At 45.8% G+C, this 137,096-nt stretch overlaps 14 protein-coding genes across 20 annotated transcripts in view; 7 read left to right on the top strand and 7 right to left on the bottom strand.

Annotated features, from left to right (window-relative positions):
- LOC136949155 (protein delta homolog 1) overlaps positions 1-3,785 on the top strand; it is a 3,787-nt gene extending 2 nt beyond the window's left edge. Inside the window, exons 1-5 of the mRNA XM_067243362.1 lie at positions 1-53; positions 276-339; positions 724-854; positions 1,718-1,859; positions 2,810-3,785. The exon at positions 1-53 is cut by the window's left edge and continues 2 nt beyond it. Of these exons, the coding sequence (XP_067099463.1) occupies positions 1-53; positions 276-339; positions 724-854; positions 1,718-1,859; positions 2,810-3,722 (1,303 nt within the window). The 3' untranslated portion in view covers positions 3,723-3,785. The remainder of the gene's footprint in view (positions 54-275; positions 340-723; positions 855-1,717; positions 1,860-2,809) is intronic.
- An 18,862-nt stretch (positions 3,786-22,647) lies between these two features.
- Positions 22,648-24,177, top strand: dio3a (iodothyronine deiodinase 3a). Its single transcript, XM_067243363.1, has one exon. The coding sequence runs from the start codon at positions 22,829-22,831 to the stop codon at positions 23,612-23,614; it is 786 nt and encodes a 261-aa protein (XP_067099464.1). The 5' UTR covers positions 22,648-22,828; the 3' UTR covers positions 23,615-24,177.
- Positions 24,178-34,239: 10,062 nt separating this feature from the next.
- Positions 34,240-47,774, bottom strand: ppp2r5ca (protein phosphatase 2, regulatory subunit B', gamma a). 4 transcript variants are annotated; one of them, XM_067242936.1, is made up of 16 exons: positions 47,714-47,774; positions 47,519-47,584; positions 46,206-46,356; positions 39,553-39,752; positions 38,468-38,578; positions 38,111-38,203; positions 37,806-37,936; positions 37,567-37,626; positions 36,832-36,940; positions 36,591-36,644; positions 36,314-36,484; positions 36,016-36,143; positions 35,662-35,763; positions 35,455-35,527; positions 34,898-35,014; positions 34,240-34,729 (listed from the first exon to the last, which is right to left on the bottom strand). In XM_067242936.1, exons 1-16 carry the CDS (start codon positions 47,738-47,740, stop codon positions 34,595-34,597), a joined length of 1,728 nt encoding a protein of 575 aa, XP_067099037.1. In that variant the 5' UTR covers positions 47,741-47,774; the 3' UTR covers positions 34,240-34,594. The 4 variants fall into 4 exon arrangements, with proteins under 4 accessions (XP_067099037.1, XP_067099038.1, XP_067099039.1 ...); XM_067242937.1 differs by lacking the exon at positions 34,898-35,014; XM_067242938.1 differs by lacking the exons at positions 46,206-46,356; positions 47,519-47,584; positions 47,714-47,774 and adding an exon at positions 42,854-42,978.
- Positions 47,775-48,484: 710 nt separating this feature from the next.
- dync1h1 (dynein, cytoplasmic 1, heavy chain 1) lies at positions 48,485-78,639 on the top strand. Its single transcript, XM_067243970.1, has 77 exons — positions 48,485-48,810; positions 49,745-49,832; positions 50,018-50,191; positions 50,318-50,573; positions 50,822-51,008; positions 51,159-51,430; positions 51,561-51,788; positions 52,022-53,098; positions 53,199-53,378; positions 53,539-53,688; positions 53,863-54,009; positions 54,219-54,359; positions 54,586-54,762; positions 54,875-54,985; positions 55,293-55,412; positions 55,758-55,997; positions 56,095-56,250; positions 56,586-56,699; positions 56,811-56,921; positions 57,087-57,296; positions 57,408-57,554; positions 57,685-57,851; positions 58,014-58,187; positions 58,319-58,670; positions 58,881-59,075; positions 59,161-59,443; positions 59,548-59,648; positions 59,806-59,965; positions 60,106-60,346; positions 60,547-60,730; positions 60,908-61,120; positions 61,432-61,670; positions 62,025-62,181; positions 62,356-62,583; positions 62,808-63,038; positions 63,140-63,280; positions 63,430-63,663; positions 63,974-64,180; positions 64,490-64,611; positions 64,727-64,892; positions 65,081-65,244; positions 65,352-65,481; positions 65,592-65,725; positions 65,947-66,061; positions 66,233-66,394; positions 66,601-66,815; positions 67,080-67,284; positions 67,494-67,667; positions 67,968-68,087; positions 68,181-68,301; positions 68,774-68,969; positions 69,792-69,909; positions 70,175-70,390; positions 70,617-70,829; positions 70,942-71,069; positions 71,242-71,395; positions 71,511-71,657; positions 71,788-71,938; positions 72,184-72,437; positions 72,583-72,717; positions 72,820-72,914; positions 73,052-73,226; positions 73,352-73,427; positions 73,564-73,724; positions 73,838-73,949; positions 74,049-74,109; positions 74,237-74,360; positions 74,464-74,577; positions 74,716-74,886; positions 75,176-75,393; positions 75,502-75,605; positions 76,590-76,798; positions 76,945-77,098; positions 77,230-77,372; positions 77,490-77,658; positions 77,866-77,990; positions 78,145-78,639. Exons 1-77 carry the CDS (start codon positions 48,558-48,560, stop codon positions 78,271-78,273), a joined length of 13,926 nt encoding a protein of 4,641 aa, XP_067100071.1. The 5' UTR covers positions 48,485-48,557; the 3' UTR covers positions 78,274-78,639.
- A 235-nt stretch (positions 78,640-78,874) lies between these two features.
- Positions 78,875-80,648, bottom strand: LOC136949608 (uncharacterized). The gene is made up of 6 exons (XM_067243971.1): positions 80,617-80,648; positions 80,432-80,493; positions 80,133-80,204; positions 79,884-79,979; positions 79,149-79,736; positions 78,875-79,063 (listed from the first exon to the last, which is right to left on the bottom strand). The coding sequence occupies exons 2-6, from the start codon at positions 80,432-80,434 to the stop codon at positions 79,046-79,048; spliced, it is 777 nt and encodes a 258-aa protein (XP_067100072.1). The 5' UTR covers positions 80,435-80,493; positions 80,617-80,648; the 3' UTR covers positions 78,875-79,045.
- A 450-nt stretch (positions 80,649-81,098) lies between these two features.
- wdr20a (WD repeat domain 20a) lies at positions 81,099-86,298 on the top strand. The gene is made up of 4 exons (XM_067243074.1): positions 81,099-81,362; positions 82,583-82,765; positions 82,999-84,345; positions 85,320-86,298. The coding sequence occupies exons 1-4, from the start codon at positions 81,099-81,101 to the stop codon at positions 85,371-85,373; spliced, it is 1,848 nt and encodes a 615-aa protein (XP_067099175.1). The 3' UTR covers positions 85,374-86,298.
- Positions 86,299-86,856: 558 nt separating this feature from the next.
- LOC136948924 (MAPK/MAK/MRK overlapping kinase-like) lies at positions 86,857-91,401 on the bottom strand. Its single transcript, XM_067243075.1, has 12 exons — positions 91,209-91,401; positions 90,325-90,439; positions 89,768-89,857; positions 89,592-89,662; positions 89,402-89,480; positions 89,131-89,179; positions 88,814-88,992; positions 88,470-88,571; positions 88,126-88,299; positions 87,868-87,991; positions 87,467-87,664; positions 86,857-87,313 (listed from the first exon to the last, which is right to left on the bottom strand). Exons 1-12 carry the CDS (start codon positions 91,375-91,377, stop codon positions 87,236-87,238), a joined length of 1,428 nt encoding a protein of 475 aa, XP_067099176.1. The 5' UTR covers positions 91,378-91,401; the 3' UTR covers positions 86,857-87,235.
- Positions 91,402-91,719: 318 nt separating this feature from the next.
- LOC136948769 (ribosome quality control complex subunit NEMF-like) lies at positions 91,720-103,862 on the top strand. The gene is made up of 31 exons (XM_067242795.1): positions 91,720-91,870; positions 91,992-92,060; positions 92,366-92,468; positions 92,551-92,676; positions 92,827-92,975; positions 93,122-93,189; positions 93,445-93,534; positions 94,104-94,177; positions 94,315-94,385; positions 94,573-94,648; positions 94,742-94,882; positions 95,024-95,232; positions 95,360-95,536; positions 95,842-95,905; positions 96,015-96,103; positions 96,239-96,342; positions 96,423-96,485; positions 96,650-96,762; positions 96,898-96,955; positions 97,195-97,253; positions 97,371-97,491; positions 97,581-97,923; positions 98,055-98,097; positions 98,226-98,275; positions 98,388-98,526; positions 98,839-98,916; positions 99,037-99,234; positions 99,330-99,368; positions 102,759-102,865; positions 102,960-103,083; positions 103,277-103,862. The coding sequence occupies exons 1-31, from the start codon at positions 91,812-91,814 to the stop codon at positions 103,352-103,354; spliced, it is 3,282 nt and encodes a 1,093-aa protein (XP_067098896.1). The 5' UTR covers positions 91,720-91,811; the 3' UTR covers positions 103,355-103,862.
- LOC136948770 (zinc finger protein 678-like) lies at positions 99,479-102,106 on the bottom strand. The gene is made up of 2 exons (XM_067242796.1): positions 101,999-102,106; positions 99,479-101,716 (listed from the first exon to the last, which is right to left on the bottom strand). Exon 2 carries the CDS (start codon positions 101,579-101,581, stop codon positions 99,623-99,625), a length of 1,959 nt encoding a protein of 652 aa, XP_067098897.1. The 5' UTR covers positions 101,582-101,716; positions 101,999-102,106; the 3' UTR covers positions 99,479-99,622.
- klhdc2 (kelch domain containing 2) lies at positions 103,862-108,167 on the bottom strand. The gene is made up of 14 exons (XM_067242797.1): positions 108,102-108,167; positions 107,334-107,707; positions 107,163-107,242; positions 106,948-107,065; positions 106,715-106,827; positions 106,459-106,543; positions 106,246-106,329; positions 106,049-106,129; positions 105,888-105,946; positions 105,680-105,789; positions 105,485-105,557; positions 105,229-105,316; positions 105,061-105,113; positions 103,862-104,920 (listed from the first exon to the last, which is right to left on the bottom strand). Exons 2-14 carry the CDS (start codon positions 107,598-107,600, stop codon positions 104,797-104,799), a joined length of 1,335 nt encoding a protein of 444 aa, XP_067098898.1. The 5' UTR covers positions 107,601-107,707; positions 108,102-108,167; the 3' UTR covers positions 103,862-104,796.
- A 378-nt stretch (positions 108,168-108,545) lies between these two features.
- Positions 108,546-113,746, bottom strand: pole2 (polymerase (DNA directed), epsilon 2). 3 transcript variants are annotated; one of them, XM_067243469.1, is made up of 19 exons: positions 113,679-113,746; positions 113,194-113,294; positions 113,029-113,104; positions 112,833-112,910; positions 112,636-112,729; positions 112,238-112,312; positions 112,045-112,128; positions 111,773-111,829; positions 111,482-111,530; positions 111,222-111,294; positions 110,773-110,945; positions 110,479-110,568; positions 110,340-110,394; positions 110,158-110,217; positions 109,745-109,822; positions 109,443-109,551; positions 109,075-109,251; positions 108,833-108,900; positions 108,546-108,702 (listed from the first exon to the last, which is right to left on the bottom strand). In XM_067243469.1, exons 3-19 carry the CDS (start codon positions 113,091-113,093, stop codon positions 108,684-108,686), a joined length of 1,404 nt encoding a protein of 467 aa, XP_067099570.1. In that variant the 5' UTR covers positions 113,094-113,104; positions 113,194-113,294; positions 113,679-113,746; the 3' UTR covers positions 108,546-108,683. The 3 variants fall into 3 exon arrangements, with proteins under 3 accessions (XP_067099570.1, XP_067099569.1, XP_067099568.1); XM_067243468.1 differs by lacking the exon at positions 113,679-113,746 and adding an exon at positions 113,545-113,612; XM_067243467.1 differs by lacking the exon at positions 113,679-113,746 and adding an exon at positions 113,545-113,612 and having other exon boundaries at positions 110,340-110,568.
- A 430-nt stretch (positions 113,747-114,176) lies between these two features.
- LOC136949230 (kelch domain-containing protein 1) lies at positions 114,177-118,380 on the top strand. 2 transcript variants are annotated; one of them, XM_067243470.1, is made up of 14 exons: positions 114,177-114,413; positions 114,585-114,655; positions 115,053-115,170; positions 115,309-115,421; positions 115,685-115,772; positions 116,261-116,272; positions 116,383-116,466; positions 116,595-116,675; positions 116,789-116,847; positions 116,986-117,095; positions 117,205-117,277; positions 117,465-117,549; positions 117,759-117,811; positions 117,906-118,380. In XM_067243470.1, the coding sequence occupies exons 1-14, from the start codon at positions 114,306-114,308 to the stop codon at positions 118,045-118,047; spliced, it is 1,197 nt and encodes a 398-aa protein (XP_067099571.1). In that variant the 5' UTR covers positions 114,177-114,305; the 3' UTR covers positions 118,048-118,380. The 2 variants fall into 2 exon arrangements, with proteins under 2 accessions (XP_067099571.1, XP_067099572.1); XM_067243471.1 differs by lacking the exon at positions 116,261-116,272.
- A 407-nt stretch (positions 118,381-118,787) lies between these two features.
- dnaaf2 (dynein axonemal assembly factor 2) lies at positions 118,788-120,997 on the top strand. Its single transcript, XM_067243273.1, has 2 exons — positions 118,788-120,353; positions 120,476-120,997. The coding sequence occupies exons 1-2, from the start codon at positions 118,788-118,790 to the stop codon at positions 120,995-120,997; spliced, it is 2,088 nt and encodes a 695-aa protein (XP_067099374.1).
- Positions 120,998-121,419: 422 nt separating this feature from the next.
- lrr1 (leucine rich repeat protein 1) lies at positions 121,420-124,933 on the bottom strand. The gene is made up of 4 exons (XM_067243547.1): positions 124,401-124,933; positions 124,012-124,110; positions 122,212-122,939; positions 121,420-122,084 (listed from the first exon to the last, which is right to left on the bottom strand). The coding sequence occupies exons 1-4, from the start codon at positions 124,578-124,580 to the stop codon at positions 121,829-121,831; spliced, it is 1,263 nt and encodes a 420-aa protein (XP_067099648.1). The 5' UTR covers positions 124,581-124,933; the 3' UTR covers positions 121,420-121,828.
- Between the last annotated feature and the right edge of the window lie 12,163 nt (positions 124,934-137,096).

Genomic DNA, 137,096 nt, shown 5'->3' with positions numbered 1-137,096 from the left:
GTGCCTGTCGACGTGGTGCTTATTTCTGTGCGTGACTGTTGGAATCGCCAAAGGTAGGCTAACAAGGAACAGGGGGATGTATGTATTTGTTGACTTTATAATTAGTGAAATATAACTAGTTATTGGAACATTGCGCCTAAAATTAAACATTTTTGAACATTATCCCCTTGAGGCTTCTGGTAATATTGGCTAATTAGCACATAGTGATTGATTTTACATTTTAAAAACAATTTTGATGTTTCTTCTTTTGTTTTTTGTTTCTGTCATGTTAAAAGGTTTTGAATGCAGTGCAGGGTGCAACCTAGAGAACGGGTACTGTGAAAAACCAGGGGAATGCAGGTACAAAGAATGTCATTCATCTTGATGTTCATACAGTTGATCCTGTGGCTAGCCTAGTTTTTAACGCTCTGCTGGTTTAGTTTGAAATTTGTAACTCAACATTGAAGGTATATTTCCATCCAACGAAACGGTGAAACCTTTCATTTAATTTCATTGTCACATTTATGTAATTTTAATAACACTGCTCCCAAGGTTTGGTGATACAGGGTTAGACATCACACATTCTCAATCTCATGCTTCCCAACCAATTGATTATGTCTGAATTCCTAACTTAATTTTAAATATGAGTCAAATCTAAGCCCTGACCCCTGTAACATGGGTTCCCAGCGGAGCGGTCTAGCTCAAGATCAGCCATGGCTCCTTTGTGTTGTTTGTTGTTTTCAGGTGCCATCCAGGCTGGCAAGGTGCCACCTGCAACCAGTGTGTTCCCTTCCCCGGCTGCCTGCATGGCTCCTGCCAGCATGCCTGGAAGTGTGTGTGTGAGGATGGCTGGGTAGGCAGCCTGTGTGACCAGAGTAAGTTCCTTCTGAATGACCTCCAGGGCTTGAGGGGAAATATACTCAGTTGTGTGAGAGAGGATGCTTACAAGCTGAGAGGTTGCTGAAAACAAAGAGAATTTGAAGACCTAAATCACTATAGAGGATTTGCATACAAACTGTATAAACAGTATATATACAGTATATTTGTGCTACTCATACCATAGCTATATATATGGACACAATTTGTTTGTGGGGGCATGTGTGTTGCTGTCACTGAATGCTAAGTCTTTCTCTCATACAGTATATTATATACAGAGTATATTTATACGTAAATATATTTATACTTAAATATATGTATAATTGAATATAGGTGATGTTCCTCTTACCTGTATATTTATACGTGTCGTTTGCTGTAATGTCAGATAAAGATGTGTCCTCTAAATATTAGTCTGCTGGCCAGTGGAATTTTCTCAGGCTACAGTTAGTAGACTCACAGAGATACTTTTTGATCTTTAATGCTGCATATATATTACTTTTTATATCTCAAGCCAAGTGAAAAAATGAGACCGAAAGAGAGAGAGACAGGGAAGGATCTTGGTAGGAGGAAAGATAAAGCTTTTCCCTTCGAATCTCAGCCTGTCAAACTACAGTATCTTTCATTTTAAAGTACCATTATTGAGGAGACCGAGTGTGAGGATGATTACAAGTCTATGATAGAAAGGTAGACGCTTTGTTTACTTAACCTCGGACAGGGTGATAAAATGCTGTATGTCTGCATTTGTGTGTGTGCGTGCATGTCGTTCTGTCTGCCTGACTGTATTTATGCGTGCAGTGTGTTTGTGTGCACAAACGTATATGGGTACAGTACTAATCATAAAAACCTCACCTGCATTTTTCAGACACCAACCTGTGTTCGTCCAAGCCGTGCTCTGGTAATTCCACTTGCATAGAGACGGGAGAGGGGGGTTACTTATGTGTGTGTCCACCAGGCTACACAGGGGACAACTGCCACTTGAGAAAGAGCCTGTGTCTGACTGACAGGTAAGGACCTTTAGTATGTCATGCTTTCATTAGAATTTTCTTATTAGGTTTAGGCAATCTCCTGGAGCCTCATTTACCAAGATTACAGACATGCTGAGGCCGTGCAGGAATCTCTCTCCTGTCCTTCAAACCTGTGCTGATGGTTCACCAAGGAGTGAAAGGCTGGCTTAACCTGACAGAACCCTCTGAGCCTGGCTGTGTTGCACTTTGTTAGGCTCACTGGGGTATTGACTCTGAAAGGCCCACCTGAAATCCAATTATTTTCTGTCACTAGCCACTGAGTCACCTGGCTCAATACGCTATCTTTGTTTCCGTTCTATTTAAATCATGTAATTAGATTGTTATAGCATGGGCGATAGCTGCCCGTGGACCTCTGGGAATTTTTAATCACCAACTCTGTTGAGCATGGAGCTCGGGTAAGTTCTATTAATCAGCGTTAGAACGAGCTTCCAGAAACGTGGTGTGAATCTGCAGATATGTTTATAAGAAAGATAGCAAGGAAAGGTGCTAGATGAATAAATCCCTGGAATAAATGATGGCTGTTCTCTCTTAAGCTTTCAGTCACAACCTTATCTGTACCTAATAACAGCGCGATTGATCAGATAAATAATGATAATTCTCTCATGGTGAGTACTGTGATGGTAAAATTATTACTGAATCACCGGTTTTACTATTGCATTTTATGAATACAGTTCATCCCATCCATGAAGATAAGACGGAGTATCACAATGAAAGCCTTTTCACTGAAGGTCTACTCTGAATGTTCTCTTACGTCACAAATCATTGCAGGCAGCAGTTGTCTCAAGGTAATCAGACAACTCCTCGCCCTTTCTTTCTCCCTTCTTTTTTCCTCTCTGTCTCCTCTCGCTCTATCTCTCCTTTTTTTCATCCCTTCTTTTGCCTCTCCTCTTCCCTCTCTCCTCCCCTCTCTGCTTATCCCTGTCCTTTAGTTCTCCTTGTCAGAACGGAGGCTTTTGTAGGGACTCAGAGGGCTGGGCAGCCACCCCCTCCTGTCTCTGTCCCCCTGGGTTCTCCGGAGACTTCTGTGAGATGGGTGTCACTGACAGCTGCCAGTCCAACCCTTGTCTCCACGGAGGGAGCTGCACAACAGACGACCACAACCAAACATTCAGATGCTTTTGCACTGCTGGATTTACTGGACCAACCTGTAATTCCACAGACGCCTCCCCCTCCTTTCCTTCGTCCTCTTCACCCTCTTCCTCACCGCCCTCTTCCTACTCCAGCTCTTCCTCCTCTTCACGCTCCTCGACATCCTCATCCGCCACTGAAGCTGTCTCTGCCTGTGCCAGCCAGCCTTGTGCTCACGGTGCCAGCTGCGTGCCCCTCACAGGCGGAGCCATCCACTGTGTTTGTCTACCGGGGTTCTCAGGAGCCACATGTACCCACCAGCACAAGGCCAAGAAGGCTAACAGGCCAGGCGGACGAGCCTTAGATTCCCAGGGTCATGGCCAGGGCCTCCCTCTTCCCCCACAGCACTACTCTCTCCCTGCCCATGCTTTCCACAAGCTACTGCGTCCCCCGGAGAGGGATCTGCTGAAGATCACCCTGAGGGAGAGAGTGCAGGGCTCAGGGGGCCTGGTGAACCAGGGACAACTGCTCTGCTTCGGCCTGCTGGGCCTCCTCACCTGCCTGGTCATCCTGGGCACCACGGGCATCGTGTTCTTTGGCCGCTGTGAGGCGTGGCTGGCCAACGCTCGCTACAGCCAGCTGGTGCACCACCAGAGGGAGCAGTTGCTGAGGGAGGTGGGGAGGGAGGGGGATGAGGGAGGACACTCGGTCAACATCATCCTGCCAGAGAAGATCAAACTCACCAGCTTTGGAAGACACTACACTTCCATTTGACTCCAGGACCCTCTGGTTCCCTTTTCCCTTTCTCTCCTGAATGTGTTTTGAATGACAGAAGATTGTGGCCCTGGAATTAACTAAATAGCGCAGTAGCACTGTGTGACTCTGTGTTTGAATGTAAGGACTAAAAGTCTTGAGTGATGATACAGTTCCACCAGGGTGAATGGCTACAGTAACATATTTAAAAATACTCCTCCAAACTACACAACAGTGTGTATGGAATTCTGATATACTGCATTTTTGTGGACTGTGCTCTTTGTGGAAAATAGACTCTAGAATGTTCCATTGGAAGGTTGGAGGGTCCTGCCTGGTCCTGAAGGTGAACTGGAGGTAAATGGATGAACGTCAAAACACGTGAAGCATCAGGATTTCATCAAGCCTGTATTCAGTCATGACAGTATTGTTTTATTTGAGACGTTAACTTAATTACGATGTTAGTGCTGTTGGGTGATGTGATGTACTGTTAAGAATTAGTGCAGGTACATTCTTTGTCTTGAATCTCTTCTTGTTCTTCATTTGTCTTTGATATCCTTTAGCCTTCGGGGCTAAAGCTTTAACTGTTCTTTGTACTGTGTTTTTGCATTTCATCCACAATTTATCCTTTTGGGATTGTAATTTAGATTGTAATTTAACTGTAATTTTCTCCTTTAGAGAAATGTGTTTTATCTGATTCCTGCAGTCCTCTTGACTTGTTGGTTTTTGGAGAACGTATGGGATGTGTTTGAGGACACATACGCGATATTATGGGATGTGTGAGGTTAAACACTCTTCTCTCTGGGATGTGGGTCAATGTTGTTTATAGCTCAGCCTCTTTTCAGGAAGAAGCTGAAGAAGGAAAAATGGGAAAGTGATGTACTGGAATATTAACCATAAGAAAATAACCTACATGATGAGTGATCGTAACAACATAATATTCCAAAAGTCATACAATGTATAGTAAATAATATACATGGGCAGTTTGGATGTGACAGTTTCATTAGTAAAGTCTGTTTGTTCATATACAGTGAAAGATTACTTTCTTTATTACAGTGAACTCATGCGTCGATAGGATATTGCCTTCGCTGTGTTTTTCCATTGCCTTTCATAATAAATGAAAGAAAGATCTGTACCTGGTGAGCAGATTTCTGTTATTGTTTCCAATAAATCTTTAAAATAAATCTTCACAATATTTACATTTAGTCATTTGGCAGACGCTCTTATCCAGAGCGACTTACAGTAAGTACAGCGACATTCCCCCGAGGCAAAGTAGGGTGAAGTGCCTTGCCCAAGGACACAACGTCATTTGACACGGCCGGGAATCGAACTGGCAACCTTTACATTACTAGCCCGATTCCCTAACCGCTCAGCCACCTGACTCCCCTATATTTCAACACCTTGGGTCATTGTTCTAGTAACTGTACCTCTGCCATGCAGCAGCTTCCTTTCTGGCACCGTGGCCCTGGTTTTCAGACATCCAGAGCTGCTTGTCCAGAGCTGCTAAAGCCCTCACAGAGAGGAACATCTTCCCAGCACACGAGAGAAGTGTAGTCCTACTGAAAAGCCTGCCGGCTGAGATATTATCTTGAGCTGTCTGCCTTAGTGGTCTGCAACACACCGTTTTCGGAGATTCGAGGGTGAACGCTCGCAGACTGTCCCAGCCTGGGTCAAAGGAAGGGAGAGTTCCCTGGATGTAGATTGATGCTGCTGCATATCACAGCAGTGACTTGGGGAAGGTCTTTACCTCCTGACTAGCTTGTATCAATGTGTGTTAAGGCAGCTCAGTGTGTTCCCCTTCCCCTGCCCACTCTGAATCAGCAAGCAAAGTTTTTTACACATCGGTCTGTGTCTCCACCATGTGGTAAGTCACAAACTCAGCAACATTTGCACCCAAACTGATCTGCTACTGTAATTAGCTCCTCATTGATTATTCATGACTTTCTGTCACTTGAGTGTTAGACTCATGTCTAATCTAGACTCACGTAATGCAATGTTTTTGCATTGAGTGCTGCTACACAGAACATTGTGTCTGCATGCTTAGTCACCCTATAGAATACAATGTATTCTATATATACTATATAATACTATATATTGGACTTATTTTGCAGGGCTTCATATTTATATAGAATCATATTAGCAACATCTTAGCAAACATTTTCATGAATTCCCTATGGAGTAAACACTGTTATAATGTGGCACAGCAGCTGCTATCAGTAGTCTGAATTTGCTCTGGGCCAGAGTTTCTGTTGTTGAATTCTTTGATGACAATGTAATGAAGTGAAAGAGCCACAGGGAAGGCAGGGAGAGAGAGAGTGGAAGACATGCAGGAAATCAAACCTTCAAAGCCTTAGCCTATGTGGCTCACACTCTACACGCTCAGCCAATGGGGCGCTCCCAGAAATGTAATACAAGTTATTACATTCATATTGCACTTTTTGATCGCTGACAGTCCACACACACACTCACAATAACCCTGTCTTCTTGGTCAGATGAGGCAGCTCTAAGAGAAGCAGTGCCCCAGATCGACCTACCTCGAGGACTCAGAATACAGGGATCCTTGGAAAGTTGGAAAGAAAGATGTCTTTAATGTACGTATCCCTCTTTTCTAGGTATTAAAAGGAAATTTTATAGACTTGCTCGGTACATTGCAGCATAGAGAGTGTGTTTGTGCACAACCCCAACCCGTCCTCCTGAAAACTCAGGCGCTCATGCTGAACGTTGCTGCAGGGACAGAGCAAGCCCAGTAGGTGTCAGCCTGCAGAGACAGAGCATGCCCAGTAGGTGTCAGCCTGCAGGGACAGAGCATGCTCAGTAGGTGTCAGCCTGCAGGGACAGAGCAAGCCCAGTAGGTGTCAGCCTTCAGGGACAGAGCATGCTCAGTAGGTGTCAGCCTGCAGGGACAGAGCATGCCCAGTAGGTGTCAGCCTGCAGGGACAGAGCATGCCCAGTAGGTGTCAGCCATCCACCATAACAGAAAGCAGCACCACCATCACTCAGGAACTAATTTAAGGTTTAGCAATATTGTTTAGTGACAACCAAAAACATGATTCTTCAAATTATAACATTTGGTTAAAAATCGACATGCATGCCATTGTAAACGGAAGTACTAGTTTACAGTTTGTTAATATCATTTTGTTAATAATTGACCTGGTTAAGAGATAAATTAAAATCAAATGCAAAATAAATAGACATATCTCTCTTTCCCTAGCACTGAGTTTTGGTTGGAAATGAATGTGCCCAAGCCGGGGTCTTAACCGTAACCTTTCCTCCAGGATAGGTTTCCCAGCGCTGCAGTAACCCTAGCCCTCATCTCAGACTGACAGCCTCAGTGAAAATGTCTTAATGCTGCTTCTGTGAAACCCTGTACCTTTGACCTAAAAGTCTCATTTAGTCTGTACACACTAACATTAACCTAGGCAGATAATCAAACTATTCGATTTGAATACTTCCATTGAAAATATGTGCAGGCGTGTGCAACTCATTCAGACAAGAGCACAAAATATGCCTCAATATAGTGTAGTGTAAACTACTTTAAGCAAAGCATTGTGTTCAAGTTCTTTGAATTTTTTTAATTTTCCTTCAACCATGCATAAGATTTTTTTTTTTATAATGTCACAAGAATGTGCCTCGTCCATGAGTAGATGCATACTTCCTTCTGCCCATTGATACGGTTGGCGTGTGTAGTTCGGTAGAAATGGTTCCTACATGAAACTTCTCACAAAAAGATTGTCTTGAATAACCGAGCCATTGATTTTTGGAAATATACATTAATGTTTTTGGAGGGAATACAAGACTTGCCCAATGAAGTTCCATTGTATTCGAGAGAAGGCAGATATCTCTACGGCCGATATATCTCCAAAACTCTGCAACTCACACCAAAACCATCTAGATGGATAAATAGCATTACAGATAAGAAGATTAAAAAAAAAATTGGGGTGCACTGTCCCTTTAAGATGGCCCTGCCTCTGTCTAAAGGACATCCACAGCAGGTAGCAGATTTTTGCTAACTTTAATTTGTTAGAGAAGGAGAGAGAAATAGGTCATTAGCTTCAAAGACAACCTAAAATACTGAAAATGCTTTCTCAGCAGATCCATTTCCAGGCCTGTGTTCTTTCAGTAATAAAGGAAAACGTAGGCTAGCAGGCCCCCATCCCCAAAGCCCTGAACTTCCACCCCAACCCCTCCACCACACACACACACACACACACACACACACACAAATCACACCAAAAACCCACAAGGGACAACCGTTATTTGTGGCAACTGGCCAGATTCAAAAGCATTCCTCTCGGGTGTGTTTTTTTAAGGGTAGACCTACACATGAATGACTTTAATACATCATGGTCACAGGTACCCCAATGTCAGCCTGGACCAGATGAGAACCAGATGAGTTCTTAGAAGGGGGCATTGCAAAGGCCCCTCGACAGGAAACTATGACTATACTCTAGAGCTTACCCAGATGGTCCAGTCTCTCCCTCTCACTCTTCCTCACAAACACACATGCATCAACACAAACACACACAGAAACACATACAGACTTGAACTCTGGCCACGTGGTTAGATGCACTGCACATCAATATCCTTCTTCATTCCTACCCTTATCACCTTGTAATCAGTTATTGAAATCTAATGCATCTCATGGACTTCCTGTATTTGTCTACTATGTACAGTACTTGGAAATGGCCCAGTTAAGTAGAACTTGTTCAGACTGTCTATATAATAATTTTGCCAATGCATTGTCTCTCATCCCAAGCACAAATATAGTACACTTAAAGTATACTTATTTACGAACATACTTATCTATGACAAAGTTGTCAATAAGTATGTGAACGGACAAACTCAGTCCATTTTAAGTACACTCCAGTTGCGTAGAAAAAAATCAACGGAACAAAATTGTATTAAGCTCTCAATGAATACATTTTCATTAAATGCAAGCATACTCCACTTCGTAGGTATAAATGCAAATCAGTAAGAAGAGGTGGTTTTAGTGGTGATGCCATGCAGGTTTGGGCCCGGCTCCTAGCTGACCGATGACACAGTTGTGGAGGCTCTGATCAAAGACCAATCAGATGGACTCCTGGGGCGGTCGCCATGAATAAATATATAGATGCTGATGGGATGAGTTGCATGCGGTCTGATGTGGCCTTTCAAGAGAAATGGGGTCTTTACTTTTCTCAGAAATTGTGTAAATGAAAAGATGTGAGGCTACCGCAGTTCCATCTCAATGAGCTCTTTGTTTCCAGTGAAAGCCAAGTTTATATAGGGTATGTTGTGCTTGCCTAGAAAGCAGTGTTCTGTGAGGACACTCACATATTGAATTAAACATGTTGAAATTATTACCATGCTGAGGGCCAACCCTGTCTGTAGGCCCTGCTGGTCTGGTCTCACCTCTGAGAATCATAGAATGAAAGTATGTCTATGAAAAGAAGCTCTCATCCGAGCAGCAGGATAATCAGTCTCTCTCTCTCCAATCTCTTCTATCTTTCTCTCATTCTGAAAGCAACCTCACCTTTCCCAATCCCTCCTCCCCCCATCCTCCTACGCTCCTCTGAGCGTGTTAGCGTTCTCTCCTGCTGGAAGATCATCTGAGGTAAAGCGGTTTCTCTGTCAACAGTCTCAGCCCCCGGGGAGACAATTTAGCAGAGAAAAGAGGTCTCTGTGAAGTTCTCTGAAGGAAAAATGCAGAGTAAAAAAAAGTATTGTACAGGCCTTTCTGTGATATGTCGTGCTGATATAATGTGCCTGTTCGAATGTGCTGAATATTTTTTTTTAATAGGAACTTTGTAAACTTTAATACCTTTGATTTGAGAGAGTGAAAACAATTCTGAAATTCATCACTATAGTCATTAAGTACAGTACAGTTTATCTAGACACATCCTGTCTGACTGATGGAATTCATGTCTACTTGACCTGAACTGACCTTTAAAGAGACCGACTGGCCCTGGTATTACCTCCATTACCTCACATGACGTGGTTGCTTAGCGTCCATTTACTAGGGGCATCCTCTGACTGACACATACAAACACACATACATTTAGCTGTGTGGTGGCTGGTCCAAGTTCCATAATGAGGTAATACGAGTCCAGTGTTCTGTGGGCCGAAGCATGCAGCCACTGGGCTTGAGGAGGATTTAAACACTACTACTTAGCAGCTCTTAACCTCACTGACCCCTTCGGGACTGACACAAAATCCTGTTGTGCCAGAGAATTACACTAAGCTCATGGCTTTCAACCCATGCCCCAGAAAGCACATGGATTGGAACATGTATGAAAGATTTTGCTGGAAACTGTCACTCTAATGTAACATAGAAGGTATAGCATTATGTTTTCCGACCATGTAGTCCCTGTAAACGGCCATTGCAATTGGGAAGGTTGGAGCCAACTCTCAGATTAGTTGTTGAAGGCTGGTCTATAGCCAGATGATCTCAGACAGCAGGTTAGCCTAGCCATGTTCCTAGAAAGTCACCTAAATTATTAGCTCAACCTTTATCTAGGACACCTGATTAGAAGATTAGAAGAGTAAACCGTTTTTATCTTATACAGGTTTCCTTGTAACTGGAGGATCTTTCACAGTCTAGATCATGGTTGATCTGCTAAAGTCTAAATCATTGAAAAATACTTGAAGGTACATCAACGACCACTACAGGCTAGATTCTGATCAAACTTGCTCATCTGCTACAGGCTATAGATTGTAGCTAGCACATATTATAGGCTATAGATTGTAGCTAGCACATATTATAGGCTATAGATTGTAGCTAGCACATGTTATAGGCTATAGATTGTAGGTAGCACATGTTATAGGCTATAGATTGTAGCTAGCACACGTTACAGGCTATTGTAGCTAGTTCACTTTTTGTGAGCTAGCTACAATATGTCTGATTATCTGTTACAAGTGATGCCCAGATGCCCTCATTGCACACATGCAAATAGGGGAAGGCATCTCCTACTGTTTAGTATGTAGGACACAATGTTCTTTTGTGTGTATACGTGAGTGTATTGGTGAGTAGATACGTCTGGTAGTGATGTGCAGGACATCTTGGTTTAGGTACAAGGTGTTATTTGGGTGAGTTAGTTCTACAGAAGGACCCCTAGCCAACCCCTAGCCAAGCTGCCATGACTTATGCATACTGTCAGCAGTGCATGAGACACTCCACAGGAATCACAGGTTAAGATCAAAAGCAGATGTGTGTGTCTGTTTTCCCTTCCCACCCAAGACAAGAGGCCCTTTGCCCTTATGAGAAAGGCAGAGATGTGGTTTGCTTCTCCGTGTTTGTTTTTTTGTAACAGTGGCGTAGTTAAATATGTAGGATTCTGAATGAACTTGAAAAGGTTTTGCCTGAAGAGCAGAGTTTGTAAGAGTGCATGTGTGAGGATTGAGGTGTTGATGCTCTTTATTGCGTTGGTGTCACCTTCTCCATTTAATGGCTCCCACTATGTGAGGTTGTGTCTCAGCACATCTGGAAAACTGTACCTGGAACCGTTCCCATTCTCAAAGACCACCCTCCACCCGTACTACAAATGCGTCACTTTGTTGAATATTTCTTAATGATTCCAGTAAAGCCATTTTGAGTGGTCTGTTCTGGAAATGCTGTATAAAAAAAACTGTTCTAGTAAACCAGCTGTGATGTAAGTTCAAGCAGGTGATTTTGGCTGCAGCCAAACCTCCAGTTTCTCCCAACAAAGGATGTCTGAGTCCATGGTAGAGCTGAATATACAGTACACAGACAGTATGACAGTAACTGGATGTCTGTGGTAGATGTGTGAAAGATGTGGTACTTAGATAACCACATGCTTCTAAATCCTACAGTCAATGCAGTTCTCTTTTCTCTGTTCTCCAATAGCAGGACATAAACCCCTTTTATTCCCTTTGTGATATTTGTTATCCCTTTGTTCTGTGAGTTTCATATGCCAATTGACTCCAGGCTGGCTAAACCAGGAAATAACTCTGGTAATAGGAACAGTTTGTTGTTAAGTTCCTGGAAAGCTGCTTCCTCGGAAAACCCGTGCCTAGCTATAGGCATGGGTTTTACGCAAATAGTTTAAGTTCAAGTCAAGTCTTTTATTGTCAGATGCACAGAACAACACAGGGTCAGACTTGGCACTGAAATTGTTTGGACAAGACAACGCAAAGCAACCTGGCATAACATGACATGTAATTACTCAGAACAAAGGTTACACCTATGATAAGCTAACATATAATATAAAAAACAACCTAAATATACAGTATACTAAACCTATAATACACATAATATCCTATACTAACCTTATAACCTATACTAACCTAAAGACACGTATGGTACAATTAGTACAATATTGCTGTTTGTGCAACCAGTAGCTGAACGTGCAACCAGTAGCTGAAGTGACAGTGTGTCAAATGACTACTGTGAGTGTCAACAGTGTCCATATCAATGTTCATTCAGAAGCCTGATGGCCCTTGGAAAGAAACTGTAGTCCAGTCTGCGTGTGCGAGCCGAATGCTTCGGTATCGCCTGCCAGAAGGCAACGGAGTAAAGATGGGTGAAGGATGGGTGGTAACAGTCTCTTAGGATTCTGCCAGCTTTCCTGAGGCATCGTGTGTGGTAGGTGTCCTGTAGGGCAGGGAGCTTCCTGCCGATGATGAACTCAGCAGACCGGACCACACTACATAGGGCCTTGCGGTCCCTGTCTGTGCAGCTCCCATACCACACTGTGATGCAACCAGTCAGTATGCTCTCTATAGTGCATCTGTAGAAGTTAGTGGGGATGACTGAGTCCAGGCAAAACGTCTTCAGTCTCCCCAAGAAGAAGAGGCGTTTCCGTGCCGCTTTGACCACCTTGCCCGTGTGAGCAGACCAGGTGTGATCATTGCTGATGTTCACCCGGAGGAACCTGAAGCGGCTGACCTTTTCCACTTCGGATCCGTTGATGTGTAGGGTGCATGCTCCTCCTCCTGCCGCCTCCTATAGACCAAAATCATCTCCTTAGTCTTTCTGACGTGATCCCATGATGTCAGGGTATCAACCTCCTCTTTGTAGGCTGACTCGTCACTGTCAGAGATGAGGCCCACAATGGTTGTCGAGTGAAAGAAATGATGGGCTTATGTACAATGAATGTGTTTAATAGTTGTTTAAAATAAATTTACAGTTGGCTAAGATTCTTGATAGAATGGAGATGACCAGGAGCCAGGAGGGGTAATCTGGAGACATGAAGTCTAGGAGTTTTAAGACATTTACATTTTACATTTTAGTCATTTAGCAGACGCTTTTATCCAGAGCGACTTACTGTAAGTACAGGGACATTTCCCCTGAGGCAAGTAGGGTGAAGTGCCTTGCCCAAGGACACAACGTCATTTGGCACAGCCGAGAACAACTGCATGTCTGTATGGTGATTGTGGACGGACCAATGTCTGTTGAAGGATGTTCTGGGGGGTCCAAGGCCATCAGCTGGGTAGTGCTGGTGTCTGCTGGACTCTCCGGTTCCATTCTAGAATACTAGATGGAGCTGTATGGAATTGTCTTTGTGTTATTGTCTTATGTTTGTGTGTCGATTACGTTATGTTGTTAACGTTATTATGTATATGTCATACTTCAAATAAACTAGTCTAGTCTGGAGGGGATGATGGTGTTGAATGTTGAGCTATAGTCAATGAACAGCATCCTTACATACGTATACCCTTTGTCCAGGTGGGAGAGAGCGGTGTGCATTGTCAGGGCGATGGCATCAATAGAAGACTGAGGGGAAAGGGCCCTTGGTTACACAGCTTAGGAGCTGCATAGGAGATAATCATTCATGATAAATCATTCCAAAAAGGTTCTGAATTATAACCTTATCATGAAAAGATCCCATTGTTAGTATGACATAACAACCCTATAAATATAGACAAAAAAGCCACTGTACTATGTTCAATGTAAAATTTAAGTTAAAAAAAACAAGACATTACAACATGATGGTTTAAAAACATCATTAGCGGGCTAATAATTGTGTATCTGCTAAAATTACACTCTGTGAACATACATATGTATCTTCCACTAGCTATGATTAAGAGGGGCAGCAGGTGTTTTGTCTTGGCAAACACAAGCAGAGAAGGCAGCTCATCTGAGGAGTCTGGCTAGAAGAGGAGAGTCCTCATTTGAACTTTGTGGGAATGAGACAGCGAACACTCTTGCCTCCACCCAGCTCTGTGCTCGGGGCTCTCAGCTCTCCTCTGCTGCACTGAATTCAAATTATGTTCATCTAGGAGGCTGCTGGACAGACACACCATGTGTCACAGTGGTGGCTCGGCAACCAGGCTGCGCTGTTGTTATTAGCTCTATTATAAGGAATAGAAAGTTAGAGATACAACACAAACTGTGTTGCAAAAAACGGTGCAGGGAACGTACAGTCTGTACACACACACACACACACGGGCACCCGCACAGACGCGCCCACACACGCCCACAAACACATACAGCATTTGATTGCATAAACAGTGAATGAAGCTGTACTGTCATTGCCCTCCCTAATGAAAAGTGCTCTGATGACTTGATCGAGAGAGGGAGCTTTATTGCCTTGGCAACCAAATGCACCTGAAAGAGAAACAAAACAAAAAAAGAACCGCATTGCGTCATGGCATCAAAACAAATTTTCGGGACAAACCAACACAGTTTCACACCCTGACAGAGACAGACAGACAGACACACACGGATGTGAACACAGCCAAAATGAGTTTTCCGGAAGTTAAAAACAATTGGTGACAGCACTAATGCCTTGACTGCACTGCAAGCCTATCCCCACCACAGCAGACAGGGTTGAAAGTCAAGCTGAGGTAATCTGCAGTCTGCAGTCACAGTGCTAAGCTGCTGGGGAGGGTAAGAGAACAACAAGGCAGTGTGGGGCGAGGATTTCACCACTCACCCCTGCATAAGTCTCATGTTCTTGGGAAACACCTGATTGGTTGCCAGATGTTGGCTTGTGTTTCCGGATGCAGTTGTGTGACAAAGGCAGAGATACAGAAGGGCATTTGCCAAGCATCTTTAAAGGGGATAATCTATGAAGCTTTGAGATATTTTTGGAGTGAATCCTTGCCCTTTAAAACAGTAGCATTTCCGCAGAATTATCTCTACTTTGCAAGAATGAAAAACCGGATGTCATTGTTTCTGCTGCTTGAAATATTCAGTTGATACTGAGGACAGGTGATGTTTATGATGGCAGGCAGAACTTGATCCCCAAAACTTTTTTATTCTAAGAATTTCAACACAATGCTTAAACTGAAACTAGCTACTACTAGGATTGAATAAAACTACATAACTCTAATGTATTTTAAATGTTCCCTTCACGGGACACATTTATGAAAATGAATAAGTCACTAGTTAAGAAGATGGTTCAAGGTTTAAAAATAAATAAAATGTAAAGTTTTCTTTTTTTACTATATCACCTCCAAATCTAGTTTTAAATAATATCAAACATCCAAACATTTGGAGAATATCACAGGTGTGCTTAAACTGACATTTCTGTATATTTTAAATAAGTATGCATACTTATTATTTATGAATATTGCATAGATTAAAAAGCATAGATTTGTTACTGCTCATTTACACTTCAAAATACTATGAGTGAAGTGTAAATAAAACAAGGTTCTCTTCTCATTTCCCTTAGTGCAAGAGGGAATGGTGCATGTGGCAGCCTCTTACATTTACATTTAGCAGACACTCTTATCCAGAGTGACTTACAGTAAGTACAGGGACATTCCCACGAGACAAGTAGGGTGAAGTGCCTTGCCCAGGGACACAACGTAATTTTGCACGGTCGGGAATCGAACCAGCAACCTTCTGATTGGTAGCCCGATTCCATAACAGCTCAGCCATCTGTTGAAACAGTTGCATCAAAACGAAGAAATTTGTCAATCCTGTGTAAAAATGGTCCTAACCTATATGACTAGTTAGGGTGGGAATAATAATAAATACATAATAAATAACTATATATGAGAGAGAATATAGGTTGTGCCTCATACCAAGTTTTTTTTCTGTAATAACGTGTACTACTCCACCCACCCTCTTGTGACCAACCCATCCTACTGTGCTCTGCCAATGCCTGGCCCCTACCCCACCCATGTCCCACCCTGACCTGCCCTATCTTAACCTGACATGTTCTGCCCTGCTTGAGAGTTCAGTGTTGATGCAATGTTTAGATCAGCGTGACCAGGACTGTGATGACTAAAAGAAGCAGCCTCCGCTATTGAAACTCACATGGTCCTCAGACACAGCACGTAATGTCACACTCAGAACACACAAATACACATACAAAAAAGTACATGGTGTCCTCAAACCAAGCTGGATGCTCCCTGTAAGCTCTGCCCAGAGACTGGATCTGAACCATCCATGTCTGACACACACGCACACAAACACACACATACTTACCAACACACACCCACACACACACACACACATACTCCATCTCATGAGGGGCCGGCTGATTGATGTGGCAGCGGCTGTAGCCTGGTATTTCTTGTATTAATAACCAGGAGATGAAAGGAGCACAGCGCATGCTGAACTAGTATAGCTGGCCTATGTTTCCTTTGAAAACAGAGTGTGCCAGGATACACCAGGGGGTCCCACAAGCCAGGACTGTAACAGAGTATGGAGTGCATTGGGGGAGGGGTACACATATGGTGCCTGGTTGTGTATGCGCTTGTGTGTGTGTGTCTTTACCAAACTTAAACTTGATAAAGCCAAACAATTCTTCAGTAAATCCATTATGAATCCAAAGAAAATCCAAAATGCGTAAGTGTGTGTTTGTGTGTGGCCTTGTACAACTACCCAACCAAATGTCCTCACAAGTGTAGGGAAACGTGAAAAACCTGACCTTGCCCTGGTCCTTTTGTTGGCTCTCATAATGCTTTTTTTCTGGTGGTTTTAGGGGTTTTAGAGTTGGGGTTAGAATTTGTGTTCGGGTTAGAATTACATTAAGGCTTAAGGTTAGGGTTGGGGATAAGGGGTTAATGGTTAGATATGGTTAGAACACCATTTTTAATGGAAGTCAAACAGTTGAACGGTCGGACCCCAATGGGATTGAAGAGCCAACGTATGTGTGTGATTATGGTCCTTTTTCATGATACCCACAGGTATCCAGTAACCAGTCTCAACAATTAAACAGTATATGTCATTTCATGTCATTAAACAGTATATTTTAAACAGGTATGCTGAACATTTAGGAATGCTTATAACAGTGTACACTGTACACAAACGAATACTCTATGGTATTATAATTCTACAAGCAGTGTGTGCATCAACTTTTTTTGTGAATTAAAAGACAAGCCTGTAATCATTCCCACAGACTTGCTAAGATTGCAAACAGACATTCTGTTGGGTGTGCTTCTGCTTCTTTGTGCTTTTCCAGGAAAATGCTGCCCCTCACTCTATAGTGTGAGTTGAGATAGATATACAGAGTTTAAAATGTCCTCTGCTGCACAGACTTCTTAGACACCATCTGGTGTTTACTGTATCACATCATGCTAATGATGTCATGATAACCACGTAGACACTGACTGACAACTGGATAGTGATGGGTTTACTCACTAAATGCTTCCAAAGACTTAATCTGGATTCAGTTTGGCCAGGAAGTGAATAAGATACCAATGTGAGTTTGCGCAATTTCTTTCACAGATCTATCACTCTTCTATAATGTTTACGTTGTGAGAGAAAAACACAAAAGCACCAACAGGAGATTTGGAATTGACAGGACATGTTCTGTGGATTTCAAAGTAATCTCTCTTCCTGTAAATGTTTGGTGATTTTACTAATCCTCAAAAAGTTGAACAAAATCCCTTCAACTATGTCTAAAGAGCATCCTTATAGATATAAGACTAAATGGGGAATGCAGGAGTAGAGGGCTCTTTCTGTTAACACCACATAACGCCTTTAATGTGTGCATTTAGGAAACGCTTTCATCCATAAACTTTAGAAGAGGAAGAGTTACATGGCATATACAACCTAGATACAACCTAGGTTGATCAGAGCGTGATTATATCTCCCTCATCCTGCTTCCACCATCTGGTTAGTGTGGGTGCACTCTGGGAGGACTGGCATCTACGGTTATACAGACGGACACACTCTAATGAGCTCTATCAGACTGAGCAGAGGGAGAGGTCACATGAGGACAGTCTATTTCCACGTCTCTCTCACTCTCGCTCTGCCCATGCCTCTTCACTTGTAGATATGTGGGGTTCTCAAACGGGGGAGGGCCCTGACAGGAGGGCTCCTTCGCTAATTCACTTCTGAACCTTTTTTTTCATGTTTAGATATCATCTTATCCTCCTGTAGTCTGCAGTGTGATTTCTTGAAATCGATTCCATGTGTTCCAAGCCCCCTCTTCTCCTTGTTTGAAGCGGTTCCCGTTGGCCAGGGAGGGGGGTCTGGAGAGTTGCTGGGCAGAATAATTGCATAATGATAAGAGGGAGGCGGGAGCTGCCTTCTGATGTCTAGGGAACTACAGACTTGGTGCAAAGGTTAGAACAAAAAGGTTTCTGCTAAACATCAGCAGACAACCTCAGACTGGGGCGAAGATTCACCTTTCAGAATGACAGAACAGCCCGCAGCACAGCAAAGTCAACACTGTAGTAGCTTTGGTACAAGTCTCTTAACGTATGTGGCCAGGCAAATGCCTGGACTTGAACCCCAGACCTGAGGATGATAGTTTTACAGACACGCTACATCCACTATGATAGACCTTAAGAGGATCTGCACGGACAAATGGGAGTAACTGCACTGACAGAATGTGTGCAGGGCTGCAGGTGTACAGAGTGACTCTGATAAAGCGAGCTTGCTTATGGTGTTCACTGTGCTGTATGTTGCAGTACAACCCAGCAGGAAAATAAACAGACACCTTTCTCTGACTGACTCCAATCTTTAGGTTTCAGTCTGTCAAAGTCTGTAAGAATTGTAAACATTTTTCATCCTTTGTTGTTATTTATTAAGAGAATTATGTTTATAAGAGCCACTTGTGATTGGTTATTACATTTCAATGGTACAATGGTATAGAATGAATGCCTCTGTCAATACAAATAGTTTAACCTTTGAGTTATAATGAAAGAATGAGATGAGACAATTACATGCATTTAAAAGTAATCAAGCATTTGATTAGACTCACAATCAATTATCAGGAAATCCTGTCAGCAGTAATGCTCGAAGTAATCCTTATTTTAGGGGAACAACCTTTAGGTTGTGGTTTCTGGAACCCTTCCATCGCTCCATCTCTCCTTCCATCTCTCCATGTGGGAGGCACCGGCTGGGTTTATTCCTGCACTTCATCGTCCTCAAATGAACCCGGGAGCTGATGCCAAGAATCTCAGTTCATAGAAGGTAAGTGGGTTAGCGGCCAGCACAGTTCTTCAGCAGCTAACGCAACCAAGAAAGAAAATCCTGCAACACACGAGACGTTAGTAAGCATGCTTTCTTTACTGTACCTATTAATACACGTCAATCCCCCTAGAATGATGGAGAAGATTAAGGATCCTTAAGGACTTACAAACCAGGGAGGAGAAATGAGCAGAGAATACAACAAAAGGAGAAGGGGAGAAGAAAAGAGGAGAAGAGGGGAGAGGGTAGGACCAGAGGGGAGGAGACGGTGCTAGGAGTGTGTGTGTGTGTGTGTGTGGGGGGGGGGGGGGGGGGGGGGGGGGTTTATCCAAAGGGACCTTGTAGTGTTCTGGATAAGCTTGATTTAATTTACCCCACTTTCTCAATTAGTTCCCAAGTGTTACAACATTGAGGTAAATCTAATGAACCCCTAATTACTTACAGGTCTGGCCCAGGTTTTCTACAAACTAAATTATTTCTCAACTGTTCAGATATCAGGTCCTCATCTCTATTACAACAGAGACGACAGCAGAGCATAGAGCCTGAATCTAACAAAATTATTTGATAACCAACTTCCACTATTTGTCTTCGTCAATAACACAATCTTAACCAGTGGTTTATGGTAAAGCAACTGTAAGGTTGTGTTCTGACATCAGATTGTGCTACCATACTGCAAAATATATAGGGATAACCTTAGGCTGGCAGTGTGTGAATGTAGTACCTGCTATACTTGTGCACATTGTGTAGGTCTCTCTGAGCGGTACCTCTATTTGTTAGGACAGCTTTATGAATGTATATGAAAGCAAGTTAGAATCCAATAGGATATGTTGGCAAAGCTGTTGCATTGCTGGTGTGAATTCTCCTGTTGCCATTGAATGTGAACAACGTACAACACACTACAACACTGCATGCCTAAATCTTAACCAGGATCCAAGTGTCCAGTCCAGACCATTTTGACCATGAAGCACAAACGTCCACAATTGCTCCATTCTACCATAGGGACCTATACTGAGTCCTTATTTCCACCAACATGAAGAACGCCTAGCCTGGCTCTAACAGGGTCATGTATTTCCAATGACAACCATTCATTCATTTGGACTCTTTGAGCGTCTGTAGCATTAGAAGAATGTGTGGTATTTCCTGACTGTGACTTGGATTTATGGCGCATATTAGCGTTACCGAAGGATGGGGCTCAACCAATGTAGTTGCTCAGGGGCGTGCTGATCATGTTATCCCAGAATCACCAATGTAGGTGTCAAATACTTCAGTGAACCGGTTATAGCGTTTGAGCTAATCTTTTGTAGATAATTGTTCTATTTAAATGTATTTATTATTATTATCATTTACATTTACATTTAGTCATTTAGCAGACGCTCTTATCCAGAGCGACTTACAGTAAGTACAGGGACATTCCCAAGGACACAACGTCAGTTGGCATGACTGGGAATAGAACTGGCAACCTTCGGATTACTAGTCCGACTCCCTCACCGCTCAGCCACCTGACTCCTAAGTAGTAGGCCTAATTATCAGACAAGCTGAGAAACTCTTAATGCAAAGTATTTATCTTATTGGGTGTGCTTTGCCTTTGGCAAGGGCACAACCTTTGTTCTCTCATATATATATTATTTATTGTTTATTTTCGCCCCCCTAAGGATCAGTCAATATTTGGACTACATACACAACGGCGGTGTCAAAAGGTTCGTCTTGGTAGCGATTGCGTTGGTTGTATTTTTATTTACGGGAGACACTACAAAAACATCTACACAGCTGTAGGAAGTCGGCACTCCCCTTACTTAAATCAAAAGTCTATCTAACTGCTAACCTTAACTTCATTGCCACAGCCTAAACTTTGTCAATCTGTTCATGAAAATAATTAATTTCAGCCTAAACCGTACAACGGAACTTAAATCCAATTCAACCAACGCAATCGCTACCAAGACGAACACAGCAGTAGTCTAGTATTGTACCGTAGTAGTAGAATTTACCGGGGCAGCTTCTCCACACAGGGATAGCGCACTTTGCGTTGTTACTGTTGTTACTTAATGATCGCTACCAGTGAGCTTTTCATGAAAGCGATTTTCCACTAAATAAATGTCAAGCTTATTTACGTTTTTGGGGGCATATTTTCAGTTAGAAGATGGTACTGTTTGAATCGCGATTCAATCTTCTACTGCCGGTAAAGTCGTAGAATAATCTTCAAAGGGGGTTCTTTATTCATGAATGAATGCAATATGAGTAGGCTAAATGCCTTAAAATATCACTAGAAGGGAAAAACTTAAAAGGACGTTTAAGTCATAGAGATTAGGTCAATTTTTACACCGGTCTGCCAAATGTATTCGTTTTGATTAAACGATGAGGATGCCTTTTGCAGGGGAAATGAGAAGATTTATTACATTCTACACTTCACTCGTATTTTCAGTTGTAAATTAGCAGCAAAAAAAAAATGCTTTTAAATCTATGTAATCTTTATAAATAATAAGTATGCATTTTTATATAAAATATACAGAAATATCAGTTTTACAAATGTCATTCAAAAACGGACCCCTGTGCAACCGACGCAAGCAAGCACACCCTACAATTTCCCCAGAAATTGTACCCTCTCTAGTTTAGTCTGCCACATGATACCAGGCACCAACTGTGGATATATTTAGTTTAGAATTATGTCCGAGGTGACTTCTCAATGTTCATGCTACTGTATGAGCGGGCCGTGGTTGCAATTTTTACACATGACAGAGAGGAGGGGTGACACTACCTAAAGCTTAAAACATGTGAAAATATTTTGAGATATGCGCTGAAACATGTACAATACTTTTCCCCGCGCAAATGTTGAATGAAGTGTATAGGACATCAGTGGCGTAGAACAAGGCTTTAAGCATGCCGTAAATTTAGCAAGCCCCCTTTCTGTCTGTGCTGTTACCCAAGCACTGCTCATTTTATGGGGTTAAGGATGATGTACGTAGACAACCACTGGGCATCATGCTCGCAAAAGTCACACGGTTATTGTTATAGGTCTACTGTCTATGCTAGAAATGAGTTTGTGATGGGAATGGCGACAGTTCAACATGGTAGCCTATACAATTTGACAAACTTAAATTTGGGAAATTTAAGAGCATTCGTTGATGTCCTTCGGACATAGACTTTTGAAATGTTCAGAAACATTTTGTTATTAGGCTATCTAGCCTTTCAGCGTTTACATTCCCGCGAACTGAAAAGTTAAAAACCAAAAGTTTTATTGGATATTAAGCCTATTTATATTCTACCAAAAAATTGCTGTCAGACTACAACACTATTGATACAATACGTTTATTTGCCGTATTGTAATTTTCTTTTCATTAAAATAGTCAGCTAAAAGTTTGACTGTGTTTAGTTTGTAGTTATTGTAGGCTATAGTTCCGGACAGAAAGAACCCATAGTAACAATTGTTAATAGTTAAATAAAACTCAAGATCCACCTGCTACTCTGGCTTCATTTCTCCAGGGATGTTTTGGAAGAACAGATGATTTTGTTGATGATCGACCATACGCGCGCGCACACAATACGGAAAGATACACGCACACACAGTACTTACAAACATATATCTTCCTCTCCTCTCTTGTTATACGTTGGAGTGGAGGGTAATCCCGCCATGTGAGGACTCGACCGGGCTTCGAAGGCGGGCTGTTTCCATTCAATCCACCACCGGCACTATAAAAAGGGGAGTTGCGCGCAACTAGCAACTTCAGCCCAGAGGATCGTTACGCACAAGAACGTGAACTGAACACAAAGTTATATAGTGGCTAGTTTGAACATAGTGACCGGTCTGCGATTTTCAGAGGCTATGAATAGCCTGAAAGCTTTGAAAAATGCTATAGTATGTCTTATTCTGTTGCCCCGTTTTCTTCTGGCAGCGTTAATGCTGTGGTTGCTGGATTTTTTGTGCATACGAAAAAAGGTGTTTTTTAAAATGAGGGAACCAGAAGGAAGTATTATTGACCCTCCCTTGTGCATTTCCGATTCGAATCGAATGTGTAGCTGGGAGTCTCTGAAAGCCGTCTGGCACGGACAGAAATTAGACTTCCTTAAATCTGCGCATCTTGGATATGTGGCGCCGAACAGTGAAGTTGTACAGCTGGGAAACCAGAGGCGCAGTCGCATCCTGGACTACGCCAGAGACAAAAGACCGCTCATCCTCAACTTTGGAAGCTGCACCTGACCACCGTTTATGGCACGCCTCAAGGCGTTCCAGGGGGTCATGCGACAGTATGCTAACATCGCAGACTCGCTGGTAGTGTACATAGAAGAAGCGCACCCCTCGGATGGATGGGTGAGCTCCGACGCACCCTACCAAATTCCCAAACACCGCTGTCTGGAAGATAGACTGAGTGCCGCTAAACTGATGTATCTGGAGGTACCGGAGTGTCTTGTAGTCGCAGACAGTATGGAGAACTCTTCCAACGCAGCATACGGAGCTTATTTTGATAGACTTTACATCCTCCGAGAGGGAAAGATCGTTTACCAAGGTGGCAGGGGACCAGAGGGCTACCGCATCTCGGAGCTCAGGGACTGGCTTGATCAATACAAACAAAGTATCGACCATTCCAGAAATGTTGTTATTCATGTTTAGGGTCAGGTTTTTCTCAAAATAAGGTTGTCAGAGCACAACAATGATCTGTTACACAGCTGCTATAATGTACAAATATCACAAGCTGCAACATTTGTCTCCTGTGTCCGAGGGGCACATTCTTACCTGGGTAGATGCGTTAATTTATCACAGGGTTTTTTGGTCGGTTTTAGTTAGGCTATAGACGTTAATTTTATCTTCGTCTCTACCGATTCTGTTGTTATCCTGTAAAGTAGACCAGTGTATGTTAGTCACATGAAACGTATTTTTATGAAAAACAGTGTTTTGTCGTATTTCTGTGGAACGAATGTGTGTATTGAGCAAAAGGATATTCACCTTGTCCTTTACCAATATCGCCAGTATTTTTTGTGAAGTTCGGTTTTTAAAAGGTGCACGACCAGAAAACCGACACTGATGTTTTTCATACTGGAGATCATGGTTATCGGAAAGCTTTTCATCTACCTTCATTTGTAAATATGGTTAACTTTTTATGGATATATTTTGTAATAAAATAAACAGCTGTTTATTATAATTTGACATATAGCCTACATAATTTAGTGTAACTCAAGCAGGTGAAACAAGATTAAAATGTAGTCTTCTATTTCTCAATTATACAAAGATAATTTGCTATTATGTTGATGTTTGTTGTCCGAATCTTGTGTGGTTCTCAGGCTACTTATTTCATTGCTGACACTTTTTGACCTGCAGTCGATAATATTCAAGCAACCTAAATTACCCCAATTCACAATAGGCCTATTTGGAAAACGACCGATTGATCAAATTGGTTTGCAATGATAAGGCATCTATAGGCCATATTTTAGTTGTAACATTGACAAATGTACATTTTTCACCAACATAGAAAAAAAATATTTTTCACTTGCACTAATGCAATTATATCCGTTCAACAAATCGTTGTAGGATCATTATGCATGGCCAGAAGAAGAAAGGAAAAAACCGACGATATCATCACAGAAATGAGTTGTTGAGTAAAGTGTCCGTACAGAATCTTTATGAGGCTGTATGATTTATGAAAAAAGGGTTGCAGCGTGACGAAAGCAGTCAATAGCTTTTTCATATGGCAACAAGCCAGCATAACTCGTGGCTACAGGTTTGGATTCCCTGAACGAAAGCAGTGGGCTTTCATGTCTCCTCCCCATTTCATTGTTTGTTGCGACGTCTTCTCTCGTCTCAGAAAGGGGATTATAGGCTGGAGATCGGCACAGAGTGAAATCAGTCTGGAAACAGACCTCTTCAGGGATGTCCTTCTTATGATCTGCTAATTTAGGTGAACTATTTCAGGTTCTCTTTGAATACTGGTCATAAAAGCCAAAGGGGAAAGTCTGTACAGAAAACATGTGTGAGTGGAGGGGATCTCTTTTTCCCAATAAGCAGAAATTATGTTCACATACATTTTATAGATAAAGGAACGTTTTCATTTAGTACTACAAACGGTTCTGTTCGGAGATATCACAGAGCCAGCCATTGTGTGGTTACATCTCATACAACAAGTAAAAACAGTTTTGCTACTATCACATTTTCTCTAGGGGCCTCAGAGAAATCACAGACCACAGCCAAGTGTTGCTCTTGTCAGCTACATCTGACACCAACCCAAAGCACCTGTCTCCCGTTGTTGCTTAGTTACTGTGTTTACCTGACGTGGCATACTTTACAAGTGATAGGGGAGTTACGTGTCTCTTGGAACCATAACTGTCTTGAGAGATACCTTACTTGACTTTACTTACATTTACATTTAGTCATTTAGCAGACGCTCTTATCCAGAGCGACTTACAGTAAGTACAGGGACATTCCCCCAAGGCAAGTAAGGTGAAGTGCCTTGCCCAAGGACGCAACGTGATTTGGCATGACCAGGAATCGAACTGGCAACCTTCAGATTACTAGCCTGCTTCCCTCACCGCTCAGCCACCTACTTCAAAACATTGGTTATTTTTCTTCTCTTCTTGGAGTTTTCTCCAGGCTTTTTCTTTAAGGTTAAGTTTGGGTCTGTTTCTGTGGGCTCTTTCTAAAGAGCTTTGTGATATCACAAGCTAAAACTATACACAATTGTTGTATTAATCTGAAAACTAAGCAGGCTTTATCAAGTTAATCTTCATGCATCCCTGACCAGGAGTTTGTTAATCAGAGCAGTTACATTGTGCCTACGACTATGGCCAATCAATGGCTTAACATGGATGACACAAATCCAATTCAGTTTATGCATTTTCACAGTTAATCGTATTTATAGTAAAAGAAAGAAACCTTCATATTCAGTCACGCTCTTCTAAAAGGAGTAAAACTACACATACTGCACATCACACATTGCACACATACACGTACATGTGTTTGCATGTGTACATATGAAAAACCTTGCTTTCTAGTTTCAGACAGGGAATACAGCCGCATGATGCCGAATACACTTACTGGCTTGCATGCCTCTTCGTGCACCAAACCCACATGGGTGGAAAAGATAAGCGTCAGGGGACAAGACATTCATCCCTTTCTCACACCTTAAATAACCACAGCAACTGGCCCAAAGTCTCTGAGGTCTCTGTGATGTCTATTACTATAAATGTTTTTATCTTATGATTCAAATCTAAGGCTGGGTTGCACCAACATGGATTAAATGAATCCTGGTTGGGGGTTTGAATATCTAGTTTTAAACTGGTTTCTAATTTATCAGATTTGTACATCTTAATTCTAACCATGGATTGGTTAAACTAGTAAAAAGAAAAGTTGAAAAAGGGGTTGTAACTTGTTCATGTTCAGGGTCCGCTATGATGGATTCTGACAAAATGTAAACAAATTCCAATTGTAGGCAAAATAAATATGGACCTAAATAAATTCTCATGCTCCTCTGATAGTTCTTCTCCTCCTTTCTTCCCAAAGTTGTACAAAACAGCTACAGCTGTCTACCCTATCCTCAGGGTAGGGTAGACTTTTGTGGGTAGTCCTACCTGACCTGGAAACATGGAAATCTTTGCTTCCTCACCTCAAACCCTTTCCTTTCCCCCCCTCTTGTTTGAATGTGACAGTAGTTTTACTTTTTCTCTGCCTGGGTCTAAGGGTTCATAAGAGGAGTTGTCAGGTATGGGTGACATGCATAAACAATGTCACCCATTAGGTGTCTACTGATCTCCCCTCCTTCCACCAGCGTTAACTGTTTTCAAAGATCCGCCTGTCATCCTGGCCATCGGTGGTATCTGGGGCTGGCCAGCTTGGGTAGTAGTTGAGCATTAGCTTTTTGATGACAAAACAGTTCCCCATTTTCACCACCTGGGTGATTAAGGTGAATGAGGGTGCAGTCAATAACCTCAAATACTCCAGAAAAACCTTTGACAAAGTCCAGCTGTCCATCTCTCCTTGGTTCAAAAAGTATATTCTTTAAACTCACAATTACAAGTAAAAAAAGATATACTGACATATTCTCTTTTACTCTAAAATCACTAAAAGGACATAGGGTAATAAGATGATGTTGACTCATAAACTAACACTAAAGTTATATGAGTTCACTGTCTTGGGGAAAGGATAGGTCAAACAAATAGTCAGAAGTGCACATTATTACAAAAATAATCAGCTTACAGCCAGGATTGTACTGAGAAACATCACGTTGCAGAATGTGTCCCCTTATGTCACTCTTCATAAGAGAACACTTCCTCAGCAAAGCTAACAGCTGACCTCCCATCTCCATGCCATCTCTGTGTATCTATTAAGTGAAAGCCATCTGGAGGGCTGAGCGTGATGACGGCAAGCCTTCCTGCTTCCTGAGTGCTTGCTCAATTAATACACGTCCGTGCTTGTTTAGCAGTGATGAAGGCAACTCGTCTCACATGCATTACAGAAGCATTATTCCCATTACGTCTCTCGCAAATGAGCATGAGGGATAAGCCCATGCCCATTGGCGTCATTGGCAGCAAGTGACGCATTAATAAACAGAGAACAAGAGGAATGCACTCTGTTAATGATCCTACAGAGGACGGCCTCTGGGCTGCCAGATTTTCAATAATCTAATCCCCTGATGGTGTGGCCTGCCTGGGAGCGTGAACATCATTTCATGATTGATCAACATTTGTTTGGCATCAGACATTTCAATCCCTGATTAGCATGGCCTCACTGTGAACAATGGCAGGATGACTGATACTTCCTGCCAAAAGCATATAGCAGGACCAGCCGGGATATGGTCATGGTTGGGGTTAAGGGGAAGGTCAGGGTTAGGGTTAATGACATGCGTGGGTCTGGGGTTAAGGTCCAATTCTATATCTCTGGTGAGTATAGTTAAACCAGCTCTCTGCAGGTAAAGACCAGTGTGTTGCCTGTAGTTGAGTGTGATTGTTTACCTTCTATTTGTGCAAGCATGTCTTTCTCATTGTTTGTGTATGTGTGTGTCTGTCTGTTAGTGTATACGTGTTTGTGTGTGCGTGTAAGTGTGTGTTTAAGTGTGTGTGTGTGTTTGTGTCTCTATCTGATTAGGTTCCTATTTTGTTGCGGTTGTGAGAGGCTTTAGCCTACCATCCCACTGCTCACCTCAGCTGACCTCTCTCTCCCCTCGCATTTTCTGTTTCTCCTTCTCATCCTTTTCTTTCCTGGCCTACATACAACAGCTCCTTCTTCAGGCCATTGTCTGAACTGCAGTCTTCCTGATAGCTAAGGCAGGCATTGGAGATTTAACTGAATTGAGACATCTGGACTTGTGGAGTATGAAACATGACCCAGTCTGAAGGCAAGATGGGCTACAGCCCGAGTTAGATGGGTGCATGTGGGCTCCTGAAATCAAATTAAAATGTGAGTGCATGTTATTAAATGCAACTCTCCAGTTCAGCACCAGTTTTCATTCATCTGTGTGCACCACACATCCATCAAAGGTTTAAGGAAGTTACCTATTTTTCTACCCTTGTAAATTCTGAAATCTCGGCTGTTCTCTTGAGCATTTATACCAAGTCTGAAGCTTAAACTCTAATAAGTTGAACAGCGTGTTCATCAACAGCACAAGATCCTGTGCTTGTGTGGAGGATCTGGCACGCTTTGAGGATGTGACATTGTGGCACAGTCACAATCTGTATTTTTTCAGGGACAATCCAGGAGCATTCAGAAGCCCTCACCAATTAACTTAGACACACACTACTAGACATAAACAAAAAGCTGCCCAACTGCCCAGACCTAGGACATTCAGGGTCGGGTACAGACAGAACAGGACAGGACGGGTTGGGACATGGGACAATCAGGCTGGAGGTGGGGGGCAGGGGGCAGGGAGCTGTGAGGCTGGAGGTGGGGGGCAGGGGGCAGGGGGCTGTGAGGCTGGAGGTGGGGGGCAGGGGGCTGTGAGGCTGGAGGTGGGGGGCAGGGGGCTGTGAGGCTGGAGGTGGGGGGCAGGGGGCTGTGAGGCTGGAGGTGGGGGGCAGGGGGCTGTGAGGCTGGAGGTGGGGGGCAGGGGGCTGTGAGGCTGGAGGCTGCCTGAGTACTAAGTAGCGAACCCCAGGCAGCCATCTGACCAGGGAGGGAGCATGGTATGAACCCTGCTACACCTCTAATGCACTGGGGGCACCCTTCCCTGTATCTACCAAGGACACCCTTTGTCACTCCACTGAGGTAGACAATGTCCCTCTACTGAGGGAACCTGTCTCTCTACTGAGGGAATACTGTATCTTTACTGATGGAACCTGTCTCTCTACTGAGGGAATACTGTATCTTTACTGATGGAACCTGTCTCTCTACTGAGGGAATACTGTATCTTTACTGAGGGAACCTGTCTCTCTACTGAGGGAATACTGTATCTTTACTGAGGGAACCTGTCTCTCTACTGAGGGAATACTGTATCTTTACTGAGGGAACCTGTCTCTCTACTGAGGGAATACTGTATCTTTACTGAGGGAACCTGTCTCTCTACTGAGGGAATACTGTATCTTTACTGAGGGAACCTGTCTCTCTACTGAGGGAATACTGTATCTTTACTGAGGGAACCTGTCTCTCTCCTGAAGGAACCTGCCTGTAAAAAGGGGTCAGATGGCTGAGCGGTTCGGGAATTGGGCTATTTATCATAAAGTTGACGGTTCGATTCCTAGCTGTGCGTAATGACGTTGTGCCCTTGGGCAAGGCACTTCACCCTACTTGCGTCGGGGGGAATGTCCCTGTACTTACTGTAAGTCGCTCTGGATAAGAGTATTGACTAAATGTAATGTAAATGTAAAAACTGTTGCACTCTGGATGCTAGAAATACATCAAAGCAAAATAAGTGTGTACACAATTGGTCAAATGTGGAATGTTCATCTCATTGATAAATCTTTTAATTCGGTGATGGGGTTCTTCATGGATTGTACAAATCTGTGATCCGTTAACAACAATGGGGCCTTTTTAGATCTTTATAAAAAACTGGTTAAAGTACTGGCTGGTTCAAAAACATTCTGTTTGTCATTTTGTGTATGTATTCAATGAAGTGATAGTTATTATAATGCGTTCTTCCTAGAAAACCTGCAACTGCTGGTACGTGTATGAGACTGTGTTGCAGAGTTGAAACGATTGCTTTTGTTTTGTAAAAGGCTTGTTTTTTTTCTGTGTTCTTCTTAGTAATGTCTTGTGATGCCCTGCAGCCCAGACAGGCCCCAGACGTGACAAAGCCAGTGAACAGGGACACTAGTAAGAGATCACTAGATATTCCGTATAGCTATGAATTTGATTGGGGTTCAACCTATTCCATCTGTGCCATCATATTGCAAATTGTTCAGGCTGAAGTAATAATTTAGGAGGCGGCGTATGTGTGTGTGCTTTTTGTGCAGGTGTGTGTGTGTGTGTGTGTGTGTGTGTGGAGGGGTGATCTGGTCAGATTAAAGGTGGATTCCAGTCTGAGAGGGTCCGTGCCGTGCCTCCTCTCCCTCCCGGGCTCAGAGCAGCATAGGGAACAGCCGGTGGATCCCAAAAACAAACACCAAATCTATCCGGTAATAAGTTAGGAGTCATCATAGTGCTCATTGTCTAAATGCTATAATATCCGGTGTAATAACAGAGGTTGACCCCTCACCTCACTCTCTCCTATCCCTTCAATCCCAGTGTGTATGATAATCTGCTTGTTGTCGTCAAATGCTTTATTCCTGTTGTATGGGTTTTCCAGGATTTAAATAGAGTGAACACAGATTAGGATTAAAGTGTCAGGAAATGTTGGCATATTTATGCTTTTAATGTATTTATTCTTTGGAATTTTACTTTCCTAACATGCACTTTCCTCATCAGCACTTTTCCAGCTTTACCATGTGAGGTGAATAACTCTTTATTTATTCCTATTTAACTCCCTCCCTTGACCACTCGCCTCACATGATCTCTCTACTTCCCCTCCACACACACACACACAGACACACAAAAACAAAGAGAACATCGGAACCTCTTTCTCCATGCTGTTACAGTTTCCACTGCATGATAAGGCTGAACTGTACTCTTTATTACCCACGAACCCAGTGATTAAATACCATAGTTTAACAATCCGACTCATATGTTCACCACCCACTACAGAATGGAATTGTCCTTGTTGCTGAATCCTATCCAGCAGACTAAGGATCACCAATCTCCTTACCCGGTCTTCACCTTCTGTACTGAGCTGACGTAATACTCCCCCTCCCTCTTCCACTCTCGTTTTCTCTGCCTCGCTTGTTTTATGCTTGCAGTTGTTTGTCACCGCGTGACTTCAATCTTGTTGATCACTTTATCTGTTTAATTATGAGGGCTGCACATGCACGTCACTCTTGGAAATTGGTTTTTGGTTCAAATAGGATTATTTCAAAAATCCCTCCACCCCCGTTTTCTCCCTCCATCTCCGTCATTTCTGCTTCCACTCTCTCCCCCTTCCTCTCTCTTTCTGACCCTTTCCTTATGTCTCACTCCCACGCTCTCAGAGAGAGTTAAGCTACCAGACTGGTGGAAATGGAATCAAATGAAACAGGAAGTAATCCATAATGCACGTGGATGGGTCATAAAAGGCTGGATCAGAGCCCATCAATCTTCTATTAGTCTGATCCCAATGCTATGTCAGGTCAAGTCAGGTGAAAAGTGTAAAACGTGTTCTCTGAGTGGTATTGCTGAGCTGTGGCCTAGATTTATAGGAGGTCTTGGGCCACAGATGGAGGGTTCACTCACACAGCCTTCACTGAAGTTAAACAGCACCCTCTTGTGGATTAATCTTAAACAACTAGTGGACTGCTACTGACTGCAGTCAGCTACAAGCTAAATGAGGAGAGTTGTGTGTGTGAGCTGTGATCTTTTTTTTCTTCGATTTCTTTGACACTGAAGTAAAACAACACCCAAAAGTAATTTATGGTTGAAAATATAAATTCAAATATCCTCTTTATTCATTCTATATAGTTATACACCAGTGGAGACAGCGAGACAAGCACAGACGGCCTGGGGACCTGTCACACATCTGGAGAAGGGTTCAACAAAAAAATATTAGAATATTTTCTAATGGTGCAGCAACTCACAGGCAAAACAGGAGAAGAAGAATGTATGTGCCACATGGACAGCTTTCGGTTGCTATGGTATTTTTATTCTGTACAGACCATTTTGTACAAAATTAATCTAGATATATCACACTACATAAAACAAAGTAAATCATATGTACAATATTAAAGGAAGCCATATAGTACAGGTCACATACAAAAGGACACTTGTTAATTTATCATAGTTTGGAAATGACATGTTAAACCTAAAAAGCTGCAAATAAGCTGCATCCAAGCAATCAAGAGGGAGAAAAACAGAGAAAAACAGTCACCAAAACAGTTTTTCTCCGTTTCCTGTTATATGGGTAGTTTATTTCTCAACAAGAAAACAATCCACAACAGCTCTGGACAAAAACAAAACACGAACTGATAAAACATTTTTTCCAAGCAGTACTATGTTATAAAAACTAGGATTTTTTTAATGGAGAGGAAAAACGTTTGGTGAATGCTATTCTTCCAGGGAAACAAGAGACATGTTTAACATGGTAGTATCATTTACATCTTTTGCATTCAAGCAAATACAGTTTTAATATAGTTATCAAGCCACACCTTGATGTCACTTTGTTTCAGTATTGGCCTCTTTCATTGGCCATGTTTTTGTATCAGCCTTTTTCATTGGCCGAGGCAACTCTAAAACTGCCATCTGGGATTGCAGTCTCCAGGAGCCAGAAAGCATGTATAGAAGACCTAGAATGTAAAACTCCAGACCAAACAAGTAGAGAGAATGTGAGAACCCATACCAGAGAAGAACTAGAATGTTAAAAAAACAAACCAGATTCATGACGTTCAAACAATGGTACATATAAGACGCGTACAAGTACTGGGGGTCCTTACACCCTCCACTGAGTTATAACTAGCTGAGAGAGTAGACTGAACACATAAACTGGACCAGACATTAAAGAACTTCATTAAAGATACACGAACATGCCACAACTTTCAAGTTTTCAGGAAGTGCTTTTTAGGTAGTTCAGTTAACTTTGTGTTGAGTTGCTTGTGTGTGTGTGTGTGTGTGTGTATGTGTGTGCGTGCGTGTGTGTATACATGTGACTGCTTTTGTGTGTATGCATCTGGTTCTAATGAATAGGGTGTGTTCCTCTCTCCTTCCTCCTGACAGCAAAGGCACTCTGGTGTCTCAGAGACAGAGAGAGAGAGAGAGGGATTTCTGGGGATGGAAGAGAGATGTCGCTATTTACTCACAAGCTTCTCATTCCCCTTAACACCCTTCCTGCAAGCTGAGCTGAGCAGAGGTGAACTGAACTGAGCTGGGCCAATCCTAGTTCCTGATGCCAGACTGCTTCTCTGTGTGAACGAGGTACCATTGTTTGAACTGCCACCATCCCTCAGTTTGTCCTCAGGCTCACAGACAGCCAATGAGATTAATCTGTCGGACCTCTGACTCCCAATGAGATTCTGTCCTCTGGTTCACAGTCAACCAAGGGGTGAAGAGAGGAAGCTGCATATGGCACAAATTTAGAGAGTCACCCCTAACTGTGACCACAGACAACAGTGTCCTCTCTCCGCCCTTCTCTCCTTCTCCTCGTCCCTTCCCCTCCCCTCCTCTTCCACCCTTTTTCCCATAGACACTAGGAACCATTAGAGCAGGTCAGCAGGGCTAGCCTCAGTGTGCTGAGAAGAGCATTGTAGAGATCTCAGAAGCCCAGAACAAGGCAGCTAACAGACACAAGTGTCCAGCTTGTCAGCCTTGAGTCTCTGCTGACATCGCAGAGAAATGGAGAAACATGAAGACAGAGATAAAAGAACACAACAAAGTCTTGGCACTCACAAGATGTCCCTGGGATTGAGTGAAGAACAAAAAAAGACACACAAAAAAGGGGAGAGAGAAAAAGGAGGATGAGCAGAAGGTCTTATCTTTCAACTGCCAATCTCTGTTATGAGTTTGTTCCCTTTGAAAGGACACCGGTGGAGCCTCTCCAGCCAGCCAGCCATCTCTGCTCAGCTCTCTGTCCTTAACCAAGCCCCTGCCACAGGGGCTGGACCCAGTGGTCTGTGCTCTCCATTGCTGTGGTGAGCCCAGGGCAAGTAGGAAGGGAAGATGGAGAATACAGAATGGTGTGCAGAGGAATGGGGGGGAATGAAAATGCAGCTAAACAGAGAAGGAGAGACAGATAAGAGAGAGAGAGAGAGAGAGAGAGAGAGAGAGAGAGAGAGAGAGAGAGAGAGAGAGAGAGAGAGAGAGAGAGAAAGAGAGTAGAGAGAGTAGAGACAGAAGATAAAGACAGGGAATTATTTTCCTTCCCCCTTCTAAATAAAAACACCTGAGAAAGCAGATGATTGTGACAACTGTTGATGGATGGGGGAGGGGGGGTTCACAGGTGTGTGTGTCTATGGGAGGAGGAGGGTAGGTGGTGATGGACCAAGGGGGGGCCAGGCATGGGGAGAGGTAAGAGAGAGGGCAGGACTTAGAGAAAAGGGCAGTTGTGCATCCCTCCATGCAGGGTAAACCTCTGCATGGAGCCGGAGTGCGGGGGCAGGGCCAGGAGAAAGACAGGGCTTAAATTCCGTCCTGGGGGGTGATCATGTCTTCGGCGCGGCGGTGTGACTCCAAGGCCTTGGCGGTGTAGATGTCCTGAGGCAGCTCCGACTTCCTGCGCACTAACGGACGCTCCTTCCTCTGATCCCTCTGGAGCTGGGAGGGCGGAGGGAGAGGGAGGAGGGAGGAGATGACAGTTAGGTATTCCTCTAACACAGACCATGTTAGGACAATCTCTTTAGTTTTTTTTATCATATTGTGGAACGGCAGTAGGACAGGGGCGCAGGTCAAGCCCCGGGGGGAAAATAGTGTCAGGTTGTTTACCTGAGTGGCTCCATCTTTAATTGTCTGTTTTAACCCCTCAACATCTTCTATCAAGCCAAACTCCGTCTCCATAGCTACCGGACTATTGAGGTCAGAGGAATCAACATACACAAGGAGCTACGGTGAAGAAAACAAAAACAAAACAGAAAGAATGGAAAACAGAATGTAAGTGGCATGCAGAGACAGATGGGTCAGGAGAAGCAGAAAAACATGCTGTTTAGAGATGGTAGTTTAGCCTCTTGGTGTCAATAAGGAGTACAAGCTGAAGAGCAGGGGTGCTATAACTAGTAATAGCTACTAAGTTCATATGACTTTGACTTAAATTGGGGTGGAGATGGAGGAGAAGAAGGGGGTGGTAGATGATGGTAGAAGAGGCCAAAGATCACTTCACTGGTGGATGATGCCAAGCAGCCTTGACAAACCAGGCCAGTTTCTGGTTGAAAATACTGCTGCAATTCTTTCTCGTTCTTATGCTTACATAGTATATATGGAATAGGTGTTAGGGTTAGTTTGGAGTCAGGGCTGCAGTTGGGTAGAGTTGGGTCTTATCTGGTTACCTGGGGGTTGGACTTGGCAAGGTTCTCAATCTTGATCCACGCTTCTTCTCGCTCTTTCGACTTTGCCTTCTCTCTGTTGACAGTCAGGGAATGAGAATCATTATCATAGCTGCCAGGATGGTAGTGATAATGTATAATAAAGTGTGTGGGGGAGAAATTGTGACAATAGTGAAAAAGTTGAAAGAGTTGCCAATTTGCAATGCATACTTATTCTTCTCTGCCCTGAACTGTTGTGTGCAGTCATCAAACAGCTTCTGGTTCATCTCCATGAAAAGCTTCAGAGCATTGTAAATGAGGCCATGGATGGTCCTGTACAGAGAGAGAGTGAGAGAAAGAGGGATAGAAAGAGAGAGCAAGAAAGGGAAATAGAGAGAGAGAGAGAGAAATGGAGAGAGAGAGAGAGAGAGAGAGAGAGAGAGAGAGAGAGAGAGAGAGAGAGAGAGAGAGACAGGGAAAAGATGGAGACCACCATGAGACAGTCTGCACAGAAGTTGCTGTGTGAAAGGCCAGGAGTGTCCTGCAGTTAAAAGCCAGAACAGTCAGAGGGTAACGCTGCCTCACTTGTTCCAGTGTGTCTTGGAGTTGCGGTACAGAGCGGGGAACATGATGGGCAGGATCTTGGCTGCGTTGTCACTGATCAGACTCATGATGTACTCGTTGTTCCAGTAGTATAGAGCTCTTTCTGCCACCTGCACACACACACACACACACACATTATCAACAGTGAAGCATCAGTCAGGAAGCTAGCTAGTCAGCCAACCAGCCAGATACTCAGCCAGCCAGTCAGTCAGATAGTAAGTCAACAGATAGTCAACCAGATAATCAGCCAGATAGTCAGCCAGGTCAGGTGATGGGCTACCTGGAAATGTGGGCTGGAGACACACTTGGCGAGCTGTCTGAAGAGTGGCTCCTGGACCTTGACAAACTCGGACGGCTCAATGACATCCAGGATCTCCTCCAGCTCATTGAGGAACATCACCTCCTTGGGGCTGTGGGTCTTTGGCCAGTACTTCAGCAGGGCCATCACCACCTGAGAGGACCGGAGTATTAATAGTAATAGTGCTATGAAAAAACCATATGGCCATAGAAGTCTTCTGTTCATCCTTTCAAATAGTTTGACAATCCAACTGACTTACCGGTTCAGTGAGAGTGCTGTCCTTCTCTAGAAACTGCACCACACAGTAGGCCAGCTAGAAAACACACACACACACACAATTAGTGCAGTACAAGCTAAATCTAGAAGAGAGCCGTTTCCATAGTTACTGACACTTTTAATGTCAGGTGTCCAATAACGTCCAACAGCTTTTATTGGTCCCTCACCCCCCACTCACCCCCTAAAATCGAACAAACAGAGCGAAAGACAGACAGAGGTCTCACCTGTGGATGATAAACACTGAGTGATTTGACTTTGTGCAGAGGCAATAGGACCTTCAGCAGGAAGATCTTGTGCTCTTCTTTCAGTGGTAAGGCAAACCCATTGATTATACTGAACAAAAGCAAACAAAACATACACTCTGGAGTTAGATGGCCAAGCTGCCACTCGGTGAACCCTTAATGCTGCAATAGGAAAAGAAACAGCACCCCCACGTTTGATTGAACTTCCCTACTTTCCTCCAGCTCGAGTTTGATTAACAGTGCTTTCACAAAATAAGCAGAGGAGGAAGGCAATTGGCTGGAACAGGATTGCTGGAACATAATTGGCTGGAAAGTAGTGGGACCTTTCACAAATTGGAAATTTTACTTCCACTGGCACTGAGCTGTCTGTGTTGCTAAAGAACTCTCAGAGGGCCTCATTAGCTTACACAACCTGTTTATATGTAACAAAACCTTTCTTTTTTTGCTGACAAAATCTTACCTGTTGTACCTTTACCTTAAAAACACAAGGCAACATTTTGACTTTATGGCCCCACTTAGATATTCTGAAATATGATATATTTCCCTCCTGTCTTCCCTAAAACATCCTGTGATTAACATGACTGAAACGGTGAAGAATGTGTTCTTCTAGCAAAGCTGCTAAACAGCCCTGTGATGGCAGATGAGTTCCCGAAGCAAGGAGGAACCGAGGGTGGTGTTAAGAGAACAGAAACGTGACAGATCTCAGTTCTCTCTTACCTTCCCAGTATCTCCAGCAGCTCAGCTATACCATTATGGTGTTCCGTTTCGTAGATAAACCTGAGGGAAGCACAGAATCTTCTTTCAGTTCCAAAACTCAACTTGGAGCCTCACTTAAGACCATAAAGACAGCCCAGCAAAACACAGTTCATGTGGAAGTCCTGAGATCTTCGATTGGCCTGGGGAGGTCAGATGACTGCTCCTCTGCTATACAGGATGCTATTGATCCACTTCCTTACCTATAGAAGATGTTATTGATCTGTTTCCTGATGTAGGCTCTCAGGCCCAGGAACTTCCCGTAGATCCTGTGGAGGGTGGTCTTCAGGAAGTCTCTCTCCCGGGGGTCTTCACTGTCAAAAAGATCCAGAAGCTGCACACACAGAACAGGTAGCAAGAACATCAACCTCCTTTAGTTTGCTTTATTTGTATATACATCTTTACATTTTTTACAGGGAAAGATTGCATTGCTCATTACCATTAATATGCATTTATTATTCAGCGGGCTACTTTAAGTTAAGTTAGTCTTACATCTATCTGTTCTTACCTGCATTACAAATTTCTGGTCGATGTACTTCTTAGCTATGTTAGGTTGAAAGTCGGGAGATTCTAGAAATCTGAGGAAAAACTCGTAGACAAGCTGAAAAGAATAAAAAAAGACAAATTAAAAGCGGATTCATGTGTCTTATTCCTGCATCCTCTTCCATCCTGAAACTCAGCTCTGCCTTTTGTCCCAACTGCCTCCTAAATAGAATAACCAGTGGAATTTTTTTTGTAATTACGAGTTGTTGTGAACAGAGCATCTAAGCCATAACCTCCAACCCTGACCCTGACCCTGACCCTGACCCTGACCCTGACCCTGACCCTGACCCTGACCCTGACCCTGACCCTGACTTCCACCTACCTGAAGGTGCGGCCAGGCTGCCTCCAGAGTGGGTTCATCCTCCTCTGGGTCAAACTCTGCCCCTGTGGGGTTGGACGAAGGAGGCAACGTCCTGAACATGTTCACAGCAAACTGGAGGAAGAGAGGAGAGAAGCCACTGGTAAGAGAGGAGAGAAAACTGAGTTTGATTTAATACTAAACCATAGGCACACTTTTCTATAGACATCTGTATCGACTTTCAACAGTTTCTAATCTGTGCAATCTATGAGCCAGACCCTTCAAAGAAGTAGCATGCAGGATGAGTCACTACAGGAATGTGTGTATTGTTCTACTATGACTGTATATATTGTGTTCTTTAGAAGTGTGTGTTGTGGTTTAGTGTGACTGTGTGTTGTGTTCTTTAGGAGTGTGTGTTGTGGTTTGGTGTGACTGTGTGTTGTGTTCTTTAGGAGTGTGTGTTGTGGTTTGGTGTGACTGTGTGTTGTGTTCTTTACGAGTGTGTCATGTGCTACAGTGAGGGATCGCCAGTGTAGTCTTCTTTCTGTCCAGCATAATCAACTGACCTGTAGGAGCTATTCTCAGACAGCCAGGCTGGCCTGGGCTGCCTGCAGGTGTCCTGGGACACACTGATCTCTTGTCTCAGCCTAGCTTCTGAGAATTGTCAGAGTTGATTATCCTAATAGTACTTATATGTCATGTTATGCCAGGTTGCTTTGCGATGTCTTGTCCTAAGAATTTCAGTGCCCAGTCTGACCATGTGTTGGTCTGTGCATCTGACAATAAAAGACTTGAACTTGAATTTGAACTAAGATCTCCCACATATGTGTCCCAGTCACTATGAAAGCTTTGATGGAGATCTTTAGAGAAAATTGTTTTTTTAATGTAGGTAAATCTAGTTTTAATCTAAACCAAAGCCTCAGCCTGCTATTAGACCTACTTATAGACCATGTCTGTCCCCATATCAACCTGCCCTCCTTGCCTATCTTCCTAGCACAATTCACCCTCTAATCCTAGCCTAACACTGCTCCATTCTAGCCCCAAACCCAGTCTCAACCTTATCCGGCCCTTTGCGGTGCCACTGAGGCCCCAGTCTGTTGGGTACTGACCATGTGCACCACCTCTGGGTAGATGGGCTCTGTGATGACGTTCCTGTTGTGGGTGATGTACTCCACCATCTCGCTCAGCGCCGCCCGCTTCACCTCCTTCCATTTCAGATCGCTCAGAGGGTCGGACAGGAAGTCGAAGAGGACACAGCACTGACGGAGTTTCTGAATAAACAGCTTCTCTTGCTCTGCAGGGGCCACATCTGGGGGATTGGAGAGGCAAACGAAAGAGGAACACCAGTGAGTTAAGCAGGGACTCTGGGAGCTCTGAGGTCTTTTTTTCTGGACAACTGAAGTAAAAAGAGGGTTTTGATTCCACACACATATCCAAGACACGTATTCAAAACTGTGGGCCCGCACTGTTCCTTGGTTCTCTGCTACTACTAGTTCTAGTAACAGAACGCGTTGTCTAAGAAACCCTGAGAAACACTCCCTCACATACACACTCATGCAGACACACATTTACTCACACACACTCATACACACACACACACACACACACACACTCACTCACTCACACACACACACACACACACACACACACACATATACATACACCTACATACTCACTTATACACACACTCACTCACACATACATAAATACACACACAAACAAATGTATGCACACATTCTTACACACATATAGTTTCAACAACACATCAACAAGAAGTACTACAAACAAATGAACATGACAGCAACCGTTAATCTTATGTGTCAATGTGGCACAGTTCTCACACACACACACACACACACACACACACACACCACACACACACATAGTGCTGTGATGGCACATGGTGCCAGCATGACAGCAGAGGGTGGCACATAAACAGCATTGGGCATATAAGTCTTTTTTTCAACAGGCTCAGGTGGGGGTGAGGGGAGAAGAAGGGAGGGGAGGGTTTCGGAGAGGGGAGGGTAGGAGGGTGCGGCTGTCTAATCAACATGTGCTCACTTCTCCGTCTCTGTTGCTAGGCGACATCCCTTGCCCTGCCCCTTGAAGTGTCCAGTAACCATTCACCAGGTGAGACGGTGGCCTTAAAGGGCAAGTCAACAAGGCAGACACACACCCATCCGGGAGAGCTGAGAGGTGGACTGGAGAGACTTAAGAGTTGTGTACTAACTATAGAGGATGCCAGGAATAGTGGTAGTAATACACATTGATGCTTAAGTTAAGGCTGTTGATGTAAGGCATGCATGTTGAGGTTAGGTTGCAATGTTTCATTGGCAGTATTCAATAGCTAGTATTCCTAAAATGTGGCTTTACTGGTTGTTGGTAACTGGTATAGGTGAAGGTCATGTGAACTACCCTACCTGCCTGCTGCCAGTCAGCATCTATGACACACAGGCCTAAATCAGGGTTTAACACACTTCCTCTCTCCTTCTCTCTCTCTCCCTCCGTCTCTCTTTCTGTGTCTCTCTCCCTCCGTCTCTCTCTGTCAAACTGTCACTAACGCTCATGCGCTCCCTGGCGCTATTTCTCTATCTTTATCTCTTTCCTTTCAGCCCGAGGCCTGTAGATGATAGAAATAGATAGTACTAGATATCCCCCTCCACATCCTCACCACTCTGCAGGGGAGGGAGGTTGAATCTCCTGACACCAACATCCACTGAAGACAAATTAGATGGCAGAGTTCATGTACTAAACCAGACTGAACCATGAAACAGAATGTCACGAGCACCATCTTTGTTGTGGTTCTTTTTCTTCTCTCATGAGAACAGTAAGGGCTTGGCCAGGACAGATGGCTGAAGATACCGGCATATAGGTATTTGCTACAATTACACTAAAACAGTTCTAACTGTAACATAGCCCTGTGATTTGTGGTATTAGAATTTGGTTATTACATAATTGAAGAACTGTAGACTGAGTGAACTGTTTAAAGGGATATTGGATCACAATGATGATGCCCTTTACAGCATAACAAGACATACGTATCTGACTAAATCTAATAATGGAGGTTAAAGTAATTTAAGTATGATGACCATGCAGACCATACAGATAAGCTAACATATTATATTAAAAAAGCCATGTTTGGTTTTACTTGGTCAATTTGCATGGTTGTCATATTGTGGAGCACAGACAGCAGTGTTGTCACCCTGGTGTGCTCTGGGACTGCAGCACCTGGCCTCATGTCACTCCTCACACAAAGACACCCAAACGCCAGGGACACTGAACATGTGAAAACACACACAGAACACACGTCTGGAAGTGTGATGGTGGGCCCAGATCTAGAACTCTTGGAGCTTGTGGGACAAAGAAAGAGAGCGAGAGAGACAGAGAGAGGGAGTGGAAAAGAGAGTAAGAGAGAGAGGCTGCTCAACCCTGACCATGCCACAGTAGATTGGTGTTGTTACATAACCTCGCACTGATAAAGTTTCTGTACACACGTAAAATACCCCCACTGGGTTTCTCTGTATACAGATGCAAATGCAAGCACTCCTTTTTTTAGGACAATTGAGGGCCTGGACTGAACTATTACTGATGGACATGAGTGAAGAACATTGAAAAGGAAACTAGCTGGTGGGGAATAGAGAGGGCTGAGGCTGGCTAAGGCACTCAGACTCTGATGAACTGGAGTATTCCACATACCTTCGGCCAACTAGAACAGAGAGTGGGAGGGCAAGACAGTGAGAGAAGGAGAGAAAAGACAGACATAGACAGAAAGGTGGAGAGAGAGAGATAGATAGAGAGAGAGAGAGAGAGAGAGAGAGAGAGAGAGAGAGAGAGAGAGAGAGAGAGAGAGAGAGAGAGAGAGAGAGCAAGGATTTAAGGAAAGACAGTGGGAAAACGCAAACTGAGCTATCTGTAATTGCAAAACGAGGAAAGAACTATGATGACACACACACACATGCACACCAAACACACAGAAAACAACACACAGATACATAGAGAGGTAGAGAAAAAGAGAAAACCCTTCCCTAGGCTATGACCTCACTTCCTCCTCCATCAGCAGGCTGGTGGGGGGATGGGCAGAGAGAGAGAGAGAGAGAGAGAGAGAGAGAGAGAGAGAGAGAGAGAGAGAGAGAGAGAGAGAGAGAGAGAGAGAGCTGGTCTGTAAAACCTGCTATTCTGCAGCTCTCTCTCTCCCTGGAAACCTGGCTCCCTGTCCAAGAGAACCACACTCATCTGCTCCATATCAATCCAAGTGGGTCCCTCTCCGAACAACCCATCAGCAGATACAAAGACCGGCAGCTTATCTCCATTTGAGCAGAGCAGACCGGTAGAGAGGAGCGTCTCTGTCACAGCTCCCCCAGATTCCCCGGCTCCAGCCCAGGACACAGGAACAATGGTCTCTCTACATACCTCTGAAGTGCATGAGGGCCACGGGCTGGAAAGGCCCATTGGAGTTGGGAGCGTCCACCACCATCCTGTCACCAGCCTTACTGCATGTCAACATCTAACCTCCAGCAGGCAGGCGAGCCTCTAGGGCCAGCAGGCAGACTCCATTTTAGCACAAAGCAGACGAGAAAATGAAGCTCCGCTGGAGGGAACGGACTGGGCAGTGACGTCAACAGGAAGGGAGACAGCCGATTGGCTGAGCAAGCACACACGGGGAGGGCTGCAAGAGGAGGGGGGGAGGGGATTGGACAAGAGCAGCAGGGGGTGGGACTAGCTGTGGAATTTGGCCCTGTGACGCTGGGGGAGGAGTATAGCCTCAGCCTCTGGTCTCAGATCAGATCTTGCTCTCCCATACACAGCCCCAGACTACAGGGGCCTGTGATATATCTGACCCAGGACTAGGGTTAGGGCCCAGCCTACCCTCTGTAACTAATACATCACAGCACAAGACTGGGCCAAAATTGCAATCATTCTCCACTGGTGGATGAAAATACACATAAAGAATGAGCTTGCAATTAACATACCATAATTATGTACTTACAAAAAAATGATAGTGTATGTTTATACAAATATATATTGCCAATTTCATTTTGGGACATCTAGACTGTTTGTTGGAAGACTAACTAACAACAATCCAGACCAGCATACATAATTAGAAATTATGGGAATTTACGAACAGTTATCAGGAAATTAGTAAGAAACACAAATGTACATAATTAAATCCGCGCCCACTCATCCACATTCCCCACCACACACATTTCACTCCACTTTTCTCTTGCTAACCCATCACTGTTTATTTTACACAAACAACAATGCCCTACAAGATACTGTATACCGTATTTCCTCTTTGAATGTTGAAGCAACTTCCTCTTACAAATATTCATCTCATTTACAAGAAATCATATTGACCACACAACAAACCCACAACGCCAAACCAGAAAGTCAAATGTATGTGGGGTAATAGTAAAAGGAGGAATCAAGAAATCAAAAGCAATGTCAATTAGCAGTAAAGCAGACCCATATTAGGAGTCTCACAACTGTGTCCACCTCACACACAAACACACAGCATACACACACCCAAACCCTAAGGCCAGACCTTTCTGGACAGCTGGGCATCTCGCTAATTCCTCCAGACCCTTTCTCTCTTCTTCTCTCGATTTTCCTTTCCTTTATTATAATCCATTATTTTTTTGCCTGTTTCTTACAGGCCTCTATCCCTTCTCTGGTCTCAATTCACCTGGTCTCTCTTTAACCATTCTCTCAGGCCTCACAAGTCAATTTCTCTATCATGCATGGTCTCTTTGGCATCTTTCAAGCCCCCTCTTGCCAGAAGTTTGTCCTCTCCCTTTTTCTGGTTTCTCTAATTTCTCTCACACTTTCCTATTCCCCAGCTGTAGCACATTCCAACTCGATAGCAACCAGAAGTGGAGCCTCGTGGGAAGGGTCTTCTAAGACTCTTTACTATTGGTCAGGACAGGTTTGAAGTATTAATGGCAAAGGAGGCACAGAGAGAAGAATCAAATATCCTGTTTGAATCGTTTCTGATGAACAGACCGCTAAATTCTTCTTGAGAAGCTTACTATCGACACTTTTCCCTTTCTGCCCAAACATGTGATCATAAATCATATAAAGGCTATTGGTATCATTAAATGAGGACATCATCATAGCTTCAGTGCTACGACTGATATACAGTTTTGAGTGACGAGAAAGGACAGGGAGGGCATGGGTAGTTAGCCTTTTAGCCACTAGATGGCACTACAGTTCACAGATACGGTGCTCAGTAGCACAGGCTGGTCATACATTTAGGAGGAGAAAATCACCTGATTCAAGAAATGCTCCAACAGCAATTATGCTTGTTTTGTTAGCTTGTTAGACACTGCCTTCACTAGGCCTATAGATTTTCAGCAACAGTTTGTGGATGAATGTTATTTGAAGATAAATAGATATTAGAACTGCTGCAGTGTCATTTCCCAAACCAATACAAAATCCTGCTGGGCAGCCTTTCGTGAAGGTCATATGCCTGAACTGGGATTATTCTTCTCTGGATGTGTTTCCGGGTTACATCAGTGGCCTGGGGCATCACAACCCAATTCTAGGACTGTCCTAAATAGCCAACTGCTAACAATAACAACCCCAGTGCCCAAATCCATTCATGTGTGTCTCAGCGTTCACAACTTCCTCACCTCACCTCACTGTGCCTCTCCACTCAGGCTGCCAAAGACAGCTAGACAGAATCAGCAGATTTACCACGCCTCTTTTGAGATACCCGCCGATTCTGCTAAGTGGGTGAATATGTAACAAGCAGACACTCACAGCCACATCCTATGAGACTCTATGTAGGACTCCATAAGTAGGCCCAGGTCAGACCAGTGTGCTGCAGTGTAGAATAGCCTTCTGGAACCTACTTAGCCCTGTACTTGTCTGTAATGCAGCATGTAAACAAAGAAGTCATTAAAGATTCATGTGAACGAGAAAACCTCAACTCTGTCTCATCTTTTATCGCATCACGCAGAGTAAAAACAAAAGCAACCATTGTGTCTATCTGTCTCTCAAGTTAGAGAGATGAACAGCAAGGCTACACATTACCATTACTACTGCAGGTGGAAAGAAAAAACATGATCTTGTTGTGACGCAAACCCCAACAACAAACAGTGGGTCGATCGCTGTCTCTTTCTCTCTCACTGTCTCTTTCCCTCTCGACGTCTCTTCCTCTCGACCTCTGTCCCTCTCTCTCTTCTTTTCGAGTCAGTCTTATCTTACACAGGTAAGCCCTTGGCAGGAAATATCTGGTTCCTTCAGATCCAGTTGACTGGATGTGAGCCGCGGTATAAGAAACGTGCAGCCATGCATCCGTCCTGCTATCAATAATACAGTCCGACCGGGCCAGTAGCTTCCACAGTCCGTCAAGAGAATCCCCTCAGGTTGTGAATAGTTGATGTGAAGGTGTGACCCCGCCCCCTAAAGTTTTTTTGAAGTCACATAGGTCCTTGTGCTTGCAATACTTAAAGGCAGGTGGATAGACAAAAAATAAAGGCAGAAGGGACCCGATGCTCTACGTATTGTTCCCAACTCCTGATTTGGACATACAGTATTAGGATCTGAGCACAAGAGATGCAGATGTTCTTACAGATTGACCTTTTAGGGGCACCCTGATGCTGTCCATTCAGTCGTGAGGGACACTAGTGAACAGGGTATGATGAGAAGATAGTTGCTGTTGTGAAACGGGCGTGCAGCATACTGTGGCTGTGAGATCCCGTTTACTGTACTGTTTCGGATTGTTTTGATTGAGTGGTGTGTGTTGTTGATGAATGTGTACCTGCAAGAGCAGCCAGGTTCTGTAGCTCCCTGTTCTGGCTGAGTGGGAAACAGGACGCACTCAGCCTCCTGTCCTTCTTTAGGGCTGAATGGGAGCCCGGCGGTTTCACCCTCAGAAGCTGGGCCGTGGGGGGCACCTTCTTACTGGAGCCCTGAGGAAACAAGAGTCGCAGAGAAAAGGTTCCCGTTACGCCAGGAGGCAGTTCCTGGCCTGAGGAAGCCAAGGATCACAATTACCCAAATGAGCGGCAAGTAGAAGAGCTAGGGAGGGGGGTCAGGGAGATGTGGTTAAGGGTCATGTTCCTTTCCGAATCAGATCAGGTGATTCCCTGGGAGGGAACCTGAACCCTGGCTTGGTACTTTATCTGTTGACAGGCGATGTGACAGAGTTCTCTGTCAGAGAATTCTGATAGGAACTGATAGAGCTATCCATGGACAGACAGTTGTTATGTAAGCTGGTATCAGTATCTCCACTAACTATCAAATGTACAGTAAAGACTGGCACATGGCAGACATTAGAGGCCAACTTCTAGTCAATGTCAGACAGATGACTGAGCTAAACAGTGATCAGATTATATTATTTGGAGGGAACAGCCTCCAGGTATACAGGCTACACTGGGGATAGAGTGCAGATCCTGTGCATTGGCTTACATGCAGAGGAACACTGAGAGTGGTTTTGGCAGATATAGACGAACAGTAGATAAACCAGTGCACAGTGACTGTCGTTGAGCATACCATTAAACATTAGATCTGTAAGAGAGAGAGAGAGAGAGAGAGAGAGAGAGAGAGAGAGAGAGAGAGAGAGAGAGAGAGAGAGAGAGAGAGAGAGAGAGAGAGAGAGAGGAGAGAGAGACTGTCTGTCTGTCCTTGGCTATTATGGTCAGATGCTAAAGCTAAAGAGGATCTAAAGGCCAAAAGAAGATTCCTGAACGCTGACATCTTTCATTAAGCCTTCTTGCCTTTTCCCACTAACCCCAATTAACCTGCGATAGAGCTGCCTATTTCCTGTCACAGCTCACACAGAGTCCAATAAACACAGACTTCTCTAACCCTAACATTAACAAATAAATTAAAATTAAAACCTCACATATATAAAATAATATTTTGACCAACACACCCAACCATCACTTGAGATGATAAGATGTTGGTATCTTTTTTACAGCAAAAAAAAAAAGGAAATAAATCCTGAGACTGAACCAATGCATTCAGAAAATAATTGCTGTTCTACTTACTGCCTTTTAAAACGCCCTGCCTTAACTATAGAGGGGTAAAGATTAAAGGAAAATTGTCAGCATCTGTCTGACCTCATCCTACCTCTTGGTCATTTGACTGTCCGTTTTTGCCTCCAGATCTGCTTGATTTACCGTGCTTAGAAGATTCCTAAAAACAAAAAGAAAGACAGCAAGAAAGAAAGAGAAAGAAGGAAATAAGGAAAAAGACAGATAAATAATTTTATAATATAAGTTACAACAACAATTTAATCTCAAATGTAGTCCATATAAACTTTACCTTGTCTTTTTTCCCCTTGTGCGGCATTTTCAGTGAGGATTCCCCACGTCTTCCGCGGGAACTCCAGTTGAGGTCTCTCCACTCTGTCTGTAGGGACGCAGACAGCACACGCACAGAACTGTTCTCAGACTGATCATGTGACAGACACACACAAACGCACACACTCATCCTTCTTCGCAGTTCGCAGTGAAGCGTAATCTGAAAGTGTCCGTCAGTTACAGTTTTGGCTATAAACTTTTGCCTCTGTATTGACCACGCAGTACGACGCTGATAACTTATATCTCAGAGGAAGTAACAATGTAGCACATATTTTCATTTTGAAGTAGTGATCGATTGGCAGCAAAAGTGCCCAGGGGTATCAGTCACAACCACCTATAAATGTTGCCCCCCCCCCAGTGGCTAAAACAAGCCAAGTATTTCAGTATGACGTACTTTTTTGTGTAGCTAGCTCTATTGATTTACAAGAATAAAAAGTAGCCTACTGAAAGTTATTCGAAAAACAAGTCTATAAAGAAACATTACAGAAATTGTTCTGGGACAACTCCGTATCCACCCGATAATGACAGACCATCTGAACTGCATTGTGGGCAGTGTAGTATTTTCACTTGAGCGTTCCGTTTTTTCTGTCTCGGGAATGCCCGAGCGTTAGAAAACTACAAGTTCCAACATGCCTTGCTTGCATTTATGGGCTGTGGCTTTTGACCATTGCTTTTGACAGAACTTGCATCCGCATCGCATCACCGGCGGCACTGACACATCACTATTGGGTGCGCAAGCAACCAGACACCTCGTTTCTTTGTTCACTGTCCAGTCTACGACCGATTGTTGTTCACACTCTCGGAAAATGTCCGACAGCGGCGGAGGAGACGATAGCTCTGGCACCATGGAGGTGTCTGCAGCCGTGCAGACGGTTGCCGATACTTCTGTGTTGCAGAAGCATATTCGTAAACTTGTCCCTTTGCTCCTGGAAGATGGCGGCGAGGCTCCGGCCTCCCTGGAAACCGCCCTGGAGGAGAAGAGCTCTGTGGAGCAGATGAGAAAATTCCTATCAGATCCTCAAATTCAGACCATTCTAGTTGAGAGAAGCACACTTAAAGGTCAGTGTCAACACTAGCAAGGTACTTAACTTTGAGAAAACGATAAATTTGTTAGCTAGCTAGCCTAACGTTTGGAGGCACTAACACGCTGGGCCGGCTCACTACAGTAATCAGACTAGTTAAGATAGCTAACCAAACGAATCAGTTAGCACGGAAGTTGGTGATTGTTGTTAGTCTGTTTGTTACGTCTTGCGTATAAAGTAAATAGTCCTTTCTTGTTAAGTGGCTTGTTTTCCTTTTTAAAAGTTAGTCAGCTAGTATAATGTACTATTAGCTAAGTAGTTAAACAACAAATACTAACGGAGAGCACAAGACTTTTAGAACAGAGTAAGAGTTTTCTAGCTAGGTTGAATGCCTCGGTAGTCGTATCGTATCCCAGTTTTTGAATCATGTGAATATCATGCTGTTAATGAAACCTTTGTTATTCTCTGGTGTAGCCTTTCCTCCGGCACGGTGACTAGCTGAATGGATTGCCTTTTGTTTATTTACACTGGGTTTGCATGATTTCAGAGATGAACTGCACAGTCAGGGTACTTGCGCCAGCTAGTTAAACTTAAAACGGTCAAGTGTGGCCTGTGCAGGCAATGCGGCAGTGGAGGGATTGGTCAGCTGATGTTGATCAGCCGCACCAATGACATCATCTGGCAGGGAGGGGCAGAATCATCTCCTGGAAGGCCCTGTCAGGCACTTAGAGGCCTAATAATAATACAGTAGATGATTAATACTGTGTCCAACTTGATAATTATTGGTTCATTTACATTTAGTCATTTAGCAGACGCTCTTATCCAGAGCGACTTAAAGTAAGTACAGGGACATTCCCCGAGGCAAGTAGGGTGAAGTGCCTTACACGTCACTTGGCACTCCCTATTCAACTCAAGTTCTGTCGCCTTTATTTGCCTGTGTGCAGCTTCATGTTTCTGTATCTGTCTTTCAGAGGATGTGGGGGATGAAGGTGAGGAGGAGAAGGAGTGCATCTCCTACAACATTAACATCGACATCCACTATGGCCTCAAGTCCAACAGGTAGACAATCATTGCGTCATTCACAAACCAACAAAGCCATGTCATCCATGTTGAGATTGGATTTCACGCGTACTCGATTGCACGTAAATAAATAAATATAATGTGTTTTTGCCTCGTCAGACATTGTACAAGCAGTGACACAGCAGATTGTAAATGACGATGCGGAATGTTTGATTCTTCCTCAGCCTGGCCTTCATCAAGCGGACGGGGGTGATTGATGCTGACAAGCCCATCTCCACCCAGGTGCGCGTGCTGACCCTGAGTGAAGACTCTCCCTACGAGACCTTGCATTCCTTCATCAGCAATGCTGTCGCACCCTTCTTCAAGTCCTATATTCGTGAGTCTGGCAAGGCCGACAGGTATGACTGGCATATAATCAATTCAATCAATTATGTCTGGAACACTTAGTATTCAGTCTTATTCATTTTTTTTTTACAGATATTTTTTAATTTATTTTTTACTGATGCTGTGTCTGTGTGTCTCAGGGATGGGGACAAGATGGCTCCCTCGGTGGAAAAGAAGATTGCAGAGCTGGAGATGGGTCTCCTTCACCTGCAGCAGAACATTGAGATCCCAGAGATCAGTCTTCTGATCCACCCCATCATTACCAACATCGCCAAGCAGAGCTATGAGCGTGGAGACAAACCCAAGGTCCAAGACTTTGGCGACAAGGTGGAGGACCCCACCTTCCTGAACCAGCTGCAGTCTGGCGTTAACCGCTGGATTAGGGAGATCCAGAAGGTACAGAACCAAAGAGAGTGTGTGTTGAGAGAGCTCTTTAGTATTAGACTTTTAAATTGTATTTATACATTCTGCTTTTTCAACTTTTTTCAAATTAATATACGTATATGTTCATTGTATGCACCTTCCTGCCACAGTAAATTCTGTGTTTGTGTTAACTTACATGGCAATAAAAAACGATTCTGAGAGGTCGTGGAGAGTTTTTGTGTCTGTTTTGCATCATCCTCATTTTTGTGTTCCACCCTCAGGTGACAAAGCTGGACCGTGACCCTGCCTCAGGCACGGCCCTGCAGGAGATCAGCTTCTGGCTGAACTTGGAGCGTGCTCTGAACCGCATCCAGGAGAAGAGGGAGAGCCCGGAGGTTCTGCTGACCCTAGATATCCTCAAACACGGCAAACGCTTCCACGCCACCGTCAGCTTCGACACTGACACTGGTGAGCATGCGACGCTTTCTCACACACTCACAGAGATGCACGCATGGTCTTACACATAACACACATGATCAAGAATGACTCTGCTGCCTAACTATTTGTCATGCGTAAACTAACGTGTTTCATAATGATGTGTCTCCCCTACCCTGTCAGGTCTGAAGCAAGCAGTGGAGACTGTCAACGACTACAACCCCTTGATGAAGGACTTTCCCCTCAACGACCTGCTCTCTGCTACCGAACTGGACAAGATCCGCCAGGCGCTGGTGGCCATCTTTACCCACCTGAGGAAGATCCGTAATACCAAGTACCCCATCCAGAGGGCGCTGCGTCTGGTGGAGGCCATATCCAGGGACCTCAGCTCTCAGCTGCTCAAGGTTCTGGGGACCAGGAAACTCATGCACGTGGCCTACGAGGAGTTTGAGAAGGTGGGTGAGCTGCGCTATCAGCCGAAAGGCCAAGTGTCAGCACTTTGTACCTGGTAACTCTGCTTTGCGAACTCTCCCCTAGCTGTGAATGTGGCTAACCTCTCTCTGTCTCTCTCTCTCTCCTTCTCAGGTGATGGTAGCGTGCTTTGAAGTGTTCCAGACCTGGGAGGATGAGTACGAGAAGCTGCAGGTGCTGCTGAGGGACATTGTCAAGAGGAAGAGGGAGGAGAACCTGAAAATGGTCTGGCGCCTCAGCCCCGCCCACAGGAAGCTGCAGGCGCGCCTGGATCACATGAGACGTTTCCGCAGGCAGCATGAGCAGCTGAGAGCCGTCATTGTGCGCGTGCTCCGCCCCCAGGTCAGAAACACACACACACACACACAGCCTTATTCAATCCTTATCTCTTCGTTCTTATCTGAGCCAGCATCAGATCTGGACCTACAGTGTTGACTCATAGTAACAAAGCATTAAGCCTCCTCATTTTGCCACTGTGTTGTACCTTAATGTTTGACCGTAGTCCATTACTGATATCTTTCCTCCTCTTGTTCCTTCTTTTGCTACCCCATCTGCCTCACCTCCCTCTCCCCCAGGTGTCGGCTGTTCCCCAGCACACCCCCGGAGAGCCGGTTGAAGCTCCAGACCTGAAGGTCACGGAGGTCCTCTTTGACGCAGCAGACGCCAATGCCATCGAAGAGGTGAACCTGGCGTACGAGAACGTGAAGGAGGTGGACGGCCTGGACGTGTCCAAGGAGGGAGTGGAGGCCTGGGAGGCCGCCATGAAGCGCTACGACGAGCGCATCGACCGCGTGGAGACCCGCATCACCGCCCGTCTGCGCGACCAGCTGGGCACGGCCAAGAACGCCAACGAGATGTTCCGCATCTTCTCCCGCTTCAATGCGCTGTTCGTCCGTCCGCACATCCGGGGCGCCATCCGCGAGTACCAAACTCAGCTGATCCAGCGCGTCAAGGACGACATCGAGTCGCTCCATGACAAGTTCAAGGTCCAGTACCCCCAGAGCCAGTCCTGTAAGATGAGCCACGTCCGCGACTTGCCGCCCGTGTCCGGCTCCATCATCTGGGCCAAGCAGATCGACCGCCAGCTGACTGCCTACATGAAGCGTGTGGAGGACGTGCTGGGGAAAGGCTGGGAGAACCACGTGGAGGGCCTGAAACTGAAGCAGGATGGAGACAGCTTCAGAGCCAAGCTCAACACCCAGGAGATCTTCGATGACTGGGCCCGCAAGGTGCAGCAGCGCAACCTGGGAGTGTCGGGACGCATCTTCACCATCGAGAGCAGCCGGGCCCGCGGCCGCACCGGAAACATGCTCAAGTTGAAGGTCAACTTCCTGCCGGAGATCATCACGCTGTCGAAGGAAGTGCGGAACCTGAAGTGGCTGAGCTTCCGGGTGCCCCTCGCCATCGTCAACAAGGCCCACCAGGCCAACCAGCTCTACCCCTTTGCCATCTCTCTCATAGAGAGCGTGCGCACGTACGAGCGCACGTGCGAGAAGGTCGAGGAGCGCATCTCCATCTCTCTGCTGGTGGCCGGGCTGAAGAAGGAGGTCCAGGCGCTGGTTACCGAAGGCATCGCTTTGGTCTGGGAGTCCTACAAGCTGGACCCCTACGTCCAGAGGCTGGCTGAGACCGTCTTCAACTTCCAGGAGAAGGTTGGGAACTCTTAAGGCGTAACGATCAACCAGTCAAAAGAATGTCTAAATCATATTCTGATCTCTTGTCCTAACTGTGCTCTTTTCTGTTTTGTTCTAGGTGGATGACCTTCTGCTGATTGAGGAGAAGATTGACCTTGAGGTCAGATCTCTGGACACTTGCATGTACGAACACAAGACCTTCTCAGAGATTCTGAACCGCGTCCAGAAGGCTGTGGATGACCTCAATCTTCACTCATATTCCAATCTGCCCATCTGGGTCAACAAGTTAGACATTGAGGTCTGTATTTAGAAACAACATTTGCACGTATCCCCCTACACAATGGGGTTGATATGAAAAATAGATTAGTGTTGTCAATTACAGATGGAGAGTATTGTATGAGTAGGTGTGAGGCTTTTATTTAAGCAAAAGATTGACCCGTGTCTCTTATCCTGTCTAGATCGAGCGTATCCTGGGAGTGCGTCTGCAGGCTGGTCTGAGGGCGTGGACGCAGGTGCTGCGGGGCCAGATGGAGGACAAGGCTGATGTGGACATGGACACCGAGGCTCCGCAAGTCAGCCACAAGCCCGGGGGAGAGCCTAAGATCAAGGTAGGCCTGGATGGAGATCCTGATAGAGGCCGGTGTTGAATGTCACGACGATCACTGTTTTTTCTTCCCACCTGATTGGAACGAGGTCATTGTTGTTGTTGTGTGTCTGGTTCTAACCTCCCAGCCCCTCAGTGTGACTGGGTTTTAACTCTGAGGTTTCCCCCCTGTCTGTAGAACGTGGTCCACGAGCTGCGCATCACCAACCAGGTGATCTACCTGAACCCTCCCATCGAGGACTGTCGCTACAAGCTCTACCAGGAGATGTTTGCCTGGAAGATGGTGATCCTGTCTCTGCCTCGCATCCAGAGCCAGAGATACCAGGTATGATGCTGTGCAGCTGACAGACACACAGCCTTCACATTGAACCACATGAGAAAGCTATCTGTTTCTGCTACCACAAGTCCCCTAAACGGTCTTTAGGAAATTAGACAAAACATTTGGTGGCAGTGTTGACATCTGAACCTGCTGGCCTGGACTACTTTGGAATGATCGAGTAGATGGTTAACCGCTGCAGCGCTTGTTTCGACCAGGTGGGTGTCCACTACGAGCTGTCTGAGGAGGAGAGGTTCTACAGGAACGCTCTGACCAGGATGCCTGATGGTCCGGCGGCTCTGGAGGAGGCGTATAACTCCGTCAAAGACAACGTCAACGAGGTGGAGCAGTATGTCAAGGTGAGGTCCTGTAGGCCTGCACAGGTTACTAGACACAGAGTAAAGATAGATGAAACAAGGCAAGACTGGAGCTCTAATCACCTAGGCCTGTGTGCTGGTCGAGGACAATATTGTTTGGGCTTCTGTATCTGAAAGTCAGAGTATACCTGAGATACTGGGGGATGTGTATTTAAAGGAGTGTTTGTTTTCTCTGTGTAACATGTTCCTCCCTCCTGTGCTCCTCCAGGTCTGGCTGCAGTACCAGTGCCTGTGGGACATGCAGGCTGAGAACATCTACAACCGCCTGGGGGAGGACCTGACCAAGTGGCAGGCTCTGCTGGTGCAGATCCGCAAGGCCCGTGGGACCTTTGACAACGCTGAGACTCGCAAGGAGTTTGGCCCTGTAGTCATTGACTACGGCAAGGTAACATCCTGAACTTCCTCTCCACTACTTCAAAAACACTCTCCTCCTTTACCTCCTCTCCCTGTCCTGTATTTCCTTCTTCTCACCCATGTTTGTGTGTGTGTGTTTCCAGGTCCAGTCCAAGGTGAACTTGAAGTACGACTCGTGGCACAAAGAAGTCCTCAGCCGTTTTGGTCAGATGCTGGGACAGAACATGCAGGACTTCCACTCACAGATCTCCAAGGTAACCAGCCTTGGAAGAAAAGTTTCCAATGATTCTAAATGTGATATGTTTCAACCGCCTTGTGTTTAAACGTGTTGAACCACTGGTGTATGCATTTCATATTATTATGGTCTATTGTTCCGCAGTCGTCCCTAAGTCTGTGTTGAACTGTCCCAGACATCTTTTTCATCGTGACGCCGTTCATTTCGAGCCCTGCACATGGGACAGTGACACAAGCTCTGAATACAGGACTGCAAGGGTGTTATGGTCCCAAAATGATGTATTTCTCTGTTCTCATCCTTTCCCTGTCTTCTCTGCCTTCCATCAGTCCCGTCAAGAGCTGGAGCAACACTCTGTGGACACGGCCAGCACCTCAGACGCCGTCACCTTCATCACCTACGTCCAGACTCTCAAACGCAAGATCAAGCAGTTTGAGAAGAATGTGGACGTGAGTGCTGTACACAAACATGCTTATGTCCACCCCCAAATGCACCTGGGGATGTACCCTGCATTGTCCAATAACTGTCGGACATGTTCTCCCATGTTCTCCCTTATTCTTATTATTTTTATATATATTTAATTTTATATTTAAATTGTTTTATTCTTAGATTGTTTAGTTCTTAGGAATAGTTAAACTTCTGTACCTTTACTTAATTTAAGATTCGTATATGTTTAGTGTTTTGCACCTCCCTGCCACAGTCAATTCCGTGCTTGTATAACATACATGGCGAATAATCCAGAACATTCTGCTTATGATGTTTTTGACAAACTGGGGGTTCTATTTCATCTGCAGCTGTTCCGTAACGGCCAACGCCTGCTGGAGAAGCAGCGCTTCCAGTTCCCGCCGTCCTGGCTCTACATTGACAACATTGAGGGCGAATGGGGCGCCTTCAGTGACATCATGAAGAGGAAGGACACTGCGATCCAGCAGCAGGTCGCCAACCTGCAGATGAAGATCGTCCAGGAAGACCGCGCTGTTGAGAATCGCACCACCGATCTGCTCACCGACTGGGAGAAGACCAAACCAGTTGCTGTAAGAGAGACAGAGCCCGTATAGGCCCGTCACCCGCCTGATTGTGTAACCACTTAATTCATTAGCATTAACTGTTATTTGCCCTCCCATCCACTAGGGGAGCCTGCGTCCAGAGGAGGCCCTCCAGTCCCTGACGATCTACGAGGGGAAGTTTGGTCGTCTGAAGGATGACCGGGAGAAGTGTGCCCGCGCCAAGGAGGCCCTGGAGCTCACGGACACCGGTCTGCTCAGTGGCAGCGAGGAGAGGGTGCAGGTAAGCTCACAACACTCACACACAGACGTGTTCCTAGAGGGTGCAGTTATGCTCACAACACTCACACACAGACGTGTTCTTAGAGGGTGCAGGTATGCTCACAACACTCACACACAGACATGTTCCTAGAGGGTGCAGGTAAGCTCACAACACTGACACACACATGTTCCTAGAGGGTGCAGGTATGCTCACAACACTCACACACAGACGTGTTCTTAGAGGGTGCAGGTATGCTCACAACACTCACACACAGACGTGTTCTTAGAGGGTGCAGGAATGGTTAGCACATCCCCAGAGGCCTGACGTCTGGTGTGTGTTTCTCTCTTATCCTGTAGGTGGCGCTAGAGGAACTGCAGGACCTGAAGGGGGTGTGGTCCGAGCTGTCGAAGGTGTGGGAGCAGATCGACCAGATGAAGGAGCAGACCTGGGTGTCTGTCCAGCCTCGCAAGGTACAACATACTTCAGCCGGCTGACGCATCAATCAAGCCCCCGGCCGGTTCTCTTCCGTTCTCTCAGGCTGTTTAGAGTTGTCTAAGGTCTGAGTGTGTGTCTGGTTGCAGCTGCGTCAGAGTCTAGACGGCCTGCTGAACCAGCTGAAGAACTTCCCAGCCAGGCTGAGGCAGTACGCCTCCTACGAGTACGTTCAGAGGCTCCTCAAGGGATACATGAAGGTGAGACTCGCTCTCTCGCCATGGCTCTCCTTTCCCCCTCAGGAACATACAGTATAAAGCCATGGAAAGGTCTTGCAACGCAACCCTCAATAGACATCACTTTTTTTTCCCACAATCGGATATTTAATCTGCTCACCAGTGTTGCCCTGTCCTCCCGTGCCTCAGATCAACATGCTGGTGATCGAGCTGAAGTCCGAGGCCCTGAAGGACCGCCACTGGAAGCAGCTGATGAAGCGTCTGCACGTGAACTGGGTGCTCTCCGAGCTGACCCTGGGCCAGGTCTGGGATATAGACCTGCAGAAGAACGAGATGGTGGTGAAGGACGTTCTGCTGGTGGCCCAGGGAGAGATGGCCCTGGAGGAGTTCCTTAAGCAGGTGAACGTTTAAAACACCTACGCCACCTGTAGGAGCACTCGATGCAGGTGATGCAGGTACAGACACAAAGACCGCATCCTGACGGTGTCTGTGCTCTCCATTGTTCCGTAGATCCGCGAGGTGTGGAACTCGTACGAGCTGGACCTGGTCAACTACCAGAACAAGTGCCGTCTGATCCGCGGCTGGGACGACCTCTTCAACAAGGTCAAGGAGCACATCAACAGCGTGTCTGCCATGAAGCTGTCGCCTTACTACAAGGTAGGTTTGACCACACGCACAGTACTACACACATCTGGAGTGCACACACACACACACACACACGCACTGCTTGACACTATCACCACCAGATGAGGACCACAGTAACCCAAACCCTCTCGTCTGTCCTCAGGTGTTTGAGGAGGACGCTCTGAGCTGGGAGGACAAGCTTAACCGAATCATGGCTTTGTTCGACGTGTGGATCGACGTGCAGCGTCGCTGGGTCTACCTGGAGGGAATCTTCACCGGCAGCGCCGACATCAAACACCTGCTGCCTGTCGAGACCCAGAGGTTCTCGAGGTGAGAGGTGGAACCTGAGTCTTAAAACGAGACTCCTGCTTCAACTGTTATACTAACACAGTGGTTGGGTAGGAAATGGCTTCCTTGAGTAACAGGAAACTACCTGGCATGGAAGGCATTCGTTTCATTTCATCTACCCCCGGCCCCCCTTCTGCTCTGCAGCATCAGCACAGAGTTCCTGGCTCTGATGAAGAAGGTGACCAAGTCTCCGCTGGTGATGGACGTGTTGAACATCCAGGGGGTTCAGAGGTCGCTGGAGAGGCTGGCCGACCTGCTGGGCAAGATCCAGAAGGCCTTGGGAGAGTACCTGGAGAGAGAGAGGTCTTCCTTCCCCAGGTAACACACACGCACACACACCTGGAGAAAGAGGTCCTTTACCTGATAAGACACACACGCACACACACACACACACACCTATCTAACATGGCAATAATCTGTTAATCCCTATATTCACTTCTCCTCTCAAGGTTCTACTTCGTGGGAGACGAGGACCTGTTAGAAATCATCGGCAACAGCAAGAACGTGCCCAAGCTTCAGAAGCACTTCAAGAAAATGTTCGCCGGCGTCTCGTCCATCCTGCTGAACGAGGACAACACTGTGGTTCTGGGCATCTCATCTCGTGAGGGCGAGGAGATCCTGTACAAGACTCCAGTCTCCATCACGGAACATCCCAAGATCAACGAGTGGCTGACCCTGGTGGAGAAGGAGATGAGGGTGACACTGGCCAAGCTGCTGGCAGAGTCCGTCACTGAGGTGACAGCCTTCAACAAGGGAACCATCGACCTGGCAGCCTACATCAACTGGATTGACCGCTACCAGGTAAGATCAGCTAGTTCTGTCTAATGTTTGGATGTAGTATAAACAGCCTTGTCTGTACTTGCTTGGTGAACCAACCGTGTTAACAATTTAGTTAAGTGGCGCAATATGGATTTTGAACACCTTTCCATTCTGGAATGTTATTAATAACATTTGCGTCCTCTCGGTCTAACCTCCTCCTCGCTTCCCCCCCCTCCCCCCCCCCCCACCCAGGCTCAGCTGGTGGTGCTGTCGGCCCAGATCGCCTGGTCCGAGAACGTGGAGGCTGCCTTGACCACCATCTCCGGGGGCAGCGACATGAGCCCCATGGAGGTAGTGCAGAGCAACGTGAAGGCGACCCTGAACGTGCTGGCAGACACGGTGCTGATGGAGCAGCCTCCTCTCCGCAGGAGGAAGCTGGAACACCTGGTACGCTGGAAGGACCTTCTCTCTCTTTGGGTTTCAGGTACAGAGTTTGACTGTCGTCCTGACCGTGTTCCTCCCCCCCTGCCAGATCACAGAGCTGGTGCACCAGAGGGATGTGACCCGGGCTCTGATCAAGAACAATATCGACCAGCCCAAGTCCTTTGAGTGGCTCAGCCAGATGCGCTTCTACTTCGACCCCAAGCAGACCGACGTCCTGCAGCAGCTCTCCATCCAGATGGCCAACGCCAAGTTCAACTACGGCTTCGAGTACCTGGGGGTGCAGGACAAGCTGGTCCAGACCCCCCTGACCGACCGCTGTTACCTGACCATGACCCAGGCTCTGGAGGCTCGTCTCGGGGGCTCCCCGTTCGGTAAAGAACAGGAACTACACAGAGAGAGACACGCACAGAAGATTTTGACTCGTCTCTACTAAATGTTTTGCTGGTGTTGATGTTGACTTGTCGTTGCTGCGCAGGGCCGGCTGGTACCGGGAAGACCGAGTCTGTGAAGGCATTGGGCCACCAGCTGGGTCGCTTTGTCCTGGTCTTCAACTGTGATGAGACCTTTGACTTCCAGGTACACACCCCAGCAAAACATATGTATCCGCACATGGCTGAAACTATCAAGAAACTCCAGAAGCACTGACACACACACAGCACACATGCTGAATACCGAAAAAAACGTTGAGATAGTATGAAGTGTTGAGTTGTGCTCCGGTCCTCCTGGGGCGCAGGCGATGGGTCGTATCTTCGTGGGGCTGTGCCAGGTGGGCGCCTGGGGCTGCTTCGACGAGTTCAATCGTCTGGAGGAGCGGATGCTGTCGGCCGTGTCCCAGCAGGTCCAGTACATCCAGGTGGCCTTGAGGGAGCACAGCAACCTCAACAGAGACCGCAGTACGTGCTCCCACACAACACGGTGTATATACCCTTTCTGGGATACACACTTCCTTGGTCACAACCCTAAGATTAACCCTGAGCAGCAACCTGACATCTTGTTTGCCTACCTCCACCCCCCCCCCCCCCCCCCCACCTAGGCGCACCCATCACCTGTGAGCTGCTGAACAAGCAGGTGAAGGTGAGTCCAGACATGGCCATCTTCATCACCATGAACCCTGGCTACGCCGGCCGCTCCAACCTGCCCGACAACTTGAAGAAGCTCTTCAGGAGTCTGGCCATGACGAAGCCCGACCGCCAGCTCATCGCCCAGGTCATGCTCTACTCCCAGGGCTTCCGCACCGCCGAGATACTCGCCAAGAAGATCGTGCCCTTCTTCAAGTACGTCTGGCCAGATAGATACACAGGAAGCATACGTTTGGGGCTTTGAAAAATGAGTTTGAGGGGTTCATAACGCTCATTAATCATTCTGCATAGTTTAATGTCTGAGTTAAACTGGATGATCGGCTCACCTTTATTCACGCCATCATTCAGTCACAACGTATCGTTGAGAGTCACCCCTCCCCTATCTTACCCATCAGGCTGTGTGACGAGCAGCTGTCGTCTCAGAGCCACTACGACTTTGGCCTGCGAGCCCTGAAGAGCGTGCTGGTGAGCGCCGGCAACGTGAAGCGCGAGCGCATCCAGAAGATCAAGAGGGAGAAGCGCGAGCGGGGGGAGAACGTCGATGAAAACGAGATTGCAGAGAACCTGCCGGAACAGGAGGTAAGGGAACCAGTGCATAACTGAAGAACTTGTATAGCACAGAATTGAGGCAAGTGTAAAAATAAAATAAAAAAGCCTTGATAACAGATAACCTAGGGTAGCATGTGTATTTTTCAGGACTGTATGGATCATGTAGGGTAGCGCATGAACCGATTGCTACTTCCTCCTCCTCTCCAGATCCTGATCCAGAGTGTGTGTGAGACCATGGTGCCCAAGCTGGTGGCGGAGGATATCCCCCTGCTGTTCTCCCTGCTGTCGGACGTGTTCCCCGGGGTGCAATACATGCGTGGGGAGATGACGGCGCTGAGGGAGGAGCTGAAGAAGGTGTGCGCTGAGATGTACATGACCTACGGAGACGGGGACGACGTGGGCAGCATGTGGGTGGAGAAGGTACGTCCTCATCGCTTTCATCCAAAGGGACATGCGAGTGACCGGCCACAGATGGAGGAAACACCGTAACGCACAAGACAAATGGTATAAACATGGTATAAACAACATGTAAGCAATATAGAAAAAATAAGCGATGGCTACAGCAGTGATCTTCGGTATATGGAAGAATAGCAAGGATCATAAGTGCATCGTTATAACTGTATTTCGGTGGTCTAAGAAAAGGAACAGTCTGTATTTAGTAGCAAGAACTCTTCTTCTTCGGTGCTTTCCTCCTGCCGTCTTTTAATCCCTGTATTTCCTTCCCCTCCCAGGTGCTACAGCTGTACCAGATCACTCAGATCAACCACGGTCTGATGATGGTGGGCCCGTCTGGCAGTGGTAAGACCATGGCCTGGCGTGTGCTGCTGAAGGCGCTGGAGAGGCTGGAGGGCCTGGAGGGGGTCGCACATATCATCGACCCCAAGGCCATCAGCAAGGACCACCTGTATGGAACCCTGGACCCCAACACTCGCGAGTGGACCGACGGACTCTTCACACACATCCTCAGGAAGTACGAACAGTCACACACACGTTATACACATCCTCAGGAAGTACGAACAGTCACACACACGTTATACACATCCTCAGGAAGTACGAACAGTCACTCACACGTTATACACGTCCAGTGTTTCCCACAGAATGTGATTATATTTGTGGCGATAGGCAGGGGCGGAGCCAGACGTTGTAAAAAATTTCAAATAAATCAATGTATGGGAAACACTGATGTCATACACACATGACACGTCATACATCATACACCCTAGTCTTAACCCACATCATACACCCTAGTCTTAACCCATGCATGTAGGAAGTGAGAGCACACACGTCCGGAAGGTTCCTCTCCTAATTGCTCCGTGCCCTCCAGGATCATTGACAACGTGCGTGGCGAGCTGCAGAAGCGTCAGTGGATCATCTTCGACGGAGACGTGGATCCTGAATGGGTGGAGAACCTCAACTCTGTTCTGGACGACAACAAGCTGCTCACCCTTCCCAACGGAGAGCGCCTCAGCCTGCCGCCCAACGTACGACCACCGTCACTACGGCAACACCCTTCATCTCTTCACTGACACCACGGACACGCGCCACGCTGTCCCCGACGACACACAACATGCATGCTCGACTTCTGCGTCCATTTAAAGTCCAAAATGTGGTCACCGGGATGAATTTTATTAATTTCTTTTGCCGTGTTTCTCCAGGTGCGTGTCATGTTCGAGGTGCAGGACCTGAAGTATGCCACCCTGGCCACCGTGTCACGTTGCGGCATGGTCTGGTTCAGCGAGGATGTCCTCAGCACCGACATGGTCTTCAACCACTTCCTGGCTCGCCTTCGCAGTATCCCATTGGACGAGGGAGAGGATGAGGCCGGCCGCATGAGGAAGGGGACGGAGGACGAGGGAGACGAGGCCGCCTCCCCCATGCTGCAGGTGGGTCTTGTGACCTCTAACCTTCTGATCCATCCTCCTCTCTGATTGGATAGCTGTCCAGCTTTAGAGTCCCGCCTTTCAAGAACAGTTGGCATGTTGGAATACTCAAAGCTAAAAACGACAGAAGTTTTCAACAATCTCTTCTGTCTCAGCATCTGAACCTGACTAGAGCTGTTTTGAGGGGACAAAAAAAATCTCTATTTTGTCTGATCTCTGCCTTTCAGATCCAACGGGACTCGGCGGCCATCTTGCAGCCCTACTTCACCTCCACCGGCCTGGTCATCAAGGCCCTGGAGCACGCCTCCAAGATGGAGCACATTATGGACTTCACGCGGCTGCGCTGCATGGGCTCGCTGTTCTCCATGCTGCACCAGGCCTGCAGGAACGTAGCCCTCTACAACAACAACCACCCCGATTTCCCCATGCCCATAGACCAGCTGGAGAGATACATGCAGGTCAGACACACACACACACAGATCCCAGGTGACCCATTCCTCTACTGACCGTCTCCACACACGCACACAGATCCTAGTTGACCCTCCTCTCCCGTCTCCAGAGGTATCTCATCTACGCCGTGCTCTGGTCCTTCTCTGGCGACGGACGTCTGAAAATGAGGGCGGAGCTTGGCGAATACATCCGACGCATCACCACGGTGCCCCTCCCCTCAGCACCCAACGTGCCAATCATCGACTATGAGGTAAGTCCCGCCTCTCCGCACCAGGCATGTCACTACATGTCGCTCGAGAACACCCAGGAACGTCTGTAGACAGAACAAAGAAATGTGAAGAAAAAAAAAACGACGACTAATGTTCATCCTCTCACACCTTTCCCTCCTCTTCCTTCCAGGTGTGCATCTCTGGCGAGTGGCAGTCCTGGCAGGGCAAGGTGCCCCAGATTGAGGTGGAGACTCACAAGGTGGCGTCCCCCGACGTGGTGGTGCCCACGCTGGACACGGTTCGCCACGAGGCCCTGCTCTACACCTGGCTGGCCGAGCACAAGCCCCTGGTGCTGTGTGGACCTCCCGGCTCCGGCAAGACCATGACCCTCTTCAGCGCTCTCCGAGCCCTGCCTGATATGGAGGTGAGGGTGGCCTGATAAACACACTGCTGTCAGTGGGGGGGTTCTGGGGCAAGTGGGGGGGAGTCAGGTGGCTGAGTGGTGAGGGAGTCGGACTAGTAATCCGAAGGTTGCCAGTTCGATTCCCGGTCATGCCAATTGACGTTGTGTCCTTGGGCAAGGCACTTCACCCTACTTGCCTCGGGGGAATGTCCCTGTACTTACTGTAAGTCGCTCTGGATAAGAGCGTCTGCTAAATGACTAAATGTAAATGTAAGTACAGGGTCTGAATAACTCGTTTTAATCCCTACTTATCCCTATCTATTCTCCTCAGGTGGTGGGTCTGAACTTCTCCAGCGCCACCACCCCGGAGCTGCTGCTGAAGACCTTTGACCACTACTGTGAGTACCGCCGCACGCCCAACGGGGTGGTGCTGGCCCCCGTCCAGCTGGGCAAGTGGCTGGTGCTGTTCTGCGACGAGATCAACCTGCCCGACATGGACAAGTACGGAACCCAGAGGGTCATCTCCTTCCTGCGACAGGTGAGAGGGACCACAGCACAGACGACATGCACAACACGCAAACAGTCAGCCTGAATACGGGACATGTTGATCTGCAGTCAGATGCTCTACCACTGAGCTATGTCAGCCTGTGTTTTTGCGTAGTCCTGTCATTCCTGAGTAGTCCCGTCATTCCTGAGTAGTCCCGTCATTCCTGAGTAGTCCCGTCATTCCTGAGTAGTCCCGTCATTCCTGAGTAGTCCCGTCATTCCTGAGTAGTCCCGTCATTCCTGAGTAGTCCCGTCATTCCAAGTGTGTGTTGGTTCTGAGCCTCCGTCTGTGTGTGTGTAGATGGTGGAGCATGGTGGGTTCTACCGGACCTCAGACCAGACCTGGGTGAAACTGGAGAGGATCCAGTTTGTTGGAGCCTGTAACCCCCCTACCGACCCGGGCAGAAAGCCCCTCACACACAGGTACCAACACCTCCGTGGAACCCCCCACCCACCGCTGCTCCAAAATATCACAGTCCAGTAACAACCCTGTCTGAATCTGGTTCTGACACTGCTATGGCGTTGCTGTTCTTCTTAGGTTCCTGCGCCACGTTCCGGTGGTGTATGTGGACTACCCCGGCCCCGCCTCCCTCACTCAGATCTACGGAACGTTCAACCGCGCCATGCTTCGCCTCATCCCGTCACTCCGCACCTACGCCGAGCCGCTCACCGCCGCCATGGTGGAGTTCTACACCATGTCTCAGGTACGACCAGAACACCCTTTAATACATGAACACTGCACTGGTTCCACACACTCGCGCGCACACACACTTTCAAGCTTTGGCCTTTCCCCTCTGCACCCACACCAAGCTGTTACCATGGGGAATCCTGACACACAGGACTCTCAGGGTGTCCTAAATCTAAGTCTCATCTCTCTGTTCTCTCTCTCCAGGAGCGTTTCACCCAGGACACCCAGCCCCACTACATCTACTCCCCCAGAGAGATGACCCGCTGGGTCAGGGGCATCTTCGAGGCCCTGCGGCCCCTGGAGACGCTGCCTGTGGAGGGCCTGATCCGCATCTGGGCCCACGAGGCCCTCCGACTGTTCCAGGACAGGTGGGCAAGGGGGGGAGAGACAGCGGAGGAAGGGTGGAGAAAGAGGGAGGGATGGCCCCTTGTTTGAGTTGGTGTATGGTGTTTGAGGCCTGCTGTTGCGCCCGCAGACTGGTGGAGGACGAGGAGAGGAGGTGGACTGACGAGAACATCGACATGGTGGCTCTCAAACACTTCCCCAACATCGACAAGGAGAAGGGGCTCAACAGACCCATCCTCTACAGCAACTGGCTGTCTAAGGTCTGACGCCATGGCTGCTTTATCATAGCCTACTGCGTGCATTGTACTGGGCATTTGATCGTGTGCGGGCTGTGTTGGTTGCGATGGCTCACGGTGTCTCCCCTGTGCAGGACTACATCCCAGTGGAGCAGGAGGAGCTCAGGGACTATGTGAAGGCCAGGCTGAAGGTCTTCTACGAGGAGGAGCTGGACGTTCCTCTGGTGCTCTTCAACGAGGTGCTGGATCACGTCCTCAGAATCGACAGGTGAACAAGGACCACTGGGCTTCTTCTACTCGTCCGACTCGCCCTCGCGATACGTTTATCCAGTGACAAACAAAAACGAGAGGGGTTTCAACCTTCCTGTGAGGGGGAAAAAATAGCTATTTTTTCTTGGGTGCAAGCCTTAGCAAACCTGGTGGTTGTACTGTAGAGCTCCCAGCCTGTGGTGTCGTCACTGCTGAACTCAACCTTTTGTCTCCTTCCAGGATCTTCCGTCAGCCCCAAGGTCACCTGCTGCTGATCGGGGTGAGCGGAGCGGGCAAGACGACCTTGTCCCGCTTCGTGGCCTGGATGAACGGCCTCAGCGTGTACCAGATCAAGGTAGGCAGGGCTTGGAACACAGTTACCCAGGGTGCACTGCAACCGTGTAGAAGGACCGATGTTGGGGGATGGGGTAGACTAACACGTGGCACGTGACCAGATGTCTGATGAGAAGGGTTGGATGGTTGGAATGAGGAACTGACGTTTGAGTGTGTGTGTGTGTGTGTGCAGGTGCACAGGAAGTACACAGGCGAGGACTTTGACGAGGACCTGCGTACAGTGCTGCGTCGCTCTGGCTGTAAGAACGAGAAGATCGCCTTCATCATGGACGAGTCCAACGTGCTGGACTCTGGCTTCCTGGAGCGCATGAACACCCTGCTGGCCAACGGAGAGGTAACGCACTCCGTCACGTGATGTCACACCTTATAGCAGATACGTCTCAACAATGGAACATTAGGCGCTACTTAGTACTCTATTGGAATGTGTTGTATTGAGTTCTACCATTTGTATTCTAATGTACCTCTTCCTCTGTCCTCCCCCTCCTTTTCTCTCTCACACACTCTCTGTGTCTCTCTCTCTCCCTCACTCCTCTCCCCCAGGTGCCAGGGCTGTTTGAGGGCGATGAGTATGCCACCCTGATGACCCAGTGCAAGGAGGGGGCCCAGAAGGAGGGTCTGATGCTGGACACGCACGAGGAGCTGTACAAGTGGTTCACCAGTCAGGTGATCAGGAACCTGCACGTGGTGTTCACCATGAACCCCTCCTCAGAGGGCCTCAAGGACCGCGCCGCCACCTCCCCTGCCCTGTTCAACAGGTTAACACACACACACACGCAGTCTCATGCACACACACACAGTCACACACAGTCACACACACAGTCTCATACACACACACACACAGTCACACACACACGCAGTCTCATGCACACACACACAGTCACACACAGTCACACACACAGTCTCATACACACACACACACAGTCACACACACACACAGTCTCATACACACACATACTCGTGCACACACACAGTCACCTGGTTCCACACCTATTCTCTAACCTAACGGAGGACCTCCTCAGGTGTGTGTTGAACTGGTTCGGAGACTGGTCCACGGAGGCCCTGTACCAGGTGGGGAAGGAGTTCACCAGCAAGATGGACCTGGAGAAGCCCAACTACAAGGTGCCAGACTACATGCCCATCGTGTACGACAAGCTGCCTCAGCCGCCCACTCACCGGGAGGCCATCGTCAACGGCTGCGTGTTCGTCCACCAGACGCTGCACCAGGTAGCGCCCTCACCCCTCCCCCCCGCTCCTTTCAAACACGGACGGCTTGGTATTCACACCACAGCCGCTTGGACCAAAGTGCTGAGCAAACACCAACATCTTTACACCCACACACCTATCCTACAGCTGCAGTACCACCACATTCCTACAACAACGTCTCCTCACCGCTGTTCCTTCCGCCCCGTGTGTGTGTGTGTGTGTCCCCGCAGGCTAACAACCGCCTGGCGAAGCGTGGCGGGCGCACCATGGCCATCACGCCCCGCCACTACCTGGACTTCATCAACCACTACGCCAACCTGTTCAACGAGAAGCGCAGCGAGCTGGAGGAGCAGCAGATGCATCTGAACGTCGGCCTGCGCAAGATCAAGGAGACGGTGGACCAGGTACAGCAGCTCCCTGCCCCGCCCCCCGCCACGCCCAGACGCTCATGTGGCTTAGCGTGTGGCTTAGCGTGCAGAGAAAGGTCGAGCGGTCGCCTCACAGCAATCCTTCCACTGACGGTCACTGGTCAGCTGTGTTGCTGATGCCTCAGTAGCATATAGGGGGAGAGGAAACGCAGGAGTCGGTTATCTAATACTCTAATACAGATTAGCATGGAAAAGGCCCAGAGTGAAGTTTAAAAAAAAATATATTATGTTTTTCTAATGCCCCGCTCCTCCCTCCTGTCCTCTGCGTTCTGATAGGTGGAGGAGCTACGTCGTGACCTGCGAATCAAGAGTCAGGAGCTGGAGGTGAAGAACGCGGCAGCCAATGACAAGCTGAAGAAGATGGTCAAAGACCAGCAGGAAGCAGAGAAGAAGAAGGTACACACACGCACACACACACACACCGCGGTACTTCCTGTCAGAACCACGGCAGATCTGTCCTCTCACACTTGGTTTGTGTGGTGATTCCAGGTGATGAGTCAGGAGATCCAGGAATCGGTGTACAAGCAACAGGAAAAGATCAAAGACAAACAGCTGAGTGTGAAGGAGGACCTGGACCAGGTGGAGCCTGCTGTCATAGAGGCCCAGAACGGTACAACAACCTCTCCCTTCTCACTCGCAACATTCCCACTGCCGCATGCCTCAGAGCACTATCACCTCCTTTTCAACATTCAGCTTTAATGTACAGATTGAGAAATATTGGTACGGCAACGATCCAATAACTGAACACAAAAAAGTAGTAAAAAAAAAAAAGCATGTATTGTTTGTTGTACAACGTCTGTTGTAACTTGCTGTTGAACGTTGACCATGGAGCAAGCGACAAGAGATCCTCACCTCTCGTTTCTCTTCCCTGAGATGAATTTCCTCCCTTTCTTGAATCTTCCCATTTTAAAACCCCAGGTTCTCCCTCAGTCTCCTGGACTTTACTGGCACCCATGAATTCTTCCTCCTTATCTGTCTGTTAACCTCTCTGCCCGTCTTTTCCTCACCTCCCCAACCACCTTCCTCCTCCTCCTCTTCCTCCTCTTCCTCCTCCTGCCCCGTGTGGCGGTGGTGGAGTGTAGCTGTGAAGTCCATTAAGAAGCAGCACCTGGTGGAGGTGCGCTCCATGGCCAACCCGCCCGGGGCTGTGAAGCTGGCTCTGGAGAGCATCTGCCTGCTCCTGGGGGAGAGCACCACGGACTGGAAGCAGATCCGCTCCATCATCATGAGGGAGAACTTCATCCCCACCATCGTCAACTTCTCAGCCGATGAGATCAGGTGAACACCCGCACCTAGTTGGTTCATATATTTAAAAAGTCTCTCTCCCCTCTCCTCCCCCTTCTTTCTCTCCATTTCTGCCTGTCTCTCCATCCTCTTTCCTTCATCCTGCCTCCTCCCCACCTCTACCTCACACCCCCCCCCCCCTCCTAGCGGTGAGCTCTATAAAGAAGCAGCACCTGGTGGAGGTGCGCTCCATGACCAACCCCCCTGCGGCCGTCAAGCTGGCTCTAGAGTCCATCTGCCTCCTGCTGGGGGAGGAGACCAATGACTGGAAAAAGATCAGACAAGTTATTATCAGAGACAACTTCATCAGCAGCATAGTGAACTTCTCCTCAGAGGAAATGAGGTAGACTTCGCCTCGGCCCCCTGGCTTACATACAAAGCCCCGGATGGCCCGTGATACATCAAATCAATCAACAAATTGATCGATTTTGCTGTTTTGATTAATGCTTGATTTGTAGGCTATCGATTTGGCCTTTGAGAAAAATCTTGATTGGATTGTCTTCTCTGCTGGTTCTAACTTGTTTGATTCTCTGTCTGGAATCATGGCACGCTGTCCAAACCTGATGAGCAGATGGCTTGTTGGAATCTCCAGCCATAGGAATATGATTAGTTTAGTTTTAAACAGTCTTGACAGAATAAGTCTGCTTTCTTACTCCACATACATAATTTGAAATACATGACATCACTCTCTCCTTCCACCCCCTTCGTAACATCAAGAGACTGCCTGGACCCCTTTTCCACGTCGGGCGCAATTCTGATGATTGGTGAGCTTGTGTCCGTACGGCTGTGCTGACCTCTCACCTCTACCCCCTCCAGTGACTCCATCCGAGAGAAGATGAAGAAGAACTACATGTCCAACCCCAGCTACAACTATGAGCAGGTCAACCGCGCCTCCCTGGCCTGTGGACCCATGGTCAAATGGGCCATCGCCCAGGTAGGCAGCTGGACCGTCTCATCCACTCCCCCAGACACCTGGGTATCGCCTCAGGGGTAGAGAACTTGAAGATCTACAATCCCTTCTGAAGGAAGAACATACTTGTTCCTGAACACCTGCCTGGCCACATAAATGTAGCTAAGCTTCACCCTGTAGAAATTTGGATATGTTGAAATTGACCCCCTAGTCCTGATATTAGTCCTACTTTAACACGGCCACTCAGCCTCTTGACATTGACCATCCTCCCCTCCCTCCCCTCTCCCAGCTGAACTATGCTGACATGCTGAAGCGCGTGGAGCCCCTGCGGAACGAGCTGCAGAAGCTGGAGGACGATGCCAAGGACAACAAGTCGAAGGCCGAGGAGGTGGAGCAGATGATCAGGGACCTGGAATCTTCCATCGCCCGCTACAAGGAGGAGTACGCCGTCCTCATCTCCGAGGCCCAGGCCATCAAGGCTGATTTGGCCGCGGTGGAGGCCAAGGTAACACACACCTGCACAGACACCCTCACACACATGCACACCTGCAAATACACACACACTCACTCACACCTCATAGGCACGCACGTACACGCTATTACATCATCTTCATACCTTCACCCTCAGATCGTCAATCAGTGTGCATTTACCTGTCCAATCGAATCTTCAAATATCGGTCGATCTCTCCATCTCTGGGTGTGTGCGAGTCTGACGTGTCGTTGTCCGCCAGGTGAACCGCAGCACGGCCCTGCTGAAGAGTCTGTCAGCGGAGAGAGAGCGCTGGGAGAAGACCAGCGAGACCTTCAAGAACCAGATGTCCACCATCGCTGGAGACTGCCTGCTCTCCGCTGCCTTCATCGCCTACGCGGGCTACTTTGAGCAGCAGATGAGACAGAACCTGTTCACCACCTGGTCCCACCACTTACAGCAGGCCAACGTACAGGTAGATACCCACCCTACCCTCCTGACTTCCCCTAGTGCCTCCACCTTGAACCTCTCTGGAGGGGTCTGTTTGTTTTTGTCTATCTAACACCCCCCCTGCTCCTCCTCCACAGTTCCGCACAGACATCGCCAGGACGGAGTATCTGTCCAACGCGGACGAGCGTCTCCGCTGGCAGGCCAGCTCCCTGCCCGCTGACGACCTGTGCACGGAGAACGCCATCATGCTGAAGAGGTTCAACAGGTCAGTGCGGACGCCGTAGTGGCTCCAGCAGTGTGAGGCTTTTCTGGAAGCTTCTCTTCTGAAAGGATATGTAACATGGATATTAAAGTGCCCAACTAGGTGTTGGAAGAGGCTATATGGACACACACACGATCTCACTGCCGTCATTAAACCTCTGTCTCCCTTTCCTCAGGTACCCTCTGATCATTGACCCGTCAGGCCAGGCCACAGAGTTCATCATGAACGAGTACAAGGACAGGAAGATCACCCGGACCAGCTTCCTGGACGATGCCTTCCGCAAGAACCTGGAGAGTGCCCTGCGGTTCGGAAACCCCCTGCTGGTTCAGGTAACCCCTGACCCTGACCTGGGGAGACGCTTTGTTCTTCAGACTGCCCTGTGTTTCATTTAACCGATACTTTGAGCGTCGATAACGTTTTTGACGTCTGAATATTCCTCCCCAGGACGTCGAGAGCTACGACCCCATCCTCAACCCCGTCCTCAACAGAGAGGTGCGAAGGACCGGAGGACGTGTCCTCATCACCCTCGGCGACCAGGACATCGACCTTTCACCATCCTTTGTCATCTTCCTGTCCACCCGAGATCCCACGGTGAGCGATTGGTCAACACGAAGACAACGTTGCACGTTATTGCTCGACACTAACGCAGCTTGAACACAGAGGCCCATGTGTTAACTGTGGTGAAGAAGGTCTCACACTGCTGTGTGTGTGTGTGGTGCAGGTGGAGTTCCCTCCAGACTTGTGTTCTCGCGTGACGTTCGTCAACTTCACGGTGACGCGCTCCAGTCTGCAGAGCCAGTGTCTCAACGAGGTGCTGAAGGCTGAGAGGCCCGACGTGGACGAGAAACGCTCCGACCTGCTCAAGCTGCAGGGTGAGGGGACACGCACGCGTCCTCACACACGCTTACTCCTCTCTCACACACACACACACTCTTACTCCTCACACACACACACTCTTACTCCTCACACACAAACACACACACACACACACACTCTTACTCCTCTCACACACACACACACACACACATATTTTCTTGCTCTCTGTCACTCTCCCTTGCGCACACACACAGTCACACTTCCTAAATATACTTCCTAACAAACCCGACCTCACCTCCAGGTGAATTCCAACTGCGTCTGCGCCAGCTGGAGAAATCCCTCCTGCAGGCCCTGAACGAGGTCAAGGGTCGCATCCTGGACGACGACACCATCATCACCACCCTGGAGAACCTGAAGAAGGAGGCGGCCGAGGTGACCAGGAAGGTGGAGGAGACGGACATCGTCATGGCCGAGGTGGAGGCTGTGTCACAGCAGTACATTCCCCTGGCCAGCGCCTGCAGCAGCATCTACTTCACCATGGAGTCCCTCAACCAGGTACTCACATGCACACACACACGCATGCACACCTACACGTACACACACAACTTCACACACACACAACATTACAAGCATACACATGCACACCTTATCTCTCTTTCACATGTACTGGTCAACTAACCTCTGACTTCCTGTCCTCCAGATGCACTTCCTGTACCAGTACTCTCTCCACTTCTTCCTGGACAGCTACCACACGGTGCTGTACGAGAACAGCAACCTGAAGGGGCTCACCGACCACACCCAGCGCCTGGCTATCGTCACCAAGGACCTCTTCCAGGTAACACACACGCACACCCTTTTGGAACATCAAGGTTCAGAAGATGATGGAGAGGGTTTAGTGGTCCCAACCCTGCGCGTGCTTTTGTGTGTGTGTGTGTAGGTGGCCTTTAACAGGGTGGCTCGAGGCATGCTGCATCAGGACCACATCACCTTCGCTATGCTGCTGGGTAGGATCAACCTCAAGGGCATTCCCAGGTAAGATACAGCAAGCGCACACTTAACAGTTAAGACCCACTGACACAACACAGTTATTCTATCTGAAAGTCATGTTGTTGATCCCATCACCATGACATTTGTCTCCTGTCTAACTCTCCTGCCCCCCCGCCTCCCAGCGAGCCTCCGTATGATGCCGAGTTCCAGCACTACCTGCGTGGGAAGGAGATCGTGCTGACGGGGACGGCGGTGCCCAAGGTGAAGGGGCTGACCTCGGAGCAGAGCGAGGGCATGATCCGCCTCAGCCGCCTGGCTGCCTTCAAAGACCTGGTGGAAAAGGTCGAGGCTGACGAGGTACGAGGGGAGAGGGGAGGGGAGGGGGGAGGGGAGTATATAAAGACCTGATAGGAAAGATCCAGGCTGACAAGGTATGGATGGAGGGAAATGAGGGAAGTTGACTGGATGTCTCTTGATTGCAGCAATTCTTCATGTGGATCGAGAGCAACTCCCCAGAGCTGTCTGTTCCTTACCTGTGGGCTGAGGAGAAGCAGGCCAGTAAGTCTACATGGCAGCTGCATAGGACCATTATACACCTCTTGCACACACCTCTTTCATTTTTTTAAATCAAAATAAACATCTTCCATGGAATATGTCACATTTCTAACCTTCCTGCCTACTACTTTCTGCTCAGCTACCATTGGCCAGGCGGTCCACCAGCTGCTGCTGATCCAGGCCTTCCGTCCCGACCGACTGCTCGCCATGTCGCACATCTTCGTCTCCAAGGTGCTGGGGGAGACCTTCATGGCCATCATCGAGCAGCCGCTGGACCTGGCCAACATTGTGGACAACGAGGTAGACCTCGTAGAGCAGCTCAACTAGAGCAGCCCTGCTTCCTCCAGGTTCCAGGCAGTACTTTCACATCTTTCTTGGACTCACCCTGTGTGTGTGTGTGTGTGTGTCTGCAGGTGAAGCCCAGCACCCCAGTTCTGATGTGCTCCGTTCCTGGATACGACGCCAGCGGACTGGTCAGAGACCTGGCTGCCGAGCAGAGCAAACACATCACCTCCATCTCCATCGGTGAGAAGACCTTGATCTCTCACTCACTCACTCACTCACTCACTGTGACTGGAGAAAATAATTGAATTCTAAACATGCATATATTTTTTTCCTACCCAGGTTCCGCTGAGGGCTTCAACAAAGCTGACCGAGACATCAACACTGCAGTCAAGTCTGGCAGGTGAGGACTGCTGGCAGCAAGGACGAGCTTAGAGCAGGCCAGACCGAGCCACAAACCTACGCGTAAACCTTGCGTGCGCTCGTGGTGAACCTGTGTGTGTGTGTGTGTGTGTGTGTGTGTGCTGCAGGTGGGTCATGTTGGAGAACGTCCACCTGGCTCCTGGCTGGCTGATGCAGCTGGAGAAGAAGCTGCACTCCATGCAGCCTCACGCCTGCTTCCGCCTCTTCCTCACCATGGAGATCAACCCCAAGGTCAGCCCTCTGTCCCCCCCTCCTCCCCCGTACTACCTCTGCTCTCCAGCTCTCTGTTTCGGTTGTCTTTTCTCCATTCTGACTTTCCTCTTCCTCCCTCCAGGTACCGGTCAACTTGCTGAGGGCTGGTCGTATCTTCGTGTTCGAACCTCCTCCAGGCGTCAAGGCCAACATGCTCCGAACCTTCAGCAGCATCCCCGTGGCCCGCATGTGCAAGGTGCTCTCCTCTCTCTCTCTCACTCACACACACACACACACACACAATGAATAATGCATGTTATGACACACATCAGCCCTTTTTTTGTCCCTTCTCCTCTTGGTTGCCTGTAGTAACCCTCCTCCTCTCCTCCCCCAGGCTCCCAACGAGCGTGCTCGGCTCTACTTCCTGCTGGCCTGGTTCCATGCCGTGATCCAGGAGCGTCTCCGCTACGCCCCACTGGGCTGGTCCAAGAAGTACGAGTTCGGAGAGTCCGACCTGCGCTCCGCCTGCGACACGGTTGACACCTGGCTGGACGACACCGCTAAGGTCGGGCACTTAGTGCACCAGCACACCAGCTACACCCCAGGGCTAGGTCCAGGTCTGACATTTAGTCATTTAGCAGACGCTCTTATCCAGAGCGACTTAGTTAGTACAGGGACATTTCCCCGATGCAAGTAGGGTGAAGTGCCTTGTCCAAGGACATAACGTCATTTTTGGCACAAGCGGCTGGGAATTGAACCGGCAACCTTCTGATTAATAGCCCGATTCCCAACCGCTCAGCCATCTGACTCGGGTCTTCTCCTCATCTGACCCTGGCTCTCCTCTCTCCTAACAGGGCCGTCAGAACATCTCCCCTGACAAGATCCCCTGGGCAGCCCTGAAGACCCTGATGGCCCAGTCCATCTACGGCGGCCGCATCGACAACGAGTTTGACCAGCGGCTGCTCAACACCTTCCTGGACCGCATCTTCACCACTAGAAGCTTTGACAGCGAGTTCAAACTAGCCTTCAAGGTGGACGGACACAAGGACATCAAAATGCCTGAGGGAATACGGTTAGTGGCTGGCCAGATTGGGGGAGCTGGGACAGTGAGGAAAAATTTTCGGCCTAAAAACTTGTTCTTAGATATTCAATCTTATTAACAATTGTGTGTGTTTTTCAGGAGGGAGGAGTTCATGCACTGGGTGGAGATGCTTCCCGACACCCAGACGCCATCTTGGCTAGGGTTGCCTAGCAACGCGGAGAAGGTCCTGCTCACCACTCAGGGTACGCTTTGGCCAGTGGTCTCTTGTCGCCGACGCCGGGGGGCCATTTCCATCTGTGGGATTCTCTTTAGCAGTCCCATGACGGAGACTTCCTGCTCTCCCTCTTCCCTGTGTGGTTCCACCCCTTCCGTCTCATTTTCTCTCCAAGAGTAATAGATCTTCCTGGAGCTGGCGTCGAGCTTGGTGCAGAAGCTAGACGGCTGTGTCTTTTCTGTACCCATTGCCTCTCCTACGTGTGTGTGTGTGTACTCTAGCTTTAACAGATCTCTCCACAGCCTCCTCCATGCGGGCTGACAGGATGAGTACTATCTCTGGGTAGAGCATCTCCACTGCTGTCGCTCTGTCTTACTACCGAGTCAGAGCCTCGCGGCCTGAAGCCAGCGTTTACCAGGCAGTACTGTAGGACTGTGGTGATGAGGAGAGCGACGCAGGGCTGGGGGTGCTCGGCCCAGGGCAGGCTCAGGGGGCGTGTCTGCGTCCTCACCCTCCAGCAGCTGTACTCTTCACATCCATCAGCCCGCTTCCCCCTGGTCCATCCCTGGTCCTGTCACCCTGTGTCCCTCATCCAACCCCCACCAACCCTGGTCCTCTCACTCTGATCCCACCCCCCACCCTCCCTGGTCCCGTCACCGTGGTCCAACTTCCACCGTCCCCACAGTCTGCCATCCTTCTCCCTGTCCTTCTCTCCCTCACTCTATCCTCACAGAGCTGTGGAACACTTCATTTTGTTTTACATGTCTGCATGTGTCTGACGGTCTTTGATCCCTTCTGTTTGCAGTCTACCTGCCTGTGTCTACATTAAACACCGACAACCTTTCTTAGGATTATTAACTCGTTTGATGGCGTCGCAACGCTTTGTGTACGTCGTCCACAATTAATTTCTTCTTCCTCCCCCCCCCCCCCCTCCCTTCAATGCACCACGGGCATGCGCCCTCCCCCACTTCCTCCTGCCTGCCTGGCTGTCTCCCCCTGCTGGCCGCCTCAGGCACGGACATGATGGGTAAGATGCTGAAAATGCAGATGTTGGAGGATGAGGACGACCTCGCCTACGAGACGGAGAAGAAACAGAGGACCGCCTCGTCCTCGGACACCCAGCCGGCCTGGATGAGGACCATCCGCACCACCTCCAGCAACTGGCTGCAGCTCATCCCCGAGGCGGTCAACCCGCTCAAGCGCACTGTCGACAACATCAAGGTACTGCGGGGGGAATGGGTCAGTCCTCTGTGTCTCCTGTAGCAGATGTAGGATGGGGGTCCGCTCACAGGAGATCAGAGACGCGTCTGGTTGGGGACGGGTACGTTTTGAAAGATGCTAACGAGCTTTCCCGTCCCCGTTCTCAGGACCCTCTGTTCCGCTTCTTCGAGCGCGAGGTGAAGATGGGCGGCCGCATGCTGCAGGAGGTGAGGCAGGACCTGACCGACGTGGTGCACGTCTGCGAGGGCAAGAAGAAGCAGACCAACGACCTCCGCACCCTCATCAATGACCTGGTCAAAGGTACACACATACACACCTTAATTCTCTACCACTGTAATTACACCCAAATGTGTGTGTGTGTGGGGGGGGGGGGATCTGTGTTTGTGTCTGCATGTGTCCATATACCTATCCCATGTGTGTGTTTACTCCAGGCATCCTGCCTCGTGGCTGGTGCCGCTACACAGTGCCAGCCTCCCTGACTGTGATCCAGTGGGTGGCAGACTTCAGTGAGAGGATCAAGCAGCTGCAGCAGATCTCCCAGGGAGCTGCCAGCGGGGGGGCTAAGGAGCTCAAGGTACACGAACCTCTCAAGTCCCCAAACAAAACATGTACTCCTGGTTGTTCTGACATAACCTTCTTCTCTGCTTGTGTCTTAACCTCTCCTCTCTGTCCTATTTTTTCTCCTCTACAGAACATTCATGTGTGCCTGGGCAGCCTGTTTGTGCCTGAGGCCTACATCACAGCCACCCGTCAGTACGTGGCCCAGGCCAACAGCTGGTCCCTGGAGGAGCTCTGTCTGGAGGTCAACGTTACCACCGCCCAGGGAGCCGCCCTCGATGCCTGCAGCTTCGGCATCAAAGGTCAGATCATCATCATAGTCATCCAGCCATGTAGCAGAGGGCACAACTAGAGTCTGAGTCACTGTAAACATGAGTTTTACCGTGGCTCTTTTAAGGAACTATCAACTCAATGAGTTTTAGTCTCAACCTTCAGTTACTGTTCTGTTGTTGTGAAGCTGACTCTTTCTGTTGTACCTGCCCGTCCCGTCCACGTCTTCCTCCTCCCAGGTCTGAAGCTGCAGGGGGCCACCTGCGCTAACAACAAGCTGTCCCTGTCCACCACCATCTCCACAGAGCTGCCCCTCACGCAGCTGCGCTGGATCAAACAGTGCAGCACTGAGAAGAGACACATGGTATGACCACAGCTCACTGGACATCCAGAGCCATCGGATGTTTCTGAGTTTGTTTGATTGATGCGTTATAATGAACTAATATGGAAGTACATTCACTATGCCTATTTATGGCACAAATCTGTATCACTGATGATTCTCATTGTTTCTCTCCCAGGTGACTTTGCCAGTGTACCTGAACTTCACCAGAGCGGACCTTATTTTCACTGTGGACTTCGACATCGCCACCAAGGAGGATCCCCACAACTTCTACGAGCGCGGGGTGGCTGTCCTCTGCAACGAATAGACATGACACACCCCAGAATACAGTGGAGAATCCATATTATCTCTATAATCTCCTCTCTTGATCATTAGTAACCTGTTGTGTGTAGTCTAGTCCATTTAGAACGTATTCTGCAATGTGGTCTAATCTAAAACATGGTATAATCTGAGTCGTAGTTTAGTGGTCATTTAACTGGAAGTTTTGGATGTATCCATTGGTAGTGTTGTAGGAAGTTTTCTGGAAGGTCTGAGAATGTGGTCAGGTGGTCTGGGAATGGGTTTGATAAAGGCAGAAGTGTTTTTTATGAAGGAATTTGTATGTTTTTATGAAGGAAAATAACATATGTATCAAGTTAATAACATGGAAAATAAAATGCACCAATGACTCATACAGTAGTTGTATCTGTGTGAATGTAGGTGGAACATGGACAGTTATTTGCTTGCCCCAAACATTAAGTCATTGTTAATTTAATAATCTTATGGACACAGGAAAAACTGTTCAGAACCATGTGTTTATTTTATATCAAAGTCTAAAGACTTCACAATATCCATGTAAGACCATACAATAGTGGAAGAGCCCAAAATTAATACATTAAACAAAAATAAATATTTCAAAATATGTTCAACCAAAAAGGGCATCAGTGAAATCCCTCTAAACTAACAAGACTTGTTTCCCAAAGAAAGAAAAAGGTGATGTGCACATGCATGTTTCTTGTCTGGAACTACCCTGTTCGCTCCTATCCAGTGGCTTCCCATGGTGTGAACAGAAACCCTGGAGGCTAGGAAGACGTCGGACCTCACCGGACACTGTAGACCTATGAAGGAGAGCAGAACAACTTGTCATGGTTCAAGTGTGCATTTTGATATTAATTTTATAAGACCCGCAAAGATATAGCTCACATCCATAGTAGAGTCTTCTCCCATATCCATCCTAGAGACACATAGCCTCTTCCTAGTCTCTTCCTCCTTGCCTGGCAGACCAAGCAGACCAAACTTTCTTTTGGATGCACAGCTGAGAGTAAAGGGGCTGTCTACAGACTTCTCTGAAGACATTTCTGGATGGCAGAGAGAATTTTCTCCCACACAGGGGAAAGGGGAGCATGTGGAATGCATCCCAGAATCCACAGATCTAGTTCGCCCTCCTGATTCAAAAGTGCCCTCAGTCAGATTACTCTCTCCCCCTCTGCTATGGCCGCAGGATGAAGTCTCCAAGCCACAACTCCAATGATCCAACTCGCTGGTTGACCTCATCTGGACGTCCAAGGTCTTCTGTTGGTTCTGCTCGGCCCTGCCAGGTTCGGTCTCTACGACCCTCAGCTCGTTCAGGCTGATGCCTCGGAGGAGTGGGGGGGCAGAGTGAAAGGGGACCCGGCGGCCAGTCCTCCCCCAACAACGACAGCCCGCCTGCGGCTGCCTCTGCCTCCAGGGGAAGCTCAGCGAGTCGGACACGTCTGAGTCCTCGGAGCTCCCATCGTAGGGGTCTATGGACTTGAGACAGAAAGACACTGGTGCTCAGCTCCCACACTGGAGCTAAAGACACCAGCTCAGCAGGTCTCCAGTATGTAACATTTGATTTCTAGAATGAGAAGATCATCTCTAAAGTATGAACAGACATATGAGGGGGAGGATGTTTACCAAGCAGTGATATGAAGGATGTCGGCCAGCAGGCTTATGTCCGCATAACAGACTCCGCTGGACTTGTCTGCTCTCTGCTGCACTGCTACCACAGCCCTGAGAGTAACAGCAGGATGGACACAAGCACTCAAAACAGCAACATCAACATCATACAACACTGGGTTTGATTCTGGGATTCTTCTACAGGTGTCTAAATATAGCTCAAATACACCAGGGTCTTATTCAGAGGACAGACCACAAATCTAATACCATAGTGCTGGTGTCTGACCATCTGGGACTAACATCAGACTCTGAATCTGTGCTTGACTCCACCTTACACATCTGCAGAAAGAGAAGAGGAATGAGGCATCCTGATACTCTATCACGTGCTGCTTCATCCAGGTGAAATAGGAATGACACAGGTACACAAATCTCCCTCAGAAAAAATCTTCGAGCTAATTATTGGCCTGTAAACTATAATATGACGATTGACGAGCAAATGGGGTCTAACCGATTATCTTTAGTGTTGCTAAGCTTTATTCGCCCTCTGTTCAACGTAATTTACTTACCATATATCTGAAAGCCAATTTATCCACATTACTTGAGCCGTTTGAAACAACTTTTCCTCCGCCTGAGCAACCGAAAAGATGAACTGCATTAACTTTGCAGTTTCTCAGAATTGTTTTTGTAAAGAGCAAGGGGTGAATGTTTTGGAACTTTGTGGACAAGTTATTTTATCTGTTACTAGGCCTACCTCGATTTGAGTGGTGTCGCTTACGCCTTGAAGTTGCCATGCTGGTGCTGTTTCAGCAGGTGCGCAGTAACAGTAAGTGATTACTATTCACCAACTATACATTTTAATTCGATATTTTTTTTCATCAGATATACATGTTATCATTCAATCTAGAAAAGTTCTTTAAAGGTCACGTTTGAAGTTTGCTAATTGTTCAATTACTCATCATAAAGCAGCTGATCTCAGATAAATTAACTGATGAGGATGCATTTGATTGACTTATCTTGATTGATAGGCGTTATCATGGAAGGTGTGTTTCGTCGGGATTTAACTGTTAGAAAAGACGTTTGCCATAGATCGCACATGCAGCACGCGCACGCCACAAAATACAGTCTGAGAGAGTTGAGCGCCAGAGAATTATTCTCGACAGTCGCCACTTTCCTCCAGTGGTGAACGGGAAAGCGCACGCTCAGTGCGTAAGATCCGGGCCCGAGGAAGGATGAATGTTAATTTCAAAGATGGCAGCGGAGGGAGGAGGGAAGGAGATGAACGAAATTAAAACTCAGTTCACCACACGGGAAGGTGTCTATAAACTCCTCACTCACTCCGAATACAGCCGACCCAACAGGGTGCCTTTCAATTCCCAAGGCTCGAACCCCGTCAAAGTCTCCTTCGTTAACGTCAATGACCAGTCTGGAAACGGCGACAGAATCTGTTTCAATGTGGGCCGGGAGCTCTACTTCTATATCTACAAAGGCGTTAGAAAGGTAAACTTGCTGCTAAAACTGTCGAATGTTTTACAATGTCTCTACCCATTGCCTAGGTTGCCAGACGTTTTTATTACCTCAGGTTTATGTTGCCTTACTTGCTAGAATTTTGACCAAAACAAAGTGACAGCTACTGACAGTACTGTACTCGGTTAGCATCAGTGGCTAGCTAGCTAGCTGGCTAGTGCTACTAGCTAACTTAGCACAACCCTTAAAAGTGTTCTTTTAGGTATTGTATTTATCGCAGCTATAACCAGCCAGACAGCCATCTAGCCTGTAGCTTGTTTCTGACAGCCCTGGCACTGGGACACCTGCCAACGGTCTTTGAATTGACAGATGCAGACTTTACAGTATTGTAAATTAATGCTTGCGCATGGATACGTGTGACCTCCGCTGTTAGAGGGTTGACGTGCAGCAGAACCGGGATGCTGGGTCTGAGTGACCCGACAAAGATATCCCAGGCTAAGCTAAACTAACGTAAGCTACATGACAGAATCTGCAGCTGGCTGGCTAGCTATTGATAATCAGTACGAATAAATCAGTTTGCGCAAGAACAGTTGCTTAGTGTCGGTGCATATTTCAAACTGGTTATGTGGCCGTAACTTATACTTGTCATAAAAAGCTTCCTGTACTGCCAGGTGACCTCAGATGATCTAAATGCAGCACATCTCTTACTATAATGATGACACTGCAGGTCTAGTAGGAGGAACTGGTTAACTTGCATGCTTGGTTTCAGATCCAATGCTGTGTTTGTGTGATTCGTAGAGGTCCTATGTTGTTAGTGTGTCATTGCCTAACATGTCTGGGAGTTAAAAGCTGTAATGTCACCAATAGACAGTTCCCTTGTGGTTAACCGTTATTTTAGTTGACTGTGGATAGCGGAACACTTGTTGACTTGAGAGCACACAGGAGTGACCTCTTATATACTAGTGGCCAGTAAACCTTAAGGAAATCCCTCTCTGACAGATTTTTAACAAGAGATTATTTGTAAAACATGAACACGTCTAATCTGAAAGACAGCCTGGCTTTCTAGAAAGAAATGGTGTATTATTTTATTGTTGCAACTAGTGTCAATTTCTGTCCAGTGTACCAGTAATTGGTATCACTTGTCTGATGTATTCATCAAAAAGTGCCCCAATATTTCAGGTCACAGTATCTAAAGGGTGTGACTGCCCTCTAAGAACTAACTGTGTGTGTGTGTGTGTGTGTGGTTCTTGCAGGCTGCAGACCTGAGTAAGCCCATAGACAAGCGGATATACAAGGGAACGCAGCCCACCTGCCATGATTTCAATCACCTGACAGCCACAGCAGAGAGTGTGTGTCTGCTAGTGGGCTTCTCCGCCGGACAGGTGCAGCTTATTGACCCCATCAAGAAGGAGACAAGCAAGCTGTTTAATGAGGAGGTAAGTGAGAAGCCCTCAAGTCTACCTTCTGTGTAAAGGGACAGGACAGGCAGAAGCAATGTAGCAGTTCTCTCTAGCCAATCAGATGCCTAGTTAGAAGTTTCTCCACATACTGTAGCTGATTTGTGTCCAATCTCTTTAGATCCTGAGGTTTAAAGTCCTGTAAAACTCATGAACATACAAAATGTGACATTTTCCATTTTTCTCCTTCTCTCCTCCTCCCCCTTCCCCAGAGACTCATAGACAAGTCACGAGTGACATGTGTGAAATGGGTCCCTGGGTCCGAGAGCCTGTTCCTGGTGTCCCACGCCAGTGGGAACATGTACCTGTACAACGTGGAGCACACCTGTGGAACCACGGCGCCGCACTACCAGCTGCTGAAGCAGGGCGAGAACTACTCTGTGCACACCTGCAAGAGCAAGTCCACACGGAACCCCCTGCTGAAGTGGACGGTGGGCGAGGGGGCGCTCCACGAGTTCTCCTTCTCCCCCGACGGCAAGTTCCTGGCGTGCGTGAGCCAAGACGGATTTTTGCGCGTGTTCAATTTTGATGCGGTGGAGCTTCATGGCACCATGAAGAGCTACTTTGGCGGCCTGCTTTGCGTCTGCTGGAGCCCCGATGGGAAGTACATTGTGGCGGGCGGTGAGGACGACCTGGTGACCGTCTGGTCCTTCCTGGACTGCCGGGTCATCGCCCGGGGCCATGGACACAAGTCCTGGGTCAGTGTTGTGGCCTTCGATCACTACACCACCAGCGTGGAGGAGGGCTGCGACCCCATGGAGTTCAGTGGCAGCGACGAGGACTTCCAGGACCAGGTCCAGTTTGGACGGGACCGGGCCAACAGCACGCAGTCGCGCCTCTCAAAGAGGAACTCCACGGACAGCAGGCCTGTTAGTGTGACCTACCGGTTTGGCTCTGTGGGCCAGGACACCCAGCTCTGCCTGTGGGACCTGACAGAGGATATCCTGTTCCCCCACTTGCCCCTCTCCAGGACACGAACACACACAAACGTCATGAACGCGAGCAGCCCCCCAGGGGGAGCTATCATCACCACCAACCCCAGCACTAACGGCAACACCAGCGGTGCCACCACCCCCCTGCCCACCCCCCTGCCCCGCTCCAACAGCCTGCCACACTCTGCTGGCACCACCACTGCCAACAGCAGCAGCAAGGGTGGAGGTGGGGTCGTAGGGGGGGGTGGGGGGGGTGGAGGAGGGGGCGGCGGCGGAGCGATGGATAGCGCCAACGCCGCGGGCGTCAGCAAGTTCGCCACGCTGTCGCTCCACGACCGCAAAGAGCGGCACCACGAGAAGGACCACAAACGCAACCACAGCATGGGCCACATCAGCAGCAAGAGCAGCGACAAGCTCAACATGCTGACCAAAACCAACAAGACGGACCCTGCCAAGACCCTGGGCACGCTGCTGTGCCCGCGCATGGAGGACGTTCCACTGCTAGAACCCCTCATCTGTAAAAAGATAGCACACGAGAGGCTGACTGTACTCATATTTCTAGAGGACTGTATAGTGACTGCTTGTCAGGAGGGATTTATTTGCACATGGGCGAGGCCTGGCAAAGTGGTAAGTTCATTCTGAATCAGACGCGTGTGCTTTAGTCGAGGGTTCCTCTTTGCCTTCTAGTCCCCGTCGTAGGCTAAACCAGTTTGCTGTGGCAGGGAAGTGATGTCGTTGCACCCTGATCCACGTGACTCCCTACTGGACATTTCAGACAAACAGGCTCAGTGAAGGAGGAAGGGCTGTTTGTTCCTGCACAAGCAGTGCTTCTCACCCTCAAACTGTCTGTGACGTGTCTTCTACCCCACACCAAGGCCCATTATTCAAACAAGATGTTAAGAAACGTAAGGTGGTAAGAATGCAGCCTTTAGAGGAGGACATGAAAGTAGGCTCACGACTGTACCACAAGGCATAGCAGCTTTACCAAATACTTGTCTTCTTTCTGCTCACACCCTCCTGCTTAAGCCACAGCCTAATATGCAGAGCCTATGGACTGTACTCACATGTTGATACGGTTTAAGGTTGGAAGACGAACGCATCGTCTAACATAAGAGGGCCAATCTGATCAGGTCCTAGCTTGTTCAAATAGCCTCCTTTTATTTTAATAAGGCCCAAACCAGCCTAGCACAACTGGCAGTCCAACTCTTAAAATACACTTCACTAATATGACCCATGTTATAGATGCACCTCAGTGAGGTTCTCCTTCTGTAGCCTAGTCTAGGACTGGGCATCATCAGGACTTGGGGATCTAAGAATGTATAACAGAGGAATCTCCAGTCTCACCCATAGGTGTTCCATTGGCTCCTAGTGTAATCTTAGGTGGTTCCAGGTAGTGTGTGATTGATATCTCAGACGCTTCCTTAAGTATGTGTTACTTGTCTGGGTAAAGGTTTCCAACTATCGTGATACGGATTCATTTTACTCAATCCTCTAAAGGCAGGGTAGAGGGGGAACAGTCCGGAAGATGAGAGGGTGATAAAAAGTTATTGCTTTGCTGTGTCAACTCTCCCAATGCAAATCTCCTTGTTTTCCTTTTCCAGGGGTTATTGTCATCCCAAAACCCAGCAAGCTCTCCCAGTGGAACTGTAGTATAGCCTCTATCTGCTGCTAAAGACCCTGCAACCCAGAGCCACAGGCTTCTCTGCTCGCCACCCGCAAACCACTGCAAGATTCTGTTCTTTTTGTTTTACCCCCCCCCCCCTCTCTCTCTCTCTCTCGCTCTCTCTCTCTCTCTATCTCTATCTGTAGACTTGGGTCAATTACATTGATCAATTACTTTAAAGACGTTGAAAATCATTGAGGTGTGTTTGATTTGCCTCAGTAGGAACTTCTGGGGCTGATCTGTTTGCTTCATTACATTAGATCATTTGAATCACCCTGAGCCAAAGTATTTGCTCCAAGTGACTGACCCGAGTCTGGCTATCTGCTGTTCTGCTGGACATCTGCTGATGCACATGTGGAGAGAGAGGTTGTGGTGCAATGTGTGCCATATTCTTATTTCTCCTTAATATATTTTTTATGTTTTAGTTTCTGTATTTTCCCTTTTGCTTTCATGTCTCACTCGACTGTTTGTTTGGTTGTTTTGTTTCTGTAATTTGAGCTCTGTTTATTTTGATGCAAGCCAGTCATGTGTCTTGAATATAAAGGTACAGTCCACCCAAATGGCACGACATTGACCTCCTCTACGTTGGAAGCACGCAATAGGCCAGGAAATACAGGCTGAAACATCATCTGGGTGAACTGTCCCTTTAAGGCCAAACATGTAAGCGTCAATGGATTTTCTTGCATCTAAACTAATCGCAGTCTTGTTTCTCCTGATTAGAATCTCCCCAGTGAGAACTTTGCACTGATTTTGTTACTTTGTTAATGTTTTGTAACCGCTATAAAGGAGAGAGAAAAGCAGAGATGAGAGGGCTGCCTTGATGCACTCAGCTTTGACATCCTTGGTCTTGAAACCTGAATCTGTAAAGCTGAATGCTGCAATCATAGTCTCTTAAAAGAAAAAATTGTTTGCACTTAAAATTAGTTTATTAGAAGAAGATGGCTTTACATTTTGGGTGTGCAAGAACTCACAACTACTAGGTTGAGTGATGGTGATGTTATTAAAACATTTGTATCTATTGAGCATTTATTTTAATATTGTTTCAGATTAAAATCTGCTCTGTATCATATGTATAATATTGTAATTCAGTGATTTGATGGGGCAAAAACAACCGATCATTACTCTAGTGGACGTTTTGTCATCATTTAAGGAAATAGTTATATTTCTAAGGCAGAAAATATACATATTAATAATATTAAAATAATCTTGAATACATTGGTTTCTGTTGTTCCATCCTCTTGTTAAAAAATGCCCAGCTGTGAAATTGTGTCTTTGATACTAAAGTGCTGAACAAGGACCTAAACATTCATTCACATATACTTCAACAGTAATATTACAGATAAGACACTATAGACTTGTTCGTCACATACAAATGTAGCCTTTTCAATTACCATAGACTCCTTTCAATTAAAAAGGTTCATTCATGAACTTTTCAGGCTGAGAGTAGTGTAGAAATGTGAGCCCAGTAACAACAATGCTATGTTCATCTGAGGGGTGAAAACCACTAGTGTGAAGCATGTTTGTATTTACCTATGAAGCGTTGGGATCAGGCTTGATAATATCTGGCAACAGACAACAGTCTCACAGACTGAGAGATCTCATAGAGCCAACACTTAAGACAGTCCAATATACTTTGAAAAGCACATTGTATTTCATTTGCACTTCAAACGTACATCCCCAGTAGCTATTGCTACTTGGACACAAGCTCAGCCCTGCTTTCCACAAGGTGGCAGGCTTGACTTGGGTTAAACCATGTTATCCTCAACATCTCAAACAAGCAGATTTATTCATATTTACAGAAAGAACAGTCCAATCTGGTCTTTTTCTCCCACAGACTGTTGGGGCAAAGGCTGTTTAGTAGCCTCCGCGTTTCCTCTCCAGGGGCGGCATGTAGTAGGCCTTGAAGGCCGAGCGGTGGGACTCCTCCCTGGGCTGTAGGGAGAGACAGACCCTGGTCAACCCTGGTGTTACTCCCCTGCCTCCTCACACAGGCTCACCTCATACTGAAGCCACTCCACAACACACACTCACATCCAGATCCTTCCCCAGCTGCCAGCCGTCAGTAGAGACGATGTGTTACGTTACCTTAGCCAGCCGCGAGTGGCACTTCTTGGAGGTGATGGCAGGGAGGGAGCCTCGGTGAGAGATGCCCAGCGCGGGCATGGTGGAGACAGGAAAGGATATCTGCGGGGCGGGCACCACAACGCTGAGCTTGGGCAGCTCCATCTTGTAGTGTGGGGCATTGCGTCTCAGGAGAGGCTCAGCCACATGCTTAATGTTGTGCTAGAGAACAGGAAGTAGAATTATCTAGCTATTTGGGGGGGGGGGGGGGGGGGACTACTTCGATAGCATGTGCTACCCTCTCAAACACATCTAACAAAGACAAACTTAAACGTTGTCGAGACAGAACGTACCGAGAATAACTAAACAACTAAATGTGACTAAATGTCAGTTGTGACTGCGTTCTGGCCGAAGCTGTGACTTACCTGCCTCCTGCCCTGTCTGGCCATGCGCCACAGTTTGTCCACAGAGTTGGGGGTCCCACTGCTCTCCCCTCCCTCCACAGTCCCTATGGCCCTTCGAAGACCGTCAGCTCTCCTCTCTGCCAGCCTGGAGGACGGACCAGGGGGAGAGGACAACAGAGAGGAGAGGCATCATGGAATGAGAAGACAATCATTTGTACTCTTAACTCGTGTACACTGGATTTTGTTTTTGTTGTTTGCGCGTGGCTATTCTCTTCTTACCGAAGGTCCCTAAAGTAGACATGCTGCAGGGTGGCACGGGCACTGATGCGTTCCTCAGGGTCATAGGCCAACATCTGGTAAAGCAAGGACAGGCCGGGGGCGGGGCAGTTGGGAATCAACTGGGAGATCCCACTGCCCTTCCGGGAGGGGAAGTCAAACCGCATCGCCCTGGACCTGCAGGAAGGACAAACGAAACACTGACAATAGTACACAAACAAACCTTCACCCATCCACAAAAACCCTAACCTTGAACTACAGGACAATGATATGGGGCATACAGTCAATGCCATGGTTTCCTGTGTGTGTGCTTGTGTAAACATGCTAAGTTCATGTAAATAACTTACTGCTTGAACTTCTGCAGAAGGCTGGAGTCAGGTGTTCCTAGAACCTCGTGGATCTTTGCTACCTGGTCCAGCTCATTCGTTCCTGGAAACAAGGGCTTGAGACTGCAACGTAGATATGATAATTACTTATTAAGAACTTGTGACATTACATCCAGGACATGTACATAATTTGTCAGTGAAATGTCTGTGGTGGCAAAATTGGTCTTCCTGACCAAAACTAAGCCAGATGGGGCACTATACAGCCACTTCAATGGAGTCTACATAATGAACAAAAACAACCTCATAACCATGAATAGCACATATATGATGTACTATATGTCTTGTCCTCTTTCTCTGGCAGGTACCTGATGATCTCATAAAAGACACAGCCAACACTCCACATGTCCATTTTGAGGGAATAGTGTCCGTCGGTCAGGAGGCACTCCGGGGCGCGGTACCAGCGTGTGGAGATGTACTCTGTGTGAGGTGGCTTGGAGTACACACTCCTGCAGGAGCCAAAGTCCCCCAGCTTCAGCACGTCTTGCTTTTGAACCGACATGCCATTTACAGGACAACAATACCGTCAGATATTTCGCCATGCACCTGTCGTAAACTGTGTTTCATGTCATTAGCAATGCTGCACTGTAAGCCAAATCAGCGTAAGGCAGAAGTTTGGACTTACTTTGATCAGGATGTTCTCTGGCTTCACATCCCGGTGGAAGATCCCACAGCTAGAGAAGACCAAAAGTAAAACATACTACTGTATTACCTCACTAAAGACCCCACAGACAGACAGCCCCAGGATGGTATACTTATAGTCAACCTTTAGATGCCATCACGACAGTCAACCAGGAAATTATACAGTAGACATCAAGTGTATAAGAATCTACACCTCCTGTAATGACCACTACTAAAAAGACAGTAAAACACCCACAGAAAGTGTAGAAATCTACCTGTGCATGTGGTCCAGTGACTTGCAGAGTTGATACATGTAGTGCTTGATTTTACTCTCTGGCAAAGGATGCTGTCGCCCTGCAAGTGATACAGGTTAAGTTATTAAGGATATGTTGGAATCCTTAAAGTATCTGTAATTTGAGTAACAGTGTGGCATAAAAAACGTGTGATGTCCCCAGCTCTACTGACCTCGTATGAACTCATAGATGTTCATCTCCATGAGTTCACAGATCAGGGACAGTGACCCCGTCTCTTTGTCACTAGAAAATAGATAAAAGATTATCTAGCAGGTCAGAAAATGTTTTGCAGGTCAGTATAAGACAGTTTTAAATCAAGACAAGTTTTGAAGCGTAGTGTAGACTCACAATATGAGTTCATGAAGCTGAATGATGTTTGGGTGAGGACATAGTCGCTTCATTGCCTGGACCTCACGCAGGTTGTTGGCCTGTTCAAGACTGTGCCAAAAAAAAACAGTAACGTTTTATTCACAGTGCCTATGTCATTATGACTCCAGGATAGAGGTAACTTGAATGATGATTTGGATATTTGTGTAGAGAGCAGGTTTGCGGCAACATTTCACTTTTTATTATTTTACCCTTTCATTTAATTGATCAGAATAAAAATTAGGATTCCGACACTGGATGCATAAGGCTATGAGATGAATGGATACAAATCAGTGCTCTAAAGACTGCGACTGGCGTCAGAACTGATCTTCATCTCCATAACACAAGGTCAACATCAGGGCTTAGGGGGTTATGGGCAGGGCAGGGCAGGCTGTCACCTAATAGGCTACTTAAAGCTAGGGGTGTCAGGCTGCTGGCTCAGGTGTCCAGGGTCCACAAAAGAAAAAGCTCGCATGCAGCAGTGCACGTGAAGATAGCATACCTGGCGATGAAGTTAAGGCAGTATAACTGAAGAATACCTGTTTATAGTCTGCTTCATCGATTTACAGGCATAGAACCTTCCATCTCTCAGGCTTTGTGTTTTCAACACCTCGGAAAACGTTCCCTCTCCAATTTTCTTAATTAATTTGTAATCTGCATGCCAGAAAAAGATAGAAAACAAGTACATTATGTGTGTTATGCAGCATCAGAAACGTAATCGTTAACATCGTTATTTACATATTGCTAATGCTAACATTCACTAGTACAGTAGTCAATGTTTTTGGCTAACGTCGTTAGACTACTTGCCCGATTACTGTATATCCTGTGGTTGTTGTAACAGCTAAAGCAAGATGATTTAGCTCGCTCTAACACTTACTATCCATTCTTCAAAGTGGTCACTGCATATGAGTAAATTATCCATAATAGATGTGTTTAAATAACACATTACGATGTTTTCATGGCACAGCCTTGTTAGGGCTAGTGATCTAGGAAGCTGGGAAATAAAGGGACTCTTAAAAAATAACTAAACACGCCTTCAGTGCTAGCCGAGGTAGCTAGCCATGTTAGCTGGCCGTCACCTTGGTAACCAGGCACGCGGCAAGCCTCACCCTCAACTCTGACCCAAGCCAAGGTGTGAACGAAACAAGAAATTACAGGCTCTAGCTTGCTGGTTATCTGTCTCGGTCAATAAATGTTATTGTTCCAGAATGTTATTAACAAAAAGCTAGCAATGTTAGCTGGTATAATGGGCGGGGGTAAACTAAATTTTTTTGATTAATGCATGTTTCGTGCATTAGAGATAGAGCTGGTCTAGTTAAAAATAGAGTTCAAACAAGATTGGCAACTGCATATTTATTCTGGTGAATAAATTCAATGTCTAACACGGTCATTTGTTTGAAGTTGAATATTTTTCGCATCTCACCATTTTTCCAAAGATGGTTGCTGAGAGAAACCGAAGATATTTTTCGCTGCTGTGGATGATTGTTGTTCACGGAACTCCTGCTTCTCCATTCAATGTCAGGCGTCTGACATGTTTGGCGAATGTGTGCTCTGTTTTTTACACCAATAAGCCAATTTGAGTACTGCATCATTATACCAAAAAGGACACATTGGATGCAATGGATTGACTATAGTTCTTCAACCCTGCCGTGGGTAATTATGATACAAATATCTGGAGACACTCCCTCCGGCTCAGCGGGTGGCCAACAGCATCATACATCTCCTAGTAGCATAAGCAAATAAAACATAATTAGCTATAATATAAGCACCAATCGCAATTTCCGTTATTTGCGTAGGTGTGTGTGCGTGTGCTTCTTTATCGTCAGCGAGTATTTTGGTTCGGTTGTAGTTTTCTCCACACAGGCTTCCGTAGAACATCCGTAGCCCTTACAGTGAGCGTGAAGTGTGAGTAGACAGCTCTAGTTAACTAGCTAGCGAGTTAGTGTTGCACTGATGGTGACGATCACTTTCGACTAGCTGCGTTCTATATTTATAACAATTACCTACTATTTAGGATACATTCACAATGAAAACCAGGTTTAATACAGTGGATATAAGGGCAGTCATTGCCGAAATCAATGCCAAGTGAGTCGTTTGTTGATTTAGCACTGCATGACAGTGGCAGAGCTAGAGCTAGCTAACCAGATGCTAACCAAGTTTTCAAGGCTAATTGTCCTGCACTCCTAACGGTACTCTCTTCTTTCAGCTATCTTGGAATGAGAGTTAACAACGTGTATGACATCGACAACAAGACCTATCTCATCCGCCTTCAAAAGTAGGTTGTCTAGCTGTTCTGTCAGTTCCCAAGCTAACCAGGTAGATAGTTGCCAAAACAGTTGTTGCCCGTAAACCTGCCCTTTCCGCAATCTGTTGTAATCGTGGCACATGATGACCTTATCTTTCACGTAATTGCCTGTTAAAATACAGTGCAATTAAGGTAATCTGTCAAAGAATGTCACCCTGTCTATCCGTTGCTTCAGTCATCCCTTGTTATATGCCTCACTTGAGTTTGAACCCACATGAGTGGTGATATGTTTTAGAAGTTGCTGTAGTTCTGGTAAAATTCTGTTCCTCTTTAAGGCCTGACTCGAAAGCGGTGCTGTTGGTCGAGTCTGGAATCCGTATTCACTCAACAGACTTTGAATGGCCCAAGAATATGATGCCCTCTGGCTTTGCCATGAAGGTAAGATAGATAGACCCTGATCAACTGTCAGTGGTCACCTGCGATGTATGAGATCTTAAAGTGTGGTTGTATCTCTGATTAGTGTCGAAAGCACCTGAAGTCAAGGCGCCTGAAGCAGGTGAAGCAGCTTGGAGTTGACAGGATTGTTGACTTTCAGTTTGGCTCAGACGAGGCTGCTTATCATCTCATTGTGGAGCTCTATGACAGGGTGAGAGTCGTCTTTCAATCAATCCAATAATCATATTAGCACATCAAAAAACAAGTGTCAACCAAAGTAAATAGAGCATCACACACAAGACAAACTACACACACAACCACATGACTTCTATGTCCTTCACCTTTGCGTTCCTGTGTGAAGGGTAACATCATTCTAGCGGACCACGAGTACACCATTCTGAACCTGCTGCGTTTTCGGACGGCTGAGGAAGCAGATGTGAAGATCGCAGTCAGGGAGAGGTACCCTGTGGAGAAGGCCCGCCCCCAGGAACCCCTCATCAGCCTGGAGAGGTAGCCAGCCTGTTCACACAGATATTGGCGCAAGCCTGAAAAACAGACAAAAGGAGGGGAGGGATACAGTAACCAAGGTGTCTGGACCAGCTAGTAGTACATCTGTGTGGACTCCAGCTCATGTTTGATTGTTTGTGTCAATGCAGACTGACAGAGATCCTTTCCCAGGCACCCAGTGGAGAGCAGGTGAAGAGAATCCTCAACCCACTCCTCCGTAAGTCACCTGAACCCTGTTCATTCAACTCTAGTGTTGTTTTAGGATTATCTTCTAGTGTTCAGATTATTAACTGTTAAAACAACTTTACTAGTCTATCATTGGAAAATGGATATACAGATGTAGACACACTGATGAAGATTCTAGAACATTAGAGCCTTATCTTCTGTGCACTATTGTCTAAGAAATGTGGTTACGTGTCTTGTCCATTCCTGGTGTGACCTAAACATGGCCCTGTCCTCTTGTTTTTTGCAGCTTATGGAGCCACTCTCATTGAGCACTGTCTAATGGAGGTGGGACTGTCTGGTTTTATCAAACTGGATGGACAGTTCAATGTTGATCGAGGTAACAGCTATGGTACTTTTATTGGTACCTATTAATTCATTGCTTCCCACAGAATGTGATTATATTTGTGACATTCATACATGCAGATCAGTCATACAATTACAGCCTGGGGTCTAAGGAGAGAGGCCCAGTCTGAGGCAAGCAATACCTTGGTATCCTGGATGTCGCAATTGGATGTTGAATCTTGTTCTATTCAAATTTCTGAAGCTTGAATTTTTTGTATTGAATTTTCGGGATCTGAATTTTACTGTTTGAATTTGAGCAACCTGAATTTATTAACCTTTTTTTACATTGAAATAAATTCATATTTCAATTTTAAAGAGGTGAATTCAAAACCAACAAATTCGGTGGTGTTTAAATTTTAATATTAAGTAGTGCCTTTTAAAATTCAAAACATTATGACACTGATTTGTATCCATTATAACCCCCTCTCTCCGACAAAAAGTATTTTTATTGTGGCGGGCCACCACAAATAAATCAATGTTTGGGAACACTGTAATTAATGACTCTTTATACCAGTTGACCTCCTGGTGATGAGGCGATTTATATTATTAGAATTTTGTTTACAGATGCACCTAAGATTCTGGAAGCCTTAAAGATGGCAGAGGATTACATGGAGAAGACAGGGAGTTTTAGTGGAAAGGTATTGTCTGACACAAGTCTTCAACACTATTTCTGATTATAATAAGCACACTTTTTAACTGACTGTATATTATTTGTATGTCATCAAGCGACAAATTAATTTGAACTGAATGTCGTGCATGAATAACCCCCCTTTAGGGCTACATTATCCAGAAATGTGAAAAGAAACCCAGTCTCGCCCCAGACCAACCCAATGAGGAACTACTCACGTAAGTTCCCGTCCCCTCTATTACCTTTATCAACTACTTCTAACTGAATCTATTACGTGTTCAATTTACCTCAGTTGTCACTTTTGGTTCCACTGCCCTGGGTTGATAAACAAGCCAAAATATTTAATGGTATTTTAAAATGTCTGTTTATTGTTCAGACTTGATGATCGTTTTTTCCCCCCTGTAGTTACGAGGAGTTCCACCCCTTCCTCTTTACTCAAAATGCCAAGAGCCACTATGTGGAGTTTGATTCATTTGATAAGGTGACTATCAAAAACTATGCTGTATATACACACAATTGCATGTAGCACTCTGTATTAGGAATATCTCTGGTGACCTTTGACTTCTGTCCCAAGGCGGTTGATGAGTTCTACTCTAAGATGGAGAGTCAGAAACTCGACGTGAAGGCTTTGCATCAGGAGAAGCAGGCTCTAAAGAAATTGGACAATGTCAAGAAGGACCATGTGCAGAGGCTTGAGGCTTTGCACCAGGCCCAGGTCATTAGATAGACAAATTGGCCAAACATATAGTATATGCTTTATATTATATATAAATATATAGTAAAATCCAGTGGATACTTGAAAGTAAACAGAATCTTAGTCAATAAATCGATTCCACTCTACTGTGCTGAATTTCAGGAGGTGGACCGTGTGAAGGGCGAGCTGGTGGAGATGAACCTGCAGGTGGTGGAGAGAGCGCTCCAGGTGGTACGCAGTGCCCTGGCCAACCAGGTAGACTGGGCAGAGATCGGCATCATTGTCAAGGAAGCACAGGCAGCGGGTGACCCTGTGGCCTGTTGCATCAAAGAGCTGAAGCTACAGACCAATCACATCACCATGCTGCTAAGGTCAGGATCATAACACATCACTGAATAAATAGCATTGCTGCTCAGGTCACGATCAGTTACGATTAGGGCACAGGAATCTGGATGTTACTGTTGGTAAGGTATGACTTCTGCTTCTGCCTCCCCCTAGAAACCCCTATATTTCTGAGGAGGAGCAGGAGGAGCTAGAAGAGGAAGAGGAGGTGGCTGAGGTGCAGAAGGGGAAAAAGGGGAAGAAGGACCGTGGTCAGAAGGCCAAGCTGCAGAAGAACAAACCCATGCTGGTAGATGTTGACCTCAATCTATCAGCTTACGCAAATGCCAAGAAGTAGGTGGGACCACTTCAACTTCTTTTATACTAATGTATCCAATAATATAAAATAACAACATTTCAGTAGCAATAAGGCAAATCCAGTGTTATTTGTTTATTTATCAGAAAGAGCTTTGCAGATGCTCATAAGCGTCAAAATGAAGATAATCTGAAATGAAAAATTGTTTATAATGACATTTGTATCAAAATAAACACGCATTGGAGATTTGAAGCCGTGACTCCTGTTGATCTGCAGCCAAATTCTCTACCTGCACCCATCCCCCATACGGGATTCTGAACCAAATTTTTCATGTCTTTGGCAGGTACTACGACCACAAGCGGACAGCTGCTAAGAAGGAACAGAAGACAGTGGAGGCAGCTCAGAAGGTCAGGACGCCCCCCCCCCCCCCGCCTTCAGTTCCTCATCTTCATAATTCCTGAGGGGGATCATTTGAACTGTCCTACTGTGTATTCATGTGGTTCCATCTCCCTCCAGGCCTTTAAGTCAGCTGAGAAAAAGACCAAACAGACCCTGAAGGAAGTCCAGACCGTCACCACCATCCAGAAGGCAAGGAAGGTGTACTGGTGAGAGATCTTCCACTCACAGGCTGCCTGGATCTGCTTACTAAACCAGCTAACATGTAACAATCACTGATTCCACAGTTCATTCATATTTGATCCAATAGAAGATGTCTGTTTAATATGTTTATCTTCATCAAGGTTTGAGAAGTTCCTCTGGTTCATCAGTTCAGAGAACTACCTCATCATCGCTGGACGTGACCAGCAGCAAAACGAGATCATTGTCAAGCGCTACCTGAGGGCAGGTAAGTGCTGCTCAAACACACAATCCAGCCCACAAAACTTGCAGTGTGTAGATCCTCAACGTGTATGTTTGTGTTCCCAGGTGACGTCTACGTCCATGCAGATCTCCATGGAGCCACCAGCTGTGTCATCAAAAACCCCAAAGGTGAGCCGGAACTGCCACTGCTGCTAAGCAACACAGGCCTAGATTAACCTGAGCAACCTTTAATGAACTTAACTGGTCGATGTTAAAGATGTGCGTACCTCTTCCCACTGTGTTAGTGGAACTATGAAATAACTGATGCTTTCATCCCTCCCTCTCTCCCCCAGGTGACCCTCTGCCCCCCCGTACCCTGACAGAGGCAGGCACCATGGCAGTGTGTTACAGTGCAGCCTGGGACGCCAAGGTGGTCACCAGCGCCTGGTGGGTCAACCACAATCAGGTCAGTCAACTCACAAACAAATACCCGTACATTCCAGTACACACACTCATCCCATTCCTCCAGGTCAGAAGACTGGCTGCTATTGTGTTCCACAAAACCACTCTGGTTCAAGGGGTTTCATGTCTGTGTGTCCAGGTAACTAAGACAGCCCCCACAGGAGAGTACCTGACCACCGGTAGCTTCATGATCCGAGGTCAGTGTTACATGCAGCTTCACAATCTACAATGTTTTTTGCACATTGTCTACAATTTTAGTATCGTCTTGTAATATGTTTTTTTTATTATTATTTTATGCCCTTTTACCCTGCTGTCCTGAGAGGAATCACATATGTAATAACCAGTTAGTTTAACAGGGAATATGTTGGTAAATGTGAGACACAGAGCTCCAGTGTAACTGTAGTCATTTGAGTACAAATGAACTCTCTCCTCTCAGGGAAGAAGAACTTCCTGCCACCCTCCTACCTGATGATGGGCTTCAGCTTCCTTTTTAAGGTAAACACACACACTGACTAAAACCCTGATCCACACTATAACTCCCTAACCATATCTGACCCCCCCCCCCCCCCTACTCCATATGTGTCTGGTTGATATGTCTCTGTGTGTGTGTAGGTGGATGAGCAGTGTGTGTTTAGACACCGTGGAGAGAGGAAGGTTAAAACCATTGAGGAGGACATGGAGCAAGTAACATCCAGCACTGCTGAGCTGCTCGAAGACGGAGAGGAGCTTCTGGGTATACGTCCACACACACACACTCTAAAGTGTCTGCTGTAAAGCCTAACGGATACAGGCATCACTGAAAGTAATTTTTCCTCTTTCTAGGAGATGACAGCAGCAATGAGGGAGAAGGGGAAGAACAGGGAGAAGGGGACATGAAGAAAAATGGCGAGGTGGGGACAAAGGAGCCCAAGGCAGGGGACGTGAGTCAGGAGGAGGAGGAAGGAGAGAGAAGAAACCTGGCCAGCGTTCCCGAAGAGGCCACAGACAACCCAGAGAGAAAGTCTTCAGAGTCTGCCAGCATCGAGGATGGAGAGGATGGAGAGGGGGATGATGACGAGGACGAGGAGGAAAAAGGGACGGAAACGGAGGCGAAGAGTGACGTAGAGAGTGCTGAGATCAGCTTCCCAGACACCACCATCTCACTGTCTCACCTCCAGTCTTCCAGGTAAAATCATCCTCACCTGTCTGTCCATAACACTGCAGGACCTGTGTGATGGCACTCTGTGATAACTTCAGTACAAGATATATCAGTGTGTTGAAATACGGTCGACTGTCTTCATTACACCCTTTCTCCAGGGGAAATCCGAGTGCTGGGTTCAAAACCGAGGTTTCCAGTCAGGTAAACCGTCTTTGTATCTATGAGGTTGGCAACTCTGGAGTGCTACTGCGTTAGTTTTTTTCAGCATATACAATAAAGTGTTTCCATACTGTACGCTTCATAGCTGATGGGGATGTATGTGTTTATAGGCTGAGGTTGATGCCCATGGAAGGAAACACATGACTGCCAAACAGCGGAGGTGAGAATCCTCAGCTAACATGAGGAAGAATAAACATACAACACCAATAACGTCTCACTCCCACTTGCATCATTGTGATGTGTGTGTGTGTGTGTGTGTGTGTCCTCCACAGAGAAGAGAAGAAAAGGAAACAGACACAGGATGGCTCCGAACCCCAGGAGGAAGTAGACATGCCTCCTCCCTCTGCAGCCAATCAGGGAGCTGCCAGGACTGGTGGCCCCTCCCAGCAGCCTCTGAAGAGAGGCCAGAAGGTAAGAGGCTTGACTGCATTACTTGTGCATGGTCCCCATTTAACAGTTGTACATTCATTTTAAATTCTGAGTTTTCTTCAAGACAACAGTGGTATCACGGTTCACTATGTTTTCAATATAGCAAAAAGTAGTTATAGTCTAGGTTGCCACCAGAATTAAGTGATTGTCAAGACATCAGTGCACACAGGTGACTGAAGCATGTGGAGGTGCTGCTCACACTATAGTGCTCCAATCCGCACACACTAAAGGAGGTACAGTACACAGTATCTTGATTCTGCATTTCTCTCCCCCTGTGGCTCTGGTGTTTTCCAGAACAAGTTAAAGAAGATCAAGGAAAAGTACAAGGACCAAGATGAGGAGGACCGTGAGCTGAGGATGAAGCTGCTGGGGGTGAGCAAAGGGAGGAGAGGGGAGGGGGAAATGGGCGGGCAGAATGTGGGAGACAGATGGCATGTTTACCACCATGATTTCCACCCTTGAACCTTTTTGTCTCCTTTCATCTTTCCTTAGTCTGCAGGGGTGAAAGAGGAGAAGGTGAAGAAGGGAAAGAAGGGAAAGGAGCCTGGGAGGAAACCCCCCACGGCCAAAGCCCCTCAGAAGCCCAGTGCCCAGGAGGCGGCCATGAAGAAGCTAGAGCAGCAGGGAGAGGGAGAGAAGGAGGGGGGAGAGACGGGGATGGAGGTACCAGCTGCTGAACTGGAGGATAAGGTACAGGGAGAGATTCACCCTCCCAGCAACCCAAACTGCGTAAGTACCACTTTCAACCATCTGAAATGTAATCGTTTGTCGTGTCTTTGCTGCAGGAAGGAGATGATGTGGACCAGGACAATCCAGGAGCAGAAGTGAGTCCTGATGTCCCCTGGTTGTTGATCTACACACGCCATTATTTGGTTACCACAGTGAAATTATCTGCTATTTCATGACAAGTAATTTTTTTCAAAAGAGGATTTAATTTTTAGTAAGTACAGACTCAAAATGTAGACTTTTTACATTTCCAGACAAAGGTATGACCAGCGTACACGCATCTAGCAAAACAAAAATGAAATGTCAAAACAGTTTGATATCGTGAACAACACATGAACATTCAATGCCTTGCTCAAAATGTTTGTGAAGTGGCGTCAGGATGAAACCTACTCATGTGCCTGCTCTTGTCTCCACTCTGGGTGAACTTCTTGCCACAGACATGGCATCCATAGGGTTTCTCCCCAGTGTGAATCCTCGTGTGAGTTGTGAGCTGTTCTTGCCTGTGGAAGCTTTTGTCGCAGCAGGGACAGTGATAAGGTCTTTCGCCCGTGTGCGTCCTCAGGTGCCTTTGAACATCGGACAGACGGCTGTACGTTCGACCGCAGTCTGAACACGAGTATCTAGGCAGTGATTCTGTGTGCTTCCGCTTATGCGTGTAGTATTGGGAGCTGTAGCGAAACGTCATGCCGCACTCTGCACAGAGGTACGGTCTCTCCCCTGTGTGGGTCTGCATGTGCTTCATGAGCACTGTCGGGGAGGTGAACACCTTCCCACACTCGTTGCAGAGGTGCTGTTTTCCCGACACGTGGAGCTTCTGGTGTCTCAGCATTTTGGTGTGGTTAAGGAAGGTCTTCCCGCAGTCGGAGCAGATCATAGGCTTCTCCCCTTCGTGGTTAGGGAGGTGAGCCGTCAGCTCCTCCAGGCTGGAGAATCTATCATCACACCTGGAGCACAAGTAGGGTTTCTTCTTCTTGTGTTGGGTCAGCTGCTTGGACGCTTTGAGCTCCGTCTCCGAGTGGGACGTCTTGCCCCGGCGTTTAGGGCGTTTGGATCCCCTCCGCTCCCGGGTGTGGACCCTCCGGTGTCTTTGCAAGTGGTAGTTTTGGCCGAATCTCTTCCCACAGTCAAGGCAGGGGAAAGGTTTTTCTCCGGTGTGAGTTCGAAGGTGCCTCTCCATCCTTGCTCTTCCTCTGAAGGTCCGGGCACAGATGGAACACTGGCGGGGTCCCCTGGAGGCCTCCGGCCGTGTCGTGTGACCCGGAGCTTCCTCTTCTCGATTAGCATCATTGTCGTCATCTTCTGTGTCTTTAGGGTTAGTGTCCAGGTTGTGGATGTTTCGCAGGTGTCTCTGCAAGTGGTAGGTTTGGCTGAATCTCTTCCCACAGTCGGGGCAGGGGAAGGGTTTCTCTCCGGTGTGACTTCGGAGGTGCCTCTCCAGCTTGGCCTTCCCTCTGAAGCTGCGGTCACAGATGGAGCAGTGGGGGGTTGTGGGGATCTCAGGCTGTGCCACGTCATTCACGTCTTCATCCTCACCATCATCATCACCTGTCTCTTCATTGTCTCCGAGATGCGTCGTCCCGTTGCTAGGCAGCTGGTGGCAGGGGTCGAGGCTTTCCTGCTTGTGGATGTTTCGCAGGTGTCTCTGCAAGTGGTAGGTTTGGCTGAATCTCTTCCCACAGTCGAGGCAGGGAAAGGGTTTCTCTCCGGTGTGACTTCGGAGGTGCCTCTCCAGCTTGGCCTTCCCTCTGAAGCTGCGGCTACAGAAGGGGCAGTGGGTGGTTCCGCTGGAGATGTCAGGCTGCTCCTCGTCAATGGCCTCAACATCATCCCTGGCCTCAGACCTCTCAAACCACTCTTCAACTCCTTCATTGTTATCGTCATAATCGAGTTCTACTTGGATGGTACTGATGTTTCTCATTGACTGGGGGCAAGCATTGGCTGCAGCCTCTTCTGCAGCCTCCTCTGCAGCCAGGGCTCTCTCTTCAACGGACTGGAGGGTGAGCTTTGTCTCGGTCAAAAGGATTATCTGCAGCGACTTGTCAGTTACACCATAGAGGATTCTGTCTCTGAGCAGAAGTTCCTGCTGGGTACTGAAGCCACAGCCAGAAGCCAACTCCCGCAGCTCTGCGATGAAACTTGACACGCTCTGACCTTCCTTTTGGCTGCAATCATGAAAACGCATCCTCTGGAGTACCTCCATCTGCTCGGGGCTGGTCAACATACTGGAAACTGTATCGTTATTAAAAAGTTCCATTGAGGGAACACCATACTCCCCTGTATCATCTTTTTCGGTCACTCCCAGAGAAGACATCAGAACCACACATGAATCCGCAAATGTGATCTAATGTAGATGAACGTACGAAGCAAACTGCGGATGAAATGTAGCAGACAGCGCGTCTATCCTCTTCTCACGTCCAACTCGCCCCCTCACTGGCCCATGTGGACACTACGACAAAAGAAAAATTAAATGAGGATGTTGTGCATCATCAATAGGACATATTTACTTTAGGGTGTGTGCTAACTAAGCATTATGCTTTACCAACGTATTTACATAATTATATAGCTATGTTATTGGGTCTATCGTATATATTTTTGTAAGCTACTGACAATTTGGATATCATGGTGTATTCGGCCGAGCTAGCGAGCTTAGCTAGCAAGCTAACTTACTACGCTAGCTAGCTAACAAGCTAGCCTACTTGACCGAAATCAATGGTATTCAACTACTCACCTAAATCAATCTTATCCTTTCGATTCACCTTAAAATTGACTCTCAACTGCGCAGTGTCTAGACTATAAAACGTAATAGTAACGGTAGCAAGTTAAATTATATAAGATTATATATAGGTAAAGTTTGCCATCAACTAGTTACTCGATTTCTTCTCTTTTTCATCCATGAGTTTGATTGGCGGATCGATACCGCCACCTACTGTGCAGGAGTGTGTGATCAGTCACGGTCTACTGTACTTATACTGCCGGTAAAAAAGTACTGTAGAACTCATGGCCGTGTTAATTATTGAAGTACTAGCATTTCCACACGCACAAGAATTCACAGGATTGGGACTAAATATCCCTGCGCCCACAAGAAAACCCACTTGTTAGTGAGGCTAATCGGGGAAAAAAGGGAAAAGCTTTCCCCGGACTACGTCACAACTCGCAATGCAACAATACATGCACAACTATCTCCTCCACAAGCACTCCTCACACAACCCGATATAATGCCCTCCCGATGACTGTTGCATTCAACCCTGTGTGCCCAATCCTCAGCCTATTCTGCACCACCTCCTCCCTCCTGCTCCCCATTACACACTAGCATCCCTAACACACCTCACCATACACCCTCTGTTCAAAGTCATTCTTTCTTTGCTGCCCTCAGGCAGGTAAGACCTTTTCTTTCTAGATACAACATGTAGCTGACCATGCAGCTGAAAGGCACTGGTGTTCCGGCAAAGTATGTGGATGTTAAATTTGTGTTTTGTTGGTTTTCTCAGGAGGCTGAGAACTTGTTGACCTCCCTGACAGGTCAACCTCACCCTGAAGATGTGCTGCTGTTTGCTGTGCCTGTCTGTGCACCCTACACTGCCCTCTCAAACTATAAGTAGGTCTATGTACTTGTGGTATTATCTGAGAAGGAAGCATAAAATGCTTTAAGTTTCTCTACTTTGATGACCAGTTTGTTTTTACCGTGTCAGACATAAGGTGAAGTTGACCCCAGGGACTCAGAAGAAAGGCAAGGCAGCCAGGACGGCCGTGCTCAGCTTTATGAAGGCCAGAGAATCCTCCACTAGAGAGAAGGACCTATTCCGCAGCGTCAAGGTACAGTAGGCCCAACACCTCTGAGCGCATCATCCTCCCCCTTCTTTCTCCCAAACCCCCTTTCCCCTCCACTCTGTCCCAGTTTTTATTTATATTTTTCTACTACCCCTTTTTTCCCCTCATCTCAAACTGGCTGCGTAACAGAACAAACGTACACTATAAATCTAACCACCTCTAACCTCTTGTGTTCCAGGATACAGACCTGTCTAGAAACATGCCAGGCAAGGTCAAAGTGTCAGCCCCCAACCTGCTGGCAGCCAAAAAGAAATAAGACACAAACACAGGCCAAAGTGACCAAGGCGAGGTCTGAAGTTTGGCCTCCAAGTGTAGCATGCCAGGTTTCTTCTTTTTCTGTCCACTGCCGCCTTCTGGACGATCTGTAGACAGCAGAACTGAACTCATCAACCAATGCCCCACAATGTCATTACAACTGTGGCTATGTGCTTCAGACCTCTCCAACATGTGACTGACATGCTGAATAATAGTTCTAAGGAGGTCCATATTTAAAAACCAGGACGTAAATAATGTACAGGCATAAGTTCTGATTTCACTTCTGTCTGTTTATTCTCTCCCGATTCCGAAATGAAAACATAATTTTAAACATTTTGTACAATATATTTCTTAATAAAAATGTCAGGGGAAAACTGTGCAAATCAGACAGGATATAAAAACAACATAACTTTTATCTTTTGTGATAAGAGGGGTCTTCAGTGCAAATGTGACTCATTGATGTAGTTTGCTGTTTAACTGAACCTGACTAATTAAAAGATGACGCTACAGCTGAATTATTGTAAAATCTGTTAGTCTCTCCAGCAATATTGAACACAGGAGCTTAAAAAATAGAAACTTTAGAAACACTGACAATAATTCCACACAAAAATATATATGCCATACAAAATTTACATCATTACAGACACTCAAAGAACATCCCCATGGCCTCGTTCCGAACTCATATCTGGACCGGACACGGCAGACACTATCTGTAGACCCAACTACTATAACAAGCTTTGTTGCTAAATTTGAACAATTTGATTTGTCTGGCTAAGTCAGACAACAGTGATAGTCCAAGCAGCTCACTGTGCTATAACAGTAGTATATGCAGGTCTGATCCGGCGGACTCAGAATCTCCATCAGTCCACCAATAGTCCCTAGTAGTTCTACATATTATTGACAGAGAGGTTCTGACTATCCCCCCATGTCTCAATGGTGGGAATTATCAGTGGGCAGTTCTCTTCAAACAGGTTTGTGGCAGTCCACTATTGCTACTGTACATTATACACACACAAAGTTTCGTTTTACTATTCTTGTGGGGACTCAATTCAGTCCCATTCAAAATCCTGTTTTCACTTCAAGACCTAACCTTAACCCAAAAACCTAAACTGAATCCTAACCCTAAAACTATCACCAACTCCTAACCCTTAATGTAAATCTAACCCTAAAACTCCCTAGAAATAGCACTTGAACTTGTGAAGACCAAGAAAATGTCCTCACAAATAAATTATTTTCCTACTCTGCTATTCTTGAGGGGATCTCCGGTCCCCACAAGGACAGTTAAACATGCCCACACACGCAATTCATCTGAAATACACTTCCTCCTAGCATCCTAAAGACTGGTTCTCGTTCCTTTCCATTTAGGGTAATGGCAGCCATTGATCTTTCTTACAATCTCACTCACACACACACACACACACACACACAGTAGTGGATACGCTCCTAGGAGCCCAGTGTGTTAAGGTCACCCATCCTCTGCTGGAGGCAGTGCAGCAAATGTTTGGGCAGGCAGTCCCAGGAGGAGGCCAGCCGCTCCCTGTGCTGCAGCGCTGCCTCCACACAGACCCTGCAGCATGGAGACGGAGGAGGAAGAGGGTCAGGACGGTTTAAAATACATATTTAGGTCCAGCTTAACAGCAGTTTTGTGAAACAGACAATATCAAAAATAAATCTCTAAAAAGGGTGTTTTCCTCTGCTAATTCTCACCTCATCAGAGACTTAGGTTGGACAGTAAAGACCAGCAGCTCGTTGCTGTGAGCCTGAGGAGAAAGCAGCTCCTGTCAGAAGAACTATTAAGTGAACAAACAACTAAACCACAAAGATATTTGTTTTTTTCTATGGTGACTGTTTGCTTCACATTTAAGAGTTACTCACAGCCCTGTGTTGGGACAGCAGGTTGTTGGCACAGCCCCCGAACACAAACACCTCCCCATCAGGACCTGGACATGCTGTGTGCCATAGCCTGAGAAAAACACACACACACAGTTACAAACTGACACACATTAACCTATACTACATCATTATTTTATCTCAACAAACTCCTTGAAGTACAGTAATACATGATGTGACATTATATTGCAATAATGTGTTTCATCTGGGACTTGTGACTGTGAGAGAACTTGTGCTGTACCGGGGAGACTCTGTGTGGCCGTGCTTAAAAGGCTTCCACTCGTTCTTACTGACACAGTACAGCCAAGCATCACCTGAAGAGAGACATAGAAACTGTTTTAAACCTGTTTGCTGGTCCCCTCTCAGATACTGCCTTGATTGATGAAGGTTATATACTGTAAATAAACATAACAAATTGTCATATTAAAAGACTAACTTAATGTCTCTCTGACAGTGGTGAATCCTCCAAACAGGAAGATGTGGTCAGGTGACACAGGGGTGAAAGAATGCCAGGACCGCCCCACTGGCCCCTGCTGTGGAACGCTCCTAAGGAAGTTAAAAGACGGATTTGAAGGAAGTAGATGGGTTGGAGGCCACTGGTGAGAGCAGATGTTCATGTCGGAAAACGTTGACACCAAACTTACATCTCATGCCACTCCCAGGTGTCCAGGTCAATGTAGTAGAGATCATTCAGACGGTAATCCTGGAGAAAGGGAGAGGAGAAATGAATGCGGCATAAATCCACTTGATTTAGCAATATACTTGGTCTCTCCACCCCTACAAGTGAACGGGTAGTCCTCCTCACCCTGTATCGCCCCCCAAATACGTAACCTCGGTTGCCCACCACGGCACACGCGTGTGCTGCCCGGGGAGAGGGAGCATTTCCCTGCGACAGACACACAGGAAGAGAACACATAGGACGTATAGAAGTCTCAAACAACGGAACAGAATGTCAGCCAACACACAGGGATGCATCTCAATAGTCTACTTGAGCATAGTTACTTTGGTGATAGGCTGGCTCCATGACGACGTCTCCAGGTCTAGAATGTGGATGTGGTTGTTCCAGCCACGCCCAGGGTGGTCCCCCTAACACAACAAGCACAAAGGGACATTAAAAAGTGTTTTGTAACTTTTCATGCTTTTAGATAAATAAAAAATACATGTTTTGCTAACATTCTTGGTACAATATTCAGGGAATGACATCTTGGCACTGACCATGAAGGAGGAACTTTCGTCGTACTCAAACGTCCCTCTATGAGGCCCCTGTGCAACGTAGCCGTAACCTCCGAAGAAAATTAGCCTTGGAGCAGAGCAAGAGCGAGGCACACATTTACTGACACATACACTCTCAGCGTTGTCACCTGTAACTACTCAGTTCAGAGTGTTTAGATGTTCCCTTTCAGGCAATTAGGATCTATAACAAACTGTGACAACGCACTATGCACCCTTTCATGCCTGTGTGGACCCATACCTGTTCTTGTGAACCCAGCATCCCAGCTTGTCCTTGCAGGAGGGTGGCAGGCCCTTCAAATCTTTCATCTCTTCCCAGGACAGCTCTGGAGCTCTCAGGGGCAGACGATAGATCTACACACGCACACACAAGAACAGAAACAAGTAAATCACCTCACTCAGTGTACAGGCTCTTTCTGTCCCACACACAACAGTATTTATATATTTTTGCATTCAGACAAACACTGTGCTCACCCGGTTAGTGTTCCCTCTGGCATGGTGTCCTCCAAACAGATAAAGCACTCCGTCCACACACACTCCACAGCTGCCTGACATGGATGAGTGCTGGTTGCCGCTGGTCACACACTTCTTCCTGTGAGTTATTGTGTGATACATCATTTATAGTATCTAATATATTTTATGTTTGTTTATGTAAAAAAGCGTGTGTAATAAGAGAGCAAAGAAGTTACCATCCTCCTGTCTCCATGTTGTATATCCAAATCTCATTTTTGGGCAAGTATAAGTCAAAAGATCCATGAGACAGCGAATTCTAATAGAGTCAAAGAGATACATTATAATAGATATATTATAATATTTAAGAATGTTTCAGGTTTTGTACATTGTGTATATAATTGGCTTACCTTGTACCCGCCCCAGACATACATGCAGTTTCCATCCACCACTGATATGTGACCACTGCGCTCTGCTGGAGCGTCCAACTCCAATGACCCAGCAGCCTCACTATCCAGAGGAGGGTCATCCTCCTCTTCATCATCCTCTTCCACATCATCCACATCGTCTTCCCCAACCACCCAGTCAAACTCCCTCTCATCTTCATCCCTCTCGGACTCATCGTCATCTTCCTCGGCATGCACCTGGTCTGCAATGTCCTCCTCCATTTCTGCCATGATGATCTGGCACTGACAACTGCAGCCTTGATTGCGTTGTGTGCTGAAATTAAATAACTAAGCGTTGTGTAACTTTCAGTACGTGTGTTGCTAGAGTTTTTGGTTACCTGGAATATTCAGAAAAACAAGGCGTTAACTCCACAACAAGACAGTATACAATTATCTTTGACCAAGATTAAGCAGAAATGTGGGTATGACCATGTTGACTGAGCTAACTGCATCGCTGACCAACGGCAGTTTTTTTAAACATTTGTTTGTTTACTAAGTACCAGACGTCATGATGCACAAAACAAGCTAATTTTGTAATACTGTGACATGACTATACCGTAGATATAAATCACGCTACTAGTAAGAGAGCTTGCAGGAATGATGCGAGCCACAAACTGTTCTCGTTCTATGTCTCCAACGTTAAGGGTTTTACAGCACAAAAGATAGCTACAAATATCAAAGCTAAACAGAAAAGTAGCTTTGAAATCCTGCTAAATGTTATCATAGACATACTTTATTTCAAATGCTCTCCGTCTGCTCAGGCCTGCTGTGTTAATTTCTGTTTATATTTTAACAGAAGTGAAAGGCTGCGTGACGACATTAAGATGAGGTCGTTCGTTGAAGTCCGGAACCGGAAGTTACTTTCCCAATCGGCCATTTAAAGAAGGTAAAGAGGTAGGCTGTTAGATTACAGTAGTCTAGCGTTCATGTATTTACTTGTTCAGTGCACATTGGATACGGTTTATTAGTGCCATTTGATGTTGGTGGAGTTTGCTAGCGACGTGTACGTTGGCGGCTGTCGAGATCCATAGCATACTTTAGTGCTGCTGAACGTAGCGGCAAACTTGTTTAAATATTTATATTTTATAGTGGTCACATTTATAAATTTAAAACAAATTCTCACATGTTTAAAACCTTTCAACATACTTTTTATTCACAAAAACGTCCACACATTCAGACAACATAATGTAGATATTTATTCCATAATACAAATGGTATATTGAAATAACAATTACAGATATAATTTACACGCACATTTTTTTTTACAAAACGATGAGTTACACAGTTAATCCATGGGAAGCTCCCATCCATTCTCTAGAGCCCTTGAAGCTTGCTGTGAGGATAAAAAGAGCACATTTAAAATAGATAAGGAAATGAAACCTTTCTGACAACTTTCACTTTTTTCTCTCCAGTAGAGATATTGTGGATAGGTTACAATGTAGGTAGAAGAGAATATTCCTTACCTGTCCTCCACAGTCCTGTTGGAGGGATAGTACACCTTGAAGGTGAAGCCAGTCCTGGGGAAGGAGCCCTGCAGAGAATGGAGGCATGACACAGGATATTAACAAAATCCACTCAATAAATAAGGAGATTCTACAATTAGGCACCAAGTTTAGTTTGTCGATTTATTATTTGAGCTGCATCACCGCATGTACCGGTAACTAAAACAAAATCCAAATGTGTAGGTGAAGGCTGCTGCTGTTACCGGGTTGATGCAGAGGCAGTCTGTGTTGGAGATGTTGAACGGGTCATATTTGTCAGCAAAAATAATGACGTCGGGCAGAGGGTAGACACGGAGGGCATAGTCATAAGCCCAGAACACCGGACTGACATAGAGCGGCAGAGGGGTCAGGTGACCCTGGGACAAGATGGTCTTCACAAACTATAGAGGGAGAGGTACAGCAGTCAGCTATAGTTAAACCTTCATTAAAAGAAGTCATGAACTGAGATTTTCAACTCTGTGAAAAATAAGCATGACAACTTTGATGACACCACGGACCAGTGGCAGAGGGATTGGCTGAATCTCAGATCTCAGACAGGAAGAGGACCACATTACAGCAGTCAGACACTCACATGGTTTGGAATGTCAAGATTGTTGCTAGGCATCCGGACACAGTTTCTGCACATCTTGTTGACCAGGTCTTCTCTAAGGACAACGATTTCCTGACTACAATACTGAATCCTAAGGGGGGGGGGGGGGGGGGACGACGACATGGTGGGGCCAGGAAACAAAGACAGTTATACATTTGATGCACAAGCATTGCCCTTATCAGAGACAATATAAACAATAAACATCTGAAAATCCTATAGTTCATATTTGTAGAAAGGTATTTGATTTAGTCTCATTCCACTGTAGGCGATTTGTTGTTCCATACCTGCAAGGGTTTGTGGTAAAGACTGAGAAAGGAACCTTCTGTCTAAACTCCTCAGTGATGTGGTCTGCTAGGGGAGGCCTGGGGATTCAATGTGAGCACACATAAAACTCAACATGTATACTTTAGGATGCCTACATCTGTTCAAAATATTCATGGCATATTGAAAGGCAAAGACAGCTAAGACATCACTTAAAAAACAGCATATGCCCCAAAGACAGGTCCAGGTCCACTCCTCATGGCTGCTGAATATGATTTCTTCAATTTCTTCTCCTCTAGTGAGTTTTTCCTTGTCTTCCTTGAGAGTTTAAGTTGGTTGAAGGGCAGTTCTATGGGCGTATGTGAAGCCCTCTGTGACATTGCTTCTAAAAAGGGCTATACAAATCATTTTGATTTGCTGATCCCTAAACTCTTACCTGGGCAGGATGGTGCTGGGACCAGGGTCGTCAGGCCCAGGAACAAACACAAAGCGACTACTGCAGGTCAGATTAGATTACCTCAGTCAGTAGCAGAACCCTCCAGAACTACACTTTGGCAAAACCATAAATCGAGTATGTCACAATACAATACTATTACATACACAGATCTAGGATCTTACCTGTTGTGAATGCTGGGGTATTCACAGATTGCATCTGCCAGTATCTTCAGTGACTCTTCAAAGAGGAGACCAGAAGACAGAATCAGTCTACTGTGCAACGTAATATAAACAGCTGAGATGTGGATCTTGAGGTCCTCACCTTTGAGGGATGTGATCTGAGTTTTCCCGTACGGGGCAGAGGAGAAGTTTCCACAGAAGATGAAGCAGGTGGGAGGCATGGCAGCATAGCCTACACAGAGCAAAATATAAGAAATGTCAACTGCTGTCACAATCACAACTGTACCAAAAATGTAAAGACACTGAGATCAATGAATCAAACTCTTTACACTGTATGAACACGTTTTAGTACGGAAAGATTTTAGTATACGGCAAGTCTGGGCTGAGACTAGCTCATAATCCAAACAGACAGACTCTCACTACCAGTGTTTCCTACCTGAAAACATAAGATGGATCTTCTCCAGCACCTCCACACTGTCCAGCCACACGTCAGACAACACGACAAACATGGCATCCTCGTTCTCCTCCTCCAGCTGTTTCAACTTAGCGGATGCCTTTACTGACGTGGTTGACGGGCCACCGAAAAAGTTAGTGTTGCCATAATATGCCCTAGAGAAGATAAGGTCACACACAGGTAAGATTCCTCACAATACTAAACACAAAAAGTAACAGTAGTAGTAGGTATTTTTTTGATCCCAGTATTTCCCATACATTGATTTATTTGTGACAGCCCGACACAATAAGAAATTAACCGCCACAAATGTATACACTTTTTGGTTGTTGTTGCCATTTACAAATACAAGAGAGAGAAAGTGATAACTTAAACTAGTAGGAACACTATCCACAGGACATATGAAGTGGAAACCAGAAGGTTGACCTGCTGACCTGGTGGTGGAGGAGGGTTCAGTAGGGGGGAATCCAAAGGCGTTGACATGGAAGACGGAGTCCTCGTACCAGCCTGTGAGGAGAGAGAAGACGCAGTTTAGCCTTAAGGGACAGGAATGCTCCTTTTACACTATATAACATTACACCTGAAGGAGTATCTAATCTCAAACTCTCTAGTAACTCTAGTATCTATACTTGGAAGTTGACACCACACCATAGAGACCTGTATGATTTTGTTGATATGTGAATATTTCCTTTACCTTCTGCCAGAACGAAGCAAGATTCTGTGTACAAACCACTGTGAAACTGGTGGAGATACAGGTAAAGGAATTATACAATTGTAACAGTGGAATAAAGAAACTCAGATTTCATGTTAATTTTCCCAGAACACAATCATCGTCCACTTTGTTGTTCGTTTTTTTCCCCACCCCAAACTGAGTATTTAAGAAACTAAGCAGAAAAGTATGAGTCTACATCTTTTGTGCTCGTCAACCTTGTGTCTTCTCATCATCCTCCACCCATGCACCCACACTTGGACAATGGAAGGATATTGCCTTTGACATGTTGAGCTGGATGGTTCCACTGGGGTCTTCCAGATAGAATTTACCCTGAAAAGATCAACATAATTTCAAACCTCTGTATACACACAGCCGGCGTAATTTCCCGATTGCAACTTTCTCAAATGAAAATGTATTCAGTCGCCATACCAATGTTAATGGACTGCACAGGATTAAAGAGATAATGTGTTGTTTACTGATTGATAGGAGGTTCTCATGCAATAAAGTCTATGAAAAAATCTAATGCATTAATATGATTACTCCACCTCTTTCAGCTGTGTCACCATTCCTAGGACGATGACCTCGCCTAACTTAGCCGTGCAACCAAGCAAGGCCTCTATCGTCTTCAACTGTTAAAAATAAAAGAAATATATAAAGTCAGTACCAAATCAGGGCACCCAACAAGGCATGCACATATAAACCCCCTTCGGGAAATGGCAGAGGGTACATTGTTGTTACCTGAAATTTGTTCCTGCCTTCCTCTACAGCTGCCCCTATAGCAGGCGGGGTGAAGAGCTCATGACGATGTGTCCGCTGTGAAAGGAGGGAACACATCAGGCACAAGACAGGTCTCCTTCACATTTTACATTTAGTCATTTAGCAGACGCTCTTATCCAGAGCGACTTACAGTAAAAGTTCAGGGACATTCCCCCCGAAGCAAGTAGGGTGAAGTGCCTTGCTCAAGGACACAACGTTGTTTTGCTCGACAAGGAATCAAACCGGCAACCTTCTGATTAATAGCCCGACTCCCTAACCGCTCAGCCATCTGACTCTCACACATATTCTTAAAGCTGTAAGTCAGTGCAGTGTATTAACCTGCTGCAGTTTATGAACTCTGTTGGCAGCACTGTACTAACCTGCTGCAGTATAGTATAGCGTTCCCTGAAGAGGTCGGCCTTGTCTCTGGCTGTGCCACACAGGCTGGGCGCAGGGTGATTCGTCATGCTGATGCTGCCAGACCAATCAGCAACAACTTTACTAAAACATGTCTAGAACCAGCTGTAGGATCAATTAATAACCGCAGGAAATGCATTTTGTAATATATGGTACTCACGGAATGAACTTTTTCCTCTCAGTACTGTAGATAAACCGTGGCACATCGAATGCACTGATGATGTTAAAAACATTGTCTCTGAAAATATTGACATAGTTAATTTCAGCCCATTATAGTAAGAAATGAGACACAACCAATAGACCATGAAACAATGTACCATGATGTATCTGATTTTTGATTTCAAACTATAACTTACATATTTTCATCACATGACTGACTACAATCCTGTACAGCAGTCTCCACTACTGGTAGCTCTATCATACTGGAGGACACTGTAGATGAAGGAAGGACATTCATTAATGGCAGCTGATTGATTCATTCATTGCTGCTAAAAGATCAACTGTCATCGTTTGACACTCACAAGGCTGCTTCTCAACAGCATCTAACACCCGTTCGATGACATCATCCAGCTCCAGCGGACTGACTGATTCCAGGACCTCAATGAGATACCTACTGGCATCTCTGTAAATTCACAATTCAACATATAGTCATCAACCCAAATGACAGCTATGTAGCTAGCTATTGTTGGCAAGGTTCAATGTCATTTATTCTACATATCCTACTGGCTTCAAGAATCAGCACAGCACCACGTAGTATCAACAGAGACGTCACTACTTAGCTCGCTACCTGTATAACTGAGTTAACTACCCATAATTCCACAATAAATATATCCCCCACAAGATACAGACACACATAACAACAATAGACATACGGTCGAAGCATCAGTCCCCGCATCTTGAACCCAGCAGACACTTTAGATTTTACTTTGCGAACTTCCATGTTCATTGCTGCTTCGCAACAATCAACCTTTCGCGCTAAATATGATCAACTTCCGCATACATTTACCTCACTTCCGATTAAGGGGTGGACGTTTCAAATCTGTAGAAAGGCTTCCTCTCCCTTTTCTGCGTATTTTTACCAGATTTTTACACAGACTTTATGTAATGTGTTACAGTTATGAATTCATAGGTCAAGCTCAACCTGCAATCTCTCCCCTCCCATTTTCGGAAATGGTCATAGTCAGGCGAAGGAAACGACGCAAGGCTGCTTGCGAACACTATTAAGATGTAGACCATTTTCGGCTTGTCTACTTTGACAAGACTATGCACCACACACTATCATGTGATGTCACATGCTAGAACTTACTTTTTTTTTTACAACTTAATAAAATTGTCTATGCAAGTATATTAGTTTGATTTTATGCTGTCTGACTTCAACAGGACCAGAGCCATATAAAAAGATTTGATATAGCTCTGAACAGGACGAGCTGAAAGACAGACTTAAACTGTCCTTCGTCCTGTTCCGTAACAGCCCCCTTTGTCTCGCCCCCCCTTCTAAATTCCTGCTGTCAAATGGCAAGCTTCTGGGTTGTTGACATGAACTCATAGCCTATATGCTATTTCAACAGCTTACAATTTGCACGATTTTTAGTATTCAATCTATCATGTATTTTTTATAACATTTACAGCGGACATGAATTCTGCTATTGAAGCACACTGTTCAGAGCTGGTGGCTCGCGAGAGAAGCGGACACACAGCTTTAGTGGAGGGGGACCAACTGTATGTCTGGGGAGGCTACGTGGTAAATACTGCGATACAACAACTGTCATATCAATAAATACATAAATCATGGTAGTCTTTTTTTTTAAATGTTAACGCAATGTTATGCCAGCCAAGGCATCGCAATGTAGATAGTTCGATGTCAAGTCAAATATTAATGTGATCATAGTAATAATTTAATAATCTTTTGCAGTCAATTGCTGATGATGAAGTATTCCTACCCAATGATGAAATCTGGGTGTATGACATAGAAAGAGGAGCATGGTAAGATGATGACATTGTAACATTTACAAATGGTTGCATGGAAACTGTCAAGCTGTCAGTGTCACATGTTCATGAATGTTTCAACTGAAGATAAACCTAACTAGACACAAGAAACAAATATGCAAAAGTGAATCATGGTGATGTACAGTACTGTACTACACAGTCCTACAAGCAACATCATAACTGTATTATAACACACATATAGCTACTTCATCTTCCATTTACAAAAACATTCTATCTCAATTTGTGTGTGTGTATGTGTGTCTCTCTTTGTGTGTGTGTGTGTGTGTGTGTGTTTGTGTGTGTGCGTGTATCATAGACAGATTGGTCCTCAAGGATAGAGCTTTCCATACCATGTTTTATTCTTAACTGCTGGACTCTTTTTCCCGTCTTAAAGGGAAATGTTTCAGATGTCCGGCGAGGTACCGCCCTCCATGTCTGGCACCTGTGGCTGCTCTCTCAATGGAGACATGTACATATTTGGGGGTTGTGATGACAATGGACAAACAAATCAGGTGATTGCTATGTAAACGTAGTATGGCTTACTGTGACCAAGTAACAAAATATCAATAATATAGAATGAAAAGCAAGAAATACCAAAATATTGTAGAACTGCCGTTGTGGGTCTAGTAACAGTCTGTGTTGGTACACAGCTTTACTGTGTGAACCTGCTAGATGGTCAGTACTGTTGGAGAAGGATCATTCATGAGAGTGGCTCCCCTCCCTCTCCCAGAGACAAGCTGTCCTGCTGGGTCTACACTGGAAGGTGAGTATGGTTATAGCTACGAATGGCTTTAGACAGTGAGCTGAGCAGTAAGCTGAACATAAGTCAAGTTTACGATGCACTATATGTACTATTTGTACATCGTTTCGGATAAAGGAACCTGCTAAATGAATAAAATGTAATGAACATTTTTACAATTACAGGTTTACAATGTCCCAATTTTGTAGGCTATTGTGGCCTTGACCAATGTCACAGTACGTCAAAGTCTGGTAGAGTGTGATGTGGATGTGTGCCGACCCCCGCAGGCTAATTTACTTTGGAGGGTACGGTCACAAGCAGCTGAGAGACATTGACAACAACAACCGAAGCTTCATTCTGGATGAGGCCTCATGGGTAAAGTTTAATGGCAGTTTATTTAAAGATAAAGTCTTACAAAGTTACTTAAAGGTCCCATGACATGCTGTTTTTGGATGCTTTTATATAGGCCTTATTGGTCCCCTAATACTGTATCTGAAGTTTCTTTCCCAAAATTAAGCCTTTTTCAGCTTTCATTTTCAGTTTTATGACGTCATAAAACCAGCATTTTCAAAACCGAGCTTTTCAGCTTTCATTTTCTCAAAGGCGGAGAAGAATACCAGGGCTTGGTTTACACCTATCGAAATTTCTAGCCACTGGGGGACCACAGGCAGGCTAGGGGAGCTCATAATGATGTTAAATAGCCTCCTAAAGTGAACATTTTATGTCATGGGACCTTTAAGAAAAAATAATAAGGGAGTAAGGTGCACTGACGCAGAATGGGGGTGGGGGGCAGGGTGGTATGACAGATTCTTACGTTCTTGTCTGACTTTCTTTTGCCCCTCACCCCCAATATATCTGACAAGTTGGCACCCATGGTAAGATTTATTGAAAGTCAATCGAATATTTCTTGGCCACACTCACTAGTTTTTAACCTTATAGGTTAACAACGTTTTTGTTTGTGACATTGTAATTGTTTGCTCTTCAGGTTGAGGATGTATTCTGGGGATGGAACAATGAGGTCCACATGTTTGACCCAACAGCAGCCAACTGGAGTGAACCCCGCACTAGTGTACGGCTTAAGTCTTAAATACGTTTGAATGTATTCATTTCAATTAACTGTCATCTCAAAAGGGCAAAAAACAACAACACAATCACATCTACAAGCTGATTGCACGGCTGGTATGTTTGTGTCTGCAGGGTCGTGCCCCCGCGCCCCGGGCAGCTCACGCCAGCGCTACTCTGGAGCACAGAGGATACGTGTGTGGGGGGAGAGTCATGGTGAGAGTTGCATGTTTCTCTCAACTTCTTATGAGAATTCTGAGCTATCAAAAACATCTTGACACACGTTTGTCTGTTCTTCTTGAGTGTCAAATATGCTTCCTCACTTGTAGGAAACCAGGACCAGCGACATCCACTGTCTAGATCTGAAGACATGGACGTGGACGGAGATGTAGGTGTTTACACGTGACACAATTGAAATTCTAACATACTGACCATAGACCTGACATCAGTTGTCCAATAATAATTCAAAAATAATATCAGGTCATGTCTAGTTATTTTAATTGATTTTTGATAACCCCTCGTCTAGTGTACCAGTCTCCACAGTACCAGTAGGACGGTCTTGGCATACTATGACTGCAATATCAGATAGAGCTCTCTTCCTCTTTGGTGGATTGAGTGTGGAGTGCAAGCCAATGAGTAAGTAGTAGTACATTATACCCACCGAGAGAAATTAGTAAATTCATTATTCTATTTTTAAACAGAACTTTTAGGCAAGCTTCCATAAAGCCTGGATTCTGTTTCCCAGGTGATGGCTGGGTGCTGGACGTCGAAACAAAGAAATGGAGAGAGATCGAACATCCCTACCAAGAGAAACCACGGTAGCCAAAGGATAATTTTGTTGCCCAAAAATACCTTTTTCTAAACAAAGTAAACTCGATTTAGAGTACCTTTCAATAGGCTGTATTTTATGTCAGGGATATGTATTATTATCCATGAAATATTTCAGATTATCCTATGAGTCTTTTCTGTCCTTTACTGGAACCCACTTTTATTGTATTCCTCCAGGTTGTGGCACACAGCGTGCCTTGGCAGGGACTCTGATGTCATCGTCTTTGGGGGAAGCTGTGACTTCATCCTCCTTGTTGACAAGGTAGGTTTTTACAAATAAATACTTATCTCTCTCTCAGGCTGTTGTTACTACTAGGACGGCATTGTCATGCACGACAGGATGAACATTTAAAAACATGCCTCAGAATAGAGAGTACGTTATACATTTAACAGATAACAATGTAGCCGTCTAAAATTAGGTAATAGATGTTGAATGGATAATACACTCTCTACCTCTCTACTTTCCTTAAGGGTCACTGCAATGACGCACTCGTTTTCCAGATACAGCCTCATCCCCTCTTTAGGTAGACCATCTTTCCACTCAAAGTGAGAATGATAGTTTTGTTTCATCACATCCAACCAGTCTGGTTTCTCTTGACATTATTTATTTCCTGACAGGTTATGCGAGGACTACATCGCAAAGAATATAAAGTCAAGCAAAATACTTCAGAAAAGGTTCCCTCTGCTGCCCTCCAAGCTGCTTCAGGCTGTCCAGAGACGAATTACTTTCTATAGAACCTCAAAAAAGAATGTCAATTAATCCTACATGCTACAGATAGTTTTAGTTCAGTATAGCATTCTGCTTTGTACATGCAGTTTTATTTATTAATTATCTTTTATTAAATGGTGAGTCTGTATTGCAGTCATTCATTATTGCAAACTACTACATTATTTTCATATTTTAATAATCAATCATAAAAAAATACATACACAGAAATACAAGTTTCAGCTGCTTTTATATTTGTATACTGTTGAAATAGACTTGATATCTGTTTGTATATGATGTGCTTTAATTTTTATTTTATACCATGCATGTGCATCTATAAAATATGTTTTAAATGAATAAATATACAACTGAAACCTACATGGAGTAAACGGTCATACTCTATTCGTATACTTAGTGTTTTATCAGCTATAATCGTCAATTCATCCCAAGCATAATGGAGCCAATATCGTATTTTATTTACGACAAATGTTCCGATTTTTAGACGGATGTCTATTTTTCAATGGTCTATTTTTCAATGGTTCTGATTCTAAAGTTTTCTCTGAGTGGATTCCAGCCACATGATCTGTTGCCATGGTTACGTCAACAGACGCTTTGTGTTTGGAGGAGTGGAGCTGTGAGTCAGTTGAAGAACCATGGCAAAGCACTGTGTGACTTAAACAATTTGCTTGTGGTGTCGTCTATTAACCAGTAAAGAAGTTTGAGGTTTTTGTTAGGTAAAACTTACTAACTACATTAAGTTACAAAGGACACTAGCATAGCCTTCACGACCCAAAATGGAGTTCGGTGAGAAACTAAAAGAGATGAACATGACAACCGATGAAATTAAAAGGTTTACCAACGCTTTCAAAGACCCTAAATTCAAAGAATTGCTGCAAGATTACGCCCAGGAAATTTCAGACCCTAAGACTAAGATGATATATGAGCAAGAAATTAAAAAGTTGGAGCTGGAAAGGGGCATTGACCTTCATTTTATTCACCCCGAGCCTTTTCGCGTCCTGAAGACGAGTGTGGACGGCAAACAGAAGTGCTTTATCAACATCTGCTCCAACGAGTGCATTGGTAAACCCGAATTTAAAGTCGGGAGGTCAAACGACGGCATTCCAGGCCACCACTGGTCTCTGCCCCACAGCTTGACCCAAGGGCGAACTGACAGGGATTCCAAAGGTAACAAGTTCATTATATATGACGTTGTATTCCACCCGGACACACTTCACATTGCTGGGACAAACAAGACGTTCATGGACATGGTGGATGGTATTGCTGTTCAGGCCATTCAGGACGGATTCAAAGTTAAACTGGACAAAAATAACACTAGAGTCCTTAAGATCAAGTACAAGGGGACACCTGTGGCTTCTGTCACCCGCAAAACCATCCCTGGACACCCTGGTCAAGAGAAGCCAGCCCAGCCTGACCCTCTCTCTTTCCCCTACCCAGACGAGAGGCCAAACACAGAAGCACCTAATCCTAAAGAGGGTCTCAAAGCTAAGGTGCAGCCCAGCCAGAGCCACCACAAATCAGATTCTGACCCTTCCAAGGGTTCCACCAAGCCCAACTACACCCTAAAGTACATAGAGCATATTGACTTACAGGATTTCAGGTTCTCAAGAGACTCTGCCCGCAGCCCCCGGCCCAAAGAAATAGTCGTAATGGTGGAGCTGCCCCTCCTCAGATCAGTAGGGGAGCTGGATCTGGACGTGACAGAGAAGACCGTTCTGCTGCAATCCAAGAAGCCAGCCTACAGCCTGAAGGTACCCCTGGCATACCCTGTGGACTACGATAAAGGAGAAGCCAAGTTCAACAAGCTGACGCATCAGCTGACTATCACCCTGCCTGTCCTGCCCCTGAAGCAGCCGACCAGCCTGCCATTTCTCTCTGGGGCCTGCAGTGAGAACGAGGAGGGGGAAGACAGCGACAAGGCAGTGTTGTCAGAAGACAGGTCGACAGCGTCTGGCCAAGGAGATGAGTTGGATCAAGACAACGCTTCCACAGCAAACAGCTCAGAGGAAGCAGCTGACTGTGGGACTGATCCAGCACCATCAGCACAAGCTGGGATCCAGCCTGGTTCACCCTGGAGAGACAGGGAAGAGCCTGGCCAGCCAGGTGGCCTTGACTGGAGTCACAACCTGAGACACTGTGAGGAAGCAGGAGACGAGGCCGGAGACGAGGCCGGAGATGATGCCGGAGACGAGGCCGGAGACGAGGCAGGAGACGAGGCCGGAGACGAGGCAGGAGACGAGGCCGGAGACGAGGCAGGAGACCAGGCCGGAGACCAGGCTGCTGACTGCAACAGCCCGACAAGGGAGGAGGAAGAGCAGGCTGGCAATATGCATCTGAACAAGGTAAACCTCTTATAATCCCACAGAATTTTAATTTTGTAGGATTATGAAAGTAAATGTCATGGTTCTCCAATTGTTATTAACACCAGCCTCTCCACTTCCACTTCTTCCATTTCTTTTTAAAGAGCAACTCTGAGCCCTCATCCCTGATCGCCAACATGGTGTTTGAAACAAACGAAACATCCGCTTTGTCCACCATTGCATCCCAGCCTGACCTCCACCAGTACCATCACCAGACCACTGACCAGCTGCAACACAGAGACAAGAGAGAGGGGGACACATGTCCTGAGGAGAAGAGTAGAACCCCAATGTTAAGCAGAAGTGGTGTAGAGGCAGAGAGAGCAGCTCCATTCACTGAGACCGAAGGCAAGCCAGCTCCATCTACAGCCAAGGTGAACAACAGCACCGTGCGCTTCTGTGAGGACCTGGCTGTGATCCCACAGGAGATGTTGAAGGAAGAGGAAGGGGTGGATGAAGATGACCTGCCATCACAGCAGACCTTTCCTCAGGACTGGAACATGAAGCAGTTTGTACCTCCAGCTGTGCTGAGGGAGACTAAGGAGGATGGACAGGAAGTTGTCATAACCGAACATGCTACTTCTGCCGGATTTTCCTTTAAGAACACTCTTCTCTATGACCTTGACTGATTCTCCTGTTTAACTATAACTTTGGTTTAATGATATACTCCTATAGCAGGGGTGTTCAATCCTAGTCCTCAGCTTCCTCCTGTATGTTCATTGCTCCAAGACACCTAATTCAAATGAATGGTTTTTATCAGGCTGCCACAGAGCTTGATAACAACCCATTCATTTGAAACAGGTGTACTGGAGCAGGGAAACATGAAAATGTTCTATATGGGTTCTATATTAACCCACATTACAGAATGCTCATTGTGAGCCAAAGGCAACAGTGTTTGAGTTTTGCTTTACTCACAACAGTGATTTGAGTGGTGACACAAGCTCCAGTTTCAATAAATTGTTGAGTAGTTCTCTACCTAATTTAACCAGATCATTGTTACAACATTTGAATGTTTGTATTCCAGCCCCAATAAACGGTGACAATATGGGACTTTCTTTTACTTCAATCTTGTAACTTTATTATGAAAATTGTCCCAGTTAAGTAAAAAAAAGGACCCTTTTAGACAGCTTTGAATGTTTGATTAGTAACAAAGTAGACCGACACAAAGACGAGACTGTAGGTATCCCCGATAACAATACAGAAATAACATGTGGATGAAATAACACACAGAGATAAATACGCAGGACATTGTCTGAGCAGAGATCCTGTCAGTCATCCTGCCATGTATGAAAAACAGCACTGACCAACTCAAGCTGACATTCTGTAACTTTCATTAATAACACTGCTGACATTCACGAGCTGAATTGAGGTAATTCAACTTGTCTACTGAAATTCCCATCATCATGGTAACCCCATGTCCACATACACACACAAACACACTCACACTTCCATTGTTATCATCATCTGATCCCCCTTTGGAGGCAGTTGTCAAGGAACTCAGAGTAGCAGGCCAGGGAGCAGAAGTGTTGCTGGACAGGGGCCTCTGTGCCCCCCATGTCATCCACAAGTACCACGGTGTGGGACACCTGGTGAAGGTTCATGCTAACTGCAGTCTGAATGAAGAAGTTGATGCAGGGCTGGCCACAGTCACAGGTCTTGGCCCTCTCGAGGTCCCTGCACAGGTGGGCGGGGATGAGGTGAGGCCCATATGGAACCCTGGGAGGAGTGATGGAAAGATAAGTGTGAGGTCAACCATGATATAATATACCTGTTTAAGACATAGCAAATATACAGTATATATATACCTAAAGGGTAGACAGAGTAGAGAAGCTATGAGACTAACCTAAGATTTACCACAGCCCTGGAGGCCATCTCCTGTAAACTGAGGGGGAAGGTGAGCTCCATGCGGTGGTCCAGTGGATTAGGCTGGGTAAACGGGTTCCCAAACAGGTCTAGATTCTCAAGGCTCAGCTTCCGGAAGTTATCAGGCAGCAGTGACAGCTGGTTATGTGCGGCGGACAGGAACCTCAGCTTGGACAAATGTCCGATGCGGAAGGGCAGACATTTCAACTTGTTGTCATCCAGTTTCAGGTTGACCAGCTCTCTGAGGTGGCAGAGCTGTGTGGGCAGAGCCTGGAGGCGGTTCTGGCTCAGGTCCAGGTTCTGGAGGGTGCCCTGGAGGGAGGACAAACAGAGGGCTTCACTGAAGCTCTCCAGGTGGTTGTTGTGCAGAACCAGATCAGCCAGACAGCCCAGGTCCCCAATGGTGGCAGGAAGCTTCTTGATGTGGTTATTGCTGAGGTCAAGTTTCCGCAGAGACTTGAGGGAGAGCATCCTCAGGTCGATGCGGGACAGTCGACAGTAAGAGACCTGCAGTTGCTCTAGGGAGTATGGGAAGTTGGACGTCAAGGGGTAGTCCTTCTTTGACATGATGGTCAGCTTCTTCTTGGGCTTCTCCACATCCCGGGCTCGCACTGGTGTCAGTGTAGAAAGAGGAAGACTGTCCATGTCACTTCCTCTGTCAGCCAAACGAGCAGCAGACAGGAAGTTCTTCAGGCTATTAGCATCAGCCTGTAAAAATAACCACACCCATTTCACACAAATGTCCTATTTGAATTTTCTAAATAGACCTGTTTAACTTTGTGAATCAATGATTTGACATGAAATAATTGGTAAGGTAAATGGTTTACCCAATCCCAAAACATATTAGATTTGGGTTCCTGGGTTGGCTAAACTCACTTATTGCTGGTATTCAGAGTGATGTACCATATATAATATAAGACATCAGCTCACAGATACAATATAAGGCAATCACTTCCCTAAAAATAAATGGACACATTTCCTCTATGAAAACAGATAGAAAACCTTCAGAGTGGTGTAAAAAATAAAATAGTGGCCTATATGTAAAATATAAAAACAATTAGTAATCAAACACAAAATTATTTTAAATTTTACTTCAAAGTATAAAACACAGACCACTTTGTTTCTCACTGGAGGTACACAATAAATAACATTTAATTACACACAGATTACAATACACAGGAGGTTGCATTAACATAATAAGTCCCTCAAAGGGGTTGGTAGTAATCTCTCTCACATGGAGACTGGGCTGGGCCTACTGTTGCCCTATAACTGTGTCTGTGATGCTACTGACCATGTGATGATTAGGCTACATTAAACTGCAGTCCTATTTAGGGAAATAGGTCATACCCAACCCAATATGCACCAGAGGCAATCACATCCAATGGAAATGATGAGCCTGAGAGATGGAATATTATTACGTTCCTCACACACTAGTACACCACTAGGCTAACATCCTAAGATTGACTTTCAAAGGTGGCCTTGAGCTTCACATGATTGTTACAACTATTACTACACTGCAAGCTAAAGCAACTGTCTGCTTTATAAGTTTATGGTTATAATAAATGGCAAATTCCTTCTTTTTTTATTATGTTTGGCAAAACAAACCCCACCCCCTCCTCCTCCCTTCAAAGTGACTCAGTCTTGCTGTGAACTGAACAGCACATAGCCTAGATCAATCAACATGTAGTGCAATATACTTGGCCAAAACAACTTGTCTTATTTAAATATTCCTGTCACGTTTAATATTGGGAATAGATAAAGAACGTGAGCCTATTCCTACCTTGCTCAGACAGATGTCCACAGCAGGCTCCTTTAGCCTGACGGTGGCCTTGCCCTCATCTACGAACCAGGTGAAGAACTTCTCTATGTTGTCCTTTAGCTGGGAACAGATGGCAAACATTAAACTGGAGGTAAAGTAGAAAAAACAATGTCTAACAATTTGATATAAAGCAGTTAGAAAGATTTAAGAATATTTTTTTTGCAGTACTTACAATACATTTAACTCATTTATTAATCTGTCTATATTATTTATGGCACCTCATATTTAAGCATTGGTTAAATACATCACAATGTAAAATGTAGGGGTGTACTGCTAGTCTTGTGTAGTAAATCGATACTAGCCACATGACAGGGTAGCTCGCTAAACCAGCAAGATAAACAGCTACCCACCTTGTACTTCGAACCAGCCCGGTCCTTGGCTGTGCAGATCATCAGATAGATGTTCCGCAGGGTATTCTTGTCCACATGTTTTCCTATTGACAACACGGCCCGGACACCTTTCCCCTTTCTCTTCATTCCGAAGCTGGGAAGCATCCTGCTCACCACCTCAACATCACACTGGAGCTTCATGGCACCAAGGGCCCGATGTGTCTGAGCTCAAGTCGTGGGGTTAATGCATGCCCAGATGAATATTACACGCGACTGAGCTGTATCGACACCATGTATTCAATGGGTGACATGTAGTCCACAACTAGACTGGTTCGGCTGCAAGAAAAACAAATGCAATTGCTGTTGAGTAGTAGCTAATATGAAAGCTATCAAACTCTAAATCCAACTCTAAACAAGCTCAGAACCAGATCAGCGCTTCAAAATGTAAACTATCTTCATCGCACTTCGTGGAAATCGTTGTCGCACTTTTAATGATGATTGTACTTAAATAAACGGCGTATTGAAAGACCGCCATAGCAGGTTCCTATACTTCACAACAGTCTGAAGCGCGCGAGAGGGAAGTGGACGAGTGGCAGATGTACACATGCGCACAAGACATCGCACACTCTGTTTACTTCATGATACTGGCTTTGTTTTACATTAAGCTTAAAACATATGAAGCCATCCTAAATATAGAGTCGTCTGTTTTTGTTGTTGTAACTATAAATTATGTTGATATGAAAATAAGTTTCATAAGACAAACCAAATATTATTTTCAGTGGCAGTGAGTTTCAGACTATGGCCACTGGGTGGTAGAAAAGGTCTTTGTGGATTTCTGTGGGGGTAGATGGGCCAGTGATTTTCATTAAACTATTTGCAATGACGACTACTAGATATGGTAGAATATATTATTTATTAACATAAAGTATACATTAATATGTGTAAGGTCACCGCGAAACAAATCACTATACTTTTCATTTTGGAAGAGGAAATTATTCATGTTTACAGAGGCCTAGTTGTTTCTTCTGTGTCTTGATAGGTGTGACAGATAAAACTGACTAATCTACATGTGTCATAGATTCACCAGCAAAGCTCTGAGTCAACTGAAGATGTACACATACTCTTGTGAAACTGTGGCAGTGGCTTGCCTCACAGCAATAAGGGGCTGGGTTTGCTGCTTGGAGCTTGAGTTTGGTGTTCAGGTGGCAGGGACGTGCACAGGAATTTTGAAGGGCAGTTGCTCTGGCCTGAAAAAAGTGCCTCGGAGGGGCACTTTGACTCGAGGAGGGCAAACGAGCAGTTGCCCGGGCAACCTTAGCCTCCCCCCTGTGCACGTCCCTGTCAGGTGGGCTCTCTCCCAGGCCTTTCTGTGTGGAGTTTGCATGTTCTCCCTTTGCTCACAAGGGTTTCCTCTGCAAAGAACTCAAATAAAAACATGCAGAACAGATTGCTTTCTTTGTCCATGTACATGGCCCAAGTGATCACTTGGACTAGGCCCCACGTCACCTTCATGCTGAGGACCCTCAGAGGAAGGACAGTAAGATGGGAAAATGCAGAGGACTAATTTACATTTACATTTACATTTATTCATTTAGCAGACGCTCTTATCCAGAGCGACTTACAGTAAGTACAGGGACATTCCCCCGAGGCAAGTAGGGTGAAGTGCCTTACCCAAGGACACAACGTCAGTTGGCATGACCGGGAATCGAACTGGCAACCTTCGGATTACCAGCCCGATTCCCTCACCGCTCAGCCACCTGACTCCCACCAATTTAAACGGTGGACTCTCTGCACGTGTGTGTGTAATGCTGATATAGAAAAGTTTCTTCTTCTATAGTGGATAATCTTGTACACAAGAGGTAGGTTAGGTACAACTCAGTGCACATGTAAAAAGGGTGCAGGCATGCCCCACCTATATACCTTAGACCACACCACTGTTGCAGAATCTTCTGTTATAGAGCAGAGTTGCCTTGCTTGTCTTGACTCCCGCTTACCAACTCATTCTCTCCCTCCTCCTCCTTTTTAAAGCCACTCAACGCTAATCATATTTTCAATTTACATTTAGCCAGCATTCTAATTCTATTAGTGGGATAATTATGAGGAATGCTTCTTACTGTAATTCAGCATGCAGGATCTCAGTTGGCTGCATAAAACAGGCTGGGGAAGTCAGCTCGTTTATTAAAACAGAGATTACGCTGAGACAAATGTCAAAAACCACAATTGAATCTCACAGAGAACATTAGTCTTCTCCACCATCTGTACTTCACATGTTTTTTATTTGTCACAGAATGCCTGGGAGATGTCCTGTCAATCAGAGGAGAAAGTATTTCATTTCTAACATTTTGAAAAAATAGCTGTGAGCAAAGTTTCCCTTACCTCCCAGAAATCCACTTCTGACAAATCTCCATTAGGAGTAACCTTTTCCCAAGTCACCCACAGGCTCCAATTGATATGATTGGCTACCTGGGTGCCTCTGAGCAACCTCTGGACCCTGTAAACGGAAAGTTAATTGAATCAATTTGTTTATGGAAATGCTTCATAATTGAGGACATACTGTTGATAATAAGAATAATTATAACCTTAATATATCTCCGGAATAGTTTCACATGGAAATATGGGCATTTGACCATAAAATATAAATACATTGACATACTTTGACATTTTAAATAGTATGAAATAGCATATATGGGTATTTCAATTGAAAGAGGTATGTTGTCATCTACAGTAGTAGTATGACAATGAAATGCAAATAAATAGAAAATGCAATACCGCTCACACACACCAAAAGTTTCTTTCCTTTGATTAGAGCACATTATGTCATCTGAACCTGATCGGACCAGCAGTGGTGTGCTCCTGTGTGCCACTGCTGGTGGTGTGCTATAGTAAAAGAAGACGTGAGTATGTTCAGCAGGGATACAGAGGTAATTTGCCTAAAGTTGATCAATTTCATCTATTCAACTAGGTCCAGATAAAACTGTTTTTTGTTATTATTACTTTTTATATCTGTATTTAACTTATGACCACTAAGAAAATTCTACACTTGTAATCACAGTCTTAGACAGCACCGAAATAGATTATATCCTCCACTGGTAATGGCTGGAACATCTTTCACCTGTCTTTGAGACATATAGGTCACTTAACACTTCATGTTCAACTGGAGAGCTATGAAAGTGAGGTCACCTTCCTTTCTCCTGCTTTTATAGAGATGTGAAAAGATAGTTATGTTAGTTAATTGGTGTCTTCTTTTGACACCTTCCAGCTATCTTCACAAGGATAACAGGAGCCAACAAGCGCTCATCATATTGATCAACTGGGTTGGTTATTTGGCACGATCTCTCTATAGTAAAGATGAAATGCTAGCTCCCAGTACATGGATTTGATGATCCAGCGGACAGTTCTACCTATGGAGGCCCTTCCAGGCAGGATCTTATATTGGAAAGGCGCAGACACACCTAATCCGTTCTAATGGATTTGTAATTTTTTTTTCTTTGTAGTATCATTGCAATAACCTTTATTACACAAGTGGACTAACATTTCACACAATTACTTAGAAGCTTTCCTTTACTAATTATCATCATGATTATCAATTTACAGAATAAAGACCATGCATATGTAAAAATATCCAAAACAGATGAGGGAAAATAACTAGTATATTTCAATAGTGTAATGAGTAAAGTGTAATGAGCTAAACATTGCGGATGTATTTAGCCTGAATTTGCAATGCCATTGCAGATCACCCCGTTAACTTTAACTGGAGATTAACACAGACGAGTTACTCACCCTTCTCGTTTTATAATTAAACTTCAACAAACTCCAGCCTGCGAGTTGGCCCTGCTGACCTGCATGGTAATTACCGCAGGACTAAATTGCCAATTTGTTTTTTGTGCCAGCCTTTAAACGCTTTCTGCATTCATTTACATGGCTGAAAACATAGCCTGGCATCTAAATCACTGGCAGCGGGCACCCTTACATTTAATTATGAAGTTCATTTACCACCCTTTGCGTGAAAGCTATTCAATACCTTTACAATTATGAACCAAACCCTCTGTGAGCCAAACATGTTGCAGATGTGTTTTCTAGCATAATGTAGAGAGGTTTTAATGGTGTTGGCTGTAAGAAAGCTGCTACATGTTCTTATTCAGCCTTAAAGAGTGTTCCTCAGAGGGCTTAGCAAAACTTTATAATTGTTTTGGCCCCAAGGCCAACAACTGAATACACAAATATTTACCATTAACCCCCTGACTATACAATGAACTGTTACCTCGCTCTACTGCCACCCACTTTAGCCCTCACTTGATATGCTTTGGTCAAGCCATTAAAAAGCTTTTTGTACAATTTCCTATGCTATATGCAGGGCTCAAAGCTGTTTATAGTTGAAGACGGATTAGATAATACCCAACTGCTCTGAAAGTACCAAGTCAATGAAATGAATAGTTAACACGAGTACAAGACAAGTTCAAGAAAAAATCAATGTATTTATTACACAAATGTGAAGGTGTCTGTTACACTCGAGTTGAGTATCACAGAAGACTGGACAATTTATACAGGAAATCAAGAGAGTATATGGTATCACAATATGGGAGGACACAAGATTATTAGCATAGCCTTCGCAGACACTGAAAAAGGACACTGTATGCTAGATAACTTTTGTTTAGGTCCTCAAATAGGGCTCCTAGAAATTGCATTGTCACTTCTTCTATTTTCCTCATTCAAAGTTGCATGGCATAATACACTTTGGCAATATTGTGACTTCTGACTTACATTAGTGACAGGCCTTTCCTAGTCACACCTTGCAAAGAACTAACTTATGGCTATGCAGACATAAGAAAACAGCATAATGACACTTTATCAATGATACAAGAAACATAATTAATAGATAGGCATATTTCTCTCCTCGACTTAACCAAGGGTTATGTTCTCATTAGCTTAATATTGCAAGTTATAGATCAAACATTGTTTATTATATTACAGTATAAAAGTAATGAAGTAATTATTATCTTAAATTGTTGTTAATTGGGAGTCAGATGGCTGAGCGGTGAGGGAGTCGGGCTAGTAATCTGAAGGTTGCCAGTTCGATTCCCAGCCGTGCCAAATGATGTTGTGTCCTTGGGCAAGGCACTTCACCCTACTTGCTTCGGGGGCAATGTCCCTGTACTTACTGTAAGTCGCTCTGGATAAGAGCGTCTGCTAAATGACTACAAATGTAAAAAAAAAAAATGTAATTGATCCATGGACAGACCTCTTCATAATCTAATAATAATACAATGGACATTCTTGTGATCTGAGAATGAAGTTTGGGAGTCAGTCACATATCTCAACGTGAGAGAGAGTGGCTTCAAACCATCTCTACATTTTATGCTGAAATTTCTCTCAACCCTTGTATTATGGCTTCACAGTCTGAGGTTCAAACATCTGAAAGATCTAAAGGAACAGCAGGGAATCAATCACCAGTCATGTCGCTTTGTAATTGCCTGGTAATGAGAACAAGCACGGGTATCAACTAACACCGGAGGCTTTTTAATGAATCCGTATTGTGTTCAGATTTGATCTAATCCTGTTTTCAATGGTTCCTATTAGTGGTTTGAACTGACTGTCTTATCATTAGCTCATTACATGACTGTTCTGGGGTTTACACCTATCGATCATTTCAAAAACACAAGCTCTGCACAAGCTTTCACATGATTCGAATCAAAACTCAATTACTGCATTTGAATTTCCGTTCATCCTTCTACATTTCTTGCAATGTAAGGGATCTAGTACAACTCCAATAATACTTAATTTACGTAATGGTCGGCTTCTTAGCTCACTCCATACTACGTCAATGGCCATTGGGGGATTCACTGCTACTGCAAGCTTGAATATTTTAGCCTCCTGTCTGGTAACTGTCACACAAATCTCATTTCTCCTGCATCGGTTGATTGCTGGTTTACTCTCCAGAGTTTGATCCTAACTGAGTTGTGGAATACAAACAATCCATTAGTTGGTCGTAGTGTAATTACAGAGATAGCTATTCATTATTAACCTGGACATGGAGCCTAATAGCGGGAGTGTCTGTTCTATGGAACTGGCTCTGCAGTTAACCAAATGAAGAACCTTGTCACAGGTAATGGGGCCTAATGATGCATGATTGCAGATCCCCTCCTTCAAACCTAAATCTCCATTTCACGTAAACATCATCACTCTTCTGACTCCTCTGGGACCTATTATGGAACGTGATCAGATCCATACACTCTGTCTGGCTGGTTAAGGTACGGAAGTGGGTGATCTATGTCTACTGTCTGATTAGACCATGTGATAGAGTGGGTGATCCATACCCTCTGTAGTCTGAAGGTAGGTCTACTGTCAATTCAAGATATGCATTGCAGCCGTGGATGTAAACGCTGCACTGGTCATAATAGTCATCCTCTGACAATTAGTCCACAGCAGGCTGCTGAATACAGTTGAGTAGATCTGGTCTTTCAGCCTAACGTACCTGAGTTTCTTTTTACCAGCTTTGCACGCCTAATCTACATGCAAAGTGCCTATGGGCACTCCAGTGACTGGGGAGTAAAACAATGAACATTTCATTTGATTTCCATCGTCCCTATTCTGCTGGGCTAGCTGAAGTTTTCAGAAGTTCCAACAGAAGCACAAAAACTCTAGAGCTCTGGGATGTACAGCCCGAGCAACTGTTCTCGGTTTGTCTGAGTTTCAATTCCTTTGATGGCAGAACAGATCTGGATAGATTCTGTAATGGTGAACATGATGAGGATTTTAATTACCACAACTAGCAAGAGACATTAGCATATTTATGAGGTGGTCTGCTGCCGATTACCATGTAAGTCTGCTGGATCAAGCTGGTGGAGGAATTTTGCAAATGAAGAAAAGGAGATTTGTGGACCATGCTAAGGTGATAAGAGACCCTGCCATTGAATTGTTGGACCACAAGGATGCCTTGGACTAAAAATAAACATTTGATATTCAGTAGTGTAAATCCCTCAACAAAGCCTTTAAAAGATGCTAAACCGGACACGTCAAGCATCACTGAAGGAACAGTTTTTTGGACTGGTTGTGTCTTTTGAATGAAAGAATTTGAAGACGTAAGGACCTAATCCTGTTTGGTTCCTCCTTCATGGTTATGTAGAGTTCATAAAAGGTTCATCACATCCAGCCTCCTTCTCTTCCACCCAGAATACATTTGAACTGTGACGGCAGAGAAGCAGTGAGTGAAGTTCACCAGTCAGCATTAGAATAGAGAATGCAGAGCAGATTTGTTTTTGTTGTATTGTTTGTTTGCTCCCTCTACACAACCTTTCACACACTAGAAAGCCAGTCCCTTTGAAGGGCATTTAATCAGTGGAACAAAATCACATTCACGCACTGAACAAAAAAGGCCATGCAAATACTAGTTACTGCTCATGCAGATGCACCTGTTTGGAACAATAACAATCTCTGATTGGCTGTGCTCTCCGAAGGGACTTGCAGAAAGATTAGAAGAGTGTAGTGCTTGTTGTTTCAGGAAGTAAAGAGATGGGTTTTAATTCACTTCTTCTCAAACAGTTAGTCTCTGATCTATGCAAGTAGAATGTCCCTGATTAGTGACAGTAGTGAGTGAATTGTTCCTATTGTTCCTGTAATGTTCAGCCAAGAATCAGTTCTCTGTATTGAGCAGAAAACCTATTCTCTAGTTTAAATTAACATCTGGAACAGGAAAGCTTTTCTTGGGCATTTCATTAAGTGGACAAAGCTTTACCTTCACTGGCCATCTCTAACATGATGCCAGGTACAAAAGAGACAATTAGGAGAGACTTGTATCTGGCTGTCACTGTTGTATTCTGCTGTTGTTGGGTGGCTTTGATCCTTTGACATGATGGGAAATGTTTGTAGGTTTTCATGTTATTCAAATCTCTCTTGCTTAGAAGTTTGGAGGTCATCGTTTTAATTTGTGCTCTTGGTTTCTTGCATTCACTAGCTCTCAGAGTAAAGAATAGAGAATTAGAAACGTTATTTGGTTTCTATGTTGGGGTGTTTTTTGAGAATATAGATAGTTTCCATGGTTTTCATGGAAAAAAAAACAAATAGTACTGGTAGTAGTAACAGTACACACACATGAATCAAATACAATGTAGATGCTGACACAGCGTTGTGCACATGAAAGCTCCTATCCCCAAAGTTAAGCTGTTTTAAGGAAGAAGTTTACCAACACCACCCCCTCACACCAAACACTCTGCAAAGCAGCCTAGGGGTAATTTAGACTTAATAATTCATACTGGCGTCCATTAATCTGCTACGATGTGATGATTTCTGCAGTGTGGATGCAGCACTTCTATATTACAATATGCTGAGTATCTCTGTTGACCTGAGTTCCCTCTCTTTCCACATCCCTTCCGCACTTTCTTTCTTTCTTTCATTCCTTCAACCCTCCTTCTCCCATACGTCTCATCTTCACCTCACTACCCTTTCTTTCTTTCCTATTCACCCTCAGGCTTCCCAAGCGCTCTTTGGAATTATACTGTGCGTGATACAGAATGTTCTGTACAAGAATGAGCAACATTTTTCTCCATATTGTTTAGGATTTTTTTCATTCCACAGAATTGTTTTGTTATGTTCTAAACTTGAATTTCTTCATTCTTGACTATGGAGGGATAACATGAAAGGTATTGCTTTTCTGTAAGAAACAGATGTGAATGAAATCTAGGCTACTCTGATCTCTGCAGCAACAGAAATATAAAGTATATCGAAGATATATGATTTTACAGTAATCAGTGATCGTTTTCCTGAGTCCCTGCCTTATGGTGCTGTGGCTGTGGTGTAGAGACAGTGCTCAAGGGGGTTTTCTGGGTAGATCTGTCTGTGTCTACTCTGCCTTTGGCAACGGAGCAGAGACCAGTTAGAGAAGAGAAAAGAGAGGGGTGAACAGAAAAGGGAGAATAAATGAGCAGAGAGGAATATAGATTGGGGAGCTGTGAGGAGTTGATGGGAGGAACATTGGAGCAGAGCGGTCAACAGAGGTGAACAGAGCAGAAGAGATGAGGAGGGAGGAGAAGAAATGAGAAGAGAGGAGAAGAGAGGAGAAGAAATGAGAAGAGAGAAGAGAGGAAAAGACAGGAGAAGAGAGGAGAAGAGAGGAGAAGAGAGGAGAAGAAAGGAGAAGAAAGGCAAACAGAAAGGAGTGTATACTGGCAGAAAGGAGCAGAGAAGAGTGCAAGGGAACAGAGTGAAAGGGAGGTGTAGGGGATCAGAGAGGAGAACATTGTCTGGTGGACAAGAGTGGAGATAGAAATAGAGATGTGCAGGATTCAGTTCATTGTTTAGCCTTGTTCACAAATCAAACAGAAGGGTGACATCCGCCAGTGCAAAAGTGTGTGCATCAATTATTTATTTATAGAAAGGCTCCTGGTTTACTCATGTTCACCTTCAGGGGGATACTGACCTACCATCTTCTCTTTCCATCCCTCCACTCTCCATCCCTCCTCTCTCCAACTCTTTAAACAAAGTAAATTAGAGTAATGTGGACCTCTAATGCAACCAACGTTTTTCCCTTCTAATTTTCCAAAGGTGATTTCCAATTATGCATCCCTCTTCTCTCTTCCACTCTCAACTTGTCCCATTCAAAATTCATCCCAAAATCCATTAAACTGTTCTAATGGGGTGGAGAGCCATTCTCCTTTCTCTCATGCAGTGACCGAATCCACTCTCAGTCTGTAATTGATTTGACGCCACTAAAAGCTCTGTTGTGAATTCCAATGCTTGTCCTCGATTCTCCACAGGATATGGAGAGTCTAATAACTTGAAATGTCAGTCAAAATACTAGCAAATAGATACCACAGTGTAAATGGAAATTATTAACAAGTGATGAGATGCTGAAAGCTACAGGTAGCTTCTGAATAGCAAGCCATTGGCAGGTTCCTCCGGTACCACATACATTAAATTAATTAACTTGTAGCCATGAGGCCCTTGAGGATCCTGATGGAAATTGTCTTCGACAGAACGTAATCCCTCCTGATAAAACCTGCTCTTCTCCAGTGTCACTGTTATTTTATTCACCTCTCTCCATTCATCTTCTTCTGTGTTTTATATAAACATCTTGCTCGTCATCACCTGGCCACAAGGGGGCAGAGTGACTCAACCTACCCTTTCATTGGAATCTATCTCTTCAATTCTGAAGAGCTCGGGTTGTGAGGGAGGAGGTGGTAAAGGAGGTTTAGGAGGTGGTGGAGGAGGTGAAGAAGGAGTGGTGGGTTGTGAGAGACATGGACAAATGAGCAAAGCAGGGAGTACATAGTAGGGGTGGGATAACGGGATGGAGTAAGAAGGAAGGGAAGAGAACAAGGAGGAAGGGTGATGAAGCAGAAGGTGAGGGAAGCAGATTGAGGTTGGGGTAGCAGTCTTCTGTTTGGCCATTTCCCTCATTGATGTATTAAGAAGAGGGAGAAATTGGCATGCTGTCTCTGGGATTGAGGTGTGGGGGGGCACGTTTCAGCTGAGGGGACAATTAGCACACCTCTGGGAGGTAGGCTGTGAATGTCTGATCATTATACAGCCCAGTCTCTCCATCCATCCAGCTCTCCTTTACAGAGCTGTTAAAAGAGCTGTAACAGGGCTGTAAGTGTGTGTGTGTCTTGTCAGAGTGGCAGAGAGGGCAGCTGCAGAGCTCCCAGCCTACTGACTGATACTAAACTATCACAGGATGCTTCTAGAACAACAAACCTGTTAGATGGGCTTCTGGTTGGTTGGCTGATTGGCTTACTTGGTGTTACTTGGTCTCACTGGCTTAACAAAATGTTTTTTAATGGAATAAATATTTTTTATAATCTAAAATATAATTAATTCCAAGAATTAAAACAGAATACTCTGTCTCAATATTGTTTATCCTCACAATGATGTGTCTGGGGGAGCTAAGTCATCAGTGTGTCTAATGCAGTCTAGCTTTATGCAGTAATTGTTGGTTCTTCTTATAGTGGTCAGGCAATCTAACAAAAATCCTCACTCACACTTAAAAAACATAGATGCATGCATGTACATACATCCATACAAAAAGACAGATGGGCAGACAAACAGACTTGGCTTCGTATCCATCCAGTGTTAGAGTGTTAGTCCTGGTGTTCTCCCAAGTCAAAGAACGACTGGCTGTCAAGATGCCCAAGGACAGACAGTAACAGCCAGGGAGAGGTTTGGCAGGCGAGCTATCCCAGAGCCCTCAGGACAGCCCAGGATAAGGGTGGTTAACGACTGGCTCTTATGTTTGTAACTCTCATCGCCACACACGTTCTTCCAACTTTCCTTAAACTGACACGTCCCTGACGTGTGTTTCTCATAAAACGTAGATGAGATGGGAAGGATGTGAATGTGAATTGGAGGAGGACACGGAAGAGGACTGTTTAGAATATTTCCCCCAACAAAACCCTCTTGTCTCTCAACTTCCCTCTCTCTACCTCTGTCTCTCCTCCTCACCCCTCCCTCCCTACATCGCCCTGAGGTGCAGCCTGTCTCACTTATCTCCCCCCACACCCCAGCTGTTGCTCTGCTAATTGCTGCTGCCGCTATTTCAACAGGCCTCCAGGCTGCCATCTTCACCACAGAGGCTCAAATATGTGTCTTCTTAAGATAAGTACACTACTCTCTTTCTCTCTTGCACATACTTTTTCTCTCAAATTATGGATTTTCACTCCAAAAGCTAGGACTTGGAAGGAATTTAAATAGTATGAATGTTATCTAAATAACATGGCATATCTAAAACAGTATACTACCATGACATTAGTTACAGAACAGAAATTGTACACATTACAACATCTTTTGGCCTGTATACCCTAATATGATCTTGTTGTGGATTAGAAGTTTGCTCTTCAGAAGGTAATACTCAAAAATAGAGTTAGAGACGGACTATCTTTCAAAATCAAGTTGGCTTGATGGTTTATTCAGCACAACATAGCTTGTACATGGAAGGTTCAAAAAGCAATCACATTTCTCTGGACATTTCATTATATAGACAGACAGAGGAAAAATCCCCCGCCCTGCATGATACTGTTTCACAACCTTCTAGAAGGTTCAAAAAGGTTCTTCCCACAGTTTGGTCAAGGCCAACCTGTTCATAACAACCCCAAACATGCGTGCGCATCCCCTGGCTCCCAAAGTGTTTATGAACTCTTCTAAATGTTATACTTTCTCCTCAACCCCAGTTCAGCCCCACTCTCAGTCTCCATCTACGTCATGCTTAACCAGTCCTCCATCTTCAATCTCTCCTTCTCTCGCTTCTGCTCTATGGGTTTCTCCTTCTAAACTTTGGCAAGACCCCTATTGTTCTGCTATTGAGACACTCGCACACACCACAGTCTACCCTAACGCTGACACACCCTGGCCCCCCTTTCTCCTCACTGTTCTGGGGAGCCTTGTCTGCCACTTGTGAAACATGACTCTTAGCTCTTACTAAGTTCTAGCTTTCTGATCGGTTACAGCTGTTAGCTATCTGGACCCCCCCTCATTCACTGCCCAACAGCCTTGTTGACTTTCTAGCGAGCTTTTGTAACGCAAGTTTCACTCATAACAGGCCGCACTACTCAAGATTCGCACACTCATTCACATCCTGGGACTGCCAGACCAGCCTCCCACCAGCCCTCATCTATCACACTGGTTTGAGCCTGTTCTTATGGTGTAGTTCAGACTGCGTAGGCCTAGATTCTCCATCTTGGGCCCGTGACCTTTACTCTGCGTACCCCACTGATCACCACCCTGCCCAAT

The sequence above is a fragment of the Osmerus mordax genome, chromosome 9 (genome assembly GCF_038355195.1).
Source record: "Osmerus mordax isolate fOsmMor3 chromosome 9, fOsmMor3.pri, whole genome shotgun sequence".
Lineage (NCBI taxonomy): Eukaryota > Metazoa > Chordata > Actinopteri > Osmeriformes > Osmeridae > Osmerus > Osmerus mordax.
The sequence above is the reverse complement of the archived record's forward strand: the minus strand, read 5'-3'. Positions and strand labels throughout refer to the sequence as shown.

Excerpts from the sequence above, each read along its gene's own strand:
- lrr1 (XM_067243547.1), bottom strand. The coding sequence starts at position 124,580 with ATGAAGCTCCAGTGTGATGTTGAGGTGGTGAGCAGGATGCTTCCCAGC. Across the intron at positions 124,111-124,400 it reads GGGCTGGTTCGAAGTACAAG|CTAAAGGACAACATAGAGAA; the intron begins GTGGGTAGCTGT and ends ATCTGTTCCCAG. Across the intron at positions 122,085-122,211 it reads AGGGCTGTGGTAAATCTTAG|GGTTCCATATGGGCCTCACC; the intron begins GTTAGTCTCATA and ends CACTCCTCCCAG.
- dnaaf2 (XM_067243273.1), top strand. The coding sequence starts at position 118,788 with ATGGAGTTCGGTGAGAAACTAAAAGAGATGAACATGACAACCGATGAA. Across the intron at positions 120,354-120,475 it reads GCAATATGCATCTGAACAAG|AGCAACTCTGAGCCCTCATC; the intron begins GTAAACCTCTTA and ends TTCTTTTTAAAG.
- LOC136948924 (XM_067243075.1), bottom strand. The coding sequence starts at position 91,377 with ATGATGCAGTACTCAAATTGGCTTATTGGTGTAAAAAACAGAGCACAC. Across the intron at positions 90,440-91,208 it reads CAACCATCTTTGGAAAAATG|ATTACAAATTAATTAAGAAA; the intron begins GTGAGATGCGAA and ends TCTGGCATGCAG. Across the intron at positions 87,992-88,125 it reads GTCTACTTTAGGGACCTTCG|GCTGGCAGAGAGGAGAGCTG; the intron begins GTAAGAAGAGAA and ends TCCGTCCTCCAG.
- LOC136949230 (XM_067243470.1), top strand. The coding sequence starts at position 114,306 with ATGAATTCTGCTATTGAAGCACACTGTTCAGAGCTGGTGGCTCGCGAG. Across the intron at positions 116,467-116,594 it reads GGAGTGAACCCCGCACTAGT|GGTCGTGCCCCCGCGCCCCG; the intron begins GTACGGCTTAAG and ends TTGTGTCTGCAG. Across the intron at positions 116,676-116,788 it reads TGTGTGGGGGGAGAGTCATG|GAAACCAGGACCAGCGACAT; the intron begins GTGAGAGTTGCA and ends CCTCACTTGTAG.
- pole2 (XM_067243467.1), bottom strand. The coding sequence starts at position 113,612 with ATGGAAGTTCGCAAAGTAAAATCTAAAGTGTCTGCTGGGTTCAAGATG. Across the intron at positions 113,295-113,544 it reads CGGGGACTGATGCTTCGACC|AGATGCCAGTAGGTATCTCA; the intron begins GTATGTCTATTG and ends GTGAATTTACAG. Across the intron at positions 112,313-112,635 it reads GCTATACTATACTGCAGCAG|CGGACACATCGTCATGAGCT; the intron begins GTTAGTACAGTG and ends CTCCTTTCACAG.
- wdr20a (XM_067243074.1), top strand. The coding sequence starts at position 81,099 with ATGTTAATTTCAAAGATGGCAGCGGAGGGAGGAGGGAAGGAGATGAAC. Across the intron at positions 81,363-82,582 it reads TCTACAAAGGCGTTAGAAAG|GCTGCAGACCTGAGTAAGCC; the intron begins GTAAACTTGCTG and ends TGGTTCTTGCAG. Across the intron at positions 82,766-82,998 it reads GCAAGCTGTTTAATGAGGAG|AGACTCATAGACAAGTCACG; the intron begins GTAAGTGAGAAG and ends CCCCTTCCCCAG.
- LOC136948770 (XM_067242796.1), bottom strand. The coding sequence starts at position 101,581 with ATGTCTTCTCTGGGAGTGACCGAAAAAGATGATACAGGGGAGTATGGT.
- dync1h1 (XM_067243970.1), top strand. The coding sequence starts at position 48,558 with ATGTCCGACAGCGGCGGAGGAGACGATAGCTCTGGCACCATGGAGGTG. Across the intron at positions 68,088-68,180 it reads AGGAAGCAGAGAAGAAGAAG|GTGATGAGTCAGGAGATCCA; the intron begins GTACACACACGC and ends TGGTGATTCCAG. Across the intron at positions 73,428-73,563 it reads GGCTGAGGAGAAGCAGGCCA|CTACCATTGGCCAGGCGGTC; the intron begins GTAAGTCTACAT and ends CTTTCTGCTCAG.
- klhdc2 (XM_067242797.1), bottom strand. The coding sequence starts at position 107,600 with ATGGCAGAAATGGAGGAGGACATTGCAGACCAGGTGCATGCCGAGGAA. Across the intron at positions 106,544-106,714 it reads TGCTGGGTTCACAAGAACAG|GCTAATTTTCTTCGGAGGTT; the intron begins GTATGGGTCCAC and ends CTCTGCTCCAAG. Across the intron at positions 105,558-105,679 it reads CACTGTCAGAGAGACATTAA|GTGATGCTTGGCTGTACTGT; the intron begins GTTAGTCTTTTA and ends GTCTCTCTTCAG.
- LOC136949608 (XM_067243971.1), bottom strand. Across the intron at positions 79,980-80,132 it reads GGTCAGACACCAGCACTATG|GGCTGTGGTAGCAGTGCAGC; the intron begins GTATTAGATTTG and ends TGTTACTCTCAG. Across the intron at positions 79,737-79,883 it reads ATCCTTCATATCACTGCTTG|TCCATAGACCCCTACGATGG; the intron begins GTAAACATCCTC and ends TTCTGTCTCAAG.
- LOC136948769 (XM_067242795.1), top strand. The coding sequence starts at position 91,812 with ATGAAAACCAGGTTTAATACAGTGGATATAAGGGCAGTCATTGCCGAA. Across the intron at positions 92,677-92,826 it reads TTGTGGAGCTCTATGACAGG|GGTAACATCATTCTAGCGGA; the intron begins GTGAGAGTCGTC and ends TCCTGTGTGAAG. Across the intron at positions 97,492-97,580 it reads AGACGGAGAGGAGCTTCTGG|GAGATGACAGCAGCAATGAG; the intron begins GTATACGTCCAC and ends TCCTCTTTCTAG.
- ppp2r5ca (XM_067242936.1), bottom strand. The coding sequence starts at position 47,740 with ATGCCGCACAAGGGGAAAAAAGACAAG. Across the intron at positions 37,627-37,805 it reads ATCAATAACATCTTCTATAG|GTTTATCTACGAAACGGAAC; the intron begins GTAAGGAAGTGG and ends TGCTTCCCTCAG. Across the intron at positions 36,645-36,831 it reads TCAGTGTTTATCATCCACAG|CTGGCCTACTGTGTGGTGCA; the intron begins GTGAGACCTCTG and ends TGTGTTTTCTAG.